Genomic DNA, 144179 nt, shown 5'->3' with positions numbered 1-144179 from the left:
CTGGATTTCCACAAGACCTGTCCTGACCAGCCCAATGGGGGCATCTGGAATCCGCCCTTGAGGCGGGGTTCTGTAATGATCCCTGCCCTAATGCTGGGCTGATCTCTCACTCCATACACCTCCTCAACTCCACCTTTTCCACAATCAGCTCTCACCGGCTTCAGCTGTTTCCATTACTATACAACCAGCCCTCAGTCCAGTCATCAGATCCCTGTGGACTCAACTTTTTTGTTTGAGAGTGGATTGAAGAGGCTTTTAAATATTTAAGCATTTAATTAAGTGTTGGTAGCACTTTACAATAAGGTACACAAAATAGGACTAACTAAAGAGCGCATAGGGAACTAATGGGTATTAAACCAGTACTTACAGGAATAAACGCCCTATTATGTGACTACTGCTTAGTTACTTGAGAAAGTTGGTGTGATGTTTTAATTTATCTTGGGGCACACAAAAACATAAAATAATATTCAGGTACTGATTGGATAGTTATTAGTTTCTTAGTATCAATTTGACATGATGCTTGACATAACATAATCCATAAAATAGATTGCAAATGAAATGTGCATGTGCAAAACTGCTGCTAATCCCAACCTAGATTGCAAAATATAATCATGAAAATGATTTTTAACTCACAGTTATCTCACATGAGTTATCAGTATTGTAACTCTACAACCTCATTCTCTCCCTGCAGTCTCCTTGTTTCTTTGCTCTGCTGGTTCCTTCATCTTTTTCATGTTTTTTTTGTTTTTTGCTCGATGGCAAACAGCTAATGGTGCCTTTATGCCACCCATAGCTATAGAGTGTGGATGAATTATATGCATTTTTCTTTACTTGTTTCTGTAAAAGTCTCAGGTATCCTATTTCCCTTTCCCTATCTCTCTGTGCTGCTTCGGCAGACAGCCATACAAAAAAAAAAAAAAAAACGTAGTCAATGCCATTATCTAGCACCTTCTGCCGCATTTAAGGACAGTCAACAGCACATTTTCTTTCTGAGGAGTTGGAAACACTAGGCAATAATTTGGTACTCATTGAAGTAGTTTTTCTAAAACTGCGACTTCCCTGGTTAGGGTTTACTCAAAACCAACCCTGAAAATGACTACTCTAATTTTGTGGAACCAGTAGTCCCCTAATAAGTAGTGGTAAACGACCTTTTAGCTGTTACTGGTTCCTTTTTTTGTTTCCTCAGTAACTACAAATTAGTTTCTAACACTCTGTGTATACAAAATGACAATAAGTTTGTCTAAGTCAAAAAAAAAATGGAAACTTTCTTTTTCACTCCTAAGCTTCTGCTCATTTATATACAAAATGAAAATAAAGTTTATCTAAGTCTTTCTAACTCTACAGTCCAAGTCATTAGTTATTCTGTATTTCCCAGATGACTAAACAGTACTGCCATACAAAGGTGAGGCTAGGTGTTCTCAGTTAATCAAATTTAGTTTAAAGTGTTTGCAAAGTGCTTTATTCTTCTCAAAACTTAATGACCATATATTTCTAAGCATATTTTCTTCATATACTTTTTAGGGTGCGAAAGGTGCTTTGGTGAGCTTCCCTGCAGATAACTATAAGGTAAAGCTTATTTCAGCTCATTGAAAAAGATGGAAAAAATCTTACCGGCAAGGAAATGTATCTTAAGTGAAAACAGATATTTACACTATTTCTATTTTCACAGAAGGCAGTGTAGAAACAAATCTCACCTTAAGGATTTCAGCAAGATTAAAGGGTTCTTAGGTCAGAAGTCTGTAAATATCTTGTGGCACATTCCTTTTTTCTCAGGTGCCCTACGAGATTATTACTTAGTAACCCATCACTCAATGAATATGTAGGCATTTACGTTCTCTTTTTTAACTTTTTTTTATGTCTATCAAGCTGAAGGAACTTCATGCAAGTGGGGTGGGGGATTTGTGTGTGATGTGCTGCTACCACTTTGTGTGTTGACTGAAATCCAAGGCTGAGGTTGAGCACAGGATTGTCCTTGGCTGTCACTACTCATTATTTGCTGGTCAGTGACACTGCTGAGAAGTCTGTGAGCATTGAGGATATGGAGGGACTCCCAGTGATGACTGATCGACTCATCAAAGAGTGGCATTGAGTGACTGCACCCAGCTAGGATATTTGCTTTCTTCATGGGAGCATGACCCTCTAGTGGTTCATAAAATGATAAAGCTGCTTATCTGCTCCACATATCTTTTTGTGATGCAAGGAGAAGTATACAGATGTATGAGCTAAGGTATTTTTAGAAATGTTTCCAAAAGAAAAAATGTAAATGCATAACATTTAATAACTTCAATCCATATATAAACAAACATGAGCTTATTTAGCAATCTCAGATAATGGAATATGCAGCACTTACATTCCATGCATTCTGTCTTTGATTCATGTTTCTCGACCTCTTAAGAAAAATAAACGTATATTCTAGAGAAGAGGCTCTATTAAATTACTAATCAGCTCATATTAGCAAAGCCAGAAAATGTACAAGGCGAAACATTCTGCATGTCATCAGCAAAGGAAAACATCTTTAAAGTGAGAGGACTTTGAGCCAAAAAGGCTGTGATTAATATAAACCTTATGCAATTTCATAGCATGCTTTAACAAACGGTTCTTTTGCAAGATTACTAGAAATAAGGACAAAAAATTGTTTCACTGTTCCTGCGACAAAAAATTGCCTTACAGCCTGATCTGTCCCCATTAACATCATCACTGAGCTTGCTGCTCAAACCCAGATGACTCGAAACAAGAAGATGGCAGTCATACATTCCAGAGATTTTGCTGTAGTTTAGAGCTTTTTACAATACAACATTATCTAAAATCCTAGCGTGCAATAATATTGTTGTGGTCATTGTGAAGTTTAATAATAAAAAACAAGACACAGGACAAAGGGATCAGTGGCAGTGCAATATACACTCTTTTAAATGTAATGTTACATTACATGCAAGACAGAAAGGAGAGAGAGAATGAAGGATTTCAGCAAAGTCTGAAAAAAGTCTTCATACATTATTGTTAGGCTCAGAACAGGTGGACCTAGTATTTGAGGCAGACAAATACTTTAGGTGTAACAGTTTATTAAGAGCAAAAACGGAGCAGGCAGTGCCAGCGTCCACAGCAAGAACCTCTGCAGGAGATTCCAACAGGTTAGTGACCTCGCTTACTCTAGCTGGAAGTGCTTGCTCAGAAACATGTAGGTCACCAACCTTGTCTTAATGTTGGTTGCCGCTCACAGAGTCACAGAGGAATTGGTTTCGGAGGTTGGAGGACAGGCAGGTGGTCAGAACTGTGAGCAAGATGCGCTGTAAGGTGAAGCCAAAGACGACATCGGGATGTGGTTGATGGTCGGAGCCAGGAGATCAGAGAGCAGGTGAGGTGCCTAAGGACAATCCAGGACGGAGTTGGGCAAAAGTTCAAGGTTCGATTCAAAGAGCAGCAGGCAGGCTTGGCAGTCGGGAAAAGAATGGGATTGGTACACAACAAGCAGGATTAGACACATAGTCAGGTCAGGCATAAGCCAAATGACAGGTAAGGCAATCATAATCGAACAGGCAGACCCAGAAGCTGAGAGGCAAACGGGTCAGGATCAGGAAGTCAGAACTAAGAACGCTGGAATAATTACTCAAAATGATCAGTCAATGGTGACTGGTCTGAAGGCTGGTTATATTGTGACAACTGCGGGTGGATCAGATGAGCGAGTAATGAGAACTCGGTGGAGTTAATCAGGTGTGTGAAATGACTGAATGAGTGCCTATTGTAGATTTAGTCCTTTACTATTTTTCCCTGCTTTCCTTTAACAGTTTGGTCTTGACCAAATACAGGTAATGAGTGGAGGACAGAATAGCTTCTAAAAGAAGAAGTTACAGGTCTGTGAGGGCCAGACATCCAGTACTTCAGGGGTGCTGGGATCAACCGTACCCCTTGCTGAAAATGCCACAAGCAAGCTTAAACCAAACTGAATGTTCTTAGGTGACACAATGTCAGAAAAAAAAGTAAAAAGAAAGCGCTAATTGTGCGTTAAGACCGGAAACAGTGTCCACGGTGAGTTTGGTGGATTTACATAGAATTCCTATACAAACCGCGCAGGGAAGGGCGGGGAAGCGGCCAGTGGTGAATCCCAACGCAGTGAGGGTATTCACTGCTCCCCCTGCTAAAAATGCGTTCCTGTGGCTATGCAGACATTTTGCATGTTTGTGGATGACCAGATTCTTATTTTCCACCGCAATTTACAAATAAATTCCTGAAAATCTTCTTTATTCTTAATCAAATCTTGTACAATAAATAGAGCCCACCCAAATATAGATTAAATAAATAATAATACAGCTGTGTTTTATGAAATATCACAACATTTTGTTCATTTCATAGATTACATCTCAGTACATAATTCAAAATATGAAAAATGTAGGCACATATGCAAATTTGCCAAAACATGCCCTCCCTTTTCACTTTCTCTGTTAAAGAAAGTGTTTTCCACCTACCCTAATTCTGTGAGAAATGTTGTGTGAGTTCTCCAAAAACCATCTTGATAAGTAATTAAATTTTGCTAGATGGTCCACAGTATGATTTATCAGTAAACAACCCTCCATCTACAAAGCTGGCATCTTTCATGCTATCTTATTTCCAGGGAAATCTTAAAAATAAATTAGAATATATAAAAGCTACAACATTATTTTTCTAGCAGTACACTGATATGGGGAATGTTTTATATGCCTACCATTATGTAGGTGGAAGTGGTATTTCTTTGCTTAAAAAAATTTTTTACTTCCTTTATACCTACAAATCCTATTGCTACATTTTCCTTGGCAGTCTTTACTATAGGCTTATATTTGTAAAATATGTTTCACCCAAAGAAAAAAAAAATATTCCTTTTTATTCAACATTACAGCAGCACATTGCTCATGCTCCTAAATTTTCAATTCAGAAGAATATTGCTCTGGTTTACATATTGTTAAAGGAATAGTACACCCAAAACATGATTAGCCTTCATTTTCTACTCACCCCCATGCTGAACAACACTCTGGAGTACTTTTTTGATATCTCAAATGCATCTTGAGATCTGGGAGGCTTCTTGCTGTCTGCTGACATTCAAATAATGGAGGTCTATGGTGACCGAGACAGAAAGGTCCATAAAAGTCCACAAAAACCGTGTCAATATTCCTACATACTGCTCGTCCAATGTATTCCAAGTGTCCTGAGTGGGTAGCATCCAGAATTTACTCGAAAGGAAGTCATTTAGAATGTTTTTAGAGCATAAACAGTAGTGTATAGGATTTCCTGAAAGCGTGCACATGCGCGCTCACGACGCTACAGGAGCCGGCAGACCAAACCAGCGCATTCAGCTCGGCAAAGAACTCATGCTCTTCCTCAACACTGAAGTCCTCAGATATTTTTCTTTCGTTGTTTCTTTCTTTGCACAGGTAAACAGCACATTTCTTCTTCTACGCTTGCATTATCGGCAGAGCAGACGCTGAATGCGCACTTTCATCTGGTTTGGTCTGCCGGCTTCCGCAGCGTCGTGAGCGCACATGTGCGCGCTTTCAGGAAATCCTATACACTACTGTTTATGCTCTAAAAACATTCTAAATGACTTCGTTTCGAGTAAATTCTGGATGCTACCCACTCAGGACACTTGGAATACATTGGACGAGCAGTATGTAGGAATATTGACACGGTTTTTGTGGACTTTTATGGACCTTTCTGTCTCGGTCACCATAGACCTCCATTATTTGAATGTCAGCAGACAGCAAGAAGCCTCCCAGATCTCCAGATGCATGTGAGATATCAAAAAAGTACTCCAGAGTGTTGTTCAGCATGGGGGTGAGTAGAAAATGAAGGCTAATCATGTTTTGGGTGTACTATTCCTTTAAGCACTTTATGACAAGAATTTAACAATAGCTTAAAAGGAGATGAGATAATGATACAGAGATATGCTGCCATAAATCCTAAAATTAGTGATGCAACGGATTACACAACTCACAGTTCAGATTGAAACATGGTTTTGGGTCACCAGGAATAAAAGAAAAAAGAAAACTGGAAGTTTGCTGTCCATTTATTTAGTTGTTCTTAGCTAGTCATATTTTAATAGGTGTACACCTTGGTGTATCACATCTTTAGGTCTTGCATGGGGTAGCATTGTGGGGGGGGGGTAATGGGTTATCCTCTCCAGGAAAAATTTTCTAAATTTAGACTCTCTGAAATGCTATTTTCTGCCTTTTGAACTGGAATGCAGCTAACTTTTTGTCTTTGTTACAACACTCCTTTTGTCCTGATTATTGAAGTAAGAATGCTTGACTAGAGGTGAACATTTCACAAGGAAGACATGATATAATTTTTAGGAACAATATTATGTTTCATAGGTTAATTCAAACAATCAGAAGGTGTTACTAAAACTTACTGCTGAAGTTGAAACTTGATTGTCACATATACAAGTTGAACAATAAAAAACTAAAACACACTCTACAAATACTACAACACATTTTGCAAACCAACATTGGATAATGTGTATCCAGGACTGCCAGGTACATCTTGGTTGTTACGTATACAATAAATTGAACATCAATGACAAACGGAGGCAGTCTTCAACAAAATTTGCATAACAGTAGAGGAGAAAGTGCCAAGACTACTTTTATTTCTATGTATCTACTTTGTTAAGAATACAGCTGACACTGAAACTCATTCTGAAACTTGATTGTCACATTTTCATGTATCTACGAACATTTTGTAAATGTAAGCATATTTGTCACACAAGCAGGTGTGTTGTGCCGAAGGGCAGTTATACATATTGTAAATGCCCAAAGAGTAAAATAAACGCCCTCTTACCCACAATTTATATCCATTTATCAATCATTTTGAAATAAAGACTCTAATCACCTTGAAGAACCATGGAAAAATTGCAGCTTCTGTTTGACATTTTACTACGGATTTAGTACGGTCGAACCCCCCTCCCCAGTTGTCATTTATGTTAGCTATTTTTTTCCCCCATTCTACAAACAGTATTGTCCCAAAGAACAAAATAAATAAATAAATAAATAATAATAATCCAATAGTTATCAACCATACAATGAGTTTTCGTAAACTAAAGGATTTTTAACCTTACCTGCTTCCAAACAGTGCAACGTGCTTATTCTCGCAAATTAAGACGTCCATAGGGACATCACATATTCTAGCATATTCCAGGGGAAAATTAGGATGTAACACAGCCGTACATGCCAAAAACAGTGAGTACGATTTCTAATATTTTTAGTAAAGTGCGCAAAATGTTCCTACGAATTGCTAGCTAAAAGCCTGCTTATTTAAACATTTTTGCCTATAAAAATAAAGCACTCGGGAGTTTAATCCAGATTTGATATAAAATAATAAAATCAGTTATATAAAAACTACTTAAAGGGCAATAAAACGCATGACATCTTCTTCAAATCCCTTCAAACAGGTTATTGTATACGTCCCTTTCCCTTGCTCTTGAGGTCCACCCTTCTGAGGTGAGTTAACAGAAGTTGTCTGTGACAGTTCAGCAACAAGTTTGTTTTTTTTCTGCTCATACAGAGGCACAATTTTTTTCCTAAAGTGGGTGCATGGCGGATTACATACAGTCGCTCGAGCATATTTAGAATATGTTTAAAGCCCTTTTTTTCAACAAGGGAGTATGGTCTCATGTCTGCAGCTATAAAAACTCACATAGTGTTTGTTACAGCTTTAGCCCAGTCTGGTTCTAAGTCAAGCTTTCATTATCATTTTGTATACACAGAGTGTATACAAAACAAAATTTCGTTTAGTGCAGCTTTATGTGTGTTGTGCAAGTTTAACAGCAGATTCTGAACATATTAATTAACTAGAGCTGGAAGTTGTAGTTAACTGAAATGTCATCAAAATCAAGAATAAAACAGATTAATTATTGTTATTTAAATTATTACAACTGAAATCTGATTACTCACCAAGGCTCTTTAGTCTTTTACTCAAGGTTTAACTCCTGGACCAGCTATAAAAATCCAGTTGTCTTTCACCAATTTAGTAAGTTAGATTATGGTTATCAGCAGAGTTATTTATCACCAACCAAAGGAAATTGTGTCTAATACTAATGTGATGATTCTCTGATTCTCTGACAACATTCTCTATTATTGTCTGTTGTTAAGGTTGAGATAGAAAGCTGCTTCAAGTTGCAAAACATGCATTCAGTAGGTCTACCTAATCATTCTAATATCTGCAGATGCGGTCACTACAATCATTGTCTCAAGCACATATCCTTCCAGTCGTCAAAGCAATAATAAATTAATAATTTTTTTTTTTTTTTTTCTGAAGATCAAGAAAAAATACTAACTTAATACACACACCAATTATTTTTACAGTAATTTAATGTTTAAACCTTCCTGGGCTAAATAGAAATTGTAAATTGCACACAGATTAGAAAATACACAAATAAGGCAAAATATTATGACTACTGATTGCTGAAGCAAAGCTAGGGGTTTATATTATTCAGCAAATAAAAAATCTATTGCTGCAGTAGATTTGTTAGAACCAGGATAGTTAAGTATAAGGATAAAGATAGTTAAGTATAAGAAAGTTTGATATGGTCGTAGATGGTGATGCCTCGAAGTGTAGTTGGGAGTATCATTGAAACTGAAGCTCTTATAGATTGTTATGTTAAAATATGATTTGATTAAGGAAAAGTGATTACTACGGAAGGTTTACATACAGTCATTGCTCATTGGTGTTCTTGGAAAGCAAAGAATCTAACCAACAACCCAGTGTCACTCAAGTTGCTGAGGAACCTAGTGATGCAGTACATCATAGTGTCAGAAAACAATCAGAAAACTCTCAAGTGAAATATTTATCTTCAGAAGAGCCGTCAGCTTATCCTTCTACCCAAGACTCAGTCGACCTCACTTGACCTGTTTAGAGCAGGCTTGTTTTTGCTGGGCACAGCACTTGAGCATTCATACATCTAGGTATTGCTTGTGTGTAGGCCTTGTATACCAACCCAGTGTATATCACTCTGTGTACAATGATATACTTGTCTGTGTTCTCTTCTGTTTTCGTTCATCTGTATTACATCGGCTTCCCATCATGTTAGCATGTGGGTTGAGGGAGACAAATCTCCTCTCACTATCAACTGCCATGCAGCACTTCACTGCATAGCTGGGGCTATGTTTTTCTGGCGCTCAGACACATCGGCAGGCAGCTTGCCTGCTAAACTACACTAGCTCCCCAAATGGAGTTCTCATTTTCAAGGGGAACGGCTGCATGGCATAACACACTTTGTCTTGGGAATTACTTTTTCTCAGTCTGTGTGGCTCTCTGGGATGGACATGGCTGGCTGGCGCTCGGGGAGACAGATGGAGGCTGCTGGCTAGCCTGACACATGTTGAGCGGCTGTTGATGAGTCAGTGGAGAGGGGCGGATGAGAAAGGGGGAGGTAATGTGCTCTATCTATGTGATATATTGATGCAAGTGAGAATCAGAGGTTTCACTTGGCTTGAAATCAGCTTTGCAAATACTCGTATTTATGTTTTATGGACCTGTAATGTGAATGTTGCATGGATTTGCAATTATAAGCAGTTGCAGACTGCTACTCTTACCAAATTATAGTTTGTGGCAAAATCAGCATCTTAACATTAACATGGATATTGACTTTTACATTCAGCTTTACTTTCAAAATATATGTACTACTATAAATACATTTTAAAAATTACATTTATTCACATTAACAGAATGTAAAAAAGTCTGACTTTCAGGTAATGGCAGCTCATTATTTTGTGTAGCTCTTTCAACTAAAGCGTATTTTGATGGTAGTGGTTTCAAAAATACCAAACATAGGTAGCTCATTAAACTCACTTATACCATATTTACCATATAACTTAAAGCATATGACATCACCATACTTTTCCCTTCCCAAAACACTGGAAAATATTGGCATAAAATTGTTTGGTTTGTGGGGATATGTAGACACTGCTGGCAGAGCCAGAAAGTGCTCATGGGATGACCCGGCAGAGACCAATAGGTGGGCAAAAACTAGTAGGTACCAAAACCAGATAGAGACAATCACAATGTAGCAACCAGAAAATGAATGAGCACTAAGAATCACACATTTATGCTGTCTAAAAAATAATTTATGGCATGCATAATATGGCATATATCCACACTAAATGGGTTGAGCAGTTGTTATTAATTTCAATAGAAGACTCCTTGATTACTGGAGAAACGCTGTAATTGAAATGTTTAATGTTTGTATGTTGATGTCAACCCTTTATAGGGCAAGTTACTGTTTTCGATCACTTCCGTCCTTCAGTGACGCCTGGAAGCATAAGATTCAGTCATTCTTAAAAGATGCTGCTACATGGCTTGACATCTTATGTTGGCATTTGACCAATTGGATGAAGCCTTGAATGACATATACTGTAAATTGAGTTGAAAAAAAGTTAACAAGTCAAGAAAAAAGGTAAAAAGCTAATAGAAAAGTAAAAAAGTTAATAAGCCTAGTTAATATATTATATTTAGCTTTATAAACTGAAAATATGTAAGTGCCAGTATCAGCATTAATACCTCTAAGGTTATGTTGTACCAAAAAAAAATGTTTTTTTCATGTGTTTTTCATGAATTTCTTATAGAACCACTTTTGTTATTTTTATTTATATATTCAGACAAGTTGCTGTTTGTTCTTATTGTATGATCATTAAGTTTTGCCATCAAAATATCCGTATTTTTTATGTTACAAAGGTAATTAGGTCTTTTTAGATTCCAATTACACTATTGGCTTGAAATTCTATTTCACTGGGTGCCCAGACGTCCTCTTTTTCCCAGACTTGTCCTAATTTTCATACCTAAAAGAATGTCTGGGGGGAGTTTCAAAATCATTCGGGATTTTGGTCAACTACAGTGCAACATATCCGAGCCGTGAGCTCCTTGGCTAGTCTGGAAAGTCCGGCGGACAGAGGCAGGAGCCAGCGGGGGATGGCGGGTGGAAGGGTGGAAGCATGGGGCCCCGGCTACCATCACCGGGTCACACCCCCCAGCCCATGTCCACCTTTTCAGAAACCCAAATCTGCTCACCCTACATATAAAGGGTTAAAACAATAATTACTGCATATTTGCAGTCAGAGAAGCGCCTTCTCGTGGTCAGACCCTGCAATTTAGTGAAAAGGTGGAGTCAGAGTAAAAAGATATGCAAGAGGGGTACAATCCAGTTGCTGGAAGTTGGAGGGGATTTCACTCGGAGTTGGAGGGAAGTGGGCTGCCATTCAGCTGCCGTTTGACTAGGAAGGGCTATTTTGAATGGCTTCTGTTGTATCATGACTGATTCTACAAATTTCCTTTAACAATTACTTGCATCTTTACACAATCTTGACTTCCAGTGTCCTTATGGTAAGCTGATGAAAATCTCCTGATACACCCAATCGCCAGCAACAAGAAGAATACTTGAGCTGCCTGAGGCAATACAACCAGAGGAGCAGTAGGCATAAGGGTGGAGCTGAATAATTAAATCACTCAATCAGAATACATTTTCATATGCATATTTTCACTGGCATATTTACTTCTGTAAATTCCCACTTCCTCCTCCCCTGACAGAATCTTTCTTCTTAGACCTAATTAAAAATCAGAACAATTTGTGAAGAATTAAAAAGGCATCATTAGACAGCATCATTAGCACCAATAATGTATTGTTGTGAACTTGCATGCATTTCTATAATTTCAAATGAAATTAAAAACCTTTTGGACTGTTATCCTATTTGTGTTAACTGAACACATGCCCACATGGCTGTGTGATAGGACAACTGATAGTTGTGTGATCCAAGCTCTAATCATGGACAAATGGTTAACTCTGCAGATACTTTATATGGAATAAATTCACAACAAGGTGCGTTCAAAACACACAACTTTATTAACAACAAAAACCTAAACCCAGGTTAAACAGTTGAAATATAAACTTAACTACACTAGGAAGCTACATAAACATCACAAATGAAATAGTGTTTTTCGATGGTCATGAATATTTCAGCATTTGTGAGCGAACTGAATTTACATTAACAACATTGTTGCATTTTAGTTGAGGTAAAAATCAGCACAAGCCATTTGGAAAGGATGCAATAACTACTTCTTGATGTCTCGAACTATGTTGCTTGCTGTTTTGTATCTTAGTGTTAGGGTTAGGGTCAGGGTTAATTGTATGTTAAATTCTATGTTATTGAATGGTGCGCAAGATGCGCATGCGCAAGGATATCGCAAGACGTAAAAATACGATGAAAAAAACGTCTAAAACGTACGAAATTACTGTGCAAAACTTTTCGTACGAACTGATAATGAGAATACACTGAGCTAACAGGTATTGTAACACAGCACCAAGCTATACTGCTTAACACAAAGTAATGCTCCCAAGAGGGGCCAAACCACCTTCGGGGACAGCAAGGTCAAGTCCTTGGTAATTACTTTAATTTATATTTTGCCTAAATTGTGATACGTAAAATAAAAAAATAAATTACACCAAAATTGACTGTAGGACACTGATCAAGGTACCCTACAAAACTGCAAGATGTTTTAAATTTGAAACTGTTTGAACTCAATGCTGTATTTCAAACAGTTGATAATAATCTACCTTTAGAAAGATTTCAGAGGAAAGAGCACTAGACTGGTTTAAATCATATCTGTTTCACCAATTTCCGCTGGTTTACGTTAATGATAAATCTTCCTCATGCTCCAGGGTTACCTGTGGAGTACCACAGGGATCAGTGCTTGGACCAATTCTCTTTACTACATATATTCTCCCAATCCATAGCATTATTAGACTGCATGGGACTCAGCCATATCTGTCTATGAAACCAGATGAAGCTAACGCATTACATAGATTACAGGCATGTCTTGAAGACATAAAAACCTGGATGACCCTTAACTTTCTGCTCCTGAAAGAAGAGAAAACAGAACTTGTAGTCTTTGGACCAGAATCTTTGAAGCTGATTTTGTCAAGGTTAAGTGGAGGTTTTTGTTTATGCAGAGGTGAGGAGGCAGAGGTGGGTTTTGTAGATTTAAAAAATTAGAAAATCTCCGGGAAAGCACACATGGGGATCAAGGAGATAATGGAGAAACAAAACAACAATGACAAGGAACTAGCAAACAGTGATGAACATGAGGTGTATAAATTGGAGACTGAACAAAGACCAGGCTTATCAGCAGAATGGGAGGAGGTGTGGACAGAGGAGTCAAGAAGGAAGCAAGGGAAAAAGAAACTGACATAACAGGACAGCACAGGGCAAGCAATACCTAATAACTCAAATTCAATAAAAAATAACTTTAATAAAACAAAATGGAAATGAAACCAATAATTTAGAAAACACAAAAAAAAAGAAAACTTAAACAGAACCAAAAAGTGCAGAGTCATGACAGATTAGTCAGCCACTTTATTTGTTTGGGATTAAAATGGATCTCAGATAAGGACCTGTCATTGAAATTCCATATCAAAGAGGGTTGTAGAATTTCCTTCTTTTATCTGCAGAAAATTGCAAAACTTAGAAATATCCTGATGCTGTGAAACTATTCCATACATTTGTTACTTCAAGGCTGGACAATTAGAATTCTTTACCATCAGGAAGTCGACAAACCTTCAGCAAGTCCACAATTCCTAACAGAGCACTTCACTATCGAACTGCAGGTTTACTAGTGGTTGCTAGAAATTCTAAAAATAGAATGGGAGGCAGATCTTTTAGTTATCAGGCTCCTCTCTTGTGGAACCAACTACCAGTTTTGGTCACCCTGTCTACTTTTAAGGCTAGGCTTAAAACTTTCCTTTTTGATAAAGCTTATAGTTAGAGAGGCTCAGGTTATCCAGTACTATCTCTATAGTTATGCTGCTATAGGCTTAGACTGCTGGAGGACATAGGGACCCCTTTTTCATCATTCTGTTTCATTCTATCTCTATTCTACAACTCTGCAGAGTTTGATAGTTCAATCTCTAATGCTATGCTCTCTCTGCTTTTTCTCATAGTACCTTGATTGATTGATTGACTTTATTAATTTCAGAGTGGAGAAATTTACTTGTTACATCCGCTCAAATAGTCAAAAAGAGAGAAGTCCGGTTCTGCTGGAGGTTTCTTCCTGTTAAAACTGAGTTTTTCCTCTCCACTGTCACTGCAAGCATGCTTGGTGTGAGGGATTGCCTTTGAATCAATAAGTCAATGCAATCAACTGAGTTTCCTTAAAGAGAAAACGTTGAATCAATTTGACTGCATGATCTGGTTGAATTGTCTTGAGATAACATGTGTTGTAAAGTGGCGCTATATAAATACACTAAATTGATGTTAACTGTTTTATTGAATTTAACTGTTTTATATTCCTGCAGGATGGTGAAGCACAATTAGCAGATTGTGCAAGTCGTGCACAGAAACAAAATAAAACATCCTTTTAGTTTTCAAAATAATAAAGAATTTTCTGTGTTCAATTTCACTTACTTCAAGTCACCATAATGGTCCATCAGAAAGCTTCAGAATGCCCTATTATTACTACTGTTGTAATGTTGTAAACTCCTATATTTATGTTTTTTATACGATTGCTTTAATGTGCATATTTTATCTTGTTTATTTAATCTTATCAACTTATAGCTATTTTTCACTATTTCATACTTTGACATTGGGCTGCTCTGGAACCCACAAAACTAATTTCATTTTATGTAAAAATGTTTTGAAATGACAAATAAAATTCTTTGAAACATGATGTTGAAATGGTGTATTGTATGTATTTTTCTTATTTGACTGTGTTGTTGTTTTTCATTAAAAGGAAAACAGGATAGGGAGGAAAAAGTATTTTACTTAATCTTTTTATTTGAGCATTTAATTCTTAGAACTTTTATGCTTTCCATCTCAAATAAAAAGACTGGAAGTTAGTAAGTAATTGAAATAAATATAAAATCATGTTGTAAATCTGTATTTATTAAACTATAGCTCCTCTGAGTAACTCTCTTATATTCACATTTAAACTTGAGGAGTTGGGAACAAAATAGAGAAAAAAAATTGAATGAATTTATTTTACTTTGTTTTCATCAAGACACCTGAGCTTCTTTGATGAGCTTAGATAAGCTTAGTGTGAAAAACAGCTGATCCCAGGCTGTTCTCTACATCCAGTCTGTCCCTCTGCTTGTTTCTAATGTTTGTCAAAGCTTAAGATGAACTTAAACATAAAAGAAAAAGTAAATTCTTTTGGTTGATAAAACATTGTTTCATTTTTAATTGGGTCCTCACAATGCAAAACAGATCCGAGAGCTATTTTATTTTACTACCTATGAAATAAAATATTTTCAAGTATCCCTTGCAATGCACTCGTGGACTACTAGAAGTACGAGTATCCCCAGTTGGGAATCACTGATTTGGAGGGAGAGCAGGTACTAGAAAAGAAATTGGATGTTTTTTCAAAATCAAATGTTTATTGTATGATACTTGAAGTATTGTGTAAGATTATAATAGAACTACGTTCAAAAGCTGGCTTTCAAAAAGAAGAGTTCACAGATTAAGCGATATCATCAACATAAAAATGTAATAGGGCTTGGGTGTCTATTTTAAATACTGAAGTAAATATGAAGCAACCTATTGCAATTATACTGGAACATCTTGTGTGACACATTTGTAATCACTGAAATAACAAGCTTCAAAAGAAAGATGTTTACAAGTTTAAAATATCTAAAATGCAGTGAAAGAGAGACAGAGAAATGCAGTACTTAGCCTATTCAAAAGTCATAAAGATGTTGATTTTGCTCCTTAAGACTCTGAAATTTGCTAGATTTAAATAATGGGATGAAAAACATTTTCTGGGGTGCACACCACTGAACCCACCTAGAAGTCACTGACTCCTGACTTCAGTATTTTTAGGCCCTGCATACGGCCTTGCTCCCAAGGTGTGATTCACCAAGTAGTAGTCACTGGAAATGGTGCTGGTACACCCACTCTGGTAAAATATAGATCAGGACTGATTTGTATGTGGCTGTTACTCACATAATCACTCACTGTACAAATCTGTGATTCATTCGCATTGTGATTAAGTCGAGATGCACTGCTAGCCCAGCCTGCTGTTGTGATCACTGATTCCTTCACTTGTGTATGAATTAAAGCCTAATTCACTTGAATAAAACTGAGAGTGCAGTTGTTTCCCCCACTTAACACACAAAGGAACTGGGAAGGGATGGACATGATCTGAACAAGATAACAGGGTGGATTTTGTAGTTCTTTATTTTAAGATCTGGAAATTTATCTTTTTTTCACACATAATGTATTTTTTATCTAAAGGTCATAATAGAGTAGTATTTCATTTTGTTTTTCTTGTTTTGGTCAAGTACCTTCCATTTGCCAGAGCTCCATTACAAGGTAATATGAGCATTTGAATAAATTGTCTGATCTTTATTACTTGTTTCACCTGTTAGGGAAGATAAAGGCTTGTCGAAGATTGGTTTATTTTTGTTTTTCTTATTTCCTGTTACTGGTCATGTGTGTATGGTAGCCACTGATCTCTTTTTATTAAATGCATTGCTGACTGCCCGTTGGTAGTACAGAGTTGAAGTGAAACCACCGGCTGCCATATTGGTACTCCCTTGTTAGACCGGTTGCAATGTAAACAATCTGTGCGCTACAGTATCGAACAACGATGATGTTCTCATTTTCAGGGTGACTTAAGACTTTAAAAATAAAGATAAATTCATCACTTTGACAGACACTTGTTGTTTCATAGAACCAGTAGATTACTTTAACTTAAAATAGGCACATCACATTGCATAGTCATTAGGAATGGTAAATGGCATGTACTTATTGTCAGGACTCAGCCGACAGGGCCGTGCAGTTTCTGCCGGTTCTGCTTCTTTCTGCTTTCTCCGCAGGTGTTTGCAGTTGACAGGTGGGCAGGGCGCACGCACCTGTGGCTGGTTGAGCTGCGTCTGATCGCACTATAAGAGCAGCATCCAGACAGCAGGAGGACGCCAGAGTGTTAACCGTGGTGGTTACCTCTCGATCGCCTTTCAGAGGGTCCCACTCGTGCTGACTCCAGGTTCTGAGTTCCCACAGGGTCCTCCCTTTCTCCTGGCTCCAAGCAAGGTGCTTCGAGCCACTCTGGTTTCTCCTGCTGCCCCGGATCATTAAGTAAGCGCAGCTCTGTCACCCTCAAGCCCGAGCCCCACCTGTCACTGAGACACCAGCCACCAGCTCCTTCGATCAGAGCCTGAGTCCGCTCCGTCCTCCCCTGGTTAGGTTGCTGCGTCCGGTGGTAAGCTCACGTTCCTCTGTTCATTTTTTGCCTGATCGCCCTTTCCGGCTAATCACCTACTTCTACTTTCAGAAGTCGAAACGGGTCCCGGTGCTGTGGCTTCCCCGTCGACTCCGTTGCTTCCATTTTCTCTCTCTCAATAAACAGTTAACTGATCCCTGTTGCCGTGTGTGTTCTGCATGTGGGCTAAATACGTTCAGCCGAACATGACACTTATATAGTGCTTTACACTACATTCATTCACCCATTCATGCACACACTGATGGTGGCAAGCTACATTGTAGCCACAGCTGCCCTGGTGCTCACTGACAGAAGCGGGGCTGCCGTACACTGGCGCCACCAGGCCCTCTGACCACCATCAGTAGACAATGCAGGTGAAATGCCTTGCCCAAGGACAAAACGACACTGAAATTCGGAGTCGGGGATGAACCGTCAATCCTTCGATTTCAGGGCAAACTCCTACATCCAATGCCACTGTTAAATTGATGATGTACATGTTGTAGTAGCCAATAATTTTTTTTGTTAATGATTAACAAAGTTTTTTTTGTTTTTGTGGCTAATCTACATAAACTTATTTTACTTTATTGTTTGATATCCGTTATGTTATCTGAATAAGCTTTGCTTCAGCCTATTCCTTTTTTTTTTTGGTAAATTGTTGGTTTTGTTTTGTTTTGATATTGTTGTTTTGTTGTTTAATGTTGGACTATTTGCTAAAAAAATAAAGTGAAAGTGAAAAAAATGTGATTATGTTTTTTGGTTATTTAGTCATGTTCCATTGTTTTTGGTTAGTTATGATTAATTTGGGTGAATTATTTTTATAAATAGGCTGTCAATGGTAGGACCAGCATGCATCTGGGCATTTGCATCTGCATTTTTTCTTTTGTCTGTGTAAAGTACTTAGTCCATTGTGCATCTGTTGCCTTTGTGGATTTCTTTTTTTGTGTGTCATCAAAGCTGGGCCACAACACATGTAATATACATGTATTTATTACATTGTTACATCTGGTAATGCATGCAATAAATAAATTTATATATCTATATATATATATATATATATATATATATATATATATATATATAAATACATATATATATATATATATATATATATATATATATATATATATATATATATATATATATATATATATATATCCTTGCCTAGTTGCTCATTACCTCTTATCTGAACCACCTGCTGCTGCCTCTATTTAAGGTGCTTGAATCCAGTCATCAAGGCCAGATTATCTTGTTCTCTCTAGCCAGTGGTTAGAGTGTTTTTAGAGTTCCTTGGTGTTTCTGATTTCCTGATCCTGAACTTTTCTGCCTCTCAGCCACTGAAACTGCCCGTTCCCGTTGGATCTCGGTGGTGAAAGTGTCTTTAGAACCTGAGTGTTTCTGATTACCTGAGCCTGCCTGTTCCTGTCTGAACAGTTTGCTTGAACTGTCTTTGTACTCCTGGATCTCCGAGCCTCTCTCTTACTGTTCTGATCTGTTTGCCTTACCTGGTTTTGGACTTCTGGACCTCTGAGCCTGCCAATTCCTGTTCTGGGCTGTTTGCCTGAGCTGGCTTCAAACTCCTGGACCTCTGAGCCTGCCCGCTCCTGAGAAACATTTCACCTCAGATCAGAGCCAGATGTTCAAACAAATGATCAAACAAGCTATTAAGGTCTATGACAAGCACACATAGTGCTACCAACAAGAGTAAAAGTGATATTATGATAGAAAAATGAATAAATAAATATGACCCCCAAGGTTTGTTCTACTGTGCTTTGTGCTTTGCTAAATCAAGGGAGAGAAAAAAATCCTTGTTGCAGTTAGTAAGAGAAAAGCACAAACCCCGCCCCCAGATGTCTCTTTGCAGGTTCTTTGATATTCTTTTTTTTTTAACATGCAAAAATCTTCTCTTTTATTTGTATAATGATTTTCTGCCTCCTTTGTGACGCATATGAGCACATATATGTTTCTGAGTTTGCATGTAACTTTTACAAGTACTGCAGCAGAGTTTTGGATCAGTTGCAGCTGTCTGATTAACTTTTTAGGCAAACATATTTAGCAGACACTGTTGCAGCCATCTATTCTGCTAAAGATAAATTCATCAATGAGTGTAACCCCTTTTTATATATAAAATTTTTATTGCTGTATTTTCTGTCAGGCTTATCCTAAACAGGGTTGTGAGGGGTGCTGGTGCCTCTCTCCAGCTGTCTCTATTGCAGGGCAACACAGAGACAAACAGGACAAACAACCATTCACGCACACACTCACGCCTAAGGAGAATTTAGAGAAGCCAACCTAACAGTCAAGTTTTTGGGCTGTGGGAGGAAGCCAGAGTACCAGGAGAGAACCCACTCATGCTCAGGGAGAACATGCAAACTCTATGCAGAAAGATCCCAGGCCAAGAACGGAATCCAGAACATTCTTGCTTTAAGGCAACAGTGTTGCCAGTCTTTTGCCTCTACTTAAAGCCGGGCATACACTGTGCAATATTTTCAATTGTTGCACGCAGCTACAGCTCACACTGTCCGACAAAACCGCAGGGTTTAAAAATTCACAGCTCACGATGTATGTACTCAAACTGTGCGGCCCGACGCTCTTATGTGATCTACCTGCTCACAATGTACGTCTAAAAACCATGTTGGACTTAGCAGTGCAGTGTGATGGCACTACTCTGACTCATCTATCCGGAAGCCAAACGAGTAGAAGAGGAATATGAAGCTCATTAGAGTTAAGGTGACCAGACGTCCTCTTTCTCCCACACATGTCCTACTTTTCATACCTAACAAAATTACATGGGAGAATTTCAAATTCGTCCGGATTTTGGTTAACTACAGTGCAGCAGAATCAAGCTGTCAGTTCTGTGGTGAAGTTGGTTTTAAGTTGGATATTGGATATTCAAGCTCTGCGTGTTAGGATTCCAGTTTGTGGGGCTTGTTTATGTTCTTTTGCAGTTTCACCGTGCACCCACTAGATGGTGCCATTGTCCTCTGCTGGTCTGGAGGGTGTTCCTGTTCTTCTCACCTCACACCTGCAGCCTATTGGTTCATCAGTCCCTGAGGAGTATTTCAGGAGCAGACTGTCTTCACTTCCTTGCCAGTATTGCCAGTATTGGGTACTCTAGCTCCTCTGAGTTTGCTGAGTCAACCTTTGAGTCTAAGTGTCTTCAGAGCTCTTCAGTCCTAACCTTATTTTTGTCTTTGATTCTCCGGCATAATTTTCCTGATCCTCTGGATAAGCTGGCCCTTCAAGTCTGGAAGGAAAACACTCGTCACACTGAAAAAACGAGACAGATGTCCTCATCTGAACGCTGAGCCCTTCAGGAACCAAGAGTCAGTCTGCTATATTGTTCCTCAGGATTCCCTAGTCTGCCTGTTTGCCCTCCAACAAACCAAGCCTTCTACAGACCAAGTCTCCACAAACGGGATCTCAGAAACCCTCCCCTACTACCACAGTGAGTCCAAGAAACCTTGTTTTCAGACCTTTGGGCCATTTTCCCACAGTCCTTGAACTCACCACTCTGATCTCCTCCTAGAGCTTCCACTTCCTGTTCACCAGACGGCTGGAACCTCCCCAAGCTGAAGACAGTTTTTCGTATCTGTGTACAGAACCTTACAATAAACTGTTTAATCTTTTTCGGTCTCTGTGAAGTGCTTCTGCATGTGGGTCAAAAAATATTGGACCCAACATGACACTGCGGAGTCAGCGGGATCTAGCAAATGGTTGATCCGACTGAGGCACTCTGATGTTGGCCAGCGTCTCTCAGATCCCTTCTGCCACATGCGGTGGTGCAGTTAGGGACCGTCAACAAATCTTTGAACCAAGCACTCTTGAGAAACAAAAATCAATAAAGTACTTATCCTATGACCAGCTAAGACAAAACTAATATGAAATCATGCCAAAAGATAATATATGTAACACTTACTTTTATGCAATTTTAAGCCATTTTCAATTTTTAACATATTTTTAAAGACAAAGGTTGGAACTTTTCTTCAATTGCTTCCAGGTCATGTGACACACCGACTCAAATTCTTTATGAAATTGTTTTACTACATTAGCCTGATGGAGCACACTCATTTTCATTACATTTTAAGCCTTTGTATATTTAAAAAAAAAAGTTTCATTACAAAAATAATTGATATTTCTTAAATAGCTTCCAGGTCATGTGGCCCACTGACAGACCCCTGCCATGCTTCTGTGTTTTCTTCTGAGAAGAAGAAGATAAGGTTGTGAATGGCCTATCGCCCCTAGTTACCCCCGGTACATGATGCACGATGCAGGATCAGGCTATATGTTGGCCCAATCAGAAAATTCTTGCATGACTGGAATTGGCCTGAAAAGGGCAAAAGAATCGTACAGTGTATGCCTGGCTTACAAAAAAACAAACAGCACTGCCCATAGTGGTGTGACTCTGGACCAGCTGCACAGTTGCGCAACTGCTGCTGGTTGAAAATTGGAGGTAGACATGATTTCTTGATTATGCTTATGCACAGAACTGTAATACTTTTCATTGGATTATGTTTTCAACATAGGCACAGTTCATTTGAAAGATGCAATTTTAGTCCATATTCAGACTGGAACAGCGAAAATAGAAATGTGGTGGTGGGGGATTGTGGTGTGTGGGGATGAGGGGAGCTAAGGTGTATTGTCATGGGCACATCCCCCTACTGAATGTAATCACTAAGAAACATACAGTAAATGTTTATTTATCTGATTAATGACAGCTTTATCAAGGCTGGCTCCCAGAAATACAGAAAAATAATTGGTTACAAGTCAAGCAGTTTCTCAGTTCGCTCTCGTTATATAGTTCTTACATTTATGTGTAATATCTTGATTTGCTGCCCTGAGCAGGCTTGCATGCTTATGGCGGTCGTTTATCATAAAATCAGCTTTTTTGATACTGTGAAGACACAGAGAGGATGTGCAGAACAACTCATTTATCCAGGATTGATAGAAGAGGAACCAGAGGGATATTCTCATTTTATTATTAAACATATTATTCATTTATCTTTATTTTGGTCTGTTGGATATGTTTAACTTAATTTCCATCACATTTACCAAATTTAAACATCCAGAGAATAGCTGTATTGTGTTATGGGGAGATTTTAGAATCTACAGCCTCCTAGAAGGTCTGAATTGTTTAGCTGTTTTGTCAGTTGTAAGGGAAACTAATGAGATAATGAGTTAAGATTTTTAATCCTTCTATTACCAAATATTCATACACATTGTAGTTTGTAGGGGATTTGATTGTACTGGTTCCTGTATTCCTGTCAGTAATCCAGTATTAACCTATTAGTTTACTATTGTTTATTTTACTTGAACTGTATAGAATAATTAATAAACACAGTTGTGAAATTTAGATGCAAGTATTTTTAGTAGGGCCCATTTTTCTTTACTTCAATTCTCTGAAAATCACCAGAACATAGAAAATAATGACCATGTGTTACGACCCGGCTCAGCCAGGGAAAAAGGAAGTAACATTAAAGAAACCCTAGTGGTAAGGTTTTAACAATTTAAGGATTTATTGTTTGGAGTTTTTCACAAAATAAAAAAAAGGGTAACAATTAATAATCAAAACGTAGGGACTCTCAACAACAGAATATTAACTAAAACAAAATCCACAAAACAGAGGTGTAAATCAAAGAACTTAACCAAACAAAAATGATCTCTCAAACCAAGTGAACAAAACAAAAATACAAATCTCTAACGGCGTTTCAAAGTTCCCCCACCGGGACAAAGCGAGTTACACAAGATATCAAGGTTACCAAAATCTGTTAGAGCGGACTAAGCTATCAAAGCTAACACAAGTTTTACAGCAGTCAAACCTACACCCCACAAAATGGCAAGCTGTCTGAACATAGGATCAGCCGCGCCTTCCTCTAGGAAGTCCTTTGGTTTTAAATGGAGGCCTAAACAATGATTGGTGGAGCCAGCAATTGGTGATCCAATCACGGTAGGCCCCAAGGTGTGTCACAGAAAAACATCCGCTTCCAGGTGCAGTCAATTTGATCAGGCCTCTGGAAAAAAATTTTTAAAAACACAAACACAGAAAAGGCCACTGGCCGTAACACCATGTGTTAACATTTTTCCATCTCCAACTACAGATCATTTATTGTTATTCAGTAACATTTACTGTACTATAAAAAGTCCACATTTTGCCACTTTGTTCCAGTGAAATCCTATACCTAACCTACCTATACCTGCACCTATCCTCATCCATCCCTGACAAGGGTTACCTGTCCAGTTTCTTTCAAAATCTCACTCCAGGGTTTGGTGAAAAGTTGGCAGCAGTGCATACCAATAGATCCCACAAACATATACCAATCTTTTTGGTAAAGAATTCTAGGCTTAAGTGGGTTCGGTTGGTTTCAAAGTTGCAGTGAACGCTGGCTTTCTATTACAGGAAATGCTTGCAATTTAACTTCAGATGGCATGGTTGCATCCATGTTATTGATGTTTTTCTACACCCTGTGAATGCAGTTGTCATGTGTTTGTATGCAGTGACACGCTAGGATATGCTGTTTTTGAGTGAAATGCCTCAATTTCACTGCTAGATTACAGCAATTCTTACACAGCATCCCTTTAGAGATATTAAAATGGGCCACTTTAGCATTTTGCCACAAGCAGGTGTAGACTTTAAGAAGTGCTTTTTAAACAGACTGTGATATGTTACAAAATCTGTCTTTTTAGATCCCCTAATGTTTAAATTACAGCCTATTATCTTTGTCAGTCCTCATCTGAATAGGTCACAAAAAAGATGTGTCCAGGATGGACAGGTTGGCAACAAGCGGTAGGAAGAACAGTGGTATACCAGAGAGAAAATGATGGAAGCCAGTCAGCTGTGAGGTCCTCAATGCTTTTTCTTTTATTTTCTCCAAATATTATCCAAATAGCCACAATAAATGAACTGAATGGTTTTTATAGTGTTCACACCTAAATAAGTGATTTCTAAACATCACATGTCTGACCAGAGAAAGTATAATAGGAAAAACAACCCCTCTGATGAATAACAACTATGTGACAGTGTAGTGCTGACACTATACCTCTAGATTTAAATTGGCATCTAGGCTTCTGGTAGATTCATTTGGCCAACTGGCGAATGCAGCCAGGAGTGTGTGAGGTTGAATCCCATTTGGGCCTTCCTTTTTTTTTTTTTTACTTTTTTTTTCAATAACATTTTTATATCAACACATACATATGTCTACCCTTGTGACATCTCACAATTCACATCTTAATATCTGATTTTTATAGATCTTTTTAGACTTTTCATCTACATCAGGCATACAGGCTGTCTATTCCAGCTCCGCTAACAGTTATCCAGGGGCTATTGATGGAAAAAATAACAAAAAGAACCCCCCAAATCCACTTGGGCCTTCTGTTGCATACCTTGCATCTTATTGCCAATTTTTGTAAATTAGGGCACATGCCGACCCAGTATAGCCCAATACTAGAGTGGCTGCACCTACAACCAAATACATTAATATATTAACCTTGAAATAATTCTGTAGATGTTTTGATCATTGAAATGTTCCAGTAGCTCCCACAGGTTCTCATCACTCTCCTGGCCACCTTCCTCCTGTGGTTCTGACTGATGAAGATGATCATGTTAAAGAAGACGCATACATAACTGAATAATGTGGCAGTTTATCCATGACACTGGCTCCCTCTCAATGCCCCTTCCTCACTTTACTCACTCAGTCATGCATATTTCACTACAGCACAAGACAACTTTTTTTTTTTACATATAAAATAAACTAACCTAATCTTTCACTTATTTATTTATTCATTAATTTATTTTTCTTTTGAACCAGCTTAACTTAAGCTATAATCTAGAGCCTAAATATTTAGATGTGCTGCGTGAATACATATCTGTTAGAAATGAGTCCATGAATGACTGTGGTGGGTATAGGTAAGCATTTGTGTGAGAGAGAATCTGTAGTTTGTGTCAATTTCAGATCAATGTGTATGTAGCAAACTAATCGAAATAAATTCTAAACTAGACTTAAATGTAAACGTCCATCCCCTGTCTTTGAGTAAAAGTAAATGTAAAAATGTAAAAACCTGCAGTTCTGATGCCATTTAAATAGGTCAGTAGTATTGAAACATTATAGGAATTTATTGTGAAGCCCGACACAAAGCTTGACATAACGAGGCCTCATGCCCAGTGGTCACGGGACTGGGGTTTGATCTAAACACTTCTCAATGACACTTATGCATCAAAAATTTCAAAGCTGTGTCGAGCAGACTGACTGGACCTTAACATAAAACACAAAATCTTTTAAAAACACAATGCATACATAAAACTCTAACACCTAAAAGATATAACCAAAGCTCACATATTGCACAGATGATTAAACATTTATAATTATTATTTCTGCCGGTCAGTTTCCTGGGGATGTACCGCCGTTCTGTCAGATGAGCATACCCGGTCCGACCAGCATACCAATATTCAAAACCCATTTATCCATTTAGTTTATCCCTTGAGTTTTGTATGAAAAATAAGCTTTAAACTACCTCACAAGGGTGTATCCCTTAAGTCATGTACAGAAAAACGATTACTTACTTTTTATGTTTTTTGAAGCATATGGCGCTCTTAAATTTTTTTTTTTTTTGTACATGACTGAAGGAATACAAGCCCATTGAGATAGTTTAAAGTGTATTTCTCGTACAATTTAAAAGGATTAACGCAAATCTGTTGTCTTGCGCATGCGTATTGACTATGGGTATGCTGGTCTGACGGGGTATGCTGATCTGACAGAACACCAACACCAAACATGCCCAGGAAGCTTAAATATTCTTTAAAAACTATTATCTCCAATTACTCAATCTTGGTTGTGTAAATTAGCCAATATCTTAAGAGTGCTATAAAATGTGCCTGTCATACTGCCGGTCTGGCGTCTCTCTCTCTCTTCTCTGCAGGGCAGAATGGACAGGTGCGGTTCATCTCGGTTAATTAGGAGCCTACATAAGGAGCTGGTGAGTCAGTTGTTTCTCACTACCAGAGTGGTATATGACAACCAACTTTGCTCCTAGATATTTCTTAGCCAGCTCTAATTCTCTGTCTTTTCCCTCCTAGTTAACCATCCAACCCAACAGAACCTCCAGGCCTGGAACTTCCACATCATTTTGATCGCTCAGGTCACTGTCTGCTTCAGCCCTCCTCCAAGAACCCGCCTGCCTGTCCACCCTCCTACACACCATCACCAGAAAGAGAGAGGCTTATTTTGCACCTGGACCCGGACACATCCTTCCAAGCCTAAGACAAACCTCAAACCCCCCGAGTTCAGCATTCTACACCTTCCCACCTCCTCAGACCAGTTACGCGCCATTACCCTAATCTTTTCCCAAAGTAGAACCCAGGAAAATCCTGCCAGACACCATTTCCTGTTTCCAACTAAATAAAGCTCTTCTTTAACCTAACTGACTGTCTCTGTGGTTGCCCTGAATCACAGTCGTTCTTCTCCAAATATGACAGTGCTATGTGCATGTTTCAAGTGCTATGCGTATGTGTGCATTTTTCCAGTAGCGAAACCATTATATTCCAGTTCACTTATTCACACATCCAATCTATAAGTAGCTTAGATTTTCAGAAAGACATGTGATTTAGTTGTTAATTACTGTAAATACTTTTTTGCATCATGTTTTTTCTCCAACACTATTTACATTTAGTCACTGCTGCACTTTATGTAACGGAAATGTTCATTTCCTGTCTGGAAAGCTGTACTAAACAAAATTTCATTTTGTATACACTCTGTGTATACAAAATTACAGTAAAATTTGTCTCAGTCTCTGAATTTTATTTTATTTTTTTATTTTTTTTATATTTAGTACTATAAATATTTATCACTTTAATTTCATGTGAAATCTAGCTCTTTCAGGAATATCTGAATACAAACTGAAAATAACGCTTCCAACACTTGCCAACGTTACAGTATACAATTATATAGTATGCAAAAAGTATATCCAGCCAAGAAGAATTACATTAATCAGTTTCTGGCATAAGTGTCATCAAAATGTTGCTTTAATGATTTTCGTTTAAACAGGCATATCAAATCTGGGACAGGTCAAACTGATTATTTGGTCTGAGCTATTCACCTGGTTTTAAACAAGTATATATAACTTATGTATAAGATCTATATTACATTAAAGAAAAAAAGATATGTGTTGCGGGTTTGATAGACGTAGTAGGACTGAATCCCACAGAAAATAACAATATTTATGATGATCCCCATTTATCCATCAAAGCATACTCTAAATTGCCCCAACAGCATGTATATCAAAGCACATAGAGAATAGAATAGTGGGAGCTCTTAATCTCAATGTACTTAATAAATAGGAAAATATTTGAATTCTTGAGTCTTAACTGTGATCAACGATCAGACCCAATTAAGGGGAAAATTAAAAAACAAAAATGTATCAATTTATAAATCATAATCCAAAATAGACATATAAAAGCAGACAAAATAGAACAGCACAAAAAAGACTTTCCCAGTTTGTTTATTTTTATGATTTTCCTTTTTTATCTTTATTATATTGTATAGTTGGAGGTGTGTATATATCATGTAAAACTGTAACTAGAGCGTGTAACAAAAGTAATTTCCCTCTGGGATTATTAAAGTATTTCTGATTCTGATTCTGATTTTCACAAAGGAAAAAGCATGTTTATCACAAGACCAGTGAAGTGCTATATCAGAAAAAATGCCCCAGAAGACACAACTCACTGCGTTACACAACAGATCAACAAAGTTCACACACATGAAATAGCAGCAATTTTATAAAGCTTCTAAATAATCCTATAATTATCTAAGCATTCTTTTTTTTCCAAAGAGCACTATTTCAGGTCTTGACTTAGCAGAAAATAGATTCATATTAGTATTTTGCTCTAAGAAAGGCTGCTGTCAAGGATTGCATCATGATGAATTCATTATACAGAATGAGATTACTCCAATAAATGTCATTTTCAAAATATCAAGCAGGTGTGTTAAAAAGGCAAATGAGAGAAAGCATGGTAAGTTTTAGAGGTAGGGGAGATGACCCATATAAGTGAGACTGGTTATGAATCCACAATGAGGCTGGCTGCTGGGCTTGTTAGCACAAGGCTCAGGAGGCAGGGGTGATGAGAGATACAGTCTGCTATCTAAGCGAACTCTTCTGCAATTTAACCACACTTCCTTATAGCTTTTGGCAAACAGCACACCAATGATACTTTAGCTACCAAAAGAAAGACTGGGTTAAAGAGGGATGACTCTCATGCTCTGGATTTCACAAAGAGACAGATGGTGCACCCGTTGTAACCTGAACATCATAAAAATGGAGGAAAAAAAACAGCTGAAAATGAAAAGCTAACTGTGGGGTGACTGCTACAGCAGAGATGGAAATCACAATAGACATAAATGCTATTGTAGATGATAATTTCGGCATATCTCTGGAATTTATAACCATCCAGTTAATTTAATTGCATAGGACAACAATTCTGCATAGAATATAAAGATTGTGTATGAATGCTGAGATTGAGTGAGAGTCAAGTGTAGTTTAATGCAGTACTGTCATCACCAAAACTCATGTATGGTTCTGCCAATTAGCAACTCATGACATACATGACCTACTGCTTGTTCTCCTACATTTGTAAACAACAGTTACTTTCCCTCATTCCACACTAAAACAAAACCCTTTAAAGCAATGGCTTAAATGTTTCAAATGACAAACTCAACATTACTTTATAAAAACATATATTTTATTTTTAGCCATACATCTTGGCTATATGGAAACATTCATTCAAGGCGCATGGAGACGGGGGGCATGGAGGCTAAATGCTCTGCTCCCCGTGGTGGTGAGATGGGCAGTTGGGACAGACAGGTGTAAAGCCGATGAGGATCTGAGAGCACAGGAGTGGGTGGGAACATGTAGGAGGTCTGAAACATATGGGGGACCTCGAATGGCCTTGAATGTCAATATGAGAATTTTATATTGAATGCGCAACTGCACAGGGAGCCAGTGGAGCTGTCGGAGGGTGATGTGGTGGATAGAGTTCTTGTTATAATGCAGGCAGCTGAGTTCTGGACCAGTTGTAGTTTATGAAGTGATTTTTGAGGAACGCCAAAGAGGAGAGAGTTACAACAGTCCGGTCTGGACGTGACGAGGCTGTGGATCATGACAGCAGTGTGTGGAGTAAGGGAATGATGGAGACGAAATAGGCAGACCGGGTAATGTTATTGATATGGGATTGAAAGGATAGGGTGCTATCGAGGATGACACCAAGACTCTTAACCTGGAATGACGGTGAGATGGAGGAGCTGTCAATGATAAGCTTGAAGTTGTCGGTTTTGGAGAGAGTTGATTTAGAGCCAATAAGGAGAACCTGAGTTTTATTTCTGTTTAATTGAAGGAAGTTGTTGGTGAACCAGGCTTTTATTTCAGAGATGCAATCTGTGAGATAGGTAGGCGGAAGAGAAGATGATGATTTTGTAGTGAGGGACAGCTGGGTGGCATAGCAGTGGAAGTGGATGTTAAATTTGCAGAAGATACTGCCAAGGAGAAAGAGGTAGATGATGTAGAGGAGGGGTCCCAGGACAGAGCCCCAGGGCAAACCTGAGGTGACGGGGGAGGGGCTGAATTTGAGGGTCTTCAGTTGAATGCGTTGACTGAGTGCGGCCAGAGAAGTAGGAAGTAAACCAGTCCAACAGAGTGTCTGTGATACCAATAGAAGAAAGCCTTCTGTGGTTGTATTAACTTAAGCCGAGCGTACACTGTGCAATTTTTGGGGCGATTTTCCAGTCGTGCGAGAATCTTTCGATGGGGCCAACTTTCAGCCTGATCGTTCCTCGTGAGTCGTGTAGTGTACAGGGGGTTACTAGGGGCCTCAGGAATCATGAGGTCGGGAGAAAAATAAACATGTTCGATTCTTCTTTTTCTTCCTCCTCTCAGATGTAAACACAGAACCATGGCAGGGGTGCGATGAGTGAAATGCAGTTCTGTCTGTAAAATTTACAGACCGTAGTAGCGACGTTTGCTCAGCCATGTGTTTTTTTCCAAATACGTCGTCACCTTTTCTTTTTAGAGCTTTCAGCACAAAATTGCACAAATTGCCACTATAGTGAGCTAAATGTTCCCCTTCTATTTTTTTGGCTTCCAAACAGATGATACAGAACAGCTCCATCTCACTGCGGAGCTGAGTCTGACGTGGTTTTTAGTCGTACAGTGTGAGCAGGTAGATCGCATGAGAGCGTCATGCTGCACAAACAACGCGAGCTGTTAACTCACGCTGTACAACTAAACCCTGTGGTTTAGTCGTACAGTGTGAGCAGTAGCTGCGAGCAACGACTAAAGAAATCGCACTGTGTATACCCGGCTTTAGGAGGTCTCATACCTTTCATATCAACTTCAAACTTTATGGACGTGCACTGAACACTCACTGGAAAAAATCCAAATCTAGATAAGTCATTTTTTCTTAGAATAAGTGCATTTGTTCTTGGATTGAGGAGGTAAAGGAGACATTTTGCCAATGGAACAAGACAATTTACACTTAAAATTAGAAAACACAATTGCAATGTCTTATTTCAAGTGCATATTATCTAAATATCTGATTTTAAGAGTAAAATTGGTCATTCCGTTGGCAAACTATCTCATTTACCTGCTCAAATTAAGACATTTTTAACAAATTTTTAGATTGTTTTTGCAGTGCTATTGTTTTAATTTTACAACCAATCTGTTGCCATTTCGGGCGCTCATAGCCCCTCGCAAAATAAGAAAAACTGTCTTTTTGACAATTTTCACACATTTAACACACTAAGCACGTTAAGCACATTACACGTTGGTATCAGTTAGTTTATACAACCACAGAAGAGAAGGTCTAGGACCTGGAAAGCTGGAAAGGTAATGCACATGGCTCTCCGCCCCTGACAACGGTTCACCTCTACCTGGCATAATGCTGACAAAATTTTTTTACTAAAAAATAGAAGACAATGTACATTGGCGGATCCAGGGCCAATATGGATGCTGGGACAAAATTCCTAATTCAAAATGGTATTGTATTTTTTCATGTATTCATATCAACAAAATGGGAACAAATTAGAAAATTATAGAAAACAGCTTCCATTTTAAATAATCACTTTGTCCATCAGTCTGTAAAATTCATCTTCTTTAGCCTTTTACATTAAAATGTCAGGATGTTGTTAGATTTCTATTGTGAAATTATCATGGCATCTTTTAAAATGAGGCAATTCATATTTCTTTAAATTGGCGATTTGGAAAATGTAGAAAACAACATTTGTGATCATTGCTTTTTTGGGCGGTGGGCTTTTTTTTGGGAGGCGACTCCAGAATTGATTAAGGTTACATATTGCATCAGTGGGAATTTATTTCATCTGAATGAAATTAAAACAAATAATCAAAGTGTCTGGTCAAGTAAATGAGTAGATCAATCATCTCCTGTGACTCAGAACAAATTAATATCAGCAAAATGAAACATTCATTAACCCCTGGAGCAGAAAGTCTTCTCTGTTCTGAGCAAAGCCTTTTGCTCGTAACTGATGCTTGAAACCACAAACAATCACAAAAGATGCTGTGTTTTTTATTCAGTCACATTTCTTGATGACATTTGTTATGTGGGAAATGCTGAGCTCATCCCTGTTTCTGTAAACCTCTAAGAAAACTTGCAGCATGCCCTAAAACATAACATGTTTTATTGCAAATGCAGCTACATGCCTTGTTCAGATTTACATTGGTGGTGAGTAAAGAAAATGAGACATCAATCACTTAAGCATCTTTCTACTGAGCAAGAGCACTGATCCATCACAAAGTGTTATAGTCTGATACAAGCTCAACTCCAGCATCCTGCATGATTCTTTTAAGAACACACACAGACAAACACAAGTCACACAGGGCGAAGAGGGAAATATCAAAAGGTCAGCAGACAGGCTGGTGTCATTGTATAACAGGCAGGGGCTGAGCTCTTTGTCCCACAATGTTTGTCTCTATGAAATTAAGGAATTCACAGCAAATCATAAACAAGCCTCAGTGTTTATGTTTGATCATGCATATTTTATTTGCCAGATGTGTTCCACAGTTCCTTTTGTGCCACAAAATTGTGATTTGCAGAGATTAAACTGAAAATCCTCAAGCCTCTTAGTGAGTGGGCATTTTATTACTTCAAATTATTAAAATACATGATTTTAAATAAATTATGCCAGAGGAGAACATACTGCAAATTTCACTCTCAATCAATTTATCTTGTAAGCTGAATATAATTAAAAATGAAAAGTCCACCTATCTTCCCTCCCATTGATTTTGTTATATTTAAATGAGTTCTCTTCAAAACAGTTTTTCAATGTAACATTTATAACAACATATATATAGTATGAGGGTAATACTATTAATGGTTAACCCTTTTCTGCTTTACCCACCATTTTACAGTAACATTTATGGAAGGAGAATTTTGCCTGGCAGAACTACACAACAGTGCCACACAATGGCTATTGAAGGAAATGCATAATGGAAACTCACATGGAAGATGCACAATCTGTTTTTTTTTTTTATTCTTACTTAAAATTTACTTTGTACAAAACTGGAGTCACGATAACCACAATAACTATTTACACTGTCTGTTTTCTTTTTTTTAAGGGTGGGAAGATTTTACAGTCATTGTTTGATTATGTTGTTAAAGTGTATGGAAGTACACCTACATGCACATGATATACTCCATAAGACCTAAAACAAAGTATCCCCTCAAGTGATCGTCAGTCCTCTGCAAAGGTGTTAAACAGCATAGCAAGGTCTGGAACATTTTTTTAAATTATTATTTTCCTCTTTGATGATTTCTCCTGGGTGTATCAGGGTTTCTAGGAATTGAAAATAGTACTATTTTGCTTAGGTACTCTAATTGCGATGAACTTGCTTTATTCTTTAAGGAACAAAGTATAACATTACAATCTTCACAAACACGGCACATCAAAACCTTCTCTTGATATAGTGGGAGTGTTTTCATGGATTTTTTAAGTATTATAGTTCATATAATTCTAAATGTGTAAATATATATAAAACTTTCTTTCAGGTGCTATTTTTTATTATTGCCTTCTGTTTTAAATTAAAAAAAAAACGTATGTGAGTTATTTCATACTTTTTTGTGTGAAATCATGATGTTTGTAAAAGAGATTATAGCAATGAGAATTTAATTTGGGTTCATGTCTATAAAATGTCTTTAGAATTATTAAACACAGGTAATGTTCGTAGGTTATCAGCACAACTGCAAGCAATATGAGTGTGAGTACATATTAAACAAATTAACCATCTATGTAAGCTTCAAACATCCTGAGGGAAGTTTTTGCCATCCATGAAGAGATTCAGGTCAAGATCCAGATTCAAAACTATACTAAACCAGCTGATGGGTAGGAATTTCTTACAGACAAGAAAGTTGGAAATGTCTTTATTTCATAATCATTATACTACTATATTCTAACCAGTTGATGAGGAGGGGAAGTCTTTAGTGGTTAACTTAAATAGCAAAAGAAGTATTTAAAAAGGTCACAGTTTATATTTCGTAAATTAAAAAAATCTATATTTATGTTTCTGATGTTTGTGGTGAAACTTTTTAGAGGAAAGGATATAAAATTATTGTCGAGCCTTGCAAAACTATTAATTTCCCTTCAACTTTTTTAGTAGTTTTAACAAGAAACCTATGTATTTGGATATCATTTTATGTACGTATTAATATCATAAAAATGTGCGGGGAAGAAAATGGTACATTGTTCTCTACCTATTTATTAGTGTTTCAGATAAAAATGCAAAAAAAAAAGGGCATTCGTTTTTACGCATCATTCTTTATCTTCTTTACCTCAGCCGTGCACCAAACTATCATAAGTAATAATTTTAGGGTTTGCTTATTAAAATTTAATTGATTTATAAAGGCTTTAGGGTTGTTGATCCCAAATCATATTCACCTCATAAAAGTAGATAATTATCTATATCTTATTTAAATTTTTTTACAAAGCATATATCTAAATATAATGGAGCTTTTCTTTAAAGTATTTTGGTGATCTGTTTAACATCAGTTTTCTCTGCCCTGAGACACTGGGAAAGGCCGCCAGGGATCCTGAAACCACGCCCATATTATAATGCAATAGTTTTAGAGAAACAAATATTACGCCAAATATTATATTTACATAATGATTTGAATTCAGGGAGGAACAGTGGAAGCTTCAAACATGTGTGACTCATGTTCGAAGGAGAAACAGAGGAGATAATATATTTCATAAATTAGGCCTTTTAAAGGTGAACAACAAAAAGTAAGCCATTGTGGAAAGAAAGATGTAAGAAATTTAAAGTTTCTTTACATATTAGCTTAGGTTAGGCCTCAAATACAAAGAATAAAGTGGCATGGTCAGACAACACCAAAATAACACTTTCCTGAATACCTGCAAAACATTGTTGAGGACACTGCCTCTCTCGAGCACTAACGTCATGAGATAGGAATCCCCAGAAGGAACATGATATAGGAAGCAAAAAACTTTAGACTGGACTGGATGTCCACCTAGGTCGAACCTAAAACAGCAACATTATATTTCCCTTTTATGTTTTTGTCTATCACACAACATCCCAAAAAGATACATTCTATAAAAATACTAAGCTATTATTAAGCTTATAATAAAAAAAGTTTGAGGTTGAAACCTGACAAAAGGTGGAACATTGAAGATAATTAATTACTTCTACAATGCACAGTTTAAAAAGATATTTGATGCCTCAACTAAGGATTGGTAGCCAGAACAGTGAAAAGCAAACTTCAATGGCCATTACTACAATGGTATCAAATTACAGCTAGGATAAGAATACCATGTTTGGATTTCCACGTGTTTGTATCCAGTTTGTGTTTGACTGTGTGTATCTGCATAAGCATATGATTGTTACCATGTTTATTCATCAGCATGTGCCCATCTAGTAAAAGAAGGGAAAAAAATACACTCTATAAAATAACTCTATAACATAGCACCATAAATTCCTGGCAGAATTATTAAGTGGGACCAATGTTTCGCCAGAATCACTTGATATTTCTAGTAAAACTCACAAGTCATGATGACCTTAGCATAAAAAATGCATTTTACAAGGATGAAATAATCCAGCTTCTCTTCTATAAAGGCATTACTGCCCAGAAGCTAATGATGTCCAACAACACAGATAGGCAGAGCAGCAATGAATTTAGAGGAATTATGTTTACAATGCCTCGCAAAAGTATTAAAAGTATTAAGTATGGTATTTGTTTTCATGTAGCACTTTTGAGAAAACAGGGACAAATTTAAGTGCCTTTTTCCACTTTTTTATTTGCAAAACTTTTGGACAACCTTACATGTTATTCTGTACACTGCTTTGAGTAGGTCTATCTAAATCAGAATCAGAAATGCTGAAAATGCAAGTTGTATATGAGTAGCACAGTGGTTTTAAATATGGTTTTTAAAAACTACTGTTTTTAGACATCCCCCATAACAAATGTCAAATATGACATAGACCAGTATCGGGTATTGCGGGCTAACAAAGAACCCAAAAAGACTCCCGTTCCTAAGGGACTTGTTCTTCTGGTTCAATTTGCATGTTTTCTAAGCTAATACAAGTTTTTTGGATGGGAAGTGAAACATCGTTAAACTTGGAAAGAAAGTCCAGTGAATTGTTTTTTAATATTTTTGGAATGACTATGACCTGGATGACTGAGAATCTTCCCTGGCATTTAACCTCTCGCACCTGCCCTTGATTTGAATTCCTGTGTAAGGTATAGCACCAACCACCTTTCAGTACGTTTCAAATAGAAACACTAGAAACATAACTAAAAACATACCTCACCATGCTGCAACTTTGAAAGACCGAGTCTCCAGTATTTGATAGGAGAAAGAATGCAGAGTGAGGTTTATAAAAAAAAAAAAAAAAAAAACATGCGGAAGGAGAAATGTTTCCATGACATGAGCAAGTTGTGATAAGCATCTTGTGTAACAAAGCCAGACCTTGTCTATTGCAAGCAGTGACATAGTCCCGCAACCCCACCGGGAGCAACATTATACTTTAAGATGTGTCAAGAAGCTAAAATTTTGATGAAGCCCTAAAATGACACAGTATTGTGACATACTTATGAGAGAATTACACAGAATGTGAACTGTTTTTTTGAAGCAAAACTGATAATTTATTAATCAAAGAAAAAATGCAAAAGAGAATTTATAATAGCCCAGAATATTCCTCCAATCAGCCTTACAGCATCAGCATAATGCCTCTGATCTGAGTGGTAGAAGCCACTAGAGAAAACCAAACAACAAATATATATCAGCTTGAAAGACCTCCTAACTTATGTCTGATTTAACATTCCTCCTTACAGTTATGCATAGGAATGCATATGGTCCTCTGGCTGTTAACAACAAATATGTTCCAACAAAATCGTACTGTACAACTGAAAATTCATTATTTTGAATTTGACTTTGAGCTTGAACAATGTAATTTTTTTATTGCCAAAATGCAATAAAAAACCCTGACCCTATGTAGATAAGGCAGAGTAAAAGTCTTGCTGCCGCTCCCTCCCTACCTACTTCAGTCAGTAAGATGAGGTCATCAAACACCAACCTGCTTTGTATATTAATGATGTAACAGCAAGGATTCTTTGGACACTCGGTCCCTAGAGGCAGCTTGGCAGGCAGCAGAGGAAGACTTCAAGTTGATTTAAGAGAGATAACACTCTCAACACAACAGTGACAAAGGCTGGAAAGGCAGAGCAAGAGGAGATAGCAAGGAGGTGTCGACAGCGGCAGAGAAGAGACAAGATGAGAAGAGCGAAGGCAGAGGAGGTGCTGGGTTATATGCTGTGCCTTTAAAACAGTAAGCCCCTCCTCCGCAGAGCTGAGCAGAGGAGCCGAGTGGTGCTGGCAGGAGTCTGAGCTCCACGATAAACTCTGGCATCAGCTCCTCTTCATCTGGCAGTCAGCGAGGGCACAGTGAGGGTGCAGGGGCAAAGAGAGATGGGGATGAAGGAAGATTGACTGAGACAGGAGAGGAAGAGAGAGATAAAACAGAGACAGTCACACAAGAAAAGGCCAAAACACTGAGAGGGAGAGGATGTCACAAGAATAACATGCTGCCTTTTCCTCATCGTGCAGACTCCAGATGTGGGTGAACGTTGACTAGGATGACGGGTGGCAGTGTTTTTACGCCAGCACGATCGTCTGAGTGACGGCAGCGGCCGCATCACATCCCAAAGTAGGAGTTCTCCTTGCCTCCCCAGCCCTTAGTCGTCTTCTGCCTCCTCTCTCTCCTTTTTCAGAGTGCAATCAGGGCCATTCATCGTTCCTATCGCTGCTCCCTGCCTCCTCCTCCTCCACAGCTCCATCCTCCACTTGTACTCCTCCTCTGATGAGCCACAACCTCAGAGTGAAATAACCCTGCTGAAAGAAGCTTCTCTCTCTATCAAGACAGTAAGTAGTGGGAGGAAGGGGAGTAGGAACTTTGTGTGGGTGTGTGCATATGACAGTGAGGGAAAGAGAGTGAGAGAGAGAGACAGAGAGAAAACGAGAGAGAGAGAAAGAGACAGTAAGAGACAGAGTGTAAGTGTAAGAAAGAATGTGTGGGTTTTGTGTGAGAGACAGTGAGAGGAAGAGAGAACAGTAAGATGGTGAGAAGTGTGGCTGTGTGCGACAGAAGGAACTCAGAGGAACCGGCTGCTTTGTGCGCAGCTTAAGTAGTCGTGCTGTGCCTGGACAGTGAGGTCTAGCCATAGCAACAATATAATGATGTACAGAGATGGTGAGTAGGTATGCGTTCTCGGTGTGTGGATGTGTGTGTGTGTTTGTATTTTCCTGTAAGCTGCTAGAAATCCTTTAAGCAGTTACATTTACTTCGGGATCTATAACCACTTTTAACGTTCCTATCATGCTGCTTAAAATGTTGTGCAAAAGGACTCAAGAAACAAAGGTGAGGCTCATCAGAATAAGTGAACGCTTTCCTCTCTGTCTATCCAGGTGTCATGTGCAGCTGGCCAGCGTACCCCGTGGCAGTGGTATCGCCCCGGATTTGGAGAGAATCTTTGCCCCCCTTTCACTCCGTGGATCTCATTTGGGAAGCTTTCATGGGATTTATTCTGTGTTGCTGGATGGCACAGAGATCCCTGCCACTCTGAAGAGATTGTGGAGAAAACTAACTACACGGATAAGAAGTAAAATAATTATCCAATCACCGCACAAGCAGACAGACTGGGTTCCCTTAGCAACAACTGAACAAGACAAGAGATTCCTTTTTTTTCTGCACCCTTGGTTTTTCGGCACACCCCTGTGACTACCGTGGGTCAGTGTTTTAGAAGAGGATTTGGAGAGCGATGTTGCATAAGATGATCTGCCACCCGGATTCCCGGGATTGGTGCTAATTTTCTTTCTGCCCCCCCTTCCGTTTAAGTCTCACCGACCCGATGATCATTTGTAATCCCTCCATGAATTATCATCACAAGTTACATTCTGCTGGCTTAGAAATCCACATCACCTGGAATGAGCTCCACAATTAAGAGATCGGATGCTGCAAAAATAGCCAACCCTCTTCTTTAGCCCAGATAATTCATGGACAAAACTGAAAGTTTAAACCATTGTCTATGAAGACAATGTATGTGAGGCAAAAGTTCACTTTGATTTCTAAGTAGAATTATAATATTGTTTTCCTCGGGGGCAAGAGGAATATTCCTCATTTAAAAAAAAAAATTATCTTCTTATAGACAGCAGTCCTCACACAGGGACTATATTTAGAAGACAGATACTGTCCCCTTTGGCTAGCAATAGAACAGAAAAAGATCCCGGTCAAACTGAGCCACTGTGGGGGTTTTTGTATTTTTCTATTTAGGTTACAGTCCATAAAACTTCCTTTTGAGGGGGATTGATTTGAACTTATTCACTGCTTTTACTTTTCTATATCAATCGGCAGTGATGCTGACAGGTTTTGAGGGTGAAAAGAATTGTACAGAAAAGTGTTCTCTTGTATAGAGGTGTTTTTTTGAAATAGCATCTCCCTGGGAACAATTTCAAATATACACATTAACGCAAGATGAGTTGGATGAACTTGGTTATGTAAGAGTTTCATACAACCTTCAATACATGTGTTTCTCTTCTCCCTTTTCAATGGATTTACTCCTTTCAACTTTACCCTTGTTGACTTTCTCTTCATCTGGAGAAGTGTATGGCAAAACGCATGGATGTCAGAGTGTGACCCTGTGCCAAGTGTGCGGGCGAGGCAAGGCGTTCCAGCTGCCCAGGTGCTTTTAAGATGTTGAGGTCTCCCTGCGTGGCCGGGGCCCCTGTTCGGATCAGTAGCACTGAGGCTCCTTGTAGCCAAAGACATGGACCCCGAATCGGCCCCCCTACGCCCTCAGCCTGTTGGCCATTGGCTCCACTTTGCTTTGTAAAGGATGTCCCTCAGCAGAGCTCCGGCCCGGGACACCACTGAGACCCCCAGCCCGAGAGAACGCATCCGCAGTCACATGAAGATGGTGATTGACCAGCTGGAAGGCATTCTCAAGGAGCTCAAGGATGTGGCCAAGGAACTCCGGGAGGTGAGGCTCAATATCAGCTTATATGTATCAAGCATTTTGGGTGGGATCTAGAGGGAAACATGGGGAATAAAACACACTGGCAGGAAAGAAGAGTAAAATGGGTTTAGGTGGGTTGAATTTAATTAGATGTAAATTTCTTTCATGGTGTGGGGAGTTTGATTATGATTTGAAAAGGATGACATCTGATTTTTTTTTGTTTACATTTGGATTATCTTAATGATTAGTACAAAGCTGACATGCTTTCACAAACTACAAACAGTTGCTATTCTGCCACTTACAAACATTTAATGTGTTCAGGGGCATCTTGTTTGAGGTGCAGCTGGAGAGCAATAAAGCCAAGGCCGAAAAGAAATAAAGACACAGGCTTAGATAAGCTACATGACTTAGCGCCGCAATAGTTATATAACCATTTTGTTGAGGATCATCTGGATTCTTACTGTATTCTTGCCATGGTAACACTGGCTGGTGTGTGAGTGTTTGTGTGTGTGAGTGACCACGAGCAAAAAGCCTGAGAAATGATTATAACTGACAAGCATTTATGAAGGTCTTACATGTAGAACTACTGTACTTAGACTTAAGACATGTGTCTATGCACTGATAATCAGAGTCTATCCATACAGTATATAGGGGACTACAAAATCTCTTCAGAATCACCCCCCTGCAGTGACCTAAAATCTGTGAGCTCTTGCAAAGCTTCTCTACAATGAGAGATGGAGGCAGATAGAGAGACAAAGACGAATGAATCCTGAGCAAACAGTTACACCTAACCCACACCTTCCCTGCACATCACACAATTACCCTCCCATCTGCCTTCTAATCAGGCATAAACAGAGGGGGATATTATGTTCGTGTGTGTGTGGTAATGTGCTGAAGGAGTCAAATAGAGGATGTTGGAGCACGTAATGACCTGAGGGAAAGGATGCAGGGGGTCTAAAAGCTGTCATAACTCACTCCATCATCAGACCCCCCTCCACACACACACGCACACACAACCTCTCCTGACTCGAAGCTCTGTCCCACTCACAGCTCCTTGCTTGAGCAGTCAGAGGTGCAAGGGCACCACTCGCAGTGTGTACCTTCTCTCTGGTAGAGAAAGCCGGCCCACGTGCAAGAGTGATTGATGATTATGGGACAACTGCAAGTGGAATAATGCTGGCTGGAGCTATTTATAAACAAAAACACAGCCTGTGCCTCTGCCAACAACAACACATATCACAATTTTTATTCCAGACCCCATTAGAGAGAGCCAAAAAAAAGGGGCTCAAATGTCATTTTTTTATTGGAAAACCCGATTCCAGATATTGAGATGGCTAAAAAATTACTTTAGCTACAATGGCAGACATACTGCAGTGTCATGCGATTAACTGACCAAGGAGACTGCCATCAGTGTCAAAGGAAAAAAGAAGAAATTGCACCAGTCAAATACATTGAACTTTAATGTTTCATAAAATGTGTTATTTTTGGCTATGTGATTACAAATAACAGATTACAATTGTCAAATAAATGATTAACTGATATGTAAATGCTATGAAAGAGATTATTTAAGAAAGGAACAGACATATCTGATCAAAAACTGCATTACTTCAAGGAGTTAAAAGGGTAATCCAAGCACATGCTATGTGGAAAATGAAAAACATGTTACAAAGTTTGCTTAATATTACAGTATTTAGAGGTGCATACTACTGTTGTTCCAAAATCTGGACTTAAATCAAGCTTACCAAATACATTTTCTGGTCTCACATAATTTCTGAAAAAGGACAATGCAGATTGAACTTTTTCTTAGTCTTTTATTTTAAAGTTAAGTGGATCAAGTGTCTTAAATAGGTATCATATTTCTTGTTAAAACAGAATATAATCACTAACTATTTATCCTGTAGACATGTTTCTGTAAGATTTTAGCAAATTATAAAGCAGAAAACAACACCTCTGAGAAGAGTGTCTTGATAAGCATTTCCTCTTACAGTAGTAGCCATTTAAAATTTCCCCACTTTTCTTGATGGGCCCTTGGCTGGTCCCCTAAAAATCTTTCTGCATGGAGTTTGCATATTCTCCCTGAGCATGCGTGGGTTCTCTCTGGGTACTCCGGCTTCCTCCCACAGTCCAAAAAAACATGACAGGTTCATTGGTTTCTCTAGATTCTCCTTAGGTGTGAGTGTGTGCGTGAATGGTTGTATGTCCTGTTTGTCTTTGTGTTGCCCTGCGATGGACTGGCGGCCTGTCCAGGGTGTACCCAGCCTCTCGCCCGTAGACAGCTGGAGAGAGGCACCAGCACCCCTTGTGACCCCAATTGGGACAAGCGTGTCAGATAATGGATGGATTTGTGGACATTAAGATCTAAAGAGAAGCGCCATCTCCTGGTCAGACCCTGTACTTAAGTGAAAGGGTGGAGTCTGAGTAAAAAAATATATACAATAGTAGGACACTCCAGTGGCTGGAGGTTGGAGGGGATTTTGCTTGGTGTTGAAGGAAAGTGGGCAGTCTGCCAAATAAACTGCCATTCAGCTGGCGTTTGATTGGGAAGGGCAATTTTGAATGGATGCTACTATAACTGTTTAACTTTTCTTTTTCACCTTAACATCACAAACTGTCATGTATTAAGACTTTTTTAAAGTAGTTCTTCTGGAGTTGAATACACTTGTTTTTACAAAAAGCCAAAAAAATAAATAAAACCACACTGCATAACATATGCTTTAGCCTAATTTCAAAAATATTAAATTATCTTTCAGTTCAATCTACAACATTTGGTGTGTACTGATGCCTTATGCAGCTGCTCTTCTCAAATTATCCATCTATATACCTTCAGAGGGTTGGATATGTTTTGACTGGGTCATGTGACCTAGTTTTGTGGCAGCCTAAGCTAAAAAAATTGTTGTTAAGCCACAAAACAGATGTGAGACTTACCATATCAGGCATATTTTTGGTTCTTTTATATAGGAGTGTGTTTACATTGGAAGCAAGATGAATTCAATTAAATTCAATTCAGTTTATTTATATAGTGCCAATTAACAACATGTCATCTCAAGGCACTTTACAGTTCTAACAGATCATACAGTCAAATTGATTCAAAGTTTTCTATCTAAGGAAAACCAGTTGATTGCATCAATTCATTGACTCAAATTCAATCCCTCACACTAAGCATCCTTGTAGTGACAGTGGAGAGGAAAAACTCCCTTTTAACAGGAAGAATCCTCCAGCAGAACCAGGCTCAGTGTGAGCGGCCATCTGCTGAGGCTGACTGGGGTTCAAGGAGACAGAAGCAGAGATACAAAAAGCAGCTATAAAAGGCGGCCCCGTCCAGGAAACACGAAGACGAGCTCCGAGCCAATTCCCATTTCAGAGGATGAAGAGAGCACATCCAGCCAGTCACGGTCAGAGAAACAGGACTACACTGGAAAACAGGCCCATCTCTAGCATCTATAAACTAAGGTGTTGATGGCAGCACAACAGCTGATATTTCTCTCCAGGATGGTGTCACAGCTAAACAGGAACAGACGAGGCAAAGCTTCTATGAGAAAAAGCAGAGAGAGCTTAACGTTAGAGAACTAACAGATTCTGCAGAGTGGGAGAATAGAGATAAAATGAAGCAGAATGATGAAATGGGGGTCGCTGTGTTCTCCAGAAGTCTAAGCCTATAGCAGCATAACTATAGAGATAGCTCAGGATAACCTGAGCCACTCTAACTATAAGCTTTATCAAAAAGTAAAGTTTTAAGCCTAGTCTTAAAAGTAGACGGGGTGTTGCGACATTTGTGAATTCACAAACTCGCGAAAATACATCCTGCCACAAGCCAATAGATTAGCTCTGATTCCAAAATGCTTCAGAACAGTGAAACACAGTGACGTGTATGATGTCAACTGTCAACCAGAGACGAAAGGCTCAAAGAGTTGAACTGAATTTCCCTTCCTTTTGTAAACACTTTCTGAAAGAGGTTTAAGTAGAAAAAAAGCTTTAAAAATATGTCACATTCACTCTGGAAGCCACCTGGGCATTAACAATGGCTGTCGACTTACATAACTTTGTGTAGCACACTTCCCCTAATACCTCCAACAACAATAATTGTCAACAGAAACTATGGACTGCGACTGTCAATAACTAAGAGCACTTCTTTTTTTTTTTTGTAAAATATGATTTACACACTACATTACAATACTTATGCAAAGGAGGGTAGAGTTCCCAGGAATTGTACTCAAGTAAGACTGACACTTCCAAATCATATTTTTACCCAAGTAACTTTTAAAAAGTAGTCATCCATGAAATGACTTAAATAAAAATGTAATTGGTAAAAAGAGTACTTAACCTCTTACACCCTAAGGGGATATAAATAAATTTCTGCCTGACAAAAACACACAAAAGTAAATAACTTATAGCCTCAAAGCTATTAGATTTAAGAAGAAACTTTTGGTACGTCTGTAAAGGTAAGATGTCATAGAATGGTTTTCTGGTGTCAGCACCATTGTAGCTTTGACCCTGCCTGAAATATTAGGGACAAAATACAAAATATTTTGCAATTTTTGAACCTCGCCAAAATTTTCTTTGAAATAAACATTGCAAAACACTACCAAAATATTATTTATAGCACAAAAAAGTAGTACAGACTTTCAAATCTAAATGTTGTGTAAAAATATACAAAATGTGGACTCAATCAGATGAATCATATTTATTTTAGAATGGTATTAGTGAGAAATTTCTTAGGCGGAGAGGCCATTTTGGCACATTTATCCATAAATGTCACCAAACTGTGCCAAATATGTTTTTTACATCAAAACTGGGGGTTTGGTAAAACTACAAGGTCATGTAGCAGCTGGACCCGCCGGTGGGTCCGTAGGGTTCAAGGGGTTAAGTGTTGAGTAACATCTGCTTTTTAAAATTATATAGTAAAGACAGAGGAAAATGAAAATTGATTTGCAATTTCAAATGTTTTAAAGGCTTTAAAGCTACAGTGTGTAATAATTACAGGGATATACAGTCAGAAATGTAATATATTATACATAACTATGTTATTTATCATCATCTACGAGCTCAGCCTCTTAACCTTAATATTTGCGTTGCCTTAGAATTCGTTATTTATAATTACATAGGAGCGGGTCTCGCAGCCATGGAGGCAGACATCTTTGCGCTACGGCAGCGCAGAGCCAACAAACTAGCGATTGCGAGATCGCAAAAACGTCACAACGATGTAGAAAAAATAACGGGTATATTTATTATCTAAAGTCTACATGAAATCTATACCCTACACAGACTAATGAAATACTATCTGTAAAATTATCTATGTAAACAAACCTCATCACTTGAGAAGGTAGGTGATGCGGACGTCGTGGAAGACATTTTGTCCTGTAACGCTTGCCGTACTGTTGGGGGGGAGAAGTGGTGGGGGGGAGATGTTCATGTTGCTGCAGTCTGCAGTCTGACCGCTAGATGTCGCTAAAAGTTACACAATGTAGCTTTAAGGAAATAAATAAAAGAATCAAAAAAATAGTAAGAATAATGAATAAAAACTTTAAACAGTCTGGCGACCTGTCCAGAGCATAACCCCCTATTTGCCCATGGACTGCTGGAGAACCTTATTGATAAAGCAGGGGAAGTAGTCTGTGGTCTGTAGCAGCCTATCAGACCACTCTGGGCAACTTAAAATTGATAACAACATACAACAGGAGCATGTTTGTTTATTTTATTAACAAAAATAATATAATTAGCATTTCAGCTAAATTAGATAAAGAACTGATTCTGTTTTTCAAGGGAACCCCTCGACCAGGGGTCTAAAACAGGACCCAGAAGTGGCTCTTTGGACCTTCAACCATGGCTTTTAGATCTTATTTTCAGGCGTTAATAAGTCAATTATTTATTTTTTTATATAGTAAAATAACAAATACCAGTGTTGGCTTTGGCAATTTTTTTTAAAGGAAAAGTGATAATTAACAAAGACAATTTCTGTTTTAATAACATATCATGTAATATGTCTGGCTCTTAACCCTTTAAAGCCAGATCCAAGAATAAAACAAAACAGAAAATTACTTTTTTTTGGTTTGAAGTCCTTATTTGGCCTTTTAACAAAATATGTAAAAAGAAAAAACAGAAATACATTTTTGATATTAATCATTTATTACTATGCGATAAGTCAAGATTATTTTTTGTGTAGTCTTCTGCCCTCTGTTATCAGGTATATCTGATTGTGTACAATAGGATTTTGAGCAAAGTTTTTACCATTAAATTATGCAAAAGGTGTCAGACGCAAAACATTTCAGAAACTGTACGTATCAAATATGATACATTTGGCATTATAGGGTTAACAAGAACCTAACCATATAGCTTGACTTAGCTGTTAGGATTTTAGATCCTGCCAACCCCTGCCCTAGACTGTAAACAACCTTTCATTAAATAAACCAACAATTATAACAGCACCTCGCAGTTTGCCTGAACTGCTACGACATCTACAGTATGTGCTGTGATGAACAACTAACTAAAGTAATTTAACACAAGCACACAATCAGAATTACTGCAAATATCCTGGTAAGAAAATACTTGTTTTTGAAGCACAAAGAAGATCATCAAAAATCATCTGTTTATTAAAACAGCCAAAGACACAAATGTTAGCTGCAGTGCTCTCTTGTTTACAGAGATAAGCAGTCAAGTTAATAAGTCCGACACAATAAAGCCACTGACAGCCTTTTACAGCTTTGTAACCGAAAGATGGTATGGATCGATTCTTTAATTTAGGGCGTGTTCTAAAACCTGCTTTATAAGCGCCCATGTTATGAAAGCAATCCTCTTTGAAATGCTCAGCACACACTTGCAAAACCTTTGGACATTTAGGAGGTAGATTTGCATAAAAAAAAAAAGAATCAATCAACTCAGATAAAGGTAGTAAAAAGAATTTTGTTAATTACACGACAGGTGCCATTAACAGAGAACCTGTCATGCTTACGTCTTAGCTCAACCATATCTGTTTAAATGCTTGGTGTCGGTGAACAGAAAGATGCCTGCCTCAGATATTCAGGGTGAGTGGTTATTTCCCTTTGTGACATCATAAGGGGGGTGCTTTTCAGAAAAAACATTCTTAGCACACATAAGCTAAGAGGTGAAGCAAGGCAGTGGGAGAAATGAAATTATATTTATCATTTGTGGACCTTATTCAAGGGCTTAAGAGCACATATGACCAGTGTTGGGAAAGTTCTCTTTCTACGGAACTAGTTCAAAGTTCAGTTCACACATTTTAAAATGAACTAGTTCAGTTCATAGTTCATAATTCAAAACTGTTCACAGTTCCAAAAAATGAACTAGTTCATAGTTCTTTTTTTTTTTTTCATATATTGCTCAATTACACCATAGCCCACTGTAGAACCACAGACAGCAATTATTTTATCAGTTGTAACACTGAAACTGTGCGTCAGATTTCATCTTCATATCCAGTTTTGAATCCTTATCCAACCAGGGTTTACATTAGAATTGAGGGGACTGCATTTCCCCATTTTTGCTTTAACGCTTTGTTGCTGTCCATTCACTTCACACTACTAGCAGCTGCAGCTTTCACCCCATAGTATATTCTCAAAAACATCAGGAAAAATGTGCTGCTTGAATGGTCTTTTTTATGAGCAATTAGTAAAAGAAAAACAGGAAAGTAGTCTTTACGGTGCAAATGTTTTTTTTTTATTTTAATAATTTTTTCCATTTGAAATTCCATTTCAGTACATATGCCGTTTCAGATTTGCTTTGGATGTTTCTGAAGTGCGGATTTTTTTACTGAAAGCCGGCGGGCAAACTTGTTGCCATCATCCTCACCGACCACCTGGTCATAAACCTGTTTTAAGTGATCATACTGCTGCTTTGTCGCCTCCACGGTCGCCTCCATGCTGCTTTGGCTTCCACGCTGCATTTTGTTTTGATGACGCACGCGGCTGTAGGCTGCGACACTGGTAGCTGGTGTTGCCAGATTGGGTGTTTTTCCCGCTACATATTAAGGCCTGTTTACGGTATGATTTAGCCGGGGTTTCGTGTGGAGGGCTCTATAGAAATCTGGCAAACTGCTGAACGGAGTTGAACTGAGAGAGTGTGCCGTTCACAGACACCTGAATGAACGAGTTCACAATAACATTCATCAGGCAGTAATACAGTACGTTCAGTTCACGTTCGCCCAGAATATGAACGAGTTCATGAACTTTCGTTCAATGAACACGTTTAGGCACAACACTGCATATGACTATTCCAAAATGTCCATATAGTGAATTTTGCAAAATATCAGACCTTTAACTGTGTCTGGATGAAGTAGCCAAGCATTTTACTCAACGGTAGTACAATTCTGTTAAGATGTTACTGAAGTAAAAGTATGGTGCAATAAAACTACTACTAAAAGTATATTATTGCCAAAAAAAAATTCTTAAGTCACTGTAACTGAGTAATTGTAACAAGTTAATGTCCACCTCTGTAATTATGAGTATTTAACATACAAACTCACTTGGTAATCCATGCTTTATTTAAGAAACAAGGCCTTCATTTTGGTCCACACATGCAAATTTAACCAGACAAAAGGGTCCGTCCCCTAAATCAGCTAATGTGCATTTGTTTAATGAGGGAAGTTGAGGCATCAGGACACCAGCAGTACCCTTTATTAAGGTGTGCATAATTATTAGGCAGCTTCTTTACCTGAGGTAAAATGGGCCAGAGAAGAGATTTAAGTGATTTTTAAAGTCAGAGTTGAAAAAATTACTTTGTGGGGATGCAACACCATTGAAATTATCAAGATATTGGGGAGTGGTCACAGAGCCATCAAATAATTGCAGCAAATAGTTCATAGGGTCCCAAAAAAGTTGTTGAGGAAAAAAAGATGCAAATTATCTGTCAAAGAAATAAGAGGAATCAAAAGGGAAGCAAACCAGGAACCCATTATCCTCAAGTGCCATCACATCCCAGAACAGCAACCTATCTGGAGTACCAAGGAGTACCAGTACTTCCTATGTCAATTCATAACACGTCATATCAATGCACTTTACAGAGACATTTCATCCAGATCATACAGTCACATTGGTCAAAAGTTTTTATTTAAGGAAAAACAGATGATTGCATCGAATCATTCGCTTGACATGCCCCTCCTTGATAAGCATGGGGTAACAGTGGATATTTACACCAGCAGTGTGAGCGGCCTTCTGCAGAGGCTGACTGGGGATTCAAGGACAGAGTAGCAGACATAAAAAAGGAACATAGAATCACTGATCCATAGATACTTTCTATGTTAGATAAGTTAACAGAAAACTAGCTCCATGGGTGACACTGTTAAGGAATGAAACAGTTAAACAGACGAGCTCTGAGACAGTTTTCATTTCAAAGGGCTTAAAAAGAGAACATACCATTAGTCAAAGTATATGCTGAGCCCATAGCTATGTCTAGGAGAAAAACATGAATAAACAAAAAAAAAAAAAAACAGGTCCAATGCTATTATCTATAACTGAAAGTGTTGATGGCTGTAACCTAGCTGATATTTTATCTCACAGCCAAACAGAAACAGAGCAGTATATAAAGCTTGATATCATGCTACCATCATGAAGAAGCTCTCTGAACAACTCTAAATAGTATCAGCGCTGATAAACACTGAAACATCCACGCAAACTCCTCTTTGACTGATCATAGCACCATCCCTGTGTGGCATTCAGAGAAGCTTTGAAATTCTTATAATTTCATATTGTAGGGCAGCCAGGTTAACTATTGTTTCCTGAGTGAAAAAATGATCGGGGGTTGATGACAATCATTCTGGGACAGAGCCGGTAATTCTCAGGCCAGGTAACAACTCTGTCTGCCTCCTATTCTGATTTTAGATATTTAATGAACCACACATGGGCCTGCAGATTAAGAGTGAAGTGTTCTGTAAGGTACAAAGGAACAACTAGATCTCCGAGATTGGTTATTTAGCACTTTATACATGAGAAGGAGGATTTTAACTGCTATTCTAGATTTAACAGGAAGCCAAAGAAGAGAAGCTACGATAGGAATATATATGGTCTTTCTTTTTAATTTACAGAACTCTGGCTGCAACATTTTTGTGGACCTTCTTATAGTAAAGAATTACAATAGTCCAGCTTTGACGTAACAAATGCATGGACTTGTTTTTCAGCATCACCCCTGGACAGGATATTTCTAATTTTTACAATATTCCAGAGATGAAAGAAAGAAATTATAGACACCTGTTTAATATGTAATTAAAAATAAATAACAAAAGGCTTTTTGCTTTATTATCTGAGATCAATTAAATTCCATCTAGATGGAGTGGTTGACTTAGCTTTTTTTCTAAGAAACAACTTGTATGACTTCTGCATTTAAAAGCAAAATGTTTAGTGTCATCCAGGTTTTTTAGGTCAAAACGTTTTAATTGTTACAGCTACAAGCTTAGAATGAAAGCCACTACATTTTAAAAGAGGTCATTATTTAGGTGTCTCACTTTCCTGTCTGCAAGACTTCATCACTCTCATTGAATATCACCCCCTTCCTTAGAGTATATTCTTAACTCTGTAAATATTTTATTTAAAAAACACAACTAAAAAAACAAGCATCATCATTTTTAACAGAGTTTGAGTCTCTATGACAACACCCGGTGAGGCCGGAGAAAACCCCGTGGTGAACATTTTATCTAACTTTAATCACCTTCACAGCATGCAAATCAAAGGCAATGTTCTGTGAGGCCCATGCTAGGCATTAAGGACAATTTCCTTTTTTTTTTCTTCAAGGAATTCCTTGTATTGCACTTAACATCTACATTTGCAGGCAGTTTTTGTAAGGATAAATCTGAGACAATAAAATTTTTGCCAAAGTAGAAATTTGTAAAAAAAAATTCTCATTTTATAGACAGAGATTAGATATGAAGAATCTGTTGCAGGCAATAATGACGTACATTTTGTTTTTACTTAGCACCTGCAGAAAACCGCAAACATTGTAGAGTTGTTTTTCATATCTATCTATCTATCTATCTATCTATCTATCTATCTATCTATCTATCTATCTATCTATCTATCTATCTATCTATCTATCTATCTATCTATCTATCTATCTATCTATCTATCTATCTATCTATCTATCTATCTATCTATCTATCTATCTATCTATCTGTCTGTCTGTCTATCTATTCTGCATTCAGAATCAGCCTAAAGAGTTGTGTCCTGTACTTTCACATTTTTGGAAATATCTGTCAAATTTAAATCCCTATAAAGCCAAAGTGTCAGTGCTTCATCCAGCCACCCATAATGTGCCTCCACGACAGTGGCAGTGAATTTTCTGAGCTTAATGACAAGAAAACGGAGGTGAATTTATTCATTCCTAACAGTGATGCAAAACCTTGGTTATCTGGAACCATTGCTAAGCAACAGGTTAAAAATTTTGGTGTACCCTTGGATTCAGGTTCCAGGGTCAACAGTGTTTAGCTGCCAGGTTTCTTTTAATTATGTCAGGTTGCCAAAGTGAAATGACGTTGAGATAATAACCGATGATTTCATTACAACCTGACTAGATTATTGCAAATCGCTTTACTATGGGATCAGTCAGGCTTCTCTTTCACACCTTTGACTTGTTAAAATTGGACCTGCCCCCCTTTAACTGGTACACCCAAACCTACATATTTCACCAGCTGGCTGCCCATATAGAATATAATTTATTTTTAAAACCATTCACTTTGCCTTAAATGTCTTCATCTTCCAAGAATGTCTTGCTCTTCCAGTCTTCCTCACCTTTCTTCTTTAGCCTTCTTTGTTTCTCTGATGCCCCTTATCTCATCCAAGCAGCTTCTATCGACCTGCCCAAAACTAACCTGAAGATCAAAGGGAATCAGTTGTTTATCCAAAATTATAAAATAAGTTGCCAATAAGATTTGGACGGGCTTCATATTTTGCTTTTGTTAACTTTCTCACTACAGTACGTTCTTTAAAACACATTATTCAACTTTTAAAAAGTTTGATATTTCTGTAAAAAAAATAGGATTTTAGTCACCTCATTTGGTGGTAGGAGCCAGTGCTTGAGCAAGTTCTAGAGCTATACCAGCTAGACTAACCTTCACTCACACTCTGGGCTCTGGAACCCAGCGCCTTCTTAGAGACTGGACTTTCTTCTACTTTTGAGTAGCCCATGGAACAGGCTGAGGATTATTTGTTAGTTGGGGTTTAGCCCAGTGGATGAGAGAGATAAATCCCAACACCTTTTGTACCGTTGTAAAGGCTGATTTATACTTCCAAACCAGGTCGTCTGCGTAGGTGTCGCAGTGAACGCAGGGACGTCCCCGCCCCCTTCTCAGACACTCTGCTGCACCTCTCCCAAATTGTATGTGACCGCAGACAGTACCACAAATAGGAGGCCTCTTATTGGTCAAATCTACAACCGCTCTGTTCATGCGTATTTCCTGTTTGGTACCTTACTGGCTTGTTTTCTTTGTATGACCATCAATGCGGAAAAACGACTCGTGAAGTTGAAACAGCTAGAAGCCTTTCACCTTGATCCCCGCTCTTTTCCGGCCTCATGTCCCTCAGTTGAAGGACAAACTTGCCTCCACTTACTCACCGCCTCGGCCATATCTAGACCCACAGCTAGTTTGTTATTTTCCCTCTTGCGTTGTGGCGTGGAATAACATAGCCTAAACCATGCTTCAAAAGTAAGCATAAATCAAAAATATCTACAACAAGATCGCTGCGACACACTGCTGCGGGAGTATAACCAGCCCTTAGAGGTGCTCTTCTGTACACTTGGCCCCAGACTCCCAAGGCACACTGACCTTTTCCGCATATCTTCCACAGTAGGGGGAAGAGGGGGTGGAGCTTTCACATGATCATGGCCCAAGTGTATAGTGGAAGTCTGCAAATCTCTGGCAAAGGACTTAGTCTGAGATGTATTCAAAACCCACTACTGGGAGAGCTTTCTTCAAAGAGAGGCGGGGAACATGCATTCTAAGTTAGTTGTATTATCTTGCATTTTTGTCAATGCAGCTACCATTACTTCTGGCTTTAATGTCTGTGCTGCTGTCAAGGCATCAACGCCTGAACCCAATGGTGCATATAAGTAATACGTGATGTTGTCAAGAGGATTGTGTCTCTGCTGAAGGAAAAAAAACAACAAGTGCAGTTAGACTGTGGCAGTGCCATTGCCCAAATTGTTGAGATAAATAGTCTAGCTTTGGAGGAGTTTGTTGAGGCTATAGAGAAAAAATATATATGCAGGCTGGCCTTTCAACACCTCTGGAGGGGGCAGCAGGGATTCGCCAACAATGTTTAAACTGTGGATGGGAGCTGGCAGCCTTTACTGAGAACGATGTTGGCTTGTGGGAGGAATATTTTGAAGATCTTCTCAACTTCTCTATCACACCCCTCTGGTTGAAAAAAAGACTGGAAACGGAGTTGGACTCATGTATAACACGGGCCAAAGTCACATTGTGTCGTTTAAAAAAGCAAAAAAAAACATGCGTGATGGCAAGGCTGCAGGGATGAATGAGTATCTGAGCTGATTGTTAAACCTTGGCTTCAGAGGGTGGTAGTGGGTTTTCTCTGAAGGGTCCTCTGGAGGTTTATATGAGCTTGCCCAACTGGTAAAGATGTGCTTCAGTAACCTGTCAATGGTATTCCACTCTGATGCTGGAAGATTACCAGAGGGATCAAACTGGCTGCCTTAATAATGTGGAAGCTGCAAAAGCCTGCTATGGTGAAGATAGAGCCAAGTCAAAGGCTGTTGCTCCTAAATTACAGGCTACGGTATTTTATGATGTACTAATCCCAATATTGTTTATAAAGACATTTGAAAATCTAACAACGACTTGTGTTGTGATTAACTCTTGCCCACAACTGTGTTAAGCAAGTTCATGATCTAATTTTAATGTTGATGCAGTTGGTATATATCAGCAATCTCACACTCAAATTCTCAAGGACCAGTATCCTTCAACTTTTAGGTGTATCTCTAGTTCTACACACCTGAATGAAATGGCTCTGCTAAGCTCATATTGGAGTCAGTTGTCCAGTATGAGCTTATTAGAAGTATCTAAATGTTTCAGGACCGAGCCCTCAAGGATGTAAGTTTGAGAACACTGGAATGGATTTTTCTGGCACTTGCTGATTGATAAGGGTATTTGATATATTTTTGGACTAAAATCTGACATACAACAGGTTCTTTGAAAAATGAAGAAAATGTTGGGGCCAAAAAGAAATGGAATATACTGTGACTAACTTTTAAACATATTATTATCATGTTGTAAATGTGCTTTCTCAAGAAAACAGAAATCCATTTATGATTCTATTTACTATTTGTATACTTAGATACTATAGATTGTGTATATAATTCAAACAGAAACATCAAGCTTATCAATGTTTTGTGCCTTGCTGGATGGTATGAAAAAACAACACTTCTATACATTTGAAAGAAAAATGCTACAACACACAGCTAGTTTCCTCCCTTCAAGAGCCTATTACTGTCAACTGAAGCCTGTCTTCCTTTTGAATCCTATTACAGGCTTCATGACAGGTAAAATGAGATGGACCTGAAGGAAGGATACTGGAAGGTAATATACTGATAAAATACACCATTTTTTAATAATGTACTGGCATGAATGGTGTCTTCAGAGAAAATAATTCATTGAGTTATCATGTCAACCTTGGACTTCCAAGAAGTAAAAGGAAAAACTGAAAGGATAATATGAAACCAAACACAGAGTACCCTGCTCAGCTTGCAAAAACAAAATTTCAAAACAAAAAGGTAAAGTGGAAACACAGATGTCATTTTAAACAATAGTGTTAGCTACAGACATTCAGTATGGTAAATTAACAGATTAATGAAGCGTTAAGAAATAAAAGCAGTAATGGTGTTGACTAAATTAAAAAGGTGGGTAGGAAGCTACACATTTCAATACAGAACCAAAAAGGAATGATGAATGTATTATTATATGGATATAGCTGTTATGCAGAATGATAGCATGAGCTGCCAATGCTTCATGTTTGTGCTCATCCCAAGACAAATGAACACAGGAAGGCAATCAGGATTGGTAGAATTAAAGCTCCAAGAGGGAAGGATGAATAAAAGCTTAACAAAGAGCAATTATGATTTGCCTTTTGCTATTTGTGTGCATATGCTTATGTAATGATGGGAGCTGGCCTACAAAAGCTCAGAGAGGGAGGATATAGCCGACAGCAAACTAAGACTGTCAGGTAAAATCTGCGCTCTTCAAATGTCAGCCTTTTTCTTTCAGGAAGGAAGTGCTAAGCATCAAGACTGATAAAATAATCAAACAAGGAGTTTGCTAGAAAAATATACATGTATAAATTATTGCAAAATTTTAATTTGCAGAACCTGATGATCTTTTCAGATTGCATGATTTTTCTTCACCGTGCAATTTCTCTATACTGCCTGTCAATTTAAAGAACATTTTACAAAAAAATGGAGTATGTCCAAGTAAATCTATAATGTTAGGCATCTGCTGAAAAGCTACTACATATGTAATGACCTTTAAGATAAAATTTTGCAAAGATTACGTACTGTTTAAACTTTGTTAGAAACATTGCTACAGCCATCCCAGAAATCAGCATTCCTTATAGTACAACCCTCATATAAAACCCAAAAAGCCAAGGTAAATCTCATCCAAACACATAGGGAGAAAATGGGAGGCTGAAATCAAAATCAAAGGGCTGTTTTCCTTTGAAGGGCCATGTCCTCATCTTGCTTTGTTTTCCCTAGTTAGGAGATAACTTCTTAGTAAAAAGCCATTTCACATTAAACCTTACATATAGCTATATAAAAAAAAGGACTCCAGTAAGACACATTTATTGTTGTTTCGTTCTGATTTTTTGCAAGGATCACCAGGAATATTTAAGGGGATGGATATAAAATTGAGTTACAGCTTGCCTTATTACAACTTTCAATACCATCCTTTCCAAAAGGATTATGTATTGCCATCTACTTAGGCAGATTTTACATGCTGTATAAAACATGCACAAACAAAACAACATTCAATTAAATCCTATCAGTTGAGTAAGGCTTTCTATTAAATTTTCAACTTAATATCCTTACTTCAAAATCAGTTTTTTTTTTGTACTGAAATCTAATCACGTTACATAAATATATCCAAGCAATATGATCATGGCTTGGATACATACCACCTCAGGTCATCAGATCACCTCTCTGTCATGCTTACATGATCATGGCAGCGCCTGGCGGCAGCAACCTTATCCAGCTCTCAAAAATTCCACAAAATATGCCGTTCAGAACACTAGAAGTCAGGCATCAATCCCGCATCTATGACTGCCAACAACTGCTGGAGTTACGTTCACAAAATACCTTAAATATAGCCACTTTTGACCGTTAAAAAAGCTGCAGAGTTTTACAGAAGGATGTAAACAAAACAGCGGGCTCACTGACTAGGCCAGGCTGGAGGAAGCAATGTGCTAGACAGCGCAAGCGGGGCAGCAGAGAGGGGCAAACGGTGATGCTAACAGGGAATCCCTACAGACCAACGATCACGTCAATCCTGCTCTTTAACGTCCGCTCACTTGATAACAAAATGAATCATGTCCGACTCAAACTCTCTTCAAAAATGAGATTAGTAACTGCTGCCCCATCATTCTGAATGAGTCTTTGCTTCATTTATCTGGAGGGGCTCACGCTATACCATGCCTATAACATTGGACCCGTTCCAGTTTGCCTACCTAGCACACCTGGAAGAGAAGAACACCCACCTGCAGGTACTGTTCCTGGACTTCAGCTCAGCTTTCAGTACCATCATCCCACAGCATCTGATAGGCAAAATAGAACAGCTGAGCTTCAATACAGCCCTCTGCAATTGGCTGTTAGACTTTCTCACAAACAGACATCAGTCAGTCCGGGTCAGACAGCTCATCAACAGCTCGGCATAGTGGTGGTCAGCCGTACCAAATTCCTGGGGGTGAACATCACAGACAACCTAACCTGGACTATAAACACCCTCACTAGTTAACAGGGCACAAAAGTGCAGGTACTTTCTACGGAGGTTGAGGAGGGCACACCTGGCCCCACCCATCCTCATGACCTTCTACAGAAGCACAGAGAGCGTTCTGCCCAGCTGTCTAACTGTATGGTGTGGAGGCTGCAGTGCCGCAGATTGGAAGAAGGTTAAAAGAGTAGTGAGAACAGCAGAGATGACCATTAAGGCAAATCTTCCCTCCATTAAAGACATTTCATCCCAGCACTGCGTGTTGCAAGCCTGTAACATTATTAATGACCCCTCTTAGCCCCAACATGGACTGTTCTCTCTGCTGCCCTCCGGAAAGAGGCTTCGCAGCATTTGATGCAGGTCCAGCAGATTCCAAAACAGCTTCTTCCCCATTGCCATCAGGCAGCTGAACTGTTGAAAAAACTCTAAATCATGTCACAGACTCTGCATCACACTGATAACACCTAACCAAAACACTGCATAACTGCACAATATATATCTAATTCTCTGAACTTCCATCTCAATATGGGGTTTTTTTCACCATGTCCTTTTTCTCCCACACTGTTTACACTTGATCATTTCTGCCCTGTAAGAAATGGAAATGTCATGAGAGCTGTACAAAACAAAATTTTGTTTTGTATACACTGTGTGTACAAAATGACAATAACAGTTGTCTAAGTCTATGTCCAAGCAATACATAAGGCCTAAAAAAAAGCGTATAATGCTATAGTCATATTCTATTTTCAACTTATCATCTCCATGATTTATATAACTTTTTAAAATCAGCCACAATGGCTGTATGGCAGCATAGTTACTTGCTCCTAAATGCAATCTTGGTTTAAAAAACGTGGATGGACTGAATTAAATATCAAGTATTTAAAGTACCAACCATTAAGGTTTAATAGCTTTTCTGTATTTGGTGATGTTTGTTAATGTAGCTACAGAAGAATTAATACAACTTTCTGCTAAAGTCATTAAGACTTAAGCAGAATATTTTTTTTTTTTTACAAACCATCAAATTTTACCAGCTGTAACCTTTTCCAAAAAAATGTGTAGAGATTCAAATAAGGAAATATATTCCATGATTAACTGCACACTAAGGGTGTGCAAAATAATCGTCAAATCGATGAATCGTGATTCTAATTTTTGTGATCTACTGAATCGATTCTTGAAGGCAAGAATCGATTATTAAAAAAAAAAAAATGAACAAATAAAATACATTAATGGTTGGCGCACATCAATCAAACCAAGTGGAATACAACTTCCAGTCCAGCAGATGTCGCTGCGGATGTGTTGACGCCTGCTGCTTTGTGTCATAAGCATGTCCGGACTGATTATCCTCATTTTGTTATTTTAAGTTTGATGAATCCTAAGATCTTTTTGTTGGTGTGTCCATGCCAGTAATAGTAATATTTCTGTCCAGTATTTGTTTTCATTGCAACACCTCCAAAAGTAATTTCAATAAATACAGCTATGTATGAATTCAGTTGCTTTCAGTTATGTATCAATTGAAGACACTATCCAGATCACACCCAGCCAGTCAGCCACTGGTAAGGGCTGTATCTTTTTCTTACAGTGTTCAGTGAAAATATCACAATGCATCGCAATATTTCAAGTATCGTGATGCATCGTGATAGAATCGCATCGTGACTTCTTTGCCAATACCCACCCCTACTGCACACTGCAAAAAACATCTAGAAATAAGTAAAAATGTCTTAAATTAAGTGTATTTTCCATTAATATCAGCAGGTAAATAAGATGATTTGCCAATGGAATGAGTATTTTTACTCCTAAAATAGAATAATTATATAATATACATTTAAAATAAGACAAAGCAATTGCTTTTTTCTTATTTTAAATGTAAATTGTCTTGTTCCATTGGCAAAGTTTCTCACTTACCTCCTAAATTAAAGAAAAAATGCACTTAACTTTAGCAAAAATTACTTGTTTAGATTTCTATTTTTTTGCAGTGCAGGATTCAAATTCACTTTATAAAGTCCATGTCTGCAATAAACAAAATAACACTGTCGATCAAGTATTTATTGATTTTACAAAAGTGTTATCATTACCACATCTAACCGCATTATGCACATTGCATGTTTTGCAACAATATAGCACCATTACCTTCAAGTGCATTGGCCTGATTAGCTCTGGGCTGACAATCTTCCTCATGTCTTCCTGGATTCTTATTTTTTGTCCTTTATACCTAATCCCGCTTTAATAACTTGAGAGTTTCAGGAAATAAATAATGTATTTAGGTTAGGAATCTCATTTTATTACAATGTAAACTAATATGTTAAAGTAAAATGCAGAAAATATAAACTGAATGTTAATCCATCCATCCATCCATCCACTTTCCATCACATTTATCCCTGCTGGGGTGGCAAGGGGTATCTTCATCTGTCAATGGGTGAAAGGCGGGATCCACCCTGGACAGGTTGCCAGTCTATCGCAGGGCAACACAGAGACAAACAGGACATACAACCATTCACACACACTCACATCTAAGAAGAATTTAGAGAAACCAATTAACCTAACCGTCATGTTTTGGACTCTGGGGGGAAGCCGGGGTACCCGGAGAGAACCCAAACTCAATGTAAATCAATTAGAAAATAAGGTTGGAAGGTCGCCTTGGTACCTTTATTTTCTCCAAATATATCATAATCAGTCCCCAAGCTGCCTTCTGATGTATTATTTTTCACCAAACAGACATTTTGATTGGGCCTTAGTGTTATGGGTTCTGCTCAGCTGACCGTAGCCAGGTAGTTTACACTGAAGACAGTGCAGCTGGTTCTCTCCTACAAAATCTTCATTTTTTTTGTAAGTTGTTCACCCAATCCCTAAAGCTGGAACACACCACACAGCTAAGCAGAGTAAATTATACACACTAAGACAGACTAAGAGTTTACCTACACAAGAAAAAAGTGCCCTTCAACCCGACATTTCTTGACCAAAGGGTTTATTCTCATTAAAAGCCATTTGGGGGGAATGAAGTACCCGCCTGCTGTGTCTGTCAATTTGTTCTTCCTTGTTTGACCTCTTTTGTGTGTTGAAATTAAATTCCTAAATTAAACTTGGTGACGTGCCTCCAGCAGAGTTCCCTTTGCTTAGAAAGACAACAAGAGGTGGCACCTTAAGCCTTATCTATTCTTTCCTGAATACAAAACACTGTGCCATCTCCACAGCTGTGTTGCTGCCTTAAGCTCAGCTCTATAGTTGCTTCCTTCTTTTCTCTCTCCATCCCTAGAATGAATCAGAGGTTCAATTATTCCCAGAACTGATAAAGTATTGCCTTAGGAGTTGAAGGAAAATGCCTTGACAGTCTGTTTTTTTGGGACTGGTTTCTTATTATATGGTACTTTGCCACATTTGTGACCAAATGCTGCTATCAAAAAAAAAAAAGAAAGTAATGCGGTAGTGAAAATATCATAGTTTTAATTCTAATTTAGTGAGCTTTTAACTCAATAAAGAAGGAGGGTAGAATATGAAAACAAAAAGTTAAGAATGTTGTAAAATCTTAAAATCTAAACTTGAAAGATGAAAGTGAGACAAAATCATACCATTCATAGTATGCCCACCAAGCCTCCTTTAACCATCTCTAGTGTATAGATTCAGTTTCTTAAAATGCAGGCCCAGCATATTGACTAGCCAATCATGCTTGTGAAACCCACTGGATTAGCTGGCCCGTTGAGTTTTGGCTTGTTCTGCGAACCATACACTCAGCACACTGTAATGAGAGCTTTAGGTTAGACCTCTGCTGAGGTAAACACTCCAAAAATTGCACTCTTGTACTCATTGATTTCTATCTCCTAACACACCTTCTAAAGGATGGTTACAGATAAAGCAGATTTTTTTTTACTATGCATGCTTGTACTGTGGTTCAGATGCAAACCTTTTTGCTTATTTTCCAAAACATAGATAGAGCACAACTGTTGGACATGTTCAATGCAGTTGGGGAGGGAGCATTTCATATATATATATATATATATATATATATATATACAGTATATATGACTAGGAAAAAAAGAGGGAAACCGGATGGAACAGCTTAGAGCAATGGTTAAAATAGTCTTTGTATGTGGGTGTGTTTAGGATTGTTTTGGCACAGTAGGCTGTAGCCTGTACAGCCTGTAACCAGTAGGCTGTACTTAATGGTGTGAAAAATGGCATCTATAAAAGTACAGAAGCGACATCATTTCTTTGTGTCAGAACCATATTATGCAAGTGGGAAGCTTAAATAAAAAAACAGGCACTTTGATTTTGGTTGGATTTTGATTTTGCTCACAAAAATGCTAGAGGCATTTCCAGTTTAGGCCAGCTCATACGTCTGCAAAGTGCTATACTGAGTTATTATCTGAAGCCACTTTGGTCCACTCTTCTATTTTTAGCTATAATAAATGATGCCTATTAATCAAGCGTTTTTAAAATGGGATTTTACAGTAATACTGCAAAGGTCCACAAAGACACTGCGCCTCTGACTAATATTTAAACATTTCTAAAGTATTTCATGTGTTGTGCATGTGTTACATGGGTTTTAGTATGAATATGTATAAATAATTATAATTGAATAATATATTAATACATTATTCTAGTTAACAACCATCCACAATGAACATATATTTTAGATAACTGTGTATATTGGTTATTGGGCTTCAATGATTGTGATTAAAAATACTGTTAATCAATTAGCAGTTATTAACTAAAGTTACCAGCAAATGTGTTTAACCCCCTGGTAAATGTTAACAATTTTAATTTATAACTGCAATTGATTACCAATCCACAATAACTATCTTTACATAATCAAACTGTTAACTCAAAAGAAAGATTTAAACACAGCAGATCACTGATATAACATAAACACAGACACAGTATCTAGCAAACATATGAGCTGGCTATCTGATCAGCTAGAGGAATGTGGTACAGAATGAAAGAAAGAAATAGAAAGGAGAAAGAGAAGAGGAAAAAGGAAGTCTGAACCAACTTACCAGATCTGCGGCACAGTCTTATTTCATAAAATTTACATTTAAAGAGTTCAAAAACTAGCAAACATGCTCAGCAATGTATTCTCTGATGACATAATAAAAAGATTCAGAATTAAATTTCAAGCAAAACGCCTGTGCTGTCAGTATCAGCATTTAACTGCTCCTAATTAACTACCTGCCCAGGCATAGTTTTAAAAGTATTAAAATGAAAAGCAATACTTTAATAACATATTGTTTGGCCAAAACAACTAGGTTCTTCTTAAATGTTGCTTTGCCCAGGTATAAAAGGCAACACCTTTGGTTGTGAGCCCTTGTTTGTACAGAACTGTAGTTATGAGATCTGCAGGTAATCTTTCCATGCAGATTACAAGCTTAGTCCTTGAAGGAAGGAATGATGGAGATGTGGTAGTTATACAGCTTAAGCAGCAATGATGCAGCATTCAGTGGTTCTTACCGCATGCTTCCAAACACACAGCTCTTAAGTTGAAAGGTGTCTTCATAGCTTATAGGCTGCAAAAGAAGCCGTACCAGAGCGTCCACTCGGTTTTTTCACTTGTGTTGTGATGTCTGATCTGAAAGGTATGCAGGTGCTTATAGTAGATGCAGACTGAACGTTCATATTGATACGTCATCTTAATTAGTTGCTATCCACTTCCTCCTTATTGCTATACTTTTTCAGAGTCATTATCTCCTTGAATTTTAAAGACCGTCCCCATTTAAATCATACTGGTCTGCAGGATATTAAATATCTTAATATAGATGCACAAAGGGATGGACTTTAAGACATTTCAAAAAATGAATCTCTTATTAGGAGACAAATATTGTTATGGAAGACCTGTTTTTTTCATCTAGACAGAGGAAAAACATAAAGCATTCTATTTACCTAACTTGCATTTGTAATTTACATATACTGTATATGTAATGTGTGTAGGCAGCAAGACTGACTGTAGCCAAAAGGCCACGTTCTTCTAAATGTGGACATTTCTGCACATATGATCAAAGGTAAAAATCAAACTGTCATGATCTGCTTTTCTTGACATTTTGGTTCTGTTCAAGTTTTCACTTTAGGTTTTTAGTTAGGCTTTGATTTAGTTTTATTGTTCTGTGATTGTGTTAACCTTTATATCATATTTGAATCATTTCTTAGTTTAACTCTTCCTTGGTGTTTATTTTATTTAATCATTTTTTTAGCATTCTTGCTAATAATTTATTCTTTGCTGTAGTTTTTCATATTAAAGGTTTTTCTGTTATCTTTAGATCATATTTTCCAATTGCACATTACTTATCCATATTTTTTCAGTCCCCTCCCTATCCTCTAGTTTTCACATTTGATCATTCTGTTTGTCAGCCTTTAGTCTAATTTCCTTTTTGTGTCATTTCAGTTCTTCCCAAATTAGATTTAAACCCTTTTATATTTCATCATTGCTTACCGTTGCCCCCCTAGTGCCACTCTCCTGTTCCCTTCCAGTTCGTTCTGGCCACACTTGCTCCCAGTCAAGTAATTATCTCCACGCATTGTTCAGTATTCTCCCCCACACTATGTATACTCCTCCCCTGCACTTAGTTTTTGCTGGATTATCTACAATAATTTTTGTTACCCACCTCCGATATTACTCTGTTCTGGTTCATAGGTTCCTTGTCTTTTTTCCTCCCTTTGGATTTATACTACCGCTGCCATCATATGTATGTCTGCTTCTTGAACCCCAGTCGGCCTCGGCAAATGACCGCTCACACTGAACCTGGTTCTGCTGGAGGTTTCTTCCTGTTAAACGGGAGTTTTTCCTCTCCACTGTGGCTACAAGCATGCTTAGTGTGAGGGACTGCTGAAGAGTCCCTGAATCTATGCAATCAACTGTTTTTTCTTAGACAGAAAACTTTGGATCAATTTGACTGGATAATCTTGTGAACTGTAAAGTGCCTTGAGATGACGTGTGTTGTGAATTGGCGCTATATAAATAAATTGAATTCAATTAAATTGAATCATTAATAAATCTAAAAGAAACCAATCCTGCCACCACAAACCTGATTGGTTTAGTATGACAAGGGATTTGTGAAAGGGGAAAAAATAAGGAACCCTGACCTAAATATTGTATTCCAGTAAAGCAAACACTTAATGGGATATTGAAGAAGGAGACTTGCCCTCATGTTTACCTTGCTTCAAAATTTATTTTTTTTCAGAGTTCTGATCTTATTATCACTCAACACAATTGGCCAAGGTTTCTCTAAAGAAGTTGTCAGGGTTATGCATTAATATTGACTCAATCCATTTATTACCAGGAACATTTCCTCAAGTACAAATTGTTGTTGTCAGGAACAACAATGCAGACCGAGGACAGAATAAGGACACACCACTACGATAAATCCATTTCCTACATTTAGCACTATCTCCTGGCAACATCTACTTTTTTTGTTTTGTCCTGAAGTCAATTGAAGATCATATTACGTTGGTAAAAAACATTAGCTGCATTGTAGCTCTGGCCATAGGATCAATGCTATGCTGGAATTAATTACTTTGCTCTTCCCTGTCCGTAGTACCACCGAGACAGCCTCCCCTCTTGTTCAGCTGGGTTTTAGAAACTGACGTGTTTCGCTACGTTGTCTAAAATTGACTTGGTATATGTGATGGACAACGAAGGAGGGTTCTTAAGTTTGGTTCATGCTTAACAATTCCACAAAGTCAGCTCGGCCAAAGCGCATCATTTTAGCACCAAGACAAATCTTAATTATGTGCCTTACATGAAAAAAAACTTTGGACGAGGGGATGACTCTTGGATGACACAAAGAGGCTTTAAATGTGCAGGAAACAACAGTTTTCTTCTTCTACACATTGTGCGATGTAAGCTTGCCGTCTGTAAATTACTCTACAGTTGGTACTATTTAGAACAAAAATCTTTTTATTTATAATACTAGCCTTAACAGCCTTAATGTAATACTGAGAAGTATCCTTGTGCTCTGTAGATATGTAAGCTATAATGATTTAAATCAAACAACTGGTTTCATAAAACCTTTAATCTTATACTTAACACATTTTCTTAAATCAAAATTTACAATACATTAAGGCAGAAAAAAGAGGTAAAGGAACTAAACAGACATATTAAACTTGTCGTGAAAACAGAGAGTTAAACGATTAGGTCTAAGTGGTAAAGCCAGAACAATAAACCATAGTCAGTGCTTTTCTCATGAATTTTATCTTAAGTAGTGTGACCGACTACAAGGTCAAAATTGGGCAATACAATTTGAAGCATCAATAAACTTGTGTTTGCTGCAGAAAAAACGGAACCATAAAATGTATACATTCATATCGAAAATCAAATGGTAACGCTGTTTCCCTGGACATGCGAGGGCACCTTGCTTGTGCGGTGTTGGATGCTTGAACAAGTCCTAGAGAACTGTGGTTAGTGATTGTTTTTGGTTACTTGTTTTTGGTTACTTGCTTTAACAGAATGCCTCCAGTTGTATTTGATTAGTTACTGGATGGTGGCTTGTACATTGCATGGTAAGGTTTGCTGTTGGGTATACAATGCAAAACAACACTATATTTCCTAAATACATCTGTGCATGAAGTCTGTGCCCCAAAAGGAACTGGTGCTCGGGCTGTGGGTGAAAAAAGATGGCCTGAATTTTCAGTCATGCTTTCAACCTGAAACCAGTTCATTTTTAATGGAAGAATATGTTGCTCTTATCGAACAGGGTTTGGTGTTGTCACATGTTCTTACATTGTTTTTGGCTCACCAGGAAAGAAGTACCTTTAAGAATACAAAGAAAACCAGGGAAATTAAACCCAAAATGATTAGCTTCAAAAGCATTTCTGTGTCTTTCTTGAACTCCACCCCTCACCCAAATACCACCAAAAACACCCTGTTATCTCTCTGTCATTGTTTTATCCCTGGCAGCCAAACTCTGCCAATTGTGCAACATGGATGGCTGCCACTGCTGTCTTTGTCAACAGCGTGACAACACAACACCTAATGCAGGGCAGGGGGATATAAAAGAGGCGCAGCTGAGGACAGCCTAATTATTCAGACTCACAGCTAAGAGCAGAAGGGGACAGAACATGTCAACAGACTATTTAGGTGATTAACATTTTTTTTGTCATCTGAGCAGTCACCTGTGCAGCTGGCAGATTATGGCCAAAGTGACGAAGACTTTTGACTTTTATGCAAAGCAGCAAGGCCTCTGAGGGTGAAAAATATTATTAGACTTTCTAAAATGCTTTTATATTAACTAGAGAAGCCCATGGGCTGATGTGTGATTCAGTCAACTGTGTGTTAAAATGGGTTCTGATTAGAGGGAAAATTATAGCTGAATAGAAAATTAAACTGACAAACATTCACTTCATTCTATTATTTCATCACTTTTTTGGAACCTGGGCTGAACAAATCATTCCCCTTAATTTCAGATATGGTTGATGCCGGGGTTTATTCCACACACAAATTCAGCATCTTACAGACTACCAATGTCAGTGAATTACGTATTTTTTTCCATTAGCTTATGTTAAACAGGGCCGACAAAACTGGACACACATGCCACAGGTGAAACACAAGCATTAAATGATTATAAGCAGTGCATTGATCTTAAAAAATATATTAGATAACACATACAAGTGCACATTGCAAAGTTTTCACATACAGACATCAGTTGTGCTTTCTTTTAATAATGGTATCTGTTAGCCAAGCTTATACTTGATGTATTGAAAAGGGCACAAGGGTGTGTGTGTGTGAACCGTGATGCTATTGCACCATTCCCATCTCTTTGGTCTATGGTCTAGCACCTCCACATCTTTGTAACTTGACACAAAGTGCACAAAATGCACTGCTCTCTTCAGAATAAACAACATCCAAGCATTGACGACACAAATGACTAACTTATTCAAGATTAAAAGTGTTATTTGTGTGTTATTTGCCATAATTCAGCAATAAAATTTGTTAAAACACATGGATAGCACATGCAAAGACATACTGCTCAGCTGCACTTTTTGATGGCATTACTGGTTAAAGGTTTCGGAATGATTTCTGAATGTTTTGAAGTAGTAACATTCCTAGTGAAAAAGGGGGAAAAAACCCATCCAAGCTCACAGACAAAAAGTGAGATGTGAATTTTTTTTCTTTACAGATATTACTGTACCCTAAGCATGGGGGTATTTACCATTAGGCAATACTAAGGCAGTTGCCTAGGGCCCCAAGTTACTGGGGGCCCTATAAAACTGGGTTTACATATGTAGTTAATACAACTGGTCCTTATTTGTGCACATTAATTATGTTTTTGATAAAAATACTTTTTCTAAAATGCCATCAGAGAGCTTATAATATTAAGGTCTCAGTAAGCTAAGTGAGCTTAGTGCTTGGAAAAAAAATCTTTCATTACTTTTGAGACAACATGAAAAGTCAGCTGAGTACAAAACGTAGAGACAAGAAGAGAGGGACAAAACGTAGAACAAATAATGTATGTCCATTCTATTAAAATCTCTGTGTCTGTATAATGGATCTGTTTTATGTGTTGTCTTCTCAATTCAGAGGGTCCCCTGCCTGTCTTTGCCTAGCTTGTCAGCTAGCTTGTCAGCTCTGCGCTGGCATAGCTCAAAGATGTCTGCATTTGCAAATGGGAACCGACTCCTGTGTAATTGTGAACAGCAATTTCTAAGGCCAGGCAAACATAAAAGATTGGTTCATAGGTGATAATAAAACATAACATAAATATGCATGATATATTTTTATCAGTAATCCCTGTGATTATTAAATACTGCGCTGTACCGTACCTTTTAATCTCAAACTACATGAAGTAACACTGCTTTAGACAAAGAAAGCTTTCTTTTTTTAAAGCGACTCTGAAACTTCCACTTCCTGTCTCCTGAAATACCACCTGCTCAGCACATTCTCAACAAAATGAGAATACGTTTTTAAAGACTTAGGATTGAAAATACAACATATTGTTTTGCATTTCTGAGTATCTTTATCAATGGTCAACTTGAACGCTTTAATGACCAGTCTGGCTTTTCTTTCTTATTAGGTAGATACAGAGGAAATGAAAATGTAGAGTAAATGATTAAACTGAACACCTCTCCTCTGTGAGGAGGAAACATGTTTTCAAAACTACGACAGGAGCTAGCATCCACAGCTGGACATGATCATGGAGCTTGGGTTTTCATCCGCTGGACAAGTTTAAAAGCATTCCTCAGGGATTATTGAAGTGCTTGGCTCTACATATCTATGTTAGTAACATTTCTTTCACATAAATGATGTGCTGAGTGTCTCCAACAGTTGTCTGACTGCTTGACACTCATAGATCAGATGTCCCTCATTTGCAGGGACAGTCCCCATTTTGGATCACCTGTCCTTGAAAATGTACCAGATTTGACTGTTTTATGAAAATATTGTGTGTATAGTGTTATTACAGTAGAAAGAGCACGAGAGCAGGTTGCACAGCTGTTACGATGAGGAACAGACCTCTTTTAAAACAGAAGAAGAAGCAGACGTTCTTTGTCACATCCGGTCACAGCTGATGGGAAGCTGCACAGCATTATGGTAACTGTTAAAAGGTTACATTTATTTGGACTGGGGAGATCCCTGTGATAAATATTTGGTTTGTGGTTAGTTGAGCTCTGCATAGAGCCCATTAAGGAGAAGAAATGAATCTGCTTATTTGAGATGCACAGGACCGTGATCTGGTCAGTTGACAGCAATGAAAATATATCCCTTACCCACAGGCTTGATCACTGCTTGTGTTGGATCCATGTAAAAACACAGAAAAAACTGATTCTCTAGGTATGTAGATGTGACAGAATGAGTATTTGTTGCACTTTCTGGAAGAGGTTTGGAAACTCTGTCTCCACAGAAAGCATCAAGCATAGGTTAAATGCTGGAGCAATGTTTGTGGTTTTTCTTTTCCTCATGTCACTCTCACCTTAGGGGATGGTAGAGCTCGTTAGGCCCCAGACAATTGGAAAGCCCTGGTAACCACCCTTGACCTCCCCACTTCCATCCCCTTTCCCCCAATGCAGAGATACAGTTCTGCTTTCCTATTAATACCACTATAATTTAATAATTTTATACATCTTTGGATATACTAATAGTGTGGAGAGTCACATTCCTGAAAGTTCCTTAAAGTTACTAGTGTGATCCCCACATAACCAAAGCAGAGGCAAGGTTTTATTTAAGAGGTATGCCCGTGTCCACTTACACTAGGGTGACCAGACGTCCCCGATTTCCGGGGACTGTCCCCGTTTTGGACCACCTGTCCCCGGCTAAAGCTGTCCCCGGAAATGTCCCCGATTTTACCGAGGCGAAAAATGTTGCGTGTAGACTGTTATTACGGTAGAGCTGTTGCGCGCAAAAATAGGTATTACGGTAGCTGGTTGCGCTGCTGATAACATAAAGATAAGGAACAGAGCGCACCACTAGAAGGGCGGTAAATTATCCTTTTGGATGTTAGCTGCCATTAAAACACAAAAAAGAAGAAGAGCCCATCACTTTTAAAACAGAAGAAGAAGAAGAAGTGGAAGTTCGTTTTTTACAACCTGTGGCGGGGAGCTACGCTGAGTGATGGTAAGTGTGTTAATCAATTTATTTTATTCTGATCGGGCTGATCTTGTGATAAATGTTTGGTTTGTGTCCAGGTTAAAACAATAATAAAAAGTAAGACAAGACCACGAGTTGAGCATGAGTAAAAGACGCTGGGTTAAAATGTAGCAAAATGATTGAAAACTCCTTGTAAGGCGCTAATCTGGTACGCTGGTTCTCCAGGGATCAACAAGGGTTTGTATCATGGGCGTAGGTTTGCATAGGGACCATAGGGACATGTCCCTACCAAAGTTTTGAACCGTCCTAATTGTCCCGACCAATAATTGGATGTGAGCAACATGTTTATAATTTACAGCAGTGGCTCTTTTCCTCTCGCAGCTCCTCTGCCTGGTCTCTCCTGTCCCTTTCACCTAGCAGCGCATTGAACTGTGCTGCGCTGTTTAACTCCACTCTCATTGGCTGTTCTGCCTTAGGTCCCGCCTTCTCTCTTTCTGATTGGCTGTTTTCTAGTCCGCTGTGCTTGGAGCACAACATTGAAAATTTATTCACACTAGAATGCAGCGGTTACTACAATTAATATTAGACTATGAAACTAGTCCCAATAAAAAAAATGAATATCATGTACACTAAAAAACAAAAACCTTTTTTTTTCTTTTATAAAACGAAATATTCTGAGTCAGCCAGGAGTTCTGAAGACACAAAATGGGCAAATAAAGGCTATAAGCCATCAACATTTCTGATTCTTAGCCACAGCCACCTAAAAAAGAAAATGTGACGGTTTCCTTTTTACCAATATTTAGTTGCTGTTACTGGTTTCATTTTTTGATGACTCTGAGGAAGTTCAGGTATAATTATTAGCAGGTGTTATTTCTCTTATAGAGGAAAACAACAAGAAATGGCGGCTAAACATCTGCTGTTTATCGTTTAAAAAGCATAATTAGGGTTCCAAATAATAATAATAATTTAATTGACTATTTATACTTCTAGAAATAGGATAAAGAGAAGAACAAACAGATGAAGAATATTAACATTGATTTTATCTTACATAGATTTCCACACAGTCTATAAGTAAATTAGTACAAACATTAATGTCTGGTAAAAATGCTGGAATCTGACTGTTTATTTTGGATATTATTAAATTACAGATAAGATAGTGTTATATTGTCTTTTATAATTGTTAAAAGTGATTTTATATTTTAATAAACTTAGGCTCATTCTCAGTGTTGTGTTTGTAGATGATGCCACTAAAAAGAAAATATACATAAGGAGCTATTTATACAGTCAGACAGTAGCAATATAGGACAATGATAAAAGGTTGTGTTACATTTAATCCTTTACTATTAAAAATGCACTTATACATTATATGATTATAGGAAACACAGATATCCAGTAATAATGGTGCAGGGCAGCTTGTAGGTGAAGCAGCTGCCATTCAGTGCTTCAGGTGACGTCTAAATAAACCAGGTGAAACTAAAATATATCCACATGAGGAGTTCTGGATGGAGAATTTTGATTATATATATGTATTGTAGTTTTACAATTTTGGTATAATTACTGATCTAAGTGGGTTGCTCTGTTGGAAAAAGACACATTTTACATTTATATTATGTTTTAGAGTCTTTATACTCCAGTTAATGATGAATCAATTATTAAATTAGTTGACGATTATTGAAATAATCAATTAATGCTTCAAACATTGATAAAGAGCATCTAATGAGTGTAGTGTTTTTTTTATTTAATTTTTATTAATGTAGCAAAATTATGCTTTTCTCTTTTAACATTGAATTCCTCTTATCAGTACGGATGCTCACATCGAGCATAAAAAAGGGCGTGCATATTGCGTAGCACCAATGACACCCGACCAATCGTGTCCCTACCAAAGTTAAAATCAAACCTACGCCCTTGGTTTGTATAAAGATGTTTTAGAATGGATAGGTGACCTTTAGTTTATATTTCAGATAGTTATTATAAGTAGAGTTATTTCAATTTGTTTTGATGATTTATGGTTGTGATTTATGAGCATAGACTTCCAGTTTTTGGTGTGCTTTTTTACTGCTCAGTTTGGATATATATGAAAGTTCCTTGAGAAAAAATAGGAGTCAGTAACAGGAGAACTGAATAAGACAAGATCTACATGATCTGAGAATGATGGAGGAAGAGATAACCACCTGTTTAATGTTAATTTATAATGTGGTTTTTGCTTGTAGCACCTAATATTGTGGTAATTAGCATTTTTAGTATTTAGATGAGATATTAATAATAATAAGTTTTCATGTTGCACATCCTAATTTTTTTTGGAGGTGATTTTGATTATATAATGTCTCTGTTTTAGAATAATGTAAGATTGATGCTGGAGGAGTGAGGAAGAAGATAGAAAGACAGAAAGGAGATTGAATGAGAGAGGAGGAAACTAGGAACTCTGATAGAAAAAAACGGTTGACAAGAAGGGAGAAAAATTTACTTTGAGGAGTAAAGCAGAGAGCAGGCAGAAGTCAGAAGAGGGCTAGAAACAAAAGTGAAGGTGGAGAGGGAAGAAAACAGACAAGACTGAATGACCAGATGGCTCTTTCAAAGAAGAGGAAGTGTCATTTTACGGAGAAATTATAATCAGAATTTCCATTGGGAAATTATATATGTATATGTTATTGCTGTTTATAAATATGGACTATTCTTGGATTATATACATTGTGTTGATGTTAAGCCTATTCTGCTGTTCAATGGTTAAACTTGTTTAAGACATTTAAAAAGGTTATTTTGCTTTTTACTTGCTATGTCTTCTCTTATATTATTTTACCCAAATTACCAGGGCCACTGCCTCAGACCCTGTTCAGTTAATATTTCTGTTTCAAACATTTAAAATGTATAATATGTATTAATAAAGTTCAAGTGATAAAGCGTTGACATGATTTGAGTGATAAACTAACATATTGAGTGATGTAGTGTGCAAAGTATGCTGTGGAACACAGAGTGGCTGTATACTCAGGTTAGTAGGAAAAATGAACCTGCTACTTTGAGACACACAGGCCCCTGATGTGGCTAGGTGACAGTTAGAAACATATATGAACCTTTACCTGCAGGCTTGACTACTACTTGTTTTTTTTTTTATGTTAATGAAGAAAAAAAAATATTTCTTATAGGTATGTACAGTAGATGTAAACAGAATAAGTATTTGTTGCACTATTTTGAAGAGGTGGGGGAACTCTGTCTCAACAGACAGCCACAGGCATAGAATAAATATTTGTATTTACTTTTCTAAATTTCTTTTCCTCATGTCACTCTCCCCTTAGGAGGCGGCAGAGCTCTTTGAGCCCAACAAAATTGGAAAGCCCTGCTAATGACCCTTGACCCCTCCGCTCCCACCCCCACCACTTTGACCCAACCCAGAGACACAGTTCTAGTTTTCTACTAATAACACTATTCATGTTATTAATCTTAGGATACACTAAACGTTTGGAAAGGCACATTCCTGGCTTTTACACTTGATTTTTGTTGTTTAAATATTAATAAATATGTAAAAATATATGAAACCATTACTGTCCCCGTTTCCTAATTTCATCTCGATAAGATGTATTGATTTTTATCCACGAGCAAGAAATGTCCCCAGATTTGATTTCAGAAATCTGGTCACCTTAACTTACACACCCTGTTTGCTTCTCATCACTGGTATGAGAGCATAAATAGAATTTATATTTTCTGTTGTAGTTATGCTGAACTGCAATTTGACAACATCTGTCAAATGTGGAGTTCTATGAAGGTATTTTCAACTGTGGATAACTGTTTATATGCAATGTTATTTAATTTATTGACAACACAACCGTAGATATGGCACACATGCTTCTGAGGAAATTTGAGATGGCCCTCTTTGTCACAAAGTTTGCCCAGATGTCTTATCAGAATCAACTGATACAGTGCCAGTATTTTCAAGCTATCCAATCACATTTTAATGTGAAGTATCATACAGGTGGTGTGGATGATTGAATGTAATGTTTTAGCTCACTTGTGACCACTTGCTTATTGTTTTGCTCTAGTTAACATAATTGACAGTAATCACAAGTGGGAGGCCTGTGGGAAGCTGCTTTTTCATCAAACAACAGTGTGAATATGAGAAAATCAACTACTTTCAAATGTTAAGAGTCTTTGAATTGTCATTAGTCCTTTCACCTAGCTTTAATTTAATCATTATTATTTTTATATTATACAGAAATGAAGATAATAAAAGAAAACACTGGAATTGTCCAATGGGATCAGTCTGAATGCAATGATCTCAGACACAGTCAGTATTGATTTTAAGGGCAGGCCATGTGGAAAAGATCTGAGGTACTCAGACCATTTCAGTATATTTAATCTAAGCTCTGTCAAAGTGTGAGTGAATCAAAACTCTCTTGCAATACTGTTACAAACAGTTCAAGTTAATCCTGCAGTATTGGGGGTAGGGGAGGGTATAGACGATGGAAAGTTGTGTTTAGCAATTCAAACCACCTCACAACAAGGTATGGAACCAGGAATCTAGGAAAAACTTTTCTAGAAAAGGACTTGATTGGGATATCCTTTGAAGAAAACCAGACCATCTAATCAGCATACTATGCGGGAGCTGGAATGTGCTTTCAGTCAGCATTTTTTTTTTTTATTGTTGCTAAGTTTCTTTGCAGGGCTACTTTGGTTTCGGTCTAGATCCTATGACAGTTTTGTATATGGGCCATAACTTATGGCATGTTGACATCAGGGAAGGTAGTGAGGGGATGAGAAGTTTGGTTAACAAGGGAGGCTTTGTACTGAGAAAGACCAGTGGCTTAGGAGACATGGAAATTATGGGCATACTCAATCCAGGGTAAATGAGTACACCATGAGGTTGGGTTTGAAGCACACATGCAGTGTATTGCGTTTTCTAGATTTTGATGTAAACATTCACATTGATGGTTTGTGGATGGATCCCAGATCATAGTCAAGCTTTATCCCCTAGGAATGAACAGAACTACTTCCAGACTTGTGAGGTGAACTGAGGTCTCAGATCAGAAATCACCTCATTGGGTATACCATGGATTTGAGTGTTGTGATGAAAAAGAGTTTTTAATAGAGAATCTTTAAAAGTCAGCAAACTCCAGGGAATGTTGAAGCTGCTTGTCTTGGATGGTCCACTCTTCTACGGCCCAGATCTTGGCTGGGTATGCGACCTGTATTTGATCTTTTCATGGCATTCTAAACAACACAGATCAGATTTTTTCCAATGCGACCCAAGCCACTTGGCTATGGGATCCTGAAGGCGATACGAATCTGATCATTTCAAATGCGACCTGTGTCTGAACAGCCAGGTTGCTTTCATTTGACCTGAACATCTTTAATACTCAGCAAAGGTCACTATTATGTGTCTTACTACACAGAAGCGGGAAGAAAAACAACAACCATAGCAGATGATAATGCAGAGACCAGTATTTTTTTTAACCATCTTGAAAAGATTTAGTTTTCAAGCTTGTGAAAGATCGCTAGATGCGCTCCTGCACTACCATCCATGTTTACTTCCATAAACACAGAGCATGCTTGCTTGCGAAGTTATTGCCTCCTCTACTGCGGATGCAGGATACTTGCGTTGTATGAATGCAGTTTACACAGGAGATCATGTACAAATCACATTTATTTGGAAATGTGAACAGCAACACAAAAAAATCTGATGTCACAAATAAAACGGAATTGAGCATTAAGGCCTGCAACGTGAACATAGCCAAAGTGTTATAAGAGAGTTATAAGAGACTAGTGTTTGTTTTAAAGGTAGTGTTCCACTCATTCACCAATGCGAAAAAAAGAATAGACACCTTTCTAGAACGAGTTTCAAAAACATGGTGGCTTGGTGAACAGACTCAAAAACAGATGACAGTGGGGGATTGTTTTTTTTTATGGTTTAAACCCCAGAAGTCAATGCAGAGATGAGGGGTTTTATTCTTCTTCACAAAGGAAAATTCTGCTACTGGGGGGAGGAGGAAGATCAGAGGATGCCAGCAATTAGTGAGTCATTAATATATTTCCTTGGAGTTCATTTAAGGCAATGGCCTGAACAACATGGGCTCCATGGATCTATATGTATGTGACACCAGTAGGAATTACGTTTTTTTCAACCAAGGACACTCAAGGACAATAGGGAAGATTTTTGTCAGAAAAAATAAGAACTAGATGGCCTCATAATGATTCCCAGAAAAGAATAGTAAAATCTGAGTTGTTTAGTTAGTGATAGAGGTCATGAGGGCTACCCTCAAGAGCTGAGACCAAAATAGGTGAAGGCAACTCTTGAATTGGAATTGGGAAAAGATTCTTCTCTGAACCACAATCCACCAGAGCTTGTAACTGTGTTTATGTTTATAGATTAAAAGAACACAGGTCAAGCCAGAGGTTATTTTCATTGGGTCTTCCCATCAGTACCCCCAATTTTACTGCCGGAGTCGCACTTTTGGGCGAACCAGACAGGAGGAAATGAACTGGTGGGGCGAACCACAAGAGAGACAGCAATCTGAGCTTGTCCGCACTGTCTTTCCTCCAGACATAACTTAAGCACTGTTGTCTTTAGACCTCTCATGAATTCCGTTAGCTAAATCTATCAATGCATCTAAGGACTTTTCTTCCATTAAAGCATGCTGAAAGGCTCTGGGCCGTGTTCTTCCAAACCAGATGTCCATGAAGCCTGGAGGGAAAGGTGTTAGCTAGTTGGGTGTGAATGATGATGCTGGGTGCAGACAATGGTCTTTCAGGCTGTTTGGAAATTAGGGTGGACAGGTTTCAGCCGAGGGCGCTGAGGACCAAGTAGGTGACCCATGGCAGAAGCAGGAACCTGAATGAAAGCCTCAGAGGGTAGACGCAAAGGGAGTTTTTGCAAGAGTGAATCCTGGATCTGAGAGTAAAAAAGAGAACCAATAGGAGGGAGAAAATAAATCAACACTGAAATGTTACTAGGTTGGCTTGTTACCACTCTGGTTATGATGACCATCTCCCATCTGCTTGAGGGAACCTGCTCCTTCTTAAATGCCACTAGTGATTAAGGTAATGGAACCCTGCTAGAACCAATCAGCCTGCCACCATGTGAGAGGTAAGAAAAAGAAGAAAAAAACAACCAAACACACTGACACTCTACCCAGCTCTAACATCTTGAACGATTTTTAATGTATATTGAATCTCACAGAGTCAAAAGAAAGAGGAAAAAAACAGTAAATGTCATGATGGGTTACTGAAAGGCCCAAGATGCAGAACACCACGGAGACTGAAGAAAAGTTTAACAAGTTTATTTGTTCACAAAGCACATGGAAATAACACTGGTACTGGTTCAGGTCTGGGGGTTGGTTCACTGGAGTCTGTGTAGGAGACAGTTCAGTTAGCGTTGAATCAGTTGAGCTTGATGTAGAGAGTTTCAGGTTTGTACCTTGAGAAGTCCGGTTAAAGCTTTGAGAGAGGCACTGTTGGGTCCAGAGATTGTTTTGTTCAGCAGAGTCCGATAACTGCTTCAGCGTCTTACTTCTAGCTTGAAGGCAGACCTTGGTTCTGAGTTTCCAGCTCTTAGTCCAGAGCTGCATGGGAATCCAGAGAAGGGTCTTCAGGTTTGGCTCAGAGGGCAGGCTCGGCAGGTTAAGCTCTTCCAGAGCTTCACAGGAGAAAAACAGGATTCCTGAAAGCAGAGACAAAGGGTTAGAATCCTATCTGGATTCAATGGCAACAAAGGTTCTCAGAAGATACTAGGCTTAGGTGCTAACCAACTGGATTTAACACTGCGGCGTCGAGGCAAGGTCTGAAGGCAGCTTATGTACTGTGGATCCTCTGATGATGAGATGCGCCTCAGGTGTGTCGAAGGCTCAGCTCAGGAGGATCCATGGCGGACTCTGCTGGAGGAAGATGGAACTTCTCCAGCTCCCAACAGTAAATAGCTTTGCAATTACTACAATGTGACTTACTGAAAATTTCATTAAAATAAAGCTGTTAATCATTTTAAATAAAGATTCTACTGGTGTTGGTCAACTTTACACATCCGTCTGATTTAATTATTTGAGTTGAACTAAATGATTTAATGTAATTGGTTTTACCTTCTATCCAGAAGGAGAACATATTAAAGAAAGTGCAAGGTTAGGGTAGTTCAATATGCTCTCAATATTGTAGAAGATATCGTTTTTGTTTTTTTTTTGCCACGTTGATTCTCTTGTTGATTTGGATGTACTGAATGGGCAAAAATATTAGATTCACCTTGTTGCAGCAAAATCCATGTACAGTATGTGAGTTGGAGTACAAAACAGCCGAAAATGTCTGAGAAGTCAAATCTCTCTTGTGTCCTCAATTCAACTATGACTCATAGCTTCAAGGCTCTGAGGGAGGAGTAGAGGTTATGCACAAGAAGATGGTTGGCAGAGATACAGTGAATTACTTCTTTGCCTGAGCACAACAAACACATAACCAATACAATGCTATTACAATATTAGATGGTGAAGCTGATCGGTAAAATGAGAATGACCAAGATTTTAATTATTCTCTTTTTTAATTTTTATTTGCACTTGCATTCAGAAGTTGCAGTTAAATTAAAGATACATGGTTTGACCACTGTAAGGAACCAATGACTACATTTTAATGAGTCCATCGAGTCTCACAAAGATACATTTTCTTTTCCTAGCAACATCATAGACCCCCAGATTCCATTTTGAAATTTGTTATTCTGTGTGCATATGTGGTGAGCCAAAAAGCAAAATACATGACTAATTGACCTAATACGCATGACCTGTTCCTGTTTGGTTCTGGAGCTATCAACGGGGGATTAGAAAAGGTAGAAGGGAAACATGAGAGGATGCTGCAATAGTGACATCCTTTTTGCCTGTCAAGGTCATAGCTGAAATGCTAGCTTATAAAATCATCTTTTCACATTGGCAAAGAGGGAAACTTGATGAAGTAGCTTGCCCGCAGTCAGTACTTTTAGAGTCAGGTGAGGGTGAAGGTGCACAGGCCATCCATTGTCAGGTTTAAGTGGGGAAACTTTAGTCAGCAGGGGAAAAAAATAGCACAACAGGGTGTGTGATGTCCCTTACAGTCTGTATATGTAGCTGTATGTGTGTATAAGGGTGTGTGTTAAAAGACTTTGGAAAGAGAAATCAAGAGAAGAGGTGGAAGCAGAAAAGAGAGTGAGGAGAGAGGACCAGTGAGAGACAGACAAAAATAATAGACAGTGAGGCAGTGAGAAGGCTTATCTCTTGGCCTTCACAACCCTTCTTTTTCAGAACTGTAAAAAGGGCCGTTGGGTAAGTCTGTTTATCCTCAGGGTGCATAAACAAGATGAGCAGCAACCCTTCCACTAAGGCAATGGCTGCAGGTCAACTAAACCCTGAAGAATAGTTTATTCACTACCTGTCATACCGCCATCTGTATGAACTCTTTTCCTAAACTTACATCGATAATTCTGACATGGGAACATTTCCATTTTTGCCTTCTTTTACTTGTATCTAAGAATCAACATTTTCAAGTCCCCTGTGCTGAAGAAGCTACAGATCCATCTGTCTGGCGTCACTATTGCCTCGCAGAGTCATTTGTAGCAACCCAAAATAGCTTTGGTCTACATGTAGGCAATGACATCTGCTGTGACCTAAATCGAATAAAAAAATCTTAATCTTAATAGGCTGAGAGGAACTTAATTTGTGGTAGCACACATTTGGAAAAAAAAAACGGTATACACACACACACACACACACACACACACACACACATATATATTTATAAAAACATATATATATAACACACATATATATAAATGTGTCTTCCCCTCTTGTTTCCTCCAAGCTCGGGTCCCCTACCAAAGGCCAGGGAGCTTAAGGGATCTGCGCAGTATCTTTGCTCTTCCTAGAACCTCTACTAGAACTGCACTTTTCTGGACTGAGATGTCTGATGTATTTCCAGGGATCTGATGTAACCACTCTTCAAGTTTGGGGGTCACTGCCCCGAGTGCCCGAATGACCATGGGTACCACTGATGCCTTGACCTTCCAGGTTTTCTCCAGCTCTTGACTGAGCCCCTGGTATTTCTCTAGTTTCTTATGTTCCTTTTTCAGGTTGTTGCAGTCATTTGCAGTATTGCTATGTCAAACACAACGGCTTTTTTCGGCTTTTTATCCACCACCACAATGTCCGGTTGGTTTGCCATTAACATTCAGTCCTTCTGTATCTGGAAGTTCCACAGGATCTTGGCTCAGTCATTCTCTACCATCTTTGGGGGTGTTTACCACTTTGACCTGGGTTTTCCAGCTCATACTCTGCACAGAGGTTCCTCTACACTATTCCAGCCACTTGGTTATGGTGCACCATGTAAGCTTTCCCTGCAAGCATCTTACACCCTGCAGTTATGTGCTGAATTGTCTCAGGGGCCTCTTTGCGCAGTCTGCACCTGAGTTCTTGTCTGGTGAGGTAGATCAAGGCCTTTGTTGCTCTAGTGCTCAAGGCCTGCTCCTGTGGAGTGCCTCTGTGCTGTCCTTCATTCCAGCTTTGTCTAGCCATTAGTAAGATTTCCTGATTTCCAACACTTCGGTAATGTTTTGGTAGTACATCCTGTGTAGGACCTTATCCTCCCATGATGGAACCTCTAGCACCTCATATTCTGTTGTTCCCATTGTCTGAGGCATTCACCGAGCAAGTCGTCTGTTGGAGACTTGTCTTTCATGTACTTATGTATCTTGGATGTTTCACCCTGGATAGTGGCTCTCACACTCACTAGTCCTAGGCCTCCTTCCTTTCCACTAGTGTACAGTCTATATATATATATATATATATATATATATATATATATATATATATATATATATATATATATATATATATATATATATATATATATATGTATATATACATATATATATGAGTCTGTACGCTAGCCAAAAGGAGGCCTAGGACTAGCCATCAAAGTGAGGACCATTTTTCCAATTTCCAATTTCATCACCACAATGAGGACCAGTTGTTGTAAAGTGAGGACATTTTGCAGATCCTCAAAAGCTATTTTGCTAATGGTTAGGGCTAAGGAGTCAGCTGGGTCAGGGTTAGGGTGAGATATGCATTGGTAATGGTTAGGTTTAGTTTTAGGGTTAGGGCATAGAAAGGGTTGAAAGTGACAGACAGTGGGAGTCAACAAGTGGTCCTCACTACATATAGCAGAACAAATATAGGTGTGTGTGTGTATACTATAGTTCTTAATGACTGTCTATCTTAAGGTCATTAGTTATTTTTAAATCAGTTAATATTTATGTCCATATAGCTCAATGAATGCTCTCTATATAGATACTGATTTGTTTTTTCTAAAATACATAGATAAATATTTAGATTTTGCATATCAGTATTTCAACTGGTTATTATAACTATTTTACATGACTAAAGATTATTTATCTAACATATTATCAGCAAATAAGAATAAAGTTAAAGAAGGGAAAATAGTGACAAGTTAAAGCTTTGGTAAAATAAACCCAAAAAGAAAGAAATAAAAACAAAGTCCTGACCTGGAAAAACTAAGGTTTGTACAGCTGGATCAATGTCTTCCATAATTATACTTTTTGTTATGATTTCAAACGCTTTGCTGTACAAAACAGAATGAATTAGTAGTAGAACTATATTTTTAAAATTCCAAAAAGAAATTCTATGAAATGGTAGCAAAAATATTTCTTTACTGTTACAGAGAGACTTTTTCGATCTAATAGCTGCTTTTAGATTAGAATTTAATAATTCAGAATAGATTAGAACTTAATAATTCAGAATCATCCAGTCAAATTTCTGACCTATATCTAAATTTTAATTTTTTAAAAATTTGAAAACATTGATTTTCTTCTTTGATGACAGAGCTTGTGAATGACATTGGATAAAAATGTCAGTCTTACCTGAACAAAGGTAGGAGAGACAAACCTTGAGGGATTGAAAGAGCATAGACAAGTTATTTCAAATTTTGTAGCTCAGGTAATCACGTAGCTCACCCTGGTTGCATACAAAGATTACTGCATCTGTATCTGTCTTTTTGCCTAGTTTGATAGTGAATAAAGCCTTTCATATAATAAAGTTTTGCTCTACTGCAGACCGCAGGCCATAATGAAAATGAGCTCAAATGAAACAAATCTAATCAGTCTATTTTTAAAATGTAAGGAGTAGACGTACAAAGTTGTCTTAAAAGTAAAATTTCTCCTGTAAAGTATAGATAGCCAAAATTTCTACTTAAGTAAGGTAACAAAATATTTTTCCTTTGTTCCTCGACACCTCATCTAGCTCTGGGATATCGATTCACAGAGCTATATTGGCAAAACACGACAAAGAAGGAAAAAAAAAAGATATCCATTAAGTCTTTTTCAAGTACCTTACATATTTATTTATTGATATTACTCCTGGATGCCTGGCTCATTAAATATCTCTTTCATTGAATCAAGGTAAAGAGGTAGAGAGCTTCAGGGTTTTGAATAGTTTTACAGTGTACTTTAGCTAAACATGAGGTTCCATTTTTTAACAGGGAGTTGTGTTTAGAATTCAAAAAATAAACCATCCATGTATTAGAACAGATACATTTCCCTTTTCCACTCTTGTCCAGCTTTTTACAAAAGCTGGACAAGCAATTTTGAAGTAATTTTGAAGCAAAAAAATGCTTCAAAATTATATATATATATATATATATATATATATATATATATATATATATATATATATATATATATATATATATATATATATATATATATATATATATTTTTTTTTTTTAGGTTTTTATGGCCTTAGTGGCTTGTTTTTTTAGACTGAGGGCTCACAGGAAGGGAGGTATGAGAGGGGGAGAGCACATGCGACAAAGGACTAAGGCCACTTATGCTTTTTCAGTTGAACTATATTTGTTTTTTTGCTTTTCTTCAATTTTAGTTCTAAGATAGAAAAATCTTCCTATTGGTCAAAATTGAGGTGAAAAAAATCTAAACAGAAATAGATGTAGGTTAGGACACATCTGATTGATGGATCTAAAGCTGTCTTTTTATTTTATAAATAATTCAACATTATCATAGTGTTGCTATCAGATTCCCTCAATAATTTGTGCTTACACAAAAAATGCTAGAATCAAGTAACTTAAGGAACATTGGTTATAATGGTGCTAGTGCTTGTATCAACAGGTAATTCACATCAACTCACCAATTTAGCATAGTTAGTGCGCCTTTTAGAGGCCCCAAGGTTTTACAGCATAAATATTTAGCAGCTTGAATGTATGGTGTGACCGGGCTTCTTGTTTACAGCAATGTTTGCAATTTTAAACAGTTTTCTTGGGCTTGATCACAAAAAAGGACAAATTATAAAGATCAATGAATGCTGCTGGCACCTCACAAATATACTGTTTATTTTTTATCATTGGGCTCAGTAGAGGCACGGGATGCATTATTGATCCTTTACTCTTGAACACAAGTGGATATCCTTGAGGAAAAGCAATCTTTGTTGCAAAGCCAGGCTTAGGGTTTGTGCAAACAGGTAAATCCAAGGTTTTCAAACACAGAAATATGTTGGATCTCAAGTGCTTCTTGCACAAATTTATGACTAAAAATATCAGTGTGCTAAGGGGTCTCTTGAACAATACCTTCATATGACTGATATATAAAAGATCTGATCAGAGTTCTAATTATTTAAACCTTATAACAGCATATACTTTATTACATAAAGCAATGAAACCGTTAAAGGCAGACCTTTTTGTTAAAAAAGAAAATAAAAAATAGGAAAATAATTAGATGCTACTGGCATTATCTTTTTGAGGGGCATTGAGCTTTTAAAGGGGAAAAACAAGCTTGAAGAAGGAGTGGTGTAAAAATGGAGGGCTTGCAGAGCTAACAACATTGTCACTCAGCAGACCCACTCACTTCTTACCCTGCCTTCACACCACATTGTCAAAATAACTGATAGATTTGCTTCATGCTTTTCTGGACCATTTGGGGAAATTGTGGTGTTTTAGGGAGGTGCTGTATGCTTAGAATATCACTATAAACCAATCTAACACAGCAGTTCAATTTAGGAGTAGTTTTTTCAACAAATGGCTCTCCATGGCAGGTAGGCAGCTCCTTACACTGAGACTTCCAACTAAAACGGTGATGTTTCTAAGAGCAGAGGGGTTGTAAACTTTTGCGAGAGCCACTTTCTTTCATCCATTTTATAGTTTATTGCTCATCTCTTTATCCATTATAGCTATATTTAGCTTTGATGATTTTCATTAAAAGGAAAAAAATAGGCCATTGGTTTCTTTTAATTCCCTGCATACACACTGGGCGCTGTCATTTAATTGATAGATGTTCACACTTTCTGTTTTCACTCTCCTCGGTTACCCACAAAGCTATCTATTTATTGCCACTTTTATTACTTGGAGCAAAATGGGCAGGGTTTACAGATCAGTGTTGGACATCTGGAGACTGATGCATCGGATGGGCTGTTATTGTAAGGGGGGATCTAATATACTCAAGATGCTTGGTTGTGTAATTGAATTGAAAAGAGGGAGATTAAGAGATAAAACTTCATATTGATTTATGTATTATGTGTAAATATATTTATATGTTAGCCAAATGTTTTTTTGGTAAACTATTGATACAGTACCTCTAAAACCCTCACACACGTTTAATTACTTTCACATTTCATCATATTACAACCACAACTAATCTATTACACTGGGATTTTATGTTGTGGTCCAAGAAAAAGAAGTTCATATCTTTAGAAAAAATCAAAACTAATGAGTGCATTTGTACTCAGTATGGTGGCCGAGGGGAGCAAACACTTTTGAATTCATATGTGACCAGACTTGACAGATTTTTACAAATTAATGTCTAAGGAAGGGAAGGAAGTTTACCTCAAATGTCTTTTAATCATTAATCTCTGAGCATTTTAATCTCATCTTTACAAAAAGTCTGATCCTATATCAGTTACTGATACTCTACGTCTAGTTGTCTAGTGCACCCTGTTTATCCTGAGCTAGAGTGGAATATATCTCGCTAATTGAATCTGTATTTGCTACTTCCAGCATTATGTCTTTGCATGTGTCTTGCTTGTTTTCCTGCAGGTGATCATTAATTCTTTAATAGTTCGCTGTTTCCTAATTTTTTCTAGAAATGTCTAAGTATAGTTCTAATAAATTAGACCTCTTATTGTTTCTCTAACCTCTTCTTTTTAAGCTGGATAAAATAAGTTTACGGTAATGAGGTTTTCTACTTCAAATTCAAGATTTAGATGACTATTTTTAAAAAATATTGGAAAAATCCAAAACATGTTTTCAAATATTTGACTAAAACACTGTTAAGCTTATTGTAAATACGTGGAAAAGGTGGAAAAAATTGCAATGTCAAAATTTTTATTTTTGCAAAACAGTAAAAAACGCAAAAAAATAGCTTCTCTAATGCAAGCTTGACTTGTATCTTTCACCAAAGCAGTGATTAAAAATGTTTCATAAAAACCATACAACTTCAGAGAGTGGATTTTTATTAATGAGCCTTTTCTGAGCTGAATCCCAAGAACACAGAGGGAGTAGTGGAAGTAGAGGCAAGTCTGAACCTTCCTGCCAACAGCACTGATACATGCCATGAAAAAGCAGCTAATCTACTCCACGTAGAAAATTATTTCTTTAAAACCACAATAAAGGCCATAGGCAAAAATAACACATAGAGTTGAAGTGTAGCATAAGTTCAGGTCAACTCAGATGTGTTCTTTCAGGAATGGTGATGCCACTTTCGGATTTTCTACTGGTTAAATTTAGACCAGTGTCCTATGCTCCATACTGAATACTAATAAGGTCAGTGCAGAGCCTAACACAGCGCTAAGAGGGTCCGCTCATGTATTCCTCCCTCTTTTCTGCTGCATTAATGTTTTGAGGCTGGCAGGACACTGTGCCACTGAAGTAACCTCAAGCGTAAGTTTAACTGTGTCTCAGAGATATATTGACTTCTTTTTGCACAATTATGGGCAGCTTTTGAATCACCCAAGGCATTTGAGTGACGCATTAGTCACCAGCCGACAATCCAAATAGAGTTTGACCCATTAAATGAATATTTCATTTGCATTTTGATGGGATCTTTTAGAGACTCTGCAAATATTTCCTATAATGTATTGCCCTTCTTACATACTATGATTTTCAACCAATTTACACCAGGGAGAGCAAATCCCTTTTGAGGCTCAATCAGTAATTTGTTTGGACATATTAATTATTGAGTAAGTATTGTATACTCAACCATTCTCTTAGAGATTGAGGCACAGGTGGATACCTGCCTGTTTGACCCTTTAATCAATGGTATTACATGTTTTTTTGATTTAGCATTTAACTCTGAATTCCTCAATGCATTACAACAGATTTTATGCTAAATAATTACATCTATCTATCTATCTATCTATCTATCTATCTATCTATCTATCTATCTATCTATCTATCTATCTATCTATCTATCTATCTATCTATCTATCTATCTATCTATCTATCTATCTGTCTGTCCGTCCATGTACATTTGCTGTCCAATTTCTGCAAAGCCCTCTCTCACAAGGTCCTCTCGCATGATCCTTTCCTTTAATATACTTGTGGACAAAGGCCTTACTATTAAAGAGAAGCAATAATGGTGTCCACAAGCAAAAAAACACAATCCCGAAACCAACCAAGGATAAGTCAACCTGGTAGCTAATATCTAAACCAGATTAATGCTTAAGAGACTGCTCTGCAACATTTTTTTCTTAGCTTACAGAAAACTTTGTGATGCCCGAGTCCTAAGGTGTCAGGCTCAGAACAAAGGGATCCAGTTTTTGAGGCAGAGAGACAGTTATGTCTCACAAAATGATTATTTAAGACGGAACTGTAGAGAACAGTCTAAGGCAGGAACCCCTGCAGGAGGAGAACACAGGTTAGTAACCAAGTCTATCTTGCAGAGGATGATAATGAATGTGTGAGTCACTAACTTGGTCTTAAAGTACAGTCAGTGCCCAGAGTACTAGGTCAGTCCCAGCTGGTCGGCTGCCAGGGAGACGTGGCGAGCGCTGCCCAGAGACCCCCAGACACTGAAGTCTGAGAGGTCGTAGAACAGAAAGGAGATCAGAACCAAGCAGATGAAGGAAGACAGGATAATCCACTCTGTTTTTAATGCTCCTTAGGTCTTCTTCTTTTCTAAAGAGGCATAATCTTCTTATATGACTTTTCAAAATCATATGTCAGTTGCCTACTCTGGTTGCATGTAAAGTTTTCTGAAAAGCTACTGGAACTTGCTGGCATATCAATTGTTATTCTATCTTTTACATTTTGATTTGATTTTAGTTTTTGCTCAGTTTGTTTGTAGACAAAGCCCTTAGATATATGTATATTCACCATAACAACACTGAGTGGAAGATGCTATATTGTGCATTTGCGCGATGGCTAAGTAAGTAAAGGGGCTAACAAGTTAGCTCCTCTTGCAGAGATGAAAAAGAAAAGAAGAAAAGCACAAACTCCAATGTGGAAAAGTTCAAAAACGTATTTGATTCCATGTTTGATAAGATCGTTGGTGTCCACTGAAGTAGGAGATAAAGCTGCCGAGGCACTGTCGGATGTCACTAGGAAGTTGATAAATTTGTTAAATTATAAAATTAGATGTCCTTAGTGATACTGACACTGATCATGCCAATATTGTTCAACAGTGTAGGTCCAAAAGACATTATACATTGATTGATTTAAATAGGGTGACCATATTTTAATTTGGGAAAACCAGGACACCTTGGAGCGGGGGGTTTCTCTTCTCTATGCATGTTCCATGCATAGAGATGTCTGTGGCATGCACTAACTTAACATAGACCTACGTAATCCTACAATAACATGATATTTACAGTTGATTTATTAAAAAATGCTTTTCAGTAAAAGTCAACAGCAATAACTCCAATAACAAACGATCATTTCATTCAAAATGTATTTATTAAAAATGCTTAACAATTCCTGTAATGGATGAATAGCACAATGAAAGAAATAAAGTAATGTCTCATCTAAACATCCCTCACTTAACAATAAAAGTTAACAATAACTCTCAACTCCCAATAACACATGATACTCAGCCTCAGTGATGAACGAAATAATGTCTGTTCTGTAGGCTATTGGAAAAAATAAATTAACAAATGAGCTAATTAACAAAAAATACCTCTTGTGTAGCAAAAATTATTCAAAATGTACCAAAAACTAACAAACATATCAATAGACTATCTTTACTTTCGGAGTCCAGGTGGCTTTTCAGATCCCTTGCACCTCCATTGGACACCCAGACATATGTGCACAAGGCCCGCCATTTGTCTCGACCCGGTCTGAAAGCGGGGAAACTCTTTTGTAAATCGTTGGTAAACATACATTTGCGCTTTTGCATGTTGTTGGCGTACTAAGCTATCTATATTCTGATTAAGAAAAGGGCTGCCCGCACTGACGCGGCTCAGGGATTACGTCACATGCAGCGTCGTGCGCAGTGCTCTAGGGCCTGTAAATTTAATGGTCCAATTAAGGTAATTTAAAAAATCAGGACATTTCCTCACTTTCTAAAAAAAAAAAAACAGCCACGCCCAGGACAGGACGTGAAATACGGATATGTCCCGGGAAATACGGACGTTTGGTCACCCTAGATTTAAATAAACTAATACTAATTAATACTTTCTTGTCATAGCTGCTAGAATTCAGAAGCCCGTGGAGGATCAAATCAAATTCTGGTCAATCAACATTTGGATTCCTGGAAAAAGCTTTTTTGTGTCTTATTTTGGTCTATACCAGTAAACATATTTTAGAAAATTACTTCTTTTTTTTATTAACTTCATTTGAATATTTCTTACCTTAATGCTTTATCCCTGTTTGTATTTGGTAGGAACAGCTATTTTCTTTTTCTTCGATATTCTTCTATAGGAGGCTCTGGAAAGGACAAACCTGAACTTGGAGTTGCTGTACAACTGCGTTGAAATGTCCATTGACCACTGTAGTATATTCTGACTTATTTCTGACAGTTGATGTCTAGAGGCACTTCTTGTAAAGATCAGATAGGGATTTTATTAGCAGGCAGGATTCTGTATATTAGATCAATCACAACAGTGAGTGCCGGCGGATGGCACTAATCTCTTTATGTCTGTTCATCAAAAATAGCTCTAAACACTATCAAGATGGAAGCTGTACATTACCTTTTTAAAATCATATTTATATAATCACAACTTAAAACTTTGATTATGCCTCTTAGAGTTATTTTTTTACACACATAATTTGTATATGTTTTTCTTATTAGTTTTAAGAGTGTGTCTGTCAGCCCTGTTAAATATTTTCCTTGTGTTTTCGTACTTTTTCTGTTTCTATTAGGTAAATTATTCTTCCACCCTCAGCCATATTATGATTCATTTGGCTGAGATTGCCCTTCTGCGCTTGCTCATTTTTTTTCATAGCCTGCAACATTTACATTAAAGCTCACTATCTTTGTTCACCAATGGATTCTTCTGTTATCCTGTATGTTGTTCTGTTTTTTGCCATATTACTTTTAGCAACAGTAAATACCTGTTTATTCAATTCAAGGTCATTTAAATTCAGTTTATTTAAATGGCATCAATTCACAATACATGCCATCATAAGGTTCTTTACAGACACAATTCAATTGGCTTATACAGATTAGTTAGATTGGTTGAAACATTTCCATTTCAGGAAAACTAGCTGATTTCATTGAGTCATTGACTCAACATCAATTTGTAACACCAAATATGCATGCAGCAACAGTGGAGAGGAAACACTCCCCTTTAACAGAAAGGGAACCTCCAGCAGAACCAGGTTCAGTGTTAGCAACCTTCTGCCGATGCCAATTGGGGGTTCATTAAAGTTCCTGTGTTTTATGTATTATATTACTATGTTTTTGAAAGTTTCTTTTTAAATCATTAAAGTACTCAACATAAATGTTGAATTCCTTTGTACCCAAACATTTCTAGCTATTAAATCTTTTTCCAAACCCTGATATTATAACAGGAATATCAAAACATGAAATATTTGTATCATAATTTTGTTTGTACTTTTTTGACATTTCAGTGTAGTTTTTAAAATCTCAATGTGATCCTTCTGGATTTGTATTTGTTAGTATGTATTATATATATTATATATTCAACTTAAATTAATTACCTTTTGCATACCTTTATGAGTGAGGAATTTCTTGGCAGCTATGTATGCCACACTTAGGTACAGCAGATACCTACTGTTCCTGAAATGTCAAAAACAGCCCTATAGTGATTTAAACATGTTAGGCATGTTCTTAACAGCATATCTAACAGAACCTTATTCTAAAAAGACTTAAGTGTCCTTAAAAATTTCATCACCACTCTCCTCAAGAGGCTACCAGAAAAATTAGTTCACAACAACCCCACCTCTCACTCTTTTCATTTTTTTTTATTTTTTTGCACTGGAAACGAGAGCAGAAGCCAAATTAAACCACGAAGCAGAGCAGCGCTGAAATAAGAAATAGCTGGAACCAGGACACACAGTGTGAATATTTAGAGCAATATACATATTTTATCATACAATTAACTGTAATTCCAGGTCAAAGTCAAATATGGCTGCCTTGATTATTATTATTAATAACTACAGTATGCCAAATGTGCACTGTTGTCTTTTTTGGAAAACTTTTCTAAATGAAAAATGGTGAATTTTAAAGAAATATTCTCTATTGTTTTCTTCTTCTCTTTATTCGTGTCCTCATGATGCTGCTTTTGACACTTCCCTGAATCTTTATTATCCGATGTCAAAGACGACTGGGCCCTTGTGTTAGCACACATGCAAGAAAGTGACAACAAATATAAGGGTTTGGAAGGTTGGAACAAGGGTAAACGAGATAGCCACAGATGGAGAAAAGAGTTAAGGAGTGCCCCATAATACAGTGAAAACTGCACAGTGAGAGATGCAAAGTACATGTCCACTTACAATCTGCAACCATATCCAGCAAAGTGCCAGCTAGCGGTCACCTCACAGACGTCTAGCCAAACCCATCTATTAACCCAACAACAGCTGGCCACTTTCCAGCTCAAATAGCGACTCCTAGATGGTGCTTGTGTTGGGGGAGGGGTGGCCCAGCCCATTTTGGTACAAAATAGATTGGTATTCCACTTACATACAGCTCAAGAGACTCAGTCTAAAAATAATCCATAAACGGGTGCACCTGCTGTTGCTATGACATACTATAATTTTTCTAAGGAAACAGTGGAACAAAAGATTGGCTTTAAAAATGTTAATCTACAAACAGGGAAAGAATGTTTCATTTTAATAAGCCTATTCTATTCAGCTCTCATCCAGTCACAAGCTCTTGCACACAAATACACCTCAACTACTGAATCCTGCCGATGCTGCAGGAAGGGGTGGCATCTACATAATACACAGAAACTAATTTCCATGTCTCCTTCTGTTCTTCAACTCTGAGAAGATGGAAATGTTAGTTGCTGTTGTCCTGAACGCAGCATAATCATCTTAGATTTATGCTTGTAGCTTGTTTCAAATTAATTGTGCATGGAGTGAGTAGGGGCGAGACAATATCTCATGGAAATGGGTTTCCCCGTGTCATCAAACAATAGCAAGTAAAACTGAATTCCTTGTTTCCTTCTCCTTCATGTCAGCAAATTACACACAGCTGCATCCTCTTCTGGAACACTAACTCGGGTGCAAAATGGGGCATAGCGTTTCATAACAGCTGACTTCTGGTAGCAGTGCAATGGAATAAATGGGTGTAGTATACAGCATTTACCAAGAGATAGAATAAAACAGTCAATGTATGTAAGACTGCTGCTTTATAACTATTATATTGCTTTTAGGGATTCCAGGAAGTGAAACATTTTCAAGGGACATTTAAAGGAATTGACTGCCCTTAAATGATTAACAAAAAGAAAAAGATATAAGGTTCTTACCTCTAAATCAGTTTTTTATAGCAGATAAGCTAAACAAATAGATGACTTTTATTGCATGCTACATATCCCAGGCATTATTTTGACAATTTACTGTACTTTTAATAAGCTTTCTTTATGTCTGATTGGTGCCTTCTGATTAAAAAATGGGTTAATGCATCAAATCTTTTCTGTTGACTTAAACAGGGATGTTACATACGCAACCCCTCCCTTCCCTAAGCAACCCAGTATTTCCTTACGTGTTCCTCCAACACAAAGCTGTTCACAGAGGAAACAAAAATACATTAAAAGATTTTTATCGTAAATTAAGATAAATCCTTATTTTCCATTATAAAACATAGTAAATGTAATAGAATTAGATGAAAACAAGCCTGTATCATCTGCCCAGTCAATGATTTGACATTTATGTACTGTCAGTCAGTAACAAAATATTAAAAATATTAATTTTGGTTAATAAACAGTGTTCGGTTTGTAAATTTATTGATGATCCCCATGAAAACTAAGTGGGAGGAGGAAGTATCCACTCAGGATGTCTGAGCCAGTGACCAGTATGATTCAAGGCTGTGGGCCCCCTTCGTGTCCAGCCCCCCAACAGGTATGCACATTTGAAAAGTACCAACTAAATAAAAATTGTTTCCAAACATGTCATTACATTTTTTTTCAGAGTTACTTGATGAAAAAACTTTTCACTAAAGTAAAATTTCCAAGATCTCAAATGAATTTGGCATTTCAGGATACGCTAGACCAGTTTGTATATTTTTGTTCTGCACAGTTTAATGAGCTGAAAACAGTCCTTGATGCAGAGTCCAGCCTGATTTATTCATTTTTTTTCCTTTTGTAGACTTTTAATTATTACAAAAATAAATAACTGAAGGGTGTCATCTAACATAGTTAACAGATTTAAAGGGTCGGCTGCTGACAGATTACACTGGAGAAACAAATATACATTTTCAGGGCTCTTTTGAAATTCAGAATTTGTTGGCAAGTTGTGTAGTCAAAATCTTAAAGCAGATCAGTGTGGTTATACAATTTATTCATTTAAAGATCTAAACTGAAGTTGGTGAAAGATAAACTAAATGCTGATTCAGTACATTCTCAGAATAGTTTAAGGGTTTCAATATATTTTCTAAAAACAGTATTTAAAGAGATTATGTCATTTCTAGCTGTTAGTGTTCCAAGGGTTTTATAAAATAAACACAAAAAAGTGAAAGACTTTGTGTAAATGTGACCACATTAAAATCTAATATATAAGATTGCAGCATTTTGGACAGTTTTCCCTCCAAAATAAATCTGTCTATTTTAATGTTATTTTATTCATAACATTATAAAATAAAAATGTAGATAAACCTTGAAGAGATATAGCCCATGTATCCAACAATGGTTGAGTTAACCGATTTTCCTATAAAAGAGATTATTTTTGACAACTTTGACTTAAAAGAGTTGAATAAATAATGTTTTGAGGAAAATTGTGGCACCTAATTTTAAGAGCAATCAAACAGAGAGGAGATTGACAAGAGACTTATTTCTAATTTTCTCCTCTGACTTCTCTCTTCATCTGTTTTGTCATGATGAAGTTTTAAGAGAGCTATTACTGTTAGCTATTACTGAAGTATTGGATCATTTAGCAAACCCCAACTCTGAATTTATTGAATTTACTTTATTAATAAAATTACATGAAAAAGGCTTATTTAAACAGACATTCTTGCTCCTTTTAAACAGGGACCAAAGCTTGTCTGTCAGAGACAATCTTACTCAAATTTTCTGAGTATAAAAATATTAAGCAGAGCTTTTAAGTTTACTTTTATTTAAAGTTCATTTGCTTTAACCAGTAAAAATTGGGTTTTGGATCCATATTTGGGACAAGGCTGCAGAAAAAAAAAAATGAAGCCAGGGAAATTAGCCTTCAAAAACAAGAAACAAACAAAAATCCTATACGCTAGGCGAAGGATAAAAAGAGTACGACTGAAGGCTCCATAAAGTTTATATACTGAGCTTTAAATGTACTATATTGTGCTTAGGTCAAGACATATTATAAGGTCACCTGTGAAAGACACGGTTAATAAAAAAGCCAATGCCACAACAGCACTCCTCCAATGGGAAGAACGACCAAGTCATCATGAAGGGTCGAAGAGTGTGGAAATAAAAAGGATGAAATGGAATAGGGTGCCACATTCATAAGCCTAGAAAAAGGAGCGTTTGACTGTAAACTCTATAAATCCATTTGGTTCTTAGGACATGGATGGAGAACAGAACTGACAATAGCTTGAGGGGCCAGTGCTCCATGGATTGAATACCAGAGCGGAGGAGAGGAAAAATAAGAATGTGTCACCTACCGGGAGGGGGCACCAAGGCAGGATCTGTCAGAACTCTGCTGCTGTCTGCAGATTAGATCTGCAGCTATTTAGAGAGGGAGAGCATGACAAAACCCTCAGCCGCCACTCTGGCATTATTGGCAGCCATCACCTTGCGAAAAGAAAAAAAATGTGATGCATAAATTACTAAAGCGATGTGGAAAACTGCATTAGCCTCCTGCCTTGATTGACCTCTATAAGAACAGTCGATGCAATTGTGAAAATTTATTACATACAATCTAAATTCAGGCTAGAGCGAATTTGTGAGATGATGTCAGAGAACTAGTCAAAGCACACCACATATACTGTAAGGGCTATTGTTAGCACTATAAATAAACTTTTATAGCCTTGAGGTTCGATGCAAAGGCTTCCTTTCAAATAAGCACCGTTTACCATCATGATGAGAGCAGCACTCACCAGCCTTGCAGTTTATCTGATCTGCTTTGTTGTGTACAGAAAATGTATTTGTTATGTCTGAATGGCAGGGTGTTTTTCTTTCAAAAAATGGGGATCGATGCTTATTTTCTCTGGTTGAAGGCATATCTGCCAGAAAGTATGTGTTTGGCAGTTCATACAAGAGGGTGTGTGCTCATATGTAATAGTGTAGCTTTACATACAGTAGCTGTCTGTGTGCTTCCTTGTTATGCTTTGTCCGGTGTTGATGCAATTCTCTGCCCTGAGATGTTTTTTTTTTTTTTTTCTTAAATAAAGTATTATTCAATTAGTAATGCTGGCCTCAAAAAATTATCTGATAAAGCCATGCATGCTAACCAGGAAACAAGGCTTCAGTAAACACATGATACCTTCTGCAGTCCTGTCCCTCCTGCTTTCTACCTCAGGGCTGCAAAAATCTTACTCTCCACTACTCACTGAGTCACTCTCAGCAGTCTTTTATCTCTACATCCAGCCTCCACATTTCACCACTCTTTTTGATGTCAGCAATCAAAGTTCAGCTATCAAAGGGGGGTGGGGGATATCTGAAAGGTGTTAAATGACTGGTCACCTGAGGACAGACTTGCAGGTTGTGGCTGCATTTACGTGCGGATCCAGAATCCATGGATTATTAATGTTGCCTCTTTTAAATGTGTCAAGGAACAATGTGTGAACAGAAGTGTAGGCTTTGCATGGGAAGGTGCTCTGTTTCAGATGTTGATTGTTGCATTGTCACATCTGCCTAAAGGCACTGCATTAGGTCCTGGGGATTTACCAGCACACTGAGCAGATAGAGGAGGGCGTCAGGCGGAAATACAGCTGAAGAAAATGACAGCTCAGTCAGAGACAGTCACAACGGGTTATCACAGATAACATGTTAGCCAGCACCTTACCACTACTAGCCAGTTGCAAAGACTTTCTCACCTCATACTTTTTTCCCTGCAAAAGACAACTATATTAACTATACAACTACATTTGACTAGAAATGTTCATTTGACTAGAAAAAAGCATCCCTTTTCAACCCCATTACTGACTTGTGTCAGTAGTTAGGCGGAACTGTCCGATTTTTCATAAACAGCTATTTTAAGACTTAATATGAAAGATGATGAGGTGGGAGAAAAGGATGTACAATTGCCTCCATATTCATTGCTTATTTTTTTGCATACATTGCTTATTTTTCTGTACTAACTGGCCTTGTTGCTTTAGGATGCTGGTAAGAAACGTTGTTTTTTTGTTGTTTTTTTTTTTTAACAAGACTGCCAAGCAGAATCCAGTAGACAGGAAAATATCTGATTGATGAGTGATGACTGTTACAATGTAGCAACATTTCTGGTTCACTACTCATTTACTTCCTCTAAACTGTGTAAGCCTGACAGACCAGACAAATCCATTCTGAAATTGCATTTACTTCTCTGTCAATGGATAGACCTTTGCTTTGGTCAAACACTCGCTTAAATCTATACAATACACATCACCTTGTAAGTAATGCTAGAATTTTTCTAATTCTGTTATGCTACAATCCCAACCTTCAGAATACTTGATTACTGCTTTTACTGCTAATACTGCTAAGGAGAAGTATACAGTGGTTTTAAATGTTTTCCAAGTTTAAAATTAAAATATAATTTATGCATGCAATTAAGTCCAAAGTCTGATTTTTGCACTATTCCAGTGATATTTTCACATTTTATTTTTGGTAATAAAATTAAGGTCTTTGTGGTTGGATGACCTTGGGATCACCTTAATCTTTAGCGATCCATTCAGATTCCCGATAAAATATATGTTATGGCACAGACTGAAGCAGTCCAAATCATTATCATTACTTATAATGTAAGAAGAAGCTTAGTAAAAAATATTATTTAAACCAGGGTTGGCTACATGCATAGAACAGATACATACATGGATGTGCCCTAATTTTCTCCAGCTTAAAATAGAAATGAAACTGTGGTAATAATCTTTGGTCCCCCCACACGCTGAGCCAAAACCCTGAGGGTTCCATGGAGGAGAGCCTGGAAACGATCAGGAGACAAACATCAAACCCTCTCAATCCACTGGCCTCCGGGGACGGGAACATGAACAAGGACTAAAGAAAAACAAAATGACACGGAGAAAACATGGATAACTAATGATCTGGCCCTGATAGCTGGGCTGAACCATATATAACGCATACCAATCAGATGGATAAGATGAATGATAATTAGAGCGCATGGAGGGAACGGCAGGTGAATGAACTAAGTGATTAGATTAGTTACTGGGGCTAAGATCGTGACAGTCTCCTTGAGTTTCTGACAGAGTAAATTCAGTTAAACCGTGTTAAATGCATTTCTGAAATCAAAGAACATAATTGCCACAATTCTGTATGCTTTGTCTAAATGACAGTGGGTATGTTGAAGCAGGCAAATGATGGTATCTTCAACTCCAACTCCACAGCAATAAGCAAACAGCAGGGGGTCCTCATGCTGCTTGTTTGTTTGCTGAGATGAACCAACACAAGTCTCTCTTGGACCTTCATGATGTAGGATGCAACAGGGTTATAGTCACTGAGGATTGTTGGCTGGATTTGTTTGGTGCCAAAATACAGAAGTAAGTCTTCTACAACACTGGAACCATCTCCTCGTTCTGGTGTTCCGTCTCACGAGGCTAAGTATGGAATGCCACTAAGTTGGTATACAAAAAGAGCCCTTAAAGACTCTGGGGCTGACAACTTATAGATCTGGTCCCTTTTTGCAATTCTGTCTCTCCATTTGCCTCTTCTGACTTCTAGAGGCAGACAGGTAAAAGGCAGAAAGAGTAATTCCATCTGATTTAGTTGAGGAAAAATGCATAGTAGCAGAAGGATCCACGGCAGAAGTGAAAGATGAGACATTTGAAAGGGTAAATGGAAGCTTGCATCAAAAGATAGTTAAAATATGTCTGACTATGGGTAGGAGAGAAGACTGCGGACCTCATTCCTGAACTGAACCTGTTGAAGAAACTGTTCAGTTCATTGGCTTTGCCCAGACTTCCGTCTGTCTGATCCTCCTTCTGCTTAAAGTTGTGATCTTCTTCATCCATGTCCACACATCAGCTTTCCAGCTTCTTCCTGTATACCCTTGTACTTTCTCTTATATTAACCTTAAGTTCCTTCTGTATAGTCTTAATTATTTTCTGTCTTCCTCCCCATCTCTCTTTTTCTTGTTAAAAAGTTCCTTAAGATTACTGGTTACTCAGTGTTTATTATAGGGAAAGCTGTTGGCTACAAAGAAGTTTATATACTTAGTCACACAATCATTGGGTTGATGTCCCCTCCATGTGGCTAACCGTCCTGTTGGTACCATTAAAAAAAACCTTGCAGCTTTCTCAAAATCTGTAATCTTACCGTTTGTGCCCTACACTTCACGTTAAAGTTGGCCAGAATATTTGGTATGCATGGTATGCATGGAGTCTAATGCTCCAAATGCTGTGTCAGCAATGTTTTGAACAAAACATTAAGTTTCTAATATAAACCAGCCTTTAGGTTTAGGCATGAGTCTTGAAAACAGTGTGGTGCAAGCAGGGGAACAGTTTCCTTCACCTGCACAACACAACACTGGGAAAAGTGGAGAGGGGTTGCTCACAACTTTTTATGGATTCTTTTTTCTACCCACCCAAATTGTGTCTGAACTGTTTGACCGCATCTTTGAGCCTTACTGCACTTTTTGTTCTGCTTCTTTCCCCTTCCCATCGAGCCCAAGGAGCTATTGAGAGTGTCCATCTTTCAGAATGTGTATCCCTGCCTTTAACTGTCCTCCAACATGCAAAAATTCCCCAAGAAAATCAACAGAGTAGTTGTGTCATGCTGATTTTATCATTTTCACCAACACATAACAGATAGGATTGTTGGGCTAAAGGCTCGAGCTTACTTAGAAAAAGAGTGTGCATGTGTATCTGGAAAATAGTGATTGCTAAGTGATTGGGCAGAGTAGATGTTTGAAATTATGAATCTGGCAGATTATACATCCATTCTTTTTATTTAGGACAGAAGACCAAAAACAAATACAAAAGTAGATGACAGTATTTAATATGAATTTTGAATCATTTTATCTTTTTGTTACACTGTTAACCCATGAGGATTGTTGATTTCTGACCTGCAAGAAGAAATATGTATTTTTATTTTCTGTGATATGAGTTGTTCTTATTTTTTCTTTTTTTGTGAAAACTTGCAATGACAACTAATTTATCAAACAAGATGTACATTTTATATCTTACTTATTTTATAAATGAGAATCAAGTATAATCCCATATTGTACTTAATATCTAAAATGGACAGAGTAAGGCAGAACTTTACTCCTCTGAAATCATGGACATCGAGGAGTGCATTAATTAGAAAAGCAGCAAAGAGTACCAACTACATTTGTTGGCAGATGTAATTATTTACCATTCTTTCAATTTTAGCTAGACATTTCTCGAAAGTCAGATTCATGAAAGTCAGATATTTGACACCACACCACCATATTCTTATTCTGCATTTAAGACGGCTGCTACTAGCATCACTGGTAGTGTAACATTTTTACTTTGACTTACCTCAAAAAAGGCATTACTGGATATTAAAGTGAGGGGCATGGGAAAAACTTGTTTCTTCCAGCATTCCTGAGTGCGAAAAAGAGGAACGAGAGACCACCTTGTGAGATTTTTGTTTTTCAGTGTAGTCCTGTTTCTCTGACTGTGACTAACTGCATGTACTATGTCATCCTCTGACATGGCAGTTGGCTCAGAGCTTGTCTGCCTGACTGTGACTTTCTTGGAAGGGGCCACCTGTGGAGCTGGTTGACAGTTGCCTTTTGTATCTCTGCTTCTTTCTATATGTCTGTTTCTGTCTCCTTAAGGCTGATTTATACTCTGAAACCAGGTCGCCTGCGTGTGTGTCGCAGGGAATGCAAATGTGCCCCTGCCGCTTTCACAGACACTCTGGTGCACCTCTCCAAAATTGTAGGTGAGCACAGATATTGCGGCAGACAGGAGGCCTCTGATTGGTCAAACCTACATCCGCTCTACACTATGAGTATTTCCTGTTTGGTACCTTACCAGCTTGTTTTGTTTGTATGACCGCCATTGTGAAAAACGACTCACAAAGGTGGACCAGCAAGAAGAGCGAGGTGTAGGAGAACACAGGGACCCTTTTTCCACCTGGATTCCCGCTCTTTTTCGTCCTCAAGTCCCTCCTTTGTCGGACAAACTTGCCCCTCGCGTTTTTCCACTTCCTCACCGCTTCAGCCATATCTAGACCAACAGCTAGTTTGTGATTGTCCCTCTTGCGTTGTGGGATGGAATAACATAGCACATACAGCGCTTCAATATTGGGCATAAATCAAAAATATCTGCGACAAGCTCACTGTACCACACTGCTGCAGGAGTATAACCATGCCTTTTAAATCCTAGTGAGCCACAGTTTTCCTCTGAACTTTCACTACAAGCTTGCTTCTAACCAATCTGACTGTATGATCTGGTCATAATATCTCGGTAAAGTGCCTTGAAATTACGTGTGGTGAATTGGAGCTATATAGATAAACTGAATTCAATTCAATTTATACAAGGATGCATGATGCCAAGAATGCATCAGAAAAAATAGTTAGAGCCTTTATGGTTGAATCAAACTATGGATACTGTGTAAGACAAGTTGTATATAAAACCGGCAGAGACAACCTAAAAAACTTGCAGTTCTAGTTGCAGCAAAAGCTAGATCTACAAACAGTTGTATTAGGGGCAAAAGGCGAAAGAATACTGTTTCCTTGTTTCACCAGGTAAATGCCATCTTTCATTTCACAGATTGCACAAGATAACTTAAAATAGAGGTAGAAGGGATTAATTGTAACTGTTAATTGTAAATGAAGCAGTCAGTATTAACACAATATTCTTTCCCCAGTTTCTTTACCAAGCTCCTCTTGCCGCAATCAGTTATGTGACTGAGATAACACTTGTCCACACACCACCATGCCAATTCTGCTGCCTTCAACTGTCAAGAGACTCACACACATTAGGACACAGATCAAGAGAATTGCTAGGAGGGAGAATATGCAGTGATATTGCTCCGCAAGGAGCGTATATGTATTCTTTGCAGGTTCAAGGCAAGTAATCAATATGTTTTGGAACTTATGAGGAGTCTTTCAGTATATAATTAAAGGAGCTGATCGAAGAGCTTTGAACAATTGTTCTCCTAGCGACATGGCTGAGGAAATCTATCCAAAATAACAACACAGATTAAAAACAAGCTGTTTCAGTCCTTGAATGTAAAAATCATTCCAAAACATCTGGATTTCACTGACTCATATCTTTTTTGAAAGGCTGAAGGTAACAAAGGAGTTGTTAAAGTTCAAACTGGTACAGAAATAATGAAACCATAGTTGAATCAATAATGGAAATAACATTATGCATGTGGAAATAAATACAGAGATGGACTACATTCCTTATATTGCCAGGATTAATTATATGATATTTTAACACTGCAATCAAATACAGCAATTGTTGCGTGGGTTTTAACAGCATATCAATATAGAGCAAATGACTGAGAGGTTTGCAAGTGCACATTTTGTTCTGTTAAGGCGCTCAACACCAGAGAACTGGAGAATAGAGGTTCAATAGTGTAATGCCGATAAAGAGAATTCAGTCCTACCCTCTGAAACGAGACACTAATTGTTTCATTGATAACTCTTGATGATGGTCGACTGCTGACTTCCATAATCATCACAAATTCTGCTTTTGTCAATACAGAGAGGGATGAACTGTGGAGATGATTCCTCTTTTTTCTTCTTTTCTCAGCCTTTCTGAGGTGGGATCAAAATAGGATGAGAGCTCAGATAATGATGAGGAAAGTCATCTCAGTGTTTGCCATCTCTAAGAGGTCTCGTAAACAGCCAGGTGATTGTTCATTTCCTTTGTCACAGAAGGCAGACAGTTAAGGAGATTCACACATTACAAGGAAAATGTGTTGACATCTGTCACATAAATGATTGACTGCCTAAAGGCAGTTCTTCGGCTCACCAGATTTTGGTTGCTGTTGCACATGATGCAATGCGAGTGTATGGTGGGGGGGGGGGGGGGGGGGGGGGGGGGGGGGGATTCTAAAAATAGCCGACCTGGCAATGTAGCGAGGAAAGGCAGGTATATGTGGCTGCCAGATGGTACCTTGTGGGGAATGCCTCCTGGTGATTTTGTTTGCAAATAGGTCTCTGTAAAGTCATAGGCTCCTCTCCTCAGACTTGCCTGCTGTTATAGGAAGATCTTTAGGAACTGCCATATCTGATAAAGGTGCTGCCGACTCAAAGATGTCCCACCGCTTGCTGGGGAGAGAGTGAAAGTGACGCACAGTGACAGGTTTTGTCACTCTATAAGGCGACCGCCCTGCAGATAGTCACAGATAGAAACGGCAGAACCCTAGAAGCAATGACAAATTGTTTTGAGAGAAAATAGTAAGGGAGACGGTGATTCTAATATCCTTGGCCTACTTTTGCACACTTGTGGTGAAGAGGGTAAGCTAACTATTACTGAGGAGCTTAATTTTCACTTCCTATCGCGATATGTGGGTGTTGCGACCCTTTGTATATAGCGCTCTATGTGCAGGCAGAAATAGCTAAAGACAGATGGACCAAAAAAATAAAAACAGATATAATAAGCTTCCTTTATTAGAAACACTCCACACATTATTTGAAATATAACTGTATAATCCTAGAAATATCTCTAAACTTTGTTTGAACAGTGTTACAAAAGTATTCAAAACCTTTAAATAGCTTTTTGTAACATTACAACTACAAGCTTGCGTTAGCATTTTTGAGTTTCATTAATAGACTATAACAAATTAATCCATAATGACAAGTATAACACATGACAATGATCTCATCTAAACTATTTATTCCTGTAGCCCTCCTGGAAGAAGTGCCACACCAGTCCCAACTCTGTAAGCCTCAAAAAGATATTTTACAACTGCCATCTAAGGGAAGCTGCTTCGCTATCCCTGTAGAAGAAAAAGATTCCCCTCAGTTTGATTCTGCTACCACTATTAGACAGTATGTTGTATTAAAACATGCACTGTATGTTGTATGCAGCAAGCAGACCTACATGAGTTTGGGCAATGGTGTAATGTGTGCTTTTTGTTTCACCAATGATTTATGAGGATCATATCTGTGCACGACTGCAAAATAAACATTGACATCAAAAGCTTTTGTTAATCTTAAATTGGGGACACATAAAAATAGATGTCAGACTACTCAGGGTTTTATTTAGAAATAATTTAAACCCAAGATTTATTTTTTTTCAGTTACACAATTAAATGTGATTTTTAAAATGGTTTATTACATACAATTATTATAAAACACAACCTTATGATCATTTTACAAAGATATAACAGAATACTGTGCACAATAAAAATACACAGGTCAACCGCCCTTTACACACAATGAAAGCAAAGTTGGATCTGTGCCACTGAATATGAAAACTGCAAAAAGGAATTTCACACAGATGGGCACTCATTTTTTTGGTTAATTACAGTATTGCTACGATTGTATAGTGTTGTTTTTGACAGCCATCTTAGGCTACGTTCACACTGCAGCCTGAAGTGACCCAATTCCGATTTTTTTGCCCATATGTGACCTGTATCAGATCTTTTTATGACAGTCTGAACGACACAGATCGGATTTTTTCAAATGCGACCCAGGCCACTTGGATATGTGGTCCTGAATCCGATACGTATCTGATCTTTTCAAATGCGACCTGTGTCTGTACGGCCAGGTCGCATTCATCAAACCTACACGTCATTGATACTTGACAAATGTTACTAAACGTTACTAATCTGCGTCCTACTAAGCGGAGGCGGGAAAAACTAACGACCATTGCGGAAGATAACACAGAGAGCAGTCAATGGAGAGAAAGTGAGGTTGCTGACTTAATTCATATTTGTAAAGATAGCTCGATTCAGATCAAACTCGAAGGGTCTTACCGGAACCTGGCTCTCTTTCTTTTTGATCTTCTTAAAAAGATTTTGTTCGTAATGTGCCTGCTCCTGTTGGAGAAGAACTTAAAGAACGCAATATACGCTGCGGTATTACGAGTCATGTTTACTTCCGCAAACACTGAGGACGCTTGCTACATGTGACGTCATCGCGTCCTCGAGTGCGCATGCGGGACACTTCGGTTGAACGCTTTCAGTTCACACAGTAGATCACATACAAGTCGCATATACTTGGAAGTGTGAACGGACACGCAAAAAAATCAGATTTCACAAAAAAATCGGAATTGAGCATTAAGGCCTGCAGTGTGAACGTAGCCTTAGATTCAGTCTTAGTCTTAGTCTTCAGGACGAAAACTATTACTAATCTTAAGGACTGAGTACACTCCCGCAGCAGTTTGTCACAGTTAGCTTGTTGCCGGTATGACGCAGATAATTTTGATATATGCCCCTTTTTGAAGTGTGGTCTGCGCTATGTTATTCCATTTCACCTGTGAGTGTTCCCAAAAGACCGGCCCCGTCAGTGCGTGTTTTGGCTTTGGCTGCAAACCAACAGACCGTCGCACAGAGCTACAAACTAACGTCCTGTATGGTGTCTGGGATAGTGTCCGAGGTTTGCCAGGCATTGTGGACGGCACTACAGCCAGAGATTCTGCCATTAGGTACCAAACAGCAAATACACATAGTGTAGAGTGGATGTATATTTGACCAATCAGAACGCTCCTTTCTTTCCTCCCTGTGTCGCTATCTGTGACACTGTCTGCGGTCATCTACAATTTTGGGGAGGTGCTTTAGAGTGTCTGCGGAAGGGGAGGTGGCATATCTGCGTTAACTGCGACACATGCAGACAACCTGGTTTCTGAGCATAAACCAGACTTTAGTCACAATTTAGTCATTACGATATGTGATCTTTTTAGTAGGTTTTAGTCGACTAAATCTCAAGAAGATTTTAGTCTAGTTTTAGTCAGTTTTATGATGCAAAAAAGTTAACCTTAAAAATTTCGAATAACAACCACATTCTTTATTAGACTGACAGCTCTTGCCTAGATACTACAAAAGCTGTGTAGAGAATGCTGCTGTGCAGTTTATCATTGCTTTTGGGCAGAACACTTTGATTTATAGAATTCAAATAAACTTTGTTTTATGAATTAATGCCCTACTTTATGAAAAAGTGTCTCACAAAAGCTATGAAAATAGCAGATCTAGTGCAACACAACATATTGGTTAATATAGCAGACAGACAAGCTAACAAAATGTACAATAAATTAATTGTTTTAGACATAAAAGGTTTCCATCCAAAACCAAATACTTCCTGATCTACTATGAATTATGCATTAAACATAGATCAATAATGGTCCATCTATGGTCATGCAGAATCTGCACCGCTGCACAGCAGGTGGTGGGCGTGACCAAACAGGATGCAGCAGCACGGCTGACCCTGCTTAACTTGTCTAACAGATTAGAGCACAATAATGCATTTTAAATTGTTTAGTTGAAAACTCAAAGATCCACGTTTAGCTCGTCAGTTTTCTTTATAGTCATGAAAAAAGGAGCGTCAACAAAATTATTTAGTCATCGTTGACAAAAACAATACTGCGATTGTACCAAATAAAACCTACAGTATTTGGCTGTAAGAGCTAGAACAACATCATACCAAAGAAAAAATACATCTGCAATAATTTTTTTGATGTTTCAGCCAAAGTTTTTTTTGTACACCTTCACAGTTCAGAGTTCTTATATACTCCTGCTTCTATGACAATAAGAAAATAGGTCAATAAAACCTTTTTTTTTTCTTTTGAAAGATCACAGATTTGCAGAGCCAGTATACCCTTAGGTCAGGGGTGCCCAACCAGTCGATCGCGGTCTACCAGTCGATTGTGGGCGGAGTTTCAGTCGATCCCGAGAAGTTTTACAATGTAGACCTATTTATGGCTATGAGAGAAAAAAAAAAAGAAGCTGTGTGGTGGTATTTTAAATATGAAGCATGACGTTGCGATGAAGATCGCTTGCTTTGTTTGGGCCAGGAGTTTTCAGAGGCATTTATTCCGTGCCCAGCTCGAGGAGGCAGGTGCAGACCACACTGATCTGCTGCTGCACACCGACATCAGGTGTCTGAGCCGTGGCAGATTCTTCTAAAGATTTTTGGAACTTTTGCCCGAAATTAAAAGGTTTCTGAAACAGTCAACAACCCATTCTGCTGTATGTTACATCTTCACATCCACATAGTTTGTACTTAGTATTTTCCTATTTTTATCTGTTTTCCAGTTGAATTTTAATCTATCTGCCAGTTTCTCTGCCAATGGCAAGTAAAGTTTATCATTCTGAAATAGTGGACTTCCCTTCTCCTTCTTCCTGCTTTGAAGTATTCTTAGACTTTTAGATTTTATTTGTCATTTTGTTTACAGGAGTGTTAAACAAAAAGAAATGTAGTTTGGAACAGCTCTCTGGACAATTTAATCTTTTTTAAAGTGCGGCCTTGAAAAGTAGTAAAAAAAAAAAATAATATATATATATATATATATCACATATCGTATGTATATATATATACAGGTGCTGGTCATAAAATTAGAATATCATGAAAAAGTAGATTGATTTCAGTAATTCCATTTAAAAAGTGAAACTTGTATATTATATTCATACATTACATACAAACTCATATATTTCAGATGTTTATTTTGTTTAATTTTGATGATTACAAATGACAACAAATGAAAATCTCAAATTCATCGTATCAGAAAATTAGAATATTGTGAAAAGGTTCAAAATTGATGGCCCCTGGTGCCACACTCTAATCAGCTAATTAACTCAAACCACCTGCAAAAGCCTTTAAATGGTCTTTCAGTCTAGTTCTATAGGCTACACAATCATGGGGAAGACTGCTGACTTGACAGTTGTCCAAAAGACGACCATCGACACCTTGCACAAGGAGGGCAAGACACAAAAGGTCATCGCTAAAGAGGCTGGCTGTTCACAGAGCTCAGTGTCCAAGCACATTAATAGAGAGGCGAAGGGAAGGAAAAGATGTGGTCGAAAAAAGTGTACAAGCAAGAGAGATAACCACACCCTGGAGAGGATTGTGAAACAAAACCCATTCAAAAATGTGGGGGAGATTCACAAAGAGTGGACTGCAGCTGGAGTGAGTGCTTCAAGAACCACCACACACAGACGTATGAAAGACATGGGTTTCTGCTGTCGCATTCCTTGTGTCAAGCCACTCTTGAACCACAGACAGCGTCAGAAGCGTCTTGCCTGGGCTAAAGAGAAACAGGACTGGACTGCTGGTGAGTGGTCCAAAGTCATGTTCTCTGATGAAAGTAAATTTTGCATTTCCTTTGGAAATCAAGGTCCCAGAGTCTGGAGGAAAAGAAGAGAGGCACTTCATCCACGTTGCTTGAAGTCCAGTGTAAAGTTTCCAAAGTCAGTGATGGTTTGGGGTGCCATGTCATCTGCTGGTGTTGGTCCATTGTGTTTTCTGAGGTCCAGGGTCAACGCAGCCACATACCAGGAAGTTTTAGAGCACTTCATGCTTCCTGCAGCTGACCAACTTTTTGGAGATGCAGATTTCATTTTCCAACAGGACTTGGCACCTGCACACAGTGCCAAAGCTACCAGTACCTGGTTGAAGGACCATGGTATCCCTGTTCTTAATTGGCCAGAAAACTCTCCTGACCTTAACCCCATAGAAAATCTATGGGGTATTGTGAAGAAGAAGATGCAATACACCAGACCCAACAATTCAGAAGAGCTAAAAGCCACTATTAGAGCAACCTGGGCTATCATAACACCTGAGCAGTGCCACAGACTGATCGACTCCATGCCACGCCGCATTGCTGCAGTAATACAGGCCAAAGGAGGCCCAACTAAATACTGAGTGCTGTACATGCTCATACTTTTCATGTTCATACTTTTCAGTTGGCCAACATTTCTATAAATCCTTTGTTTTTATTGGTCTTCAGTAATATTCTAATTTTCTGATATGATGAATTTGAGATTTTCATTTGTTGTCATTTGTAATCATCAAAATTAAACAAAATAAACATCTGAAATATATGAGTTTGTATGTAATGTATGAATATAATATACAAGTTTCACTTTTTAAATGGAATTACTGAAATCAATCTACTTTTTCACGATATTCTAATTTTATGACCAGCACCTGTATATGTATGTCTGGAGATCTTGACTGCTCTTTTCTGTAGTTTTGGTGTGTCTGATGAGTGAGTGTGTGTGTTAGTGAGTGAGAGCGAGAGAGAGATATGGTGTCAAGTACTTATGAGATTGTTAAGTTCTGTTTTTGCAACCTATTTTTTGACACAATTGATAATTTCCTCGTTTGTTGGACTTACTGTTTATTCTCCACCTGTGCAAATACCTGTACAAAAACAAATGCTACCCATCCCTTGTGTTTGGCTTGGTAGATCTTGGCATGCCATCAACTTCAAAAGTAGATATTGGTTTAAAAAAGGTTGGGCACCGCTGCCTTAGGATGTATTGAATGAGAAAAGAAACAAAATAAGATAATGTTAAAAAATGGTAAATGGCCTAGAAATATAGCCTACAATGGCAAGAAATTCTGTCAGGGACCAGTTCTAATCTAGGCTTCAATATTTGGTCAAATTATTAAGCCAAATAATGCACATGGTGGGGTAAGGCTTTATATCCATATGCTGTATATAAATATCAGCTCAGATAGCTTTGCATTTTTTAGCATTACTTAAGGGAGATGATGTAGAAAAATAAACTGACCTTACACGGGACTAATTTTAATAAGCATGTCCCCTTCTGTCTTTTACTTAATGAAAAATAATGCTTTCAAAGACACAGATTAGCTGAGTGTCTCAGTGCACTGCAAAGCTAAGAAAAACTAAAATGTTGCTGCGCTTTGCCATGGCTCCTGTAAAGTAGCACAGCAATGATTTAAATAAAAACAAATTACATGAAGGAGTTGCATTTTTTTCTTCGTCCTCTGACCCACTGTGTTTTCACTCCACTGTGGCAGATTGGGCTATATTTGTTGGGTAATGATATACGAGTTCACACACTATAAAAGAAAATGGAGCACACTCCCATTAAGATAAGCACTGCAGGCAAAGAAAACCTAGAAATGCCAGTGGCATATTGATTGCATGCCCTTTATTATTACTTGGGTTCTCTGTTAGTCTCAGTACTGGACTATTGCTCCAAAGTCGTGCACCACAGGCAATATGCTGTAAGGCAAATCAAAGACAAATTTTGTCAAATGAAAATAGATGGAAATTCATTTTTAGTCTCCTGAAATGTATACTTAATTAGAATTTCTGTAGTTTGCTAAGCAGCCTGAGCTTTGTGCAGTGTTTATATTAGTCTAAGAATGTTTCAGTCTTGAATATTAGACAGTATGTTTTGCAAGACCACAGTTTTGGAATTAGAAAATGAATAATCCATACTAGTAACCCAAACCCTAATTTCTAACCCATTGGCTCATTCCTCGCATTTGATTCCTTTTTTCAAACTGTTTTGGTTATCACACTGTTTAAGGGTTAAGGCACAGTGACACTAAATAATTCCTAACACTAATGTTTATTGAGCTGATATTTATTACTTGCTTGGAAGTATTTGCAACTATGATGAATGGGTCAGAAAATTTTAAGCATAAATATTGTCTCTCTACTTATAGCTTTCTAGCTTATTGGATATATACAGTAGCTACCATGTCAACATATATCAACTTCACATTAAAGGGTAAAAAAGCTGACTGGTGTTTTTTTTTTTCCTCCAGGGAAATAGCCTTGATACCTAAATCGATCATAGGATATAAAGAATCAGATATTTGTGTTATTCATAAAAAAAACTTATCCTAAAATGCATTCAGAAAAAACGCATTGATAACTCATCATAAAATCCATAAGTCATAAAATCCTGGTTTAGATTTTGTTGCTGGAAATCTGCAAATAGTTTCATAAAGCGTAAAACAAACACAGCAATAAAAAAATTGACCTTTATTTAATATGTTAAGAATAAAAGAAATAAAAAAAAAACTATTTGACTTATCTCCCATATATATATATATATATATATATATATATATATATATATATATATATATATATATATATATATATATATATATATATATATATATATATATATATATATATATTTATATATATTATTGCTATTATTTTTTTTAATCATTGCTTTATGCTACATTTCATAGATTCCCAATGTATCCTGTAACATGACTAACAGAAAGCAAAAGTTCTTAAAGGGGTCATAGAATGCAAAACTGAGTTGACATTGGCATAGATGAATAACGATAGTTCAGTGGGTGAAATGGACGTACAGAGAAGTTCAAACCCCATCAACACTTTTCACCATAAAACGGGCGAATCCAAACGAAACCCAGAGTTGACGTAAATTTGGGGATGTTGCCTTATTTAGTTGTGGCCTGTACTTTTGTCACGCCCCACAAATTGACATACAGAGCAGCCCACTGGTTCACTGATCAAAGGGATCGGGGTGGGGGTGGGGTATGAAGTGATGTTTCAGTTAGTGAGTGCTTGTTGCTATGATGCTGCTTTGCTCAGCAGCTTTGCTTGTTGTAAACCAACCAATCAGCACACAGCTCATCTAAATATTCATGAGCATACCATAAAAGGAAGAAAAACCTGTTGTTTCATTCTATTTCTTTTGACCACTTTAAACCAGTGTTACACACCCTATTCAGATACCTTAAAGACCAGCACCAAATACCCTATATAATCATTCTATAAGCCCTTAAAATTTCAATGTTTAACAAATAATTTACTGTACTTGCCACTCTCTGAACTACAAAGGATTATTTGCATAACTAATTGGAAGTTATGCACAGATTAACATTCCCCAACAATCTAGAACAGTGAATTTTAAACCTGGTCCTTTGGTCCACTGCTCTGCATGTTTTAGATATTTCTTTGCTTCAGCACACCTCCCTCAAATGATGGCACTCCCTCCTCAGCAGCCACCAAGGCTTTAGAGGCATGATAATAGCCCATTTATTTAAGTAAAGTGTGCAGGATAGTGGGTCATGTGGACCAAGTTTGAAAACCACTGACCCGGACTAAGATTGCAGTATGAAATAAGAAACTCTTGATGGTTTGGAGGATTTTTAAAATTTCTTCTATGTTTATGAAGCTGTTCACCCTTTTGGAGATTTTTTCTTTCTACCATTTACATTTAGATTATTTAAAGTAGTTAATTCTGGATGCAGGAACAAGATAACAGTAGTTACCACAAAGCGTACAGGAACCTGCATGACTTTGCCATCTGAGAATCTTAACAAGGAATATCCTCTTTCCAAAACTACAGCCCAATTCCACCCACACTGAACTGGTACCATTCCAAATAAGATATTGTTTCTCTCTTGGCACAGTGACTGCTATGCACATTGCATCCCACCACTTTGCTCTGGCAGCAAAAGAAAGGATCTCACCAAGCAGCTAATGAATAATCAACAATTTCTGTGCCACTAGATTAATCCCCAAGATCAGGGTCCTTGTAATAATAGTAATAATAAAAGAGTATAGAATGCACGGATCTCCCAGTTAAATAGAAGTTGAAGATGGGGAAAGGCGCCACATTTCCAAATTGTATACAAGCTGGTTGGGCAAAGTAAGTTATAAACTCCGCAGATCAGACAGAAAACAATGAAGCTACCTTGGTAAGAACTGGTATTTAGTGAAGTACTGTACTGTACTGTAGAGCAATTGTTAAAAGTGTTGATAAAAGAGTCTCCATGCACTTGATAAAGCTAATTTCATTTTTTTTTTTTTACACAACTCAAAATGATCAGTCAGAAATACAGATTGTAGATTTGCATGCATAAATTCTTCCCATTTGGTGTGCCAAGAAGCCCATATTATCAGACCTGATAATATTAGTTGGGTTAACTGCTAGGTTTTTTGGTTTGCCTTGTGACAGAAAAAATAAAACTGATTATGGAGAAGCATGAACTCCCGTCCCGATCCATATTGATATACCATTAAACTCTTATTTTAGTTGTTGTCAGTGAGACTGTACTGCTGTGTTGTTCTAGTTTCAAGGAGTCCCTACAGGTATTGTGTCTTAAATTGACAAAATTTAAGACACAAGAATATTAAGAATTTAATATTTCTTGTGCTTTCTTATATATTGGTTTGAATAATAATAATATATAGGTTTGAAAAAGAAACATACCAGCACCGTCAAAAATTGCAAAGCATGGGCAAAAAATAATAGCTCATAGTTAAATATAAGAAAGAATAGAACAAAGAACTAAACATCGATACTAATTAGATAAAATGTTGAGAGACATAAATATTATCTATAGTAGAATGAATTACTGCAAAATTGTCTTCATAGGTTTGCCTCAAAAGTGCATCAGACAGCTGATGCAAAACGCTAATAGCTGTGTTCTCACTAGAACTCAGAAATTAGAGCACATCAGCCCTGTTCTAAGAATACACTTTAAAATCATCCTGTTAGTCTATAAACCACTGAATGAATCAGCACCTAAATACATAACAGATCTGTTGTCAGGGTATCTACCTCCCAGACCACTCGGGTGTTCTAGTTCCAGCCTATTAGGTCCAACCAGAACTAGAAACAAAAATGGAGAAGCAGCATTTAGTTCCTATGCTCCACTGATCTAGAACAAACTTCCAGAGGTCTGTAAAAGTGCAGAAAGCCTGAGTTCTTTTAAGTCAAAGTTAAGGAGCAATTTGTTTAGAACTGCGTTTGATTGCTGAAGTTAGAATAGAAAAGAATAGAGTAGAATGGGATAGATTAGAATAGAAAATCCCTTTATTGTCCCTCAATTGGGACATTCTGGTGTTACAGAAGCAAAAAGATGTAACAAAAGTGGTCACACAAATGTGGACCTTAGAAAAGTGTATAAAAATAACATAATAGTGAACAATCATCAAATAAAATACTGAAATGTAAAGTGTTTTTACCATATAAATACTGTGCACCTGGAGAATAAATAACCAATATACAGCTGTGGACATTTTTATAGTAATGGATATTTTTAAATAGCAGCAACATCAGAGATGTGCAAAATGACAGCTGCATGTTATTTAACTGACTAAGATAGAAACTACAAAATCTGCATAAATGTAACAACTTATTGAGGTTATTGGGAAAAGTGGTGCTTATAGAGTCTTACAGCCGCTGGGAGGAAGGATCTGTGATAACGCTCCCTGGTGCATTTATGGTGCAGCAGGCGGTCACTGAATGAGCTTTCCAGTTCAGCAACAGCTTCATGCATGGGGTGGGAGACATTCTCCAACCGAGATGTTAATTTAGTTAAGATCCTTTTGTTTCCAATCTTTTGCACTGAGTCCAGAGAGCATCCTATCACAGAGCTGGCCTACCTGATCAGCTTATCCAGCCAATTTCTCTCAGCTACAGGTAAGCCACGTCACCAACAGACAGCTCCATAGAAGAAGGCTGATGCAACAACAGAGTCATAAATGGTCTTTAGGAGCACCCCCAGTACTCCAAAAGACCCCAGTCTCCTAAGCAAGAGTCTGCCCTGACCTTTCTTATACACAGCCTTAGTGTTCTGAGTCCAGTCCAGTTTGTTATTGAGATGAATACCTAGGTACTTGTAAGAGTCCACTTTATCAATGTCCGTTCCCTGGATGTTCACTGGTGTCAGTTGGGTGGATCTGTGAAAGCCCACCCCTAGGTCCTTGGTTTGCTCTGCATCAATCAGAAAGAGGTTCTGCTGGCACCAGACCACAAAGTTCTGGGTCCACTGTCTAAGTCGTCCCTACCTGTGATTAGGCCAACAATGGCAGAATTGTTAGAGAACTTCTGGAGGTGGCAGCATGGGGAGTTGATGCAGAAGTCTGCAGTGTAGAGGGTGAAGAGGAACTCTGCCAGCACTGAGGAACTCACTGGGATCATTCAGGTTTCTGGGCTGTCACTGAGATACACAGAGTTTGAGCTCCCTCCAAAGATTATCTATTGGGTTTAGGTCTGGAGACTGGCAAGGCCACACCAGAACCTTGATATGCTTCTTCCAGAGCCACTCCTTGGTTATCTTGGCATTGTGCTTTAGATCATTGTCATGTTGGAAGACCCAACCTCAACCCATCATCAATGCTCTAACTGATTGAAGGAGATTGTTTCCAAAAATCTCGCAATACATGGCCCCGGTCATCCTCTCCTTAATATAGTGCAGTCGCCCTGTCCCATGTTTAGAAAAACACCACCAAAGCATGTTGCTTCACAGTAGGAATGGAGTTCTTTAGATGGTACTCCTCATTCTTCTTCCTCCAAACATAATTACTGTAATTATTGCCAAAAAGTTCGATTTTGGTCTCATCTGACCACATTACTTTCTCCTATGACTCCTCTGGATCCTCCAAATGGTCATTGGCAAACTTAAGACGGGCCTTGACATGAGCTGGTTTAAGCAGGGGAACCTTCCGTGCCATGCATGATTTCAAATCATGATGTAGCCCCAGTGCGAGGGAGATTTACAGTCATGTTTAGCTTCTTCCATTTTCTAATGACTGCTCCAACAATGGACGTTTTTTCAACAAGGTGCTTAGCAATTTCCCCGTAACCCCTTCCAGCCTTGTGGGGGTGTACAATTTTGTCTCTAGTGTCTCTGGACAGCTCTTTCTTCCTTTGCCATATAATTAGTTGGATTCTTACTGATTGTATGGGTTGGATATGTGTATTTATGCAGCTAACGACCTCACACAGGTGCATCTGATTTAGGATAATAAATGGAGTGGAGGTGGACATTTTGAAGACAGACACAGGTTTTGAGGGTCAGAATTCTGCAGATAGACAGCTGTTTAAATACTAATTTACAGCCTTTTCATACAAAGAAAATAGTTGAAAAGTCATACATTGTGATAGTGACAATATGTATAACTCATATGGCTGTTGATTTATATATAGTTTTTAATGTTTATGTTTAATTCTATTAATCTGGGACTCTACAAAGTAAAACTTTAGCCCAGAAACCAAAGGTTTACTTTCGTAGAACATACCTTAATTCAGGCTGATTTTCACCCGAAGTTTCAATGACAGAAAAAGAAAAATGAGTAACGCATACATAAAGATAAAAAAGTTGTCAAACATGAAAGTCTAGATCAAAAAAGAGAAAACTTTATAAAAGAGTTAAAAATTATAGACAGAGGACTTGTCAAATGAGAAAGACAGTACAATCACCTATTTTAACATTACTGCTTTTCAAAGAGCTACTCTAGTAAGGTGTATATACATTCATCCTGTGAGTAGTTATCAAAATACAAAAATATCTGGAAAGACTTTGAAGAGAATATCTGATCATCAGATTCTCAACTATCAGGGAAGTTTAAAAATTGAAAATAAATGATTTTTAATTCCTTTTTTCTAAAACAGAACATTTTTAATTGTCAATATCATCCCAAATTTCTTTTACATATTTCTATGTTGGGGTATTTCCTAGAATATCTTACAGGTTTTATATAGGCATTGTCCTACTTCAGATATATATGTGATTTATATATTTTCTATATTGTGCTTTTAAAGCTTTGGGAACTAAATAGTAAATACAGGTTAACCAGAGTCGGGTATGTTGATTAGGCATCAGCGAGATTTTAAGGCATAACTGATAAGATAGATTTAATATTTTTGTCTCTTTAAATACATACTTTCCAAGGACACAGGAACTTAAAACTCAACTCACCTTTGAATAAAAAAGCAGGATTAAGCACACAATGATGATTATAACAAGTGACAGTAAGGAGTCGGTGCCAAACCAGGCAAAATCATTAGGGGCGTTGGTGAAATGACTTACTGACATATGAGACAGTTATGTCAACAACTGAAGCCAGTCCAGCAGCTGTCATGGATGATACCTGCATGATTAACAGCAAACTGCATGGCAGATTTGTCCACTTTCACACAACCATACATGACAGACAGAAAGATGTTAATCACCTCTGCTGTCCACTTCAACTCTAGCCTTGGGGATAGATCCAACCGCGCTTTCTCTCTGAGAAATAAAAGCCATTGTCTCTTCAGAATGATATTAACTCTCAGGCTAGTTTTAGCTAACTTGGCCCATTATTCCACATTTTTTGGGTGTGTGCAAATCCATTTACACCCCTGAAATTTTGCAATAACACCCTGCTCTGCTGCATTGCTCAGACAGTCATTAAGCAGTATCGTCGGTCTCCAGCTCTGGAAGACAGGCTGTGATGGGAGCCATAACATGAAACTGGAAAGAGGGATTCTTAATTACAAAAAAGGAGCAGGTGATAGCTTTTGCATATTAGTCATTTCCCAGACAACTATAAATTTAACTCTTTTGGTTCTGAGAGAGCTCAAGCTAAATATTTTTCAAGCAGATTTGCTCTTGCCGCCATCCATAGACAGACCAAGAACTAAGAGGTCCATGTGACAGGTAATTTAACTGTACTAATTACTAATTAAGTACTAATAAGCTCTAACATTAAGTAGATTTTTGTTAGCTTATTTTTTAGACATATCTAAGGTTTCTAGTTTTCTGCATTTGACCAAAGGATGATGAATGCTACAATGTGTTGTAGATGGGGAAAAAGCTAAAGAGTACAACATGCTTTTTTGTTTTTATCGCTTTTGGCCACTTGGGCACAGTCTTCTGATATTAAAGTTATGTGCACACCACCATTTCAAAAACATTACATACTCTGGACAAGAGAGTCTGCCAGGTGGGATCATAAACACCAGTGTGGGATTTGTTGGAGTGTCAGAAACACTTCTGAAATGTTTATCATAGATAAATCAGTACTATGTCATGGGTGTTAAAGCATTTTTATTATTAGAGTCAAATGCTGAAAAGATCAAAATGTTAATAGGGGAAGTAGGCAGCAGTAAAGTCAATCATGGCAAGGAAAAAGAAGCCAAACGTCAGCTGTTGGTCTAAGATGCACTGATACTGATATTTTTTACCACAGAAACTCTGCTTGATTTTCACTGTGAGTCATCTCAAAGTTGAGAAAGTGATAAACTTGTGCTTGATGCATCTGTCACAAAGCACTGCCGCAGATCATTGAGTTAAGCTAAAACCTAAAGAAATTTTTTTTCATAACGATAGATGTTGCCTACGAAAACTGATAATGATGCAGAATAAGTTAAGCTTTAAATTATTTAAGGCAAATTTATAATGGGGCTTCTTATAGCATTTTATATCTGTTCTGATGTCATGACCATACGTAAAATGCAATACTAATAAATGACTGCACTACAGTAGTTATAAATGATGCAGTAGTATAATAGGTTTAATGAAGTAGAAATGGTTTAGTATCAAGGGTTGAAATATTTTTCTTTTTTTTCTTTTGTAGAAAATTGCAATTCTAGAAGTTCTCACCTTTTTTGGACATTACAATAGGCTGCATGGGAGCTTGCAGAGATGGCCTGTACTTTTATCTACATGGTGCCGTTTTAAGTCAGGCAACACCAAAGTACTTTAGATAACATTTAGACATCCACCCACACATTCCCTCTCTGATAGACTCTGTTTGACTACAATTCTGCTATAGACAAAGCTGGGGTTTGGACCGACAACCTCCCAGTTTGTCTGGAGAACTCCTATATCCTACACCACTGTCACCTCAGTGGCCTATGTTGCAAGTGGTGGCAACCAAAAGGCGGTCGGTGCTGGGGCCTACCACTCATGAAACCAGAACTTACGACAGAAATACTATGACTTATGAGTTTGAATACTTAATACGGAAAAAGATGAATAGTATGTCGTTTTTTTTTTTTATTCAAAGCATACGTTTTCTAGGTTGATTGATTTATCAATTAATTCCAATGGCTAATTGTTTTTGGTTCTGCAAGCCAGCAAAAAACTTTTTAACTTGGTGATTGACCTAAAATACAACTCTCAATTCAACATGTTTAAAGGTGGAATTGTTTCTGGGCGTTTGTAGACTTTGTTAATCAATAGCTTTACAAAAAGAAAATTCAGAGAGAGAACAGGAAGACTGGGCTAGGGATGCTAATCAAACCAAGGATAAGTGTATCAAGGGGTATAGCCTCTATAGGTATGTGCCATCTCAAACACAGAGCATTTCATAGGTAAGTAGGGAAAGACAGTTTAGATATTTACCCTGTTTTGTTGTCTGTTTCTCTGACTTATATCTCTTAAATGAATTCTAAATTATTACTACCTCTGCATGTGTAGGTCAATGCCTTTCTACTATATACTGTAATGTAAAGTAAACAATTCAAAACCCAAGATGTAACCAAATTAATTACCCGAGCATAATCAGTCTGCGGTGAGATGTGTATATAATTATTTTTCAGGCAGCATTAACCATTTCGGAAAGTATCAGCAGTCGGTATCTGACAGCGTGGAAAATGTGTTTATATTCCACTGTTTTAGCTTCTGTACAAACATGTTTACACCAATTTACTGCTCTAATAAATAATATGTGGAGCATTGTTATTGCAACAAATGAAATGAATTCTAGCTTTAGTTAATCCAAATATTCCTTCCAGTACAGAAACTAAAAGCAGCTTTTGCCAAAACTTGGGATAACCACATAGCTTTGGAACTGCTCTCTGTAATTTTTACCCCCTTCAAGGATATTCTTCATGTGTGTCTGCTTATTGGTTTGGCTGGTAGACAAACTGGGAGTTTGAAGTATTAGGATGAGGGATTTACTGCTGAATTGGACTGAGCTAGCTCCCACAGAGTTCCTTTCTCCTGTTTCCATAAGAGGCAGTGGTCTTTGCCAAAACGGGTTGCCTGCATGTACTATACTCAGATTAACTATAGGTAGACTTGTGCTTCTGACAGGGCTTTAAAACAGTCATTGCAATGAGACAATTTATAAAAACCTTCCTGACACATTGAATCGGTGAGCGCAGCCTGGTTGCATGCACATGCTTGTTTTATTTTTTTTCCAAGTCGCATGTGAGCAGCATGACCCGACATTATTCTGTCCTAATCCGTCGCTATCTCAGGGAAGCAGGCAGACTGAGAAGCCCTGTAGCGTGGCACTACGATCTTTTTCTGGTCATTACCAGCACTAGGCCTCTCAGCACGGATAGAAGCAATGAAGGAGAACCTCAATAAATGATCAGTGTGCTCTGCCAGCAACAACACATGCTGCATTTGCTGCTTCCCTCTTGCTCCTTTCCTGATTGTACAACCCATAACCTCTCCAGGCTGGTAGTATAAACCTCAGAAATATGCCCTGCAGCTGTTAAATGAGTATGTCCAGTCTAATGACCTAAATTTTGGGAAGGAAGTAGTTGAAATCGCAGGCCTCAAGGCGTGAAGAAGCCCACCTCTTGTAAACCCCCTGAGGGATCAATGAAGCCCATTATATGGAGAAGTTTGTAATGATGTTTTTGATTAGTGGGATGTTAGGAGGTATTGCCCCTTTGCTCATCACAGCGTTGTTTAGCACTTTAAGGTCTCCAGAAAGATGAGTATTTTTTTATGAGAAAAGATGAAAAAGAACACGGCATGCGCCTAATGAAGTCTCAAGCTTATAGCCACTCTCATGACAGGATAATTACACCAAATGCTTCCAGCGAACACTTCAAAGGACACTTCTTTCGTGTGCCAACTCTACAGAACACATCTCACCAATCAAGATTGCCTGACCTAAATCAGCCCCTCTCTGGTTTTTCTTTAATGCCGTCCACTCATATACTCATTGCATCTCTGCAAAGCAGACCTCACTGGAGTCCTAGGCACACAAGGTATACTACAATTCTAAGAGATCATTCAGAGATTATGCCCTCATTCACATTAGTGCTAACTCAATTTGCTTCATCTTTACTAAGAAGGTGAAATGTGTTGAAAACACCTTGATTATGTATGCACTGTTTGATTTTTCTATACACCACAATTACCAGCATATTAGCACTTGTAAGCTAGATATTAAAACATTAGTCTTATATTTACTGCTAAAATATAAAATCTAAATAAGTCCTCTTCACTTAAAATAATTGCATTTTTCTTGAATCGAGGAGATAAGTGAGACACTTTGCCAATGGCACAAGACAGTTTACATTTAAAATAAGAACAATTAAGAAAAAACAATTAAATTGTCTTATTTCAAGTGTATTTTATCTAATTATCTTATTTTAAGAGTCAAAATACTGATTCCATTGGCAAATCATCTTATTTACCTGCTCCAATTAAGGGTAAATAGACTTAATTTAACAAATTTTTACTCCTTTCTAGATAGTTTTTGCAGTGTTAAACTGGTTGATTATGTTTTTCCAAGTGTGTTTCTGTAGAGATTTCTTTTTTTCTTTTTAGTTAGTTCCCTTAAAAGACCTTTAAAAATAAACAAGTATACAGTAATGCTGAAGAAACATACATTAAAGGGTACACTTACAAGATAGACCATTGTTAAGTTTATCAATGTTTGTCAGTCAAACTTCAGGGTTCATAGGCTTTAAGTGTGTGAAGTGAGGGTAACCTGTGTGTGTTGGTGTCCACAATCCAAAGCTTCTTTTAAATATTACTTTAGGGCACTGTAAAAGCTCTGTGGGTCGCAGCAGATGCTTCCCATTTGTTGATTATTGTATTGTATTGGTAAGGGTTGGTGGCATGTTGTGCAGAAGAACATAACTTTAGTAAAGTAAACCCTAAAACTGCCTATATTTCTGTACAGTAGGGCTGCAACTGACAATTTTTTTGCAAATCAATTACTGTATGTAGAGTATTGTTTCTATTAATTGATTAATAATAAGATAGCAAAGGTTCCTTTAAGGAAATTTTTTAGACTTAGACAACTTTTAATGTCATTTTTTATACACAGAGCGCAGACAAAACGGAATTTCGTTTTGTACAGCTGTACAGATGTTCAGAACATTTCCATTCCAGAATACAGAACAGAATTTGCAGAATCAAACCAGGTAAAACTAAAAAAATCTTAAATCAAAAATATTTATGTCTTTTTTTGCAAATTTGGTAGAATTACTGCCGTAAGTGGGTTTCCCTGTGAGCTTGCTAAAAGTATGTTTTAGAGTCTTTACACCAGTTTATTATCAATTGTTTACTAAATTAGTTGATGATATTTTCATAATCGATTAATCACAATGAATTGCACTAATTGTCTTAGCCCTAATGTACAGTATGGAATTATATTTTGGTCTACCGGGGACTAACTGTTTGCCATTAAGTTTTTTTTTTTTCAAAATCCTTGGTTTGTGACATTGTAAATACTATAAACTATAACTTTAATTTTTGAATAAAAAAAGCTCCTGGAGTGACACTTTCATCTTTCTTAAAATTTACATGATGACAGATGAGTACAGATCCTTTAAAGAAGATCACCTGTCCCTAGAATCTGATCTTTTAACCCTCTATCTTTAGCTCATCCAAATGCATTCCTCTGCTTATTGCATAAAATACCTCCCTTTGAAAACCTTTTTGAGCTTTCTGGATTCTGTTCATATACAGCTGTTATGCTAAGTATTTAAACAACTCCCACAGTGCAGTTTTACCCAAAGCTTAATAGGATGTCTTGGAAAAGAAAATGCACATGCCTATTAGCACCTTAAACAAGCAGTGAATATGTTCCTTCAGAGTTTGTCTGGGATAATAAATTAGCTTCAGGGGGATAAGAAATACCATATCCAAACAATGTGTGGCTGGAATCTATTTGTATTCTTGTCTTGGAGGAATTAAATTGGGAAGAAATAAAGACGAGGAGAGAAAAGTGCAAAACTGCAGGAGCTAACTGAATTAAAACAATATTTGTGACTGATTTACTCATGAAGTCAGCATGCAAGGCCATTTTCATAATTGCTGAGGCCTTCAAACTGGCATGACGTGCTTTCAGCACTGGAAAAGCAGCACAGGGCTCAAAAAGATTTCTTTTCCAGCATGTTGAGAAAGAAGCAAGGCTTGTTTGGATTTATTTGATGAGCTCAACTAAACATTTAAAATTTTCCCCATGAACAGAAGAAAAACCGTGCAGGATGGGGCATAATAGCCAAATATGCATTGCAAACCCCTTTGAAAAATGACTCCTGCAAGAAGGGGTGGCAAAGTAACAGATGGAGAGAAACCGCTTGAATATAGAGTAATGAAGCGCTCCAGCGAAAATTCCCTCACACGTTGTGCATTTTAAATGACCCCACTGGGGGTGTTCTGTCTGAGTTCTCTTAGAAAATCACACCTGATGTTTTTTTTCACATATCTACAAACAGCATATTACAGATGTCCTATTTCAAAAGTGTTTTTATTTGCCGGTAACTACTAGAAAATAAATGTGCAAGCATGATAGGCTTTCCACAGGCATCACTAGAACAACGTTTAAAATGCACTTTTATGTAAAACTTGTGAAGGATGGCAATTTCCATCTGTTTACTTAGCAGCAAACAAAAATCTGTTCATTCAGAATCGCATTAATGCGAATCTAAACAAGTTATTCTCCTTAAACATCTGTTTAAATAGCACTGTGATTAGAGCATGTGTTATGTATATATCCCCTTTAAGCAAATGTTGTTTAACACGTAAATTCTCACACTTAATGATTTTGACCTCTGTCTATATTCCTGTGTTAATGTTCCGGCCCATTTTCATTAAGTGATACAGGCTTTCGCATAGGGATGGTGGAAATGGTGCTCATAAACTAATATATGGGAGAAGAGCCATCTTTATATCACTTTAAGTGTTGTCTTTTTGGTTATTCATAATCACATTTACAGTTATACATCTTGCCATTTTGTTTTTGAGTTTGCAGGAGCAAATCCTGGCAGCCTATGAGCAAGAAGCAAGGTACATTGCAAGGTCAATGCTGAAATAGATACATAGCAGCTATTTAGAGTTGCAAGTACACATTGAGCTGTAAAAGATTATTATCTTGGTATTAATTTAATTATTTGAAACAAATATGTATAAGATAATATTAGAAATTTGAAAAAGAAGAGCATTGACTGCCCCTTCTACTAAAACAATGTACTCTATATATATATATATATATTTGTAATTTTCATTTTGATAAACAAACAAATAACTAAACACTTTTTAAAAAATTTTGTTTAGTGCCTAGTAAGTGTAATAGCAAGTATTTTACTGTCTTACTTTTTAAAGAATAAAACTAGAAAAAGAAAATTGGTAGGGTGGCAATGCTCCATTAATTCCTGCTTCATGCAACTATAAAAACCCTCCCTGCACTTTTGTCTCATGAGTTTAATATAAGAGGGTAAATTGGGGCCATAAAATTTGTAAAAACAAAAAACAAAAGAAAGGATGTATCTAAAAAAAAAAATCTCTTAAAAAAGGAAAAATGTGAACCTAAAAAATGAATCTGTTAAAAGAAATGAGCCTGAAAAATAGGAGTATCTTAAAAAGTAAAAACTGCTTTTCAGATTCAATTATAATTGATCTCTCTTGGGGGTTCTCCGCTACTGTTTGCGGCAGCTGGAAGGCGTTTTTCATGTTTGAATCCAAACTGCAGGCACCAGAATAATAAAACTGAACATAATTTGCCAACAGTTTTCTACATTTTAAGTTAATTTAGGGTTTAATAAACTGTTTAAGTGAGGTGATCCCTAGTGCAGCACTGTATCTGTCTCCCTGCCAGCTTCCAGATCAGCTTCTCTGATTGGTTGATGTGGCGCGTCGAGCAGTAAAAGTTCAATTTTTTCAACTCCAGCAGCTGCTTGTGCAGCACATCCAGGGGGAGTAGTGGCCTAGTGGTTAGGGCATAGAGCTTGGAATCCTGAGGTTGTGAATTCGAAACCCACTCCCACAGACTGCCACTCTGGGTCTCTGAGCACAGACCCCAAACTCTTCCCCGGGCAGCCCAATGCTCCCCAAGAGGATGGGTTAAATGCAGAGAAGGAATTTGATTGCGTTGTACTTGTGACAGTGTAGTGACAATAAAACGATGGGGAAAAAAGTGAAAAAAAAGATGCTCAGCTGCTCAGATGTCAACATGTGCTGCTCATGCTGCTCGAATCATGCTGCAGGACCTTCTAATAGGTGTCAACCATTGAGTTTGCATATAAACCAGCTGCTTGCAGTCTGAACATAGCATCATACACAATGTCTTAAATGCAGAGCATACAATTACAAGCTAAGGGTGTGGCAGTATTGTCTGCAATGGGGCTAAAAGATCTAATTAGACTTCATTAATCATCTAGCTGCACAAGAAAAGACCTGTTCACATTATCATGGTGTCTAAAGCAAGGCATTTAGATAGAAAGCATCAATCTTTATAGTTACAAAGAACAATGTTTATTTTAAATATTTTATTGTAAATATGAAGTAGTTTTATATTTTCCAAGTTGGAAAACTGCTGATTGCTGAATAACAGTGGATTTGAGGGACTCTATTTCCTAAATCACATCTCGGCAAAAGAGGAGCCTCTTCAAGCGCTTTTACATTACTGACCGTGGCCCTGTGTTAGATTATTGTGGCCTGTCGTTGCCATCACTCTAACTGTCTGTTACAGACAAGGCTCAAAGAGCTCTCTTTCACTCTGACCCTCAATTACCCAGCCCAATCATCTCCGACAGGTGTTGAGGTACAGTAATAAACCCCGTCTGATGCTGCTGAGGCAACCTCTCCTTTAAGGCACCTCTGAGAGCTGTGAAATGACTAAGTTCTGAGTTGATCAGGTGCTGTGAACATAGTTGACTCATCGCTGCTAGATGATAGAGTGCAGTGAAACAGAAAAAGAAATTACAATAACACTTAAAATTGCTGTAACACTTACTCCTTTGGTCGAAATTTATAGAAAGATTATATGAGAGAGGAATAACTGTGATCTCAATTATACGTCATAAATGTTATAAAATAACATTTAGCATTTAATTTTTGTTATAGTGTATTTCATCTGCATTATCACTAAAATAGTTGATGTTATAATAAGGCTTTTATAGTAAAACAGCATTTTTGTTGAAAACTGGTACCAGCAGAGCCTTTGAGGGAAAATTAAATGGCTGGCTACTGAAGTTATGCAGTTAAAGGAGAAGTCTGGTCACATTCAGAATTCAAACTTCTGAAAGGACTTTAAATATAATAATGCAGAAAACCGAACAGAGAGTTCAGGTAAAAGGTTTAACTGGTTTTATTGAAGAAGTAAAATGGGGGAGAAGTGTTGCTCTGAACACTGCTCAACCGGAAGTTTCCAGTGAAGTTGTTGTGTCCTTGACTCCTGTCTGTGTGCTGAGGTTCCAGTGTTGGTCTGATTCGGTGAAGGGCGGAACAGGTTTTACCCAGAATGCGGTTGATAGTTGGAGAACGGAGATACTGACTGCCACCCAGATTTCCTGCGGTACTTGAACAGGTTGTTGTGGAGAATAATCCCTTTCTCCGTGAAAGCTCAAACAATCTCTTGGGGAAAGTGGATCCAAACCTCCTGTTTGTATCCCAGCTCAGTTTGAAGCTCAGTTTATCCTTCCAGGGTGTGAAGGTCCGAGAGATCCAGTTAGCAGGACAACTTCCCAAAACTTGCAAACATTCTGGCGTCGAAGAAGTGGCAGTCAGCAGCTTAAGAACACTCCGTTTAACGAGGAAACCAACCGCAGGTGTGTGAGGAGGCGGACCAGAACCAGGCGCCTCCTGGTGGATGAAGGGAGACAAACACAGAAAAGACAGACACAAAAACAGGAGTCCTGACATTTTTAATTAAGAGTAATTTTCATTTGAATGTGCTTTACTGGAGGCATCCATGTTTGTCAAAGAACACTACTGCCACCTATTGGTTTGTGACGTCACAGTGCGGTATCAGCTGTTGATCAAGTGCCAGTGCTGTATCTGGTGTTTGTCTCAACGCTCTATAATCCAAGTCATCTTGAAAACATTCTGCTTCGAAATGTTGGCTACATATGACCAGTTTTTTCTCTGGCCATATGTTCGATGGCAAATCCTCCCTCTTTCATCCGTCTGTGAAGGATCATGAATCGGAAAGGTGACATTTTTTTTCACTTTTATCCGATGTATGACAACATCCAACTGCCATGCACGTGGGCATTGTCAGTTTAACTATAGCTCTGTTGAATTTCAATGTTAAAGTCCTCTGGAAATCTTCAATAATTGTTGTTAACTGCAGATGTGTCTAGTAGCTCCTATTGATTTTGCTTGTAAAGGCGCCTTTTTAAATAAAATTTATTATTATTAATAAAGCGGGGAGAATGGCGCTAGGCTTACCGAACCGTGACGTAACTGCCGGAAAATCTTAGGGGTGAGGTGTTACTATATTTAAGCAAAATGGCCGCTCCCACACTCAGTGATCGCATCGAAAAATATTGTTTTTATTATTTTAATGAATAACTCTAAATTCATTAAATCACCGCAAACGTATTAGTGTTAGGTATCGATAATGACCCATTGGTTATTCCTCGCTAACCAGACTTTTCCTTTAAAACCCTACCTGCAACAGAACAGCAAGTCACATTTCATCCATTTCTACTGTTTTCAAAATAGTATTTAGTCACAAAGATAGACAATTAGCTTATCATAAAATGCAAAGACTGAGTACCATAAAACAAAAAGCGATGACAGCCTGTTTTATCTTTACTTACCAAACCTGCTAAGTAGTATAAGTAGGATCAAGGTCAACTCTTTCAGAAAGTTTTTTATTACAGTAACTTAATTTTAAAACTTAAACTAATTTATCCATTTACTACACACACAGTGATATATTTCAGGAGTTTATTTTAATTAAATGATTATAATAGGTCACAGCTAATGAAAAACTTAAATTATGTTTTTTAGATATGAAAACAATACAGAAATAATTGCAAAAGTATAAAATTATTGCCTATATTACTGATTAGGAAGCAGATGACTTTTCAACTGTCAAGGAGCCAATCTCTAATTCCCTTCACAGGAAAGGTAAGTTATAAAAGGTCACTGCTGAAGAAGATTACAACTTACAAGGTTCTTATCCAAGCATTTTGAATGAAAGTGGAGTAAAAGAAATAAATTAATAGAAAAAGATGTAAATGCATTATGTACAGTATGCCTGAGGTGGTTTGAAACAAAATGTATTTCAGTGAATTAAAGACCATGTTCTCGACATTGACAGCATGTCCTGAATATGTCCTTGCATTCTTTGAATTATTTTTGTTATGGCAATTTTTTTTGTTTTGTCGAAATAGTTTGAAATAAATAAATGAATATTTGAAATTAAATGAACTATGATTTGGACAGTCCATGTATCAAGGCAGTTTTATAAAAGCAGAAAAAATGACTGAGATGTTGACAGGAGACAAAAGCTCCTTTTCAGCTAGAATTAAACATAGTTTTTTTTAAAAATCAAGATCCCAGAGTCTGAAGGAAAAAAGCAGTGTCCAGAATTAAAGTTGCTAAGGGTCAAGTGTCAGGTGTTCACAGTCAGCTCATGACATTTCAAATTACTTCAGGCTTTCCTCTGCTAACATCTTTAGTTATATGAGGTCATAGAAAGCATGACAATTTATACAAGTACTATTGAATTGGGTAAACTCCCTCCCTTAAATTGGATGTGGATTTACCAATATATATTGAAATATGTTTTTTTATTATATTACATGCAATGTTTATTGGAAAAATATGTTGGCTGCTATGAGAGCATTTCTAAATAGGACAGCTTGTTTGACCTGTGGGGATATGATAAATCATTTCTGCTTTCATGTTGTTATAGACTTTTTTGCTGTAGTAATAACTATGGTAATTTTTTACAAATCTGGATAGTTACATATTGCAGATGAAAAGGACATTCAAAATAGGAGGCATTTATAGTTTGTTTGCAAAAAGTGAAGGATGAGATTAGATTTGAGGAGCAATTATAGGGAGACCAGGAAGATTACAGGTAAAGGAGGACATTGAATTTGCAACTGCTAAAGAAATTAGCAAAAAAAGAAGATTTTAGCCTTTAGATAAAGGTTTTCTTTGCTTCTTAGAAGAGAAAATGACTAAATTACAAATTTAAAAGTTTTTCATTTTTTATTCATGTTGTTAATTTCTTTTAAATATGAGAGATTTACAATTTTGAGTGTCCTTTCCCCCTTGAATAGATATCTAGATCCACAAATAAGCAGTGATGTCAGCACAGTGAGTGAATATTGCAAGAAACAAAGATATTGGTTACCTCTTCTTTACCTCTGTTTGTTATTTTTCTAGTAGTGACCATGGACGGCTCTAGACTGGGGCCAACATGGGCCAGTTTCCCTGTAGAACTGGTCCTGGCCCTGTTATGGTCCCTGTATGGAAAACACACAAAGTAAAAATATATATCTTTCTAAATGTAGGTCAGGTATGTCAAATTTTCTTGAAATAAGTTATTTCCCCTTTATTAAAAAAGGTAATACAATTTGTAGATGGAATAAGATGATGTTTAACCAAGAAATAAAATCCATTTTCTTATTTCAAGTGCATAATATCTATCTTATTTTAAGAGCTGAAAGAGGCATCATCTAAAAGATCAGATTATTTCCTTGCTGAAATTCATTTATTTTACGAATATTGTGCTTCTTTAGATACGTTTTTGCTGAGTAAATCTAAATCAATTTCTTATAATATATGCTTACAGAGGCGACTGTTACTGATTTGTCCTTTGGACCAATTTGATATTTTTACCTAAAAAAATAACTTAAACTATGATTTAGAAATGACATTCAATATTAATCTTCAGCTTTACTAAGATAGGATCACAGTTGTCTGTTAGATCAGAAGTGTGTGACTTTTGCTGTATTCTTATATGCGGGTGTTAATCTTATCTTCTGTGCCCCCATGAAGGGCCCCACCCTGTCCCCCTGGTAAATTCTGTCTAGAGCCACTACTGTAATGGCCATCGTTAAAAACTGTTTCTAATGAGCTCATTTATTCTTTTTACCAAAAACTCTCCAGTCTTTGCAGCTCACCTTTCTGCAGTTTCGTCTCAAATTGCTGATCAGAAAAAAGGTAGACGGCTTAGTGTTGCTGCTGTGCTGAACATCAATACATTCTCTGCAGATGCTTCAGGTTAAGAAAGTAACAATATTTAATGAACTTACAACATGCAGCAGTTACTACCAAGCAACCTCTGTCTGGGTATTATAAAGATGTTTTGAAATGCACCTAATAATTTTTTAATCCTCTGATTAATAGTTGTGTAATGAAGTAAACAGGGCTTTTTAGCCTCTCTGCTTAGCTTGGAGAGGCATTTTACAATAACAGCTCCACAAGTTAAAGTCTGCAAATCACATAGCAAACAGGTTTAGTAATTCAAGGATTAGAGGATTCATACAGCCCAATTCCCTCAGACAGTGTGCCAGCAGAAGAGCACCTTCCAGGTACTCATGAGGTGTACGATGTTGTGGCTGTTGGATCTGCAGAAAAAGCTTATCAACAGACAAGCCAAAGTGTCGCATGAAGTGGTATTCGGTTGGATTCAAATACAGAGGGTTTAACAACATTACAAATCGGAAATAATGAGCTCCTGTAAAGCTTCTCCAGTGGTGATGTTTGCAGATTTAGTCATCATTTCCTGTCATCTGCTTCTGGAACTAAAAGAAAAAGATCTGCACAGCTGCAAAGTGAAAACGATGTTAAATAAATCTGTCAATCCCAAATTGGGCTCCATTGCATAAATATCCATGCTTCTCCACCAGCAACTAATTTATTCAACATCTTAATGTTAATGTGAACACATGTCCAAATCTCCCTGTTAGCAAATGAAAAACAAAATTGCCCAAACCTTTTTTAAGGATTTTTTAAAATATGAACAGAAATAGATACATAGACGGACAGACAGACAGACACACAGATTGACTGATAGATAGATCCACAGATAGACGTGAAAACTATGGACCTTGTTTGATGGTGCTATGTTATTTTGCTCTCATATCATGAGGTAGGCACTCGGCCAAACAACAAGACTATATTATGTTATAATTCAGGTAAATATCTATGTGATATTTAAATTTACTTCAGTTTATTTCTATAGCGCAGATTCACAACACATCATCTCAAGGCACTTTCCAATTCAACCACACTGCAAAAACAATCCAGAAATAAGTAAAAAATGGCTTAAATTAAGTATATTTAGCCCTAATTTGAGCAGGTAAATAAGATGATCTGCCAATGGAATGAGTATTTTCACTCTTAAAATAAGATAGTTAGATAATATTTACTTGAAATAAGACGATAAAATAGTTTTTTCTTATTTTAAAAGGAAATTGTCTTGTTCCATTGGCAAAGTGTCTTACTTACCTCCTCAAATCAAGGAAAAACGCACTTATTTTAAGAAAAAATAACTTATTGAGATTTCTATTTTTTGCAGTGCAGATCACACAGTCAAATTGATTTAAAGTTTTTTACCTAAGGTAAACCAGTTGATTGCATCGACTCATTGACTTGAAGGCATCAGGGAAGATACAGCCAGGCAGACGAGCTCTGAGCCAGCTCCCACATCAGGGACGAAAAGAGCACATCCAGTTAGTCACAGTCAGAGAAACAGAACTAAACTGAAAAACAAGCCGACCTCAAACATCTATAAACAAAGGTGCTGATGGCAGAAGCACAGCTGATATTTATGCCCCATGCAGGATTAGAATCCAGGTCTAGTGAGCGAAGGGCCTAATTACAAACTCAAACAGTCTATAGTGCTGTGGAAAACCACCCTTGAGGCTGATATAAAGCCAATTGCGAAACTCTTCGTCAAATCTGTTATATACCAAGGAGATTATCCGTCTCTCTGCTGTTCTGTATAGGTCTGACCCAGATATGGGGCCACTATGAGCCGCTTCCTGTACATGGATGGGATCAAACTTTTTGCCACTACAAGAGTTAGCAAAAAAAGATTAGTGTTGGATTTGTGCTGCAATCATTTTTATTTTACTATCACCAAACCTGGGAAAAACAAAAAACTGCAAATATTTATTTTTTTCTTTTAAGTGAAAGCAGGTTTGCTCCTCATTTCATCTGCATTCCTGTTGCTAAGCAATGCAAACCCATTTTTTTGCAGACACCCCAAAAAATTCAAGGTAGTGTTTAATTGCTGAATAGTTTCAGGGAAAACGTACCATTTACAGGCTACATGAGCTTGAGTGTTTTCATTTTCACAATCCATTGTTAAAAGCCGAATGCGCTGATTGAGGGAGCTAAAATGTCAAGCACAGAGGGCTGGGATTTTAGGGGTTGTCAAGCAAGGCAGCGCAATTTAAACTGAAGGGCATTCTATTCATCAAACACTCAACACAGCAGCTCCTGATCACAGAAGCGTTCAGGTCAATTTGAAGGTAATAACAAATAAATGTTTTTAAGTAGTATGTTTTCAGGCGAAAGTAGAATAGTCTGTTTACTTTGCTGTACAATTGGGGGGGAAAAACAACAGATACAAATGGGTTTTATGTTGCAGTCATAAAACACACTGTGCATCAATAAAAACTAAAGCTGGCGCTTTGTTTAAGATGCAGCTTCAACCAATCGGGTGAGAGGCATTTCTCCTCCTCTTTCTGCCTTCTATTTCATGAGTCGTGACACGTTTTTAGTGTTACAAGCTCATTTCGGAGGATATTCAATTTTGCGAGGATGCGACATGGAGTAATTTAAAACACCTGTCCACAGGAGGCCTTGCTGGAACACACAGCCCATTTCAAACACATTAACAAACAATTTATGTTTAACGGATAAAAAGTCTTGCAAAATCAAACAGAAATCTATTAGCAGCTGTGAATAAATCTAAGATTTAGTTAAACTTACCAGTGTGGGGGGTGTATATCAGTGAGATGTCAAGCATAGTAAGCATCTGGAAATGTCATATTATGCAGCAGGAACAATTCTCACAGAGAATTACTTCATAGTGAGATCACAGGCCATGATTTTATTTAATATTTCCCTGTTTTATTGTTGGTTGAGATACTTTCTGCACTTTATCTTTGAAAAACTGTAGTGTTGTGTACCCATCCATAACTGTGAACAATCTACAATTTAAGATTGTTGCAAAACTGTCACATGGTTCTAACTATGACAGATGATATAGCAATGATACTAAAGGAGTATAAAATTATGTTCAACTTTTGTGTTCATTTATTTACATTTATTAGCTTTTCTAGTGTTCCAGATGCTTCTAACAGTCTGATACTGTTGCTCTCATTTCATCAATAATGCAGACTGCTGCTAAAACTAAAAGTCATTTATTTTGAAGTTGGGTGATGAAAATACAAAAGAACATGTTAATTTCTAGCTAAATACTCACTGTTGTAAAATGGCTGCTAGATAAAATAGATAGATACAATACATTTAGCTTACAAGATCATCCACAATATTATTGCTAGTCATAATTTGTAGTACTTTCTTTTGATGTTTGTTGCATGATACTATGCAGCTTGGCATTAAATCAGTGTTTGAATCATATCCAAATTCAAATTTTTTCTGTGGGCTGTCAAGTGATTTTTTTTTTGTGCTGTGATTGACAACCTAAAAAAAAACATGGGGCTTGCATACAATGAACTATATCTGTAGCTAAGAGACCTCATCTTATATATTGAAATAGTTTTTGCGTTTGTCTTTGAAAGATATCCGCATTTACACAGTCTGTGAGATTTCAGTCTAAATCTAAAAAGGTCATAATATGTGTCCTATGCAGGTATAATGAATAGACTTATCCACAATGATTGCAGATTAGGTTTTGTTTTTATTGAATTCAAAATACAGGAAGAATATTGAAGGTTTAATTATTCAGTTTACTTAATTCCTTTAAATTCTAAGTTGGTCCTAGTGTCAAAAGATGTGGTGAACGCCTTTTTTAGGATTTTTTTTAAACAACCTCTGTCAACTGTAAAGATTACACAGTTTAAATTTGATCAGTCTTAATCAGGAAACTGCCAGTCAAGATTTAATCTTGAAATACTTCATTATTTAATTTTATGCCTTTAATGAACCCTCTTTTGGATTTAGATGCGTTTAAGCAGGGGACATTTTTCAACTCCTGATAATGGACAAAAATGCTCTTCTAATGGTTATTTGTAAACTACCCTGGAGACAGCTTTTTTCAGCTATAGGTTACCCATTAGCATAACAGGAAATCTATTTCCTTTATTACCTCACTATAAGAACCGTCAGTTAAAAAGTGTCAAGTTTAATGTAATCACCTTTATCATTTGGAGTTTCTAAAGTTAGCTTAATCCAAATAAGACAAAATCAGATATGGACATAAAATGATAAACTCCACTTAATAAGTATATAGTGTTTTAAATCATTAGATATTTCAGGCTGTTTTAGATATTAGAATCTGGAAAGTTGTGGTACAATTAAACAGGTTACCCTTTCGGAATATTTGCTTTTAGCCTGAAATTTGCTTAACAAACATGCATCAGATACAGTAGCTCATTCTCCACTTTTTTGGTGTCTCTAAAACATCTTATCCCTTCTTCCTCTGTGTCTTTTTTTCTGCTCTAGGTGGTGGGTCAAATCGATAAATTAACATCCGACTTTGACTTCGACCTGGAGCCAGATGATTGGACGGTGGCCACAGCTAGCAGCACATCCAGCAGTGAGCGAGGTTTGGGAGAAGCCTTCAGGCTGGACTTTCTCAATGCAGATGTGCTCTCTGATAGCTGGGAGTTCTGCAGTTACCTAGAGGCTGCTGGTGCAGCTGCCCGCAGGTCTAGTGATCAACCAGGGGATCTACAACATGAGCTGGGCCAGGGAACTATCCAGACCCAGACACCAACTCCACCCCCAACCACTGCCTCGGTCTACTCTCAGATGAATGGCGGACTTCCTATTCCTAATGGACCACGCATTATTACTCCAGACTCCTCTAGCGAGGAGGCAAGCAGCTCCACACACAGCCAAAAGACCTCCCGTACGTCTGGCACACGGGAAAGAGTCCGTTTCAGTGACAAAATTCTCTACCATGCATTGTGCTGTGACGACGATGAAGAGGAGGAGCAGGAGAAGTTACAGGAGGACAAGAGCAGCTGCGCTACACCAGACAGTGATACAGAGCAAGGCGTTCTGGGTAGCTTATTCGCTCCTAAGCGTTCTTCTTCTGAGCACTCACTCCTGCATAACTGTCTGGACCCATCCTATGGCTCCTCGCCAGCAAAGGCGATGACAGGAGCTCACACGCTACCCAGGAAAGGTCTCCTAAACCCCAGCTGCCGCAAAAAACTGTTACGAAATAGCAGCACACAAACTGTCTCTGATAAGAGCACTCAAACTGTACTGCCCTATATTCCAACTAAACAGAAAGCAGAGGACCACTGAGGAAGCAAACAAATCTCACGAAAAGGAACTGTGCATTATTTAATATTAAATACATAGCTCATAGATTAATACACAAATAACGAATTACTAAATAAATAAATGATATATGAAAAATCACTTGACTACCCAAACTCATTCTGTGGCTCAGGGAAAACAAAAAGCAATCAAATAAAAAACATTTAAATAAATGTTGTTTGTCGACTAAAAAAATGTATCCATGCTCAGGATAAAAATACATTAAAAGGACCTATAATGGGGGAAAACATAATTTGGTTTATTGCTGAATATTTAAGTAAAGTCTATTAAAGACTGAAAAAATAGCAGAGTAGAGCAGAGTAGTTGGTGAACAGGTTTGGACATATCAAAGGGATTTTTGTCCACTCTTCTTACAATCAAAGGTTTTGAGGTTGTTGACTCAACATATCCACCTTTTTCCATTTCCCTATGGGATTAATTAAATCCAGTCATTGACTAGAACAATCCTGCATATTACTGTCTTTCTTAAAATGCCATTCTCCTGTTCCCTTCACCTTGGGTCATTATCATGCTAGAAGACATCTGATCTTCAGTTTTCTGAATGAGATGAAATTTTCATCATTTTAATTTCTACAGTACATGGTCCCAATTATCATTTACTCTGTGTGATACAGTCTGTCCATATCATTAGAAGAAAACAGACAGCAGTCCCCATGCCCTTCTATGTCTGTCAGTTGACCTTATCTTCTTGGGTTTATATTTAGTATTTCTTTGTCTCTAAATAGGGCAAGTGACATGTTACATGTTAAGGCCAATTTAAACTTCTGACGCATAGCCTCTGCAACCGTCATATCTGTCTCGCTGCGTGACCATGCCCGCCGCATTGAGGTTCTGCAACCGTCGTTGCACACTTTTAAAAAATCATGACTGCGTCGGAGGGTCGCAAACCCACACAGACCTCGATTGGTCCTTGGTATGCCTTTCCGGCTGTCTGTGTGGTCATCCTAGATTCGGTGCGGTGGCGCGCCATTTTTAAAAACCGAGGAGCAACAACAACAACAATGGAAAACCACGACGAAAGGTTGATCGAGGAGATTCGGAAGAACAAGCACTTGAATGATGCCTCACATGTTTTGGAAAATAAACACTCCCACCTGCGCCGCAGAACAAGTTCTCGTGACCATCAGCCGAAGCTCTCGCAAGTTCTCGAATAGGCTCCCTCTAGCGGGAAACTGCTCTGCGTCCCTAGAAATTCCAGACCGACATTGCAGAAGCATACCAGTAAAACGGGTAGAGGATGCAACAGGCCTGAAGGTGGTTGGTGAGAAGTTTTGTTTCTGGCGCAGATGGAACATGCCAACACGTACTCCTTTACGTCCTTGTGTAAGGATGGCCACCAGAAACGTCTAGAAATCAGGGCACTCGTTCGGCTCACTCCCGGGTGGGCGGAAAACTTAGCTGTATGCATTCACTGGATCAAACGGGATCTGACAGAAGAAGGGACATAGGTTTTATTTGGAGGACCGTTACCTGGGTCAGGTTCAGAGGCTAGCGCAGAGTTGATGAGATCTGTGATCTCCCAGGAAACCATTCCAACAGTACAGGAGGCAGGAAGAACAGGCTCGGGCGTCTCAGGTTGATCAGCAGAGTAAAGACGAGAGAGAGAATCGGGTTTGATGTTCTTGGAACCAGGTCTGTAAGAGATTATGAGATTGAAACGGGAGAAAAACAAAGACCATCTGGAGTGACGTGGGTTAGCTTGTTTGGCGGATTGGAGATAAGCCAGGTTCTTATGATCGGTCCAGACCAAAACTGGATGTTCGGCCCCTCGAGCCAGTGTCTCCACTCCTCCAAAGCGAGTTTGATGGCTAGGAGTTCTCGGTCCCCAACATCATAGTTTTGCTCTGCCGGTGAGAGTCTACGGGAAAAAAAGGCACAGGGGTGAATCTTTTGGTCTGAGTCGAATTGTTGGGACAAATCTGCACCAACGCCGGAGTCAGAGGCATCCACCTCGAGGATAAACTGCTTAGAAGGATCTGGCTGGAAACAGGGTTTTTAACTTCTCCAAAGCGTTTTGAGCTTCAGGTGTCCATTGAAAAGTCTTTTTTACTGAAGTCAGGGTTGTGAGAGGTAGAGCTGTTTGACTGTAGTTCCTTATGAAGCGTGTGTAGAAGTTCGCAAAACCAAGGAATCTCTGAAGCTGTTTTTGTTTTCAGGTGTCGGCCAGTCCAGAACTGCCCTTATCTTGTCTTCAGATGGCTTAACCTGCCCGCCCTCGAGCACAAACCCTAAAAAGGTGACAGATGGTTGGTGAAACTCACATTTTTCTGCCTTTACAAAGAGCTTATTTTCCAACAGTCTTTGAAGGACCAGGCAGACATGTTTCTTATGCTCTGATAGGTTCTCGGAGTAGATCAAAATGTCGTCTATGTACACAAACACGAAAATGTTCAAAAAGTCTCTGAGGACATCATTGATGAGCGCTTGAAAACATGCAGGAGCGTTTGTGAGACAAAAGGCATGACCAAATACTCAAACTGGCCTAAAGGGGTCTTAAAGGCTGTCTTCCATTCGTCTCCTTCTCTTATCCTAAGAAGGTGATAAGCATTTCTTAAATCGAGCTTGGTGAAGACTGTTGCCCCCTGAACAGGTTAAAATGCTGATGCTAGTAATGAAAGTGGGTATTTATTTTTGACGGTTATCTGGTTAAGGCCTCTGTAATCTATACAGGGTCGTAAGGAACCATCCTTTTTGCCCACAAATAAGAAACCAGCACCAAGAGAAAATGGACGGATTATCCCAGCAGCCAGAGACTCGTTAATATACTTTTCCATGGTCTCACGTTCAGGCTTAGAGATGTTATAAAGTCTACTGTTGGGCAGGGAAGCTCCTGGTAATACTTCAATAGCACAGTCATATGGTCTGTGAGGTGGAAGAGACGTAGCACTGACCTTACTGAAGACAGGAGCCAGATCATGATACTTGGAAGGAACAGAAGTAAGGTCAGGAGAGTCCATCTCCCCCCTACCTCTAGGAAACTGAACAGCGGGAGCTGCAGAACGAAGACATGTCTCATGACAGGGAGTGGACCAGGACTCAATGTGGCGTTCAGCCCAGTTGATATGGGGATTATGTCGTTCCAGCCACTCGAATCCAAGCACCAAGGGGGAACATGCAGAAGGAAAAACAAAAAAAGTTAATGTCTCACAATGATTTCCGGAGATCAACAGCTCAAGAGGTTGTGTTTGATGAGTGACTTGATGGAGTTTCTTTCCATCAATAGCGGATACTCAGAGGGGCTTGGATAACGGAACTGTTTCAATCTGTAATTGCTGGACCAGGTTAGAATCAATGAGATTACACTCACATCCAGAGTCAATGAAAGCAGACAAGGTGAGGTTCTGGTTGGAAAAAAAAGTGTAGCAGGTAACATCAGATGAGGAGCTTTTTCAGTTTTCAAATGGCCCGTCAGACTCCTCAGTTCCTCTGACGGGCCCTGGCTTTTGACTTAGAAGCTATGAAATGGCCAGTCTCACCACAGTATAGACACAGATTGCCCCTGAAACGTCGTTGTCTTTCCTCAGGAGTTAGCCTTGTGTGTCCAATCTGCATGGGTTCGGCCTCCGCTCCATCTGAGTGAGAGACTTGGAAAGGAACAGAATAAGTCTGGTTTTTAGACCTTGGCTTGGGAACGGGTTCTGTGGATCCAGAAAAAACAGAAGCATTATTCAATGCAGGGGCAGGCACAGAAACACTTAGACTTCTTTGTCTAGTGCTGTTTCTAGTTCGGAGTCTGTTATCCAATCTGATGGTTAAGCGGATTAAATCCTCTAAACTAGTTGGTTCGTCGATCGTGGCTAGTTCATCCTTGATGTTATCATTTAGGGCCTTAAAATAAGCACTTTTAAGTGCACATTCGTTCCACCCAGAGGCTGCGGCTTTGACCCGGAAGTCGATGGAAAACTCAGCCACTGTGGAATTTCCCTGTTTTAAATTCAGCAGAGCTCGGAAGTCAATAGTTTGATCAGAGTCATGGTTAAATACCTGGGAAAATTCTGAAATAAACTCAGAAAAAGTACAATTGAAACTGGACTCAGAGGAGAACCTTGCCTCCGCCCATTCAAGGGCTCAACCAGTGAGTTGGGACAGAATAAAAGATATCATCTTTCTATCATTCGGAAAACTGCCAGGAGAATGTTCAAAAAGTAGTCGACATTGGAACAAAAATCCCTTACAATCCTTCTGGTTACCTGAGAACTTTTCAGGGAGACTGGGACGGAACTCAGGAAATGACGTCACTACTGGTGACCTTGGAGGCGGAAGTGGATCCGGAACTGGACGTACCGCTGGCGTGGCGTTAGCATTATCCATGTAGCTGACAAATGTTTGAAGCATTTGATTCTGGTGTTCAATTTTTGTATGCAACTCATGGAGGGTATGCGCATGTCCAAGGATCTGAGCGTCTTGTTGCTCAAGCCTCCGACGGAGGTGATCTGCTGGGCTTTGTGTTTGGCCGCAGTGTTCTGTCATGATGGGTTTTAGGTTCTTTGCCCACATGCAGAACACAACGGAGGCTGGGTAAAAGTTTAACAGAATTTATTGAGCTATTCACAAAACACAAGATCATGAACTGGATCAGGAACTGGTCCGGGGTGGTTCACTGAAGTCTGCAGAGATGATAGTTTGATTAGGAAGCAGGCTGATGAGTTATGAGTCTTTGATAATTCAAGAGTATACCTTGATAGAGTCTGGGCTTCTCTTTGAGAGAGAGAGGGAACCGTTGGGTCCAGAGACTGTTTGTTCAGCAAAGTCCAAGAGCAGCTGCAGCGTCTTGCTTCTGACTTTAAAGGCAGACCTTGATCAGAGTTTCCAGCTCTTACTAGGAGCAGCAGGGGAATCCACATAGGAATCTTCAGGTTTTGCTCACTAGGGCAATCTCGGCAGGTTAAGCTCATCCAGAGCTTCAGGTCAGAGACAGGTTTCCTGTGAGGCAAAAACAAGGGAGAGTTAGAATCAGATCTCTCTCAAGAGACAGCTAAGATTCTTCAGGTTCAAGGCTCAGGTCGCTAACCAAACTAGGTCAACACTGCGGCGTCGGAGCAAGGTCTGGCAGCTGGTTATAAAGGGCAGGTCTCTTGATGAGTAGATGCGTCTCAGGTGTGCTGGAAGACTCCAGCTCCAGGAGACCCACGGCGCACTCTGCTGGAGGAAGGTGGTACAGCTCCAGATCCCAACACATACGCAAGCGACATTAGATGTGTGCGGTTGCAGAAGTAAAGTTGTCCTTTAGTGTGAACTAAAGTTGCCCTTTAGTGTGCATTCACAGCGAACACGGTGTCCCCAGTGATTGTGGTGAAACTACACAAACTTGTGTACATGCAAACTTGTGAAATAATGGTAACAGTTTGAAGGCAGTGTGATTACCGCTGCATTTTTCTATGAAATTACCTCATGGCAACCAATCACGGACTGGTTGTGGTTGTGACATAGGTTAAAAGAAGTGCCACCAAGATGGAGCTTTTTTTTCAGTCAGATTATATGTAGAGAAAACACAATTGATAACGAATGACAAAAGATGACATAAGGAATGCCCTACAATTTAAAAAATCTGTTTTTAATTAGCTCTGGAAGGACTGTTCATCGTCTTCCCTACCTCCAGCACAAACCCAGGGCAGCTGCTGCCTCTCCCCAGCACTGGTGCTCACTGCCCAGCTAGATATAAGGAAGTACCGTTGAATCCAACCATCATTCAGACACAGCTCTGGATGAACAAAAGTTATCTACTATTTCAGGGCTTGCAGGGCTTTGCCAAAACTTGATGATCTCTCCAAGCTGGTTTAAAAGTTGTATACTAAGAACCATTTAGCAGCAGTCGGTACTGTCACTGTCACGACTCAGAACAGAGCACCTAGTATTCAAGGCAAGACAGACAGTGGGATTACTCAAAAAGTGTTTATTTAAAAATCGATCTGTGATAACAGGTGCTACAGAACCTCTGCAGAAAGGAAACACAGGAGAGTGGTAATATAAATTTGATGGAGGACGCTTATGAACCCGTGAGTCACCAACCTGGTTTTGCAGAGGGTAATGCAGAGGGTGAAGCCAAAACCTGTGTCAAAGAGGTTCACAGAAGTCAAAGCCAAAAGATCCGAAGACGTACCGAAGGGAAATCCTGGTTTAAATCTGGAAGCATCTCCAGTTCAGTCCACAGGCAGTTTCCAGCAGAAGTCTGATGAGAGGTCAGGCAAACAGGTCAGAACAGGAATAGGCAGGCACAACGGTCCAGAGCTAGAACGGGTCAGGATTAGTTAATCAGAACACAATCAGGTAGGCTATAAATCTCTCACCAAAGGCTCTAGAAAAATCTGGCCCTGATGAGAGCTGGTCAAATGAAGACTGGAGCAGGTGACACAGATGAACGATCATGAGAAACTGGGTGGAGCTTGACAGGTGAATGGAATGAACCATTAAGCTAGTCATCGGCGCCAAGATCATGACAGTTATGCTTCACGTGTGCTTTTACTGTGAAGTTCTGACAGCAAGATCTTGACAGAAAATGCTATGGGGATGCCAGGGGTAACGACAAAATAATAATGTCAGCCATGAAATAAGGTATATATGCCAACTTTTAAATACCAGCCCAGGAATGCCATATTATCTTATTTACAAACTTTAAGCGAGTACAAATATTATAATCAATGTCTGGTCAGATTGTGATGTTATCGGCCGAAATGAAAAATTATTCTTAAAAATGAAAACAGCACAAATTACAGTTTTCCCTGCACTACTCTGCACTTAAGTAGCACTCAAAAAGTAGACGACATTGGTTTATTTTCAAGTTTAATGGGTGTGTGGTTGATCACTGGATTCCCAAAAAAATAATCATTAAAATCTCTGAAACAAAAGACACACAAATTATCATTTTAATCAGTTCTAATATTTTTATTATTACTACTATATTTTTAAATGCATTTTATATATATATTTTTTTTTACATTTGCACAATGCTGCAGTTACAAAGCTCTAACCATTCAGTCTATTTTCTTAGTTTTCTCACGTGAGTGCAGTGTCAGCTTTACGCAACTCTCCTATTTGATGATGCGGTTCTCAGTGAACTCCCCCGGTGCTTGCAAAAATAACGGTATTTGGCCTGAAGAAAGGGAGTTGCCAAGTGTTTCATCAGGAAATGTTTTCTCAGTTCCCTTGAGCTATTGTATTGGTAATCACCTTGTATGTCTAGCTAAATCCCTTACCTTACTCACATTCTTAGCCCAAATAATAACACATTGGATGGGTCACTCAAATTAGGGCAACTGACTTTTATCTTTTACATCAGGGGTTTTCAAAGTCAGTACTCAGGACCAACTGCCCTAAACCTTTTAGGTATGTCCCTTCCCCCACACACCTGACTTAAATAAATGGGTGATCAGCAGGACCCGGCAGCCTGAGGTGGCTACTGAGGAGGGAGTCCAATACCTGATGCAGGTGGGCTGGAGCAGAAACACAGACACAGTGGGTCCCGAGGACCGAGTTTGGAAACTAATATTTTAGCAGTGATGGAGAGATGAGGCCTCATGAGGCATTTAACCACTTGATCCACTTGCTTCAGATAAGGGGTTGTTTCTTGGAGCCTCAGGTGCTCATGAAACCACCTGCTGACTGAGTGCAGAATCATTGTCAGCAAAATAATCTGTGATGCTTGCATATATTTTTATCAATTAGGGCCCTCATACATTATCATTAATAAGAAATAAAAACTAATTTCTATTATGATTATCACATGTGTATAATAAAATATTTTTTAACATGTTCTGAGTGTAAATTTTCTAAGTACAGTTTTATGTGGCAGGCTGTGGGTGTTTTTTCTGTCACTATAAGCTTAGCAGACAGGGACAATGCTGGTGGAACTTTGAAGAGGGTACTGGATATGCATGTACAATTATGTTTTTGGTTAATAGATTCCTTTTTTAAGCTGCTTCTCCAATGTTTGAAAACACCCATTTACAATGACAGAAGATGCCAGCTGAGAGCTGTTGATGGATGAGGTGTTTTTATTGCATCTCAACTCTGACCACAAACGTCACTTCACCTTTACACATATTAACAAATTGTGAAAAATACAGTTCTTGCTAATCTAAATAGCTTTAGATATGTTCGATTAATCTTAATTTATTGCAGGGTTTTAACCAGGATTTTTTTTCCTCAATGTTAATTGAACCAATTTGTATTTCATTCATTATTACATATCAATTGGGGCTGTTCATAAATTAATTTCCTGTGTAAACTGTCAGATTGATCCAGTGAGACGATGCTGCGATCTACCTGCAGCTGGAAGAAGAGGGGGGCATGGCTACGCACAGCCTGGCATTGATTCTGCGTTTTATCCGTATAGCAGCTCTATATATGGATGACAATCACAGTTCGGCTGCTTAGATCAGCCGTTTGGGAATCCTTCTGTACCTTTCAATGGACACTGCACCCTTGCCTTCAAAGGTTATGCTGCCTGTGCTTTGGAGGGAGTGCATTTGTTCACTTGCATACAGTATGAGCACTCTTTAGAGAGAGTATGGAAAGGACAGTTGTGTTTTCAAAAGCCTTGACTTGAGTTCGACGTAGAAAGGTTTCACACATTTTTTGGCACAAATAAGGTAGCAGGTATGTTCATAAACCCAGTTTCCTTGTTAACATCCCGCTTATTGAAGTTCAGCTGGTGAAAATCCTGTTATTGGGAGACATAATATCAAAATGGTCCCACATATGTAAAATGCTCTTCTTCCTAGCTGGCTTTATCTGTTATCTTCCACTCAATGTCCTGTCTTTCCTTCTCTTACATAAACTCTCCAAACTATCTCCAAACTATGACTATCCTAAACCCGAAAAGCAAACACCCACAAACAGCCATGCCTTTAAAGGAATAGTACACCCAAAACATGATTAGCCTTCATTTTCTACTCACCCCCATGCTGAACAACACTCTGGAGTACTTTTTTGATATCTCAAATGCATCTGGAGATCTGGGAGGCTTCTTGCTGTCTGCTGACATTCAAATAATGGAGGTCTATGGTGCCCGAGACAGAAAGGTCCATAAAAGTCCACAAAAACGTGTCAATATTCCTCCATACTGCTCGTCCAATGTATTCCAAGTGTCCTGAGTGGGTAGCATCCAGAATTTACTCGAAACGAAGTCATTTAGAATGTTTTTAGAGCATAAACAGTAGTGTATAGGATTTCCTGAAAGCGCGCACCTGCGCGTTCACGACGCTACGGAAGCCGGCAGACCAAACCAGATGAAAGTGCGCATTCAGCGTCTGCTCTGCCAATAATGCAAGCGTAGAAGAAGAAATGTGCTGTTTACCTGTGCAAAGAAAGAAACAACGAAAGAAAAATGTCTGAGGACTTCAGTGTTGAGGAAGAGCATGAGTTCTTTGCCGAGCCGAATGCGCACTTTCATCTGGTTTGGTCTGCCGCGGTTTCCGTAGCGTCGTGAACGCGCTTTTAGGAAATCCTATACACTACTGTTTATGCTCTAAAAACATTCTAAATGACTTTGTTTCGAGTAAATTCTGGATGCTACCCACTCAGGACACTTGGAATACATTGGACGAGCAGTATGGAGGAATATTGAAACGTTTTTTGTGGACTTTTATGGACCTTTCTGCCTCGGGCGCTGGGCACCTCCATTATTTGAATGTCAGCAGACAGCAAGAAGCCTCCCAGATCTCCAGATGCATTTGAGATATAAAAAAAGTACTCCAGAGTGTTGATCAGCATGGGGGTGAGTAGAAAATGAAGGCTAATCATGTTTTGGGTGTACTATTCCTTTAAGAACTTGCAGGGAATCTGAACCACTTCCCAAAGTAGTCACATGGTATGGCTGGTGTTGCGAGGCCTTTAACATCATCCTCTTTCACTCCTCCCTGACATGAAGCAAGCCTCAATACTCCCCCACTGATACTCAATATACACCTCAAAGCCTAAGCTCATTACCTAATGTCACCATTTTAACTTCCCCATTTTTTACATAATTTATTTTCATTTTCACAGGTCAGAAGTCCTCTTTTTGAAAAAAATAAATTAACAGATGATTTTGTAGGACATTCTAGACTAAAAGTGATATTTTGAAATCTCTTTATCATTTTTTAAAAGTTCTTTGGTCTTGCCTGCAGAAGGTTCAATATCAAATGTTGAACATGTGATGGATAGGTAATTTTTTTAACACAATACTTGTGCAAACCATCAATTTTGAATAATGGGGATAAAATAATACGTTCAGTAGATGATAAAATGATATATTAGCCTTTTCAAGCAGTTAGAGAGCTTTCAAAACCAATCACTACCAGAATATTTATTAAATGTTAAACTTTGAATGTATACAAAAAATCTTTTCTTCTTGTCACAAATGGAGAAAGAAATAAAAATTGAAAAGAGAAGATTTATCTCTATCACGAGGATTACAAAATGCCACTCATTCACCAATAATTTGTATAAACATTGCCTTTTTTCATGTTTTGATCATTTCAAATGTCAGGAGGATTATTGTTTCCAGAACGGAAATGTCTCTCGATTCATGTGCCAAGGAGCTTCCTTCTCCATTTGATGTCAACAAACAAGAATGAGAATGGAGTCAGAAAACAAAACAATTTACCTTCGGTTTCATAAACCATTTCTTTGTGATCATTCCTTGGTCTGCTGCAGAGCATGAAATGTATGAGTGACAGGCAGCAAAACAGATACACAGGCATATCGGAAGTCGTGCTCCACAAAAGTGACATTTTAATTTTTGTCCCGCTAGCAGTAACAGTGTGGAAGCAGAGCTAAAAAGCAATTTAGTGGTGTGTGTGCGTTTGTGTGTTTGTGGGTGGCTGGGGGTGGGGGGGGGGGGTAAAAGCGCAAAAGGTTTTGTTTCTTCATTCAGTTTCCCAGCAGGGAATTTAACTTGGTGGAGCAGCATTTTAGTCACAGGGCGAGCGCCAATAGCGATTCCTGATCAATATGTCAGAGGGAGGTTGCAGTGAGAGGTCTCTTTGCTGATCGAGCAAGCCACTCTCCTGGGATCTGAGAACAAAAACTCACAGTCAGATATATTTACTTACACTGAGCAGAACAAAAATTTGAATTGTAGCCCTAAAGAAGTGACATTTCAAATAGTGTTGGTCCAGGAGTGGAAGCTGCTGGTGAAAGAAGAATGTTCTCGCTCAATGATTTTCTGTATTTTTATTTATTTGTTGCTCCCACGCACCAATACTCTACCCTGGGAAAGAGCTTTGTGAGGGCAGTCCAAACACCCTTGTGTCTCGATTGTTGAAAAC

General features: G+C 38.1%; 1 protein-coding gene across 2 annotated transcripts; it reads left to right on the top strand.

The window, feature by feature from the left end:
• The first annotated feature begins 36907 nt into the window (after positions 1 to 36907).
• insyn1 (inhibitory synaptic factor 1) lies at positions 36908 to 133011 on the top strand. 2 transcript variants are annotated; one of them, XM_038289846.1, is made up of 3 exons: positions 36908 to 37625; positions 38169 to 39739; positions 132082 to 133011. In XM_038289846.1, the coding sequence occupies exons 2-3, from the start codon at positions 39596 to 39598 to the stop codon at positions 132892 to 132894; spliced, it is 957 nt and encodes a 318-aa protein (XP_038145774.1). In that variant the 5' UTR covers positions 36908 to 37625; positions 38169 to 39595; the 3' UTR covers positions 132895 to 133011. The 2 variants fall into 2 exon arrangements, with proteins under 2 accessions (XP_038145774.1, XP_038145775.1); XM_038289847.1 differs by lacking the exon at positions 36908 to 37625 and adding an exon at positions 37662 to 37953.
• The last annotated feature ends 11168 nt before the right edge of the window (positions 133012 to 144179 follow it).

The sequence above is a fragment of the Cyprinodon tularosa genome, unplaced genomic scaffold (genome assembly GCF_016077235.1).
Source record: "Cyprinodon tularosa strain WSP-4 unplaced genomic scaffold, ASM1607723v1 ctg272, whole genome shotgun sequence".
Classification (NCBI taxonomy): Eukaryota; Metazoa; Chordata; class Actinopteri; order Cyprinodontiformes; family Cyprinodontidae; genus Cyprinodon; species Cyprinodon tularosa.
The sequence above is the reverse complement of the archived record's forward strand: the minus strand, read 5'-3'. Positions and strand labels throughout refer to the sequence as shown.

Coding starts and splice junctions, on each gene's coding strand:
- insyn1 (XM_038289846.1), top strand. CDS start 39,596: ATGTCCCTCAGCAGAGCTCCGGCCCGGGACACCACTGAGACCCCCAGC. Junction 39,740..132,081: donor TGGCCAAGGAACTCCGGGAG/GTGAGGCTCAAT, acceptor TTTCTGCTCTAG/GTGGTGGGTCAAATCGATAA.